At 45.3% G+C, this 143,735-nt stretch overlaps 5 protein-coding genes across 11 annotated transcripts in view; 2 read left to right on the top strand and 3 right to left on the bottom strand.

Annotated features, from left to right (window-relative positions):
* LOC139407300 (methylmalonate-semialdehyde/malonate-semialdehyde dehydrogenase [acylating], mitochondrial-like) overlaps nt 1–4,286 on the bottom strand; it is a 19,715-nt gene extending 15,429 nt beyond the window's left edge. Inside the window, exon 1 of the mRNA XM_071150971.1 lies at nt 4,010–4,286. Within this exon, the coding sequence (XP_071007072.1) occupies nt 4,010–4,048 (39 nt within the window). The 5' untranslated portion in view covers nt 4,049–4,286. The remainder of the gene's footprint in view (nt 1–4,009) is intronic.
* A 612-nt stretch (nt 4,287–4,898) lies between these two features.
* Nucleotides 4,899–6,486, top strand: LOC139407845 (sterile alpha motif domain-containing protein 15-like). Its single transcript, XM_071151715.1, has 3 exons — nt 4,899–4,984; nt 5,187–5,285; nt 6,147–6,486. Exons 1-3 carry the CDS (start codon nt 4,913–4,915, stop codon nt 6,315–6,317), a joined length of 342 nt encoding a protein of 113 aa, XP_071007816.1. The 5' UTR covers nt 4,899–4,912; the 3' UTR covers nt 6,318–6,486.
* A 22,185-nt stretch (nt 6,487–28,671) lies between these two features.
* LOC139407844 (leucine rich repeat and fibronectin type III domain containing 5b) lies at nt 28,672–34,451 on the top strand. The gene is made up of 5 exons (XM_071151714.1): nt 28,672–29,562; nt 29,869–30,043; nt 30,258–30,597; nt 33,418–33,718; nt 33,837–34,451. Exons 1-5 carry the CDS (start codon nt 28,672–28,674, stop codon nt 34,449–34,451), a joined length of 2,322 nt encoding a protein of 773 aa, XP_071007815.1.
* Nucleotides 34,452–59,086: 24,635 nt separating this feature from the next.
* Nucleotides 59,087–66,897, bottom strand: LOC139407299 (transcriptional repressor protein YY1-like). 4 transcript variants are annotated; one of them, XM_071150968.1, is made up of 5 exons: nt 66,158–66,897; nt 62,406–62,595; nt 61,747–61,807; nt 60,298–60,456; nt 59,087–60,149 (listed from the first exon to the last, which is right to left on the bottom strand). In XM_071150968.1, the coding sequence occupies exons 1-5, from the start codon at nt 66,681–66,683 to the stop codon at nt 59,967–59,969; spliced, it is 1,119 nt and encodes a 372-aa protein (XP_071007069.1). In that variant the 5' UTR covers nt 66,684–66,897; the 3' UTR covers nt 59,087–59,966. The 4 variants fall into 4 exon arrangements, with proteins under 4 accessions (XP_071007069.1, XP_071007071.1, XP_071007070.1 ...); XM_071150970.1 differs by having other exon boundaries at nt 62,445–62,595; nt 66,158–66,861; XM_071150969.1 differs by having other exon boundaries at nt 62,445–62,607; nt 66,158–66,838.
* Nucleotides 66,898–67,113: 216 nt separating this feature from the next.
* On the bottom strand, nt 67,114–142,977 carry LOC139407298 (ena/VASP-like protein). Of its 4 annotated transcripts, none has more exons than XM_071150962.1 (13): nt 142,400–142,977; nt 97,851–98,025; nt 97,559–97,736; nt 94,992–95,058; nt 87,578–87,642; nt 86,997–87,286; nt 78,234–78,340; nt 72,175–72,214; nt 72,012–72,066; nt 69,926–69,986; nt 69,636–69,696; nt 69,487–69,544; nt 67,114–69,186 (listed from the first exon to the last, which is right to left on the bottom strand). In XM_071150962.1, the coding sequence occupies exons 1-13, from the start codon at nt 142,507–142,509 to the stop codon at nt 69,149–69,151; spliced, it is 1,305 nt and encodes a 434-aa protein (XP_071007063.1). In that variant the 5' UTR covers nt 142,510–142,977; the 3' UTR covers nt 67,114–69,148. The 4 variants fall into 4 exon arrangements, with proteins under 4 accessions (XP_071007063.1, XP_071007064.1, XP_071007065.1 ...); XM_071150963.1 differs by having other exon boundaries at nt 72,175–72,211; XM_071150964.1 differs by having other exon boundaries at nt 97,857–98,025.
* Nucleotides 142,978–143,735: the final 758 nt, after the last annotated feature.

Below are 143,735 nucleotides of genomic sequence, written 5' to 3'. Positions count from 1 at the left end.
CGGGGTCCACATTCTCTTTGGCACACCATTGTGAAAACACGTTCCATCTGGATGTGTCCCTCTCAGGGGCCAAACCCCCAGTAGCTGGCCGATTAGAGGCAATTGCGCTATTATGCCTGCCACCTGAGACATCGCGTCCTCTTGATGTGGAATTGGCCATGACGGCACAATCAACATTTGAGTCATCTCCGCATACCACGGAGCCCCTGGGCGATCGGGGGCTATCAATATGATTGACAACCCTCCTGTTCTCACGCAGGCTAGCAGTGGGAGAACGCAGGACAGCGGTGGAAATGCATACAGGAGAACATCTGGCCACTGGTGCGCAAAAGCGTCTATCTAGTGGCGGTTCGTCCTGGGCTCGTAGGGAAAACCATAGAGCACACTGAGCGTTAACAAGTGACGCAAACAGGTCCACCTCGGAACAGGTCCACCCCAAACCATTCCCATATTTGGAGAACAATGTTGAGGTGCAGCTGCCACTCGTCGTCTCGGGTACCACCTCGAGACATGTGGTCTGCTCCGACGTTCTGATATCCTGGAATGTGGCTGCTATCAACAAGCGAAGGTGCTCGTGAGCCCACAGCCACAATTCCTCCGCCAGCCAGTGAAGTGCAGGGGACCTGACTCCTCATTGCCGATTATATGTAGGCTACTGTGGTTTGGTTGTCCGACCAGACCAGCACGTCTTGACCCCGTAGGGTAGACACAAAGTGGGTCCGAACCAGTAGAACTGTCTCCAACTCCAGGAGGCTGATGTGGTGTTCCGAGGGAGGTCACACACCTACCGCCAGAGCCTGACATGTCCCTCCCATCCAGCCAAACAAGCATCTGTAAAACACTGGAATGTAGGAGGACACTCTGCCTATTGGGACCCCTTGCGTCAGGACGCACGGGTCTCTCCAACAGTTCAGGTCCGCTCTGAGCGAGAGGAGAACTACCAGAAGAAGAAAAAAACGATGACGGTGCCTGACTGGATCCAGTCATAGTTGGGCAAACCCTCGCTGTGTTCTGTGCATGTGCAGAAGTCCCAGATGAATCACGGAGTGGGCAGACGACATGAGACCCATGAGTGTCATAACGGAATGCGCTGTCACCACGTGATTCGGATAAAACCTTCGTAGGGCTAGCAACAAGGCAGCCCGCCGAGGATCTGACATTCGAGCCTTCATAGCTAGTGTCTAGCTATAAGCCCAGGTAGACAATCTGATGACTGGGCCAAGGCGTGCTCTTTTCCCAATTCACAGCGAACCCCAAACGTGTGAGATGAATCGCTGTCTGTGTCATGTGTATGATCGCCAGCTCTGCTGACGGGGCAAGAACCAGTAGGTTGTCTAGGTAGGCTAGTAGCCTTATCCCTTGACGAAGCAACGGTTCCAATGCCGCCTCCGCGCATTTGGAAAAGTTGCGAGGTGCCAGGGCGTACCCGAACGCCATTATCGTACGCCACCCCTTGGAAGGTGAAACGCAGAAACTTCCTGTGACAAGGATGCACCAGCACATGAAAGTATGCCCTTCCTTTAGGTCTATGCTTATACAAAAGTCTTTGTTGTGGATACATTCCAGCAGACGTTGTCGTAAGTATTCAAAAGGGCTGTTTGGCTACGCTTTCGTTGAGAGTGCGTAAATCCAATATTGGCCTCATTCCCCCCCCATCTTCTTTGGCACTAGGAAGTAGGGTGAATATAGCCCGCTGTTCCTTTTCTCTTGGGGAACTAACTACTTTCTCTGGCGTCTTCATCACCGTCTCCACCACGCCCGAAAATGGGGGTGGAATTAGATGGTATAACCCTTCTCCAGCGAACGACTTAGCCAGGAGGAGAGGGTGCAGCATCGCTGCCACTCCGAGTAATGCTCTGGGAGCGGGAGAGCATGAAGCCGTAGGAAGGACCTGTATTCCTCTATGGCCCAAGCCATCCCTGGACACTGAAGTCCGACCCTTTGGTTACACTCGTAACCTTGTGGTTCCAGCCCTCTGTGAACGCAGGACGGGTCTGAGCTACACTAACTGGGACGTTTACCTGAGTTAATGTGCCGTCTCCCACAGTCTGTGTACGCAGACTGTTCTTTAAACCCCTAGCCACCTCACTCCTAAGAGTGTGTAGGGTTTTTTATGAGGTATAGCATGACGGCTTATTAAGAGCGTCTGTCTCGCTTCCCTCATGTCATTCCCACTCACAACGTCCTCCTGTGTGTGCTCAGCTACTTACTCGTAGTGGGCTGTGCTACACACAGTGGTGAGAGGAAGAGCGAGAGATGGAAGGAACCTGAGCAGTCTCAATTTTGTTATGGAAAATAGGTTATCTTGTGACAAAGCCAGATGGAACACATTCTTTATTAACAAAGGACACATCAGCTCCTCCATTCCTGTTGGGGGATGAACAGTGGCCATTGTCACCTGAAGTCCTGTCCTCTCCCACTCGTCCGGTCATCGTCTCTTCTGACTACACCAGGTGCTGCCGCTCGATGGGCTCTCTCTCTGACCGTAGACCCGTGTCTACTGGAGACGGTGGAGCGAGGGGGTTCCTTTGAAGTTGCTCGAGACCCTCCTGCTAATGGCAGGTGTTTTCTCTCCTCCTCAAGCTTCCCGAAACGCACCATCGCATTTTGACTGCTGCTCCGACGTTCATTAGGGCGGCTTTGTCAGTCTCCTTCATAGCCGTCAAAGACAGTCAGAGGTGTCGCTCCAAAACCACCGAAATGGCCATGGACCTCCCTGCACATAGAGCCAACGCCTATGTGAGATGGAGGATGGCACCGGAAATCTTCAACGCTTCCTCTATCTCCTTTCACGACAGCTCAGTCCTACCCGTGGTGAGACAGGATAGAGGCTGCCAGGAGGGCAATATTATTAGCTGCTGCTATAGCCTGTACACCTAGAATGAATGACTTCTCTACCAGCTGTGCTGCGAGTCGGTCCTAAGTCGTAGGTAGTGTGGGTTTCCTGGACGACGGCAAGGAGCTTGAACCTGGGGCGAGGTACGCGGCTAGGGCGTCCTCGAGCCTAGGGATCTCCTGAGGCCATTTCCCGTCCACTTTGGTGAACTTTGGTATGCCTTCGCCGGCGCTCTGGCCATTAAAAGCGACTCCCATGCTAATTTCAGCTTTGGTCAGTAGACTGGGTTTTTCCGGAGAAAAACCCAGACACTTCCCAATGTCCTCGTCATCTCCGGAGACAACGTCGTCATATGATGCCTCAGAATCTGAAGCAAGCACAGTCATGGCATCTTCCAGAGAGCGATCTCCCTTGAAAAATGCCCACCTGTTTCCTCTCCTTTCTTTCTCTCCTTTAAAGAAAGGAGGGTGCAGCTAGGGCATATCGGGGATCTGTGTGGCCGCCCCTAACGTGCTGCAAACCCAAACACACAACACATAAGTCCTGTGGGTCCGTAGCCGCCATAGTGGAGCAGCGACACTGAGCTCTTAAAAGAGCTTTTGGGGTGGAAAAGGCATGCTCATGAAGGACAACGTGGAGACTAGGAAATTGACAACGGGTTTGTCCTGAGTCTTCTCTCTAGGCGTCTTCTGTCCAGTCTTGTCGCTGAAGATGGGAGGCTGATTGGGTCACCTGTGCTCCTATTGGCTGCAGGTGTGTACATCATTTCTCAGGCTATTCTCTGCCTATGCAGATGGGTAAACCACTAGGAGCAGAGCTCCACGATATAGAACACATAAGGATCACTTTTCAATGTTTAGTTTCCATTGGCTAAGATCCAAAAGCCTAACTTTCTGCAAGACGACTAGCTAAGCTAACTATGTGGCATTGTAGCTAGCTAGTTGAACTCGAAAGCTAACGTTAACTCGTCCAATTGCATGCTACAGGAAGTAGCTATATGTTGCAATGCCAAGGGGGGGAAATAATTATAAGTGTATATTTCGACGTAGAAAAGTGTGGCACCAACTAACTAGCGAGCTAGCTAACGTGCCATTCGAGCAAGATAGCAAGTCAGCCACTCAAGCTTCAAACAAACAATGCATTTAGAAAAGCTGCACGTGGTATGTGGTTTACCTTTTTGCTCCATAACGACCTTGCTAGTATCCCTGCCATGGTTGAAGCAACTGTGATTGCTTTTAGCCCAAAAGTACGCACTCCCCAGCTGGTCAGACCCAAAATACAGACACCTCTAGACACTAGAAAAGGTTAGCCGACTAGCAGTCACACAATCATTGCGTCAAACTGGCTGAGGACGTAGAAAGAGCAAACGCTGAAATGTTGATCTGCTCTTTCACTGAGACAGCGAGGTTGGGCCACATTGACGAGCGCAGCAGATGCTTTAACAATCTGTGAAATTGGCATGCATGATTCCCGTGAATAGGACCCAATCTGGGCGGGACAATAACTTGGGAAAAAACCAATCAGTAGGCCAAAACGAATAAACTCCCCCAAATGTATGAAGCGCATTGGCTGGCCTTTAATGATTGTGACCAGTCTTCGCTGACACGAAAATGAGTACTCAGTTACATCACTTTCATTGATCCCAAGTAGAGTCCATCATTCTAATTTACACCATTTTTTTTCCTTATCGAACGAAGACGTGAGAACAAGTGTCTTCTTTCAAACATGGTAGAATACATTAGAATATTATTGAATATCGTAGAATATAAATAGAATAGAGCAAACATGGTAGAATACATTAGAATATTATGGAATATCGTAGAATATAAATAGAATAGCGCATATTCAATTAGTCACTTGAAATTACTTATTACTTATTTCGGATTCCACTATTTATAATGTGACAGACACTTTTTATATTGACCTTGGTCTGAGTTTTACTGCTATAAATAAGTTACATCAGGATGCATTTGAAAGTATTTCAGTGCTTACCTAACATGTTATATTTATGAGATAGATACATTAGCACCTTTCCCGACAGGTGGCAGTTTCTATGGTAACAGACACACAGGCAAGATGGCGTTCCTTCACTGGAGTTGCCAGGACGTGGCAAAATGGATAATATCCTTAGGATATCCACATTATACAGTGAGTAAACATATTCAGTTAACAATTAAGTGACTTAGTTACTAATTTATTCACAATGCCAAGTAACTATCCAGTTTTATTTTAGCTAGCCTAGCATCAGAGTAACTTTATAATAATGTGGCTTAGACAGAAGCAGTCCAGGCGTGGGCTACTTTGGTGATAGAGAGACACTTATTCAACAGCTCTGTCTTTATCCCCCCAGGCCTGTTTCACTGAGAACCTCATCACAGGTAAAAAGCTGATTTATGTAAATTGCTGCTATCTGCCAAGATTAGGAATCACAGACTTTGAGGATATGAAGGTAAGGAGATGGTCCTACAAAGCTTTCAAATTCAACGTTTTTATTTGACTTACTTTTAATTTCGATAGAGTTATTTTTGAATTAAAAAGTCTGAATGGAAAGTAGAAATAGGCTAGACTCCAGTAATCTCTGCACTAAATCTTCCTGGGAGTGCCAACATGAATGTGTGCAGGACTGTTCCAACCCAAATAAGAAAACATTGGACAATCTTCCCATCTCAGTTGTAGGCTAATTTTTTATGATAGGCCGCACAACATGCTATTTCATACACAGCCAAATGCAGAAAATCAGATGCAGCACAGATAATAATTCCTATTTCATAGGCCAACTCACCAGGTGATAGCAGCTAAACTGGACCAGGGTTTATATTTCTAATGTGCATGGTGATGCTCTCATTTATAACCTATTATTAATGCTTGTAAGAGTTAGGGTTATCAGCCATGAACACCCCTGTAATTAGGAGTGGGCAACGAACTGATTATTGCAGATAGAAATACTATGAATAAAGCTGCCATTTCTTCCTCACTCTACACTCTTAGATTCCAAACGGGTTCTTCGGCAGTCCCCACAGGAGAACCCTTTTGGGTTCCAGGTAGAACCCTCTGTGGAAAGGGTGGAACCTGGAACCAAAAAGGGTTGTTCAACGGGTTCTCCTATGGGGACAGCCGAAGAACCCTTTTAGGTTCTAGATAGCACCTTTTTTTCTAAGAGTGTATACATTTCAGAGGGGCATATCTATTCTAAAATGCAATACATTTCTATCTGAACATTCTACAACGTACCCTACTGAACGTGACACATATATTTTAGTAGCCTATGGTTTGACTCAGCTCCTCCTCCCTGTGTTATACCCCCCTGTAGGCCATCTCTGCCCATGTGCGTGAGCTGCTGGGGACATCAGAGCCGCTGTGGAGCCGCAGCATCGCAGACCCCCCCAGAGACAGCATGGGCCTGTTCCTGGAGAAGAAGAGCAGAACAGGGGACTGGGCCGATTCCTTCACCTACACACAGTTCCTCGACAGGAAACAATGAATGGAATCTGTCCGTCTGATAAAAGAAACATGAATGAATGAGCTGTCTGTCAGTGTGTTGTTTGTAAGATGACGTTAGTTGTGAATGATGAGACAATAATGTTCCATTCAATTACAGATGTTGAGACACTATATCAAGACAGTGTTTTGTAAGGCACTTTGTGATTAAATTGGTGTTCTGGGGTGTGCATTTAGTTTTTCAGATGATTTCATTTGTAATAATGTGATTGTGGGGTAACATCTGGTGAAGTGAAGGGCTTAGAACTATAACCCTGTAGTTAGTGCACTACCTGCTGTGCCAAAGGGTCTAGACCTCCTGACATAGTGTGCATGAAAACAGATAAATATTCTAAGCCAAAGGCCCCTTAAGGCAATGTTCCACTTATGCACGGACCGACAGAGTATGAAGGTTTATTGAATGAAATGAATACTCAATTGGTCCATGAACAGTTGGCACACAGTTTCCTCATTACAATGTCCTTTATTGATTAACTAGGTAATGCAAGGTACAACAACAGGATGTCGTTTTCTGCATCCTAAAATAATGTATTAGACAGAGGAAAACTCAAAAGGCTCTTGAAATTACCACAGATCCCTTCATTCCAACACCTTGGGCACAAGCTGTCTTTATTGATCTGAACCATGCCTGTATACAGTGTCTGAATGAGGCTGTATTGATCTGCAGTAGAGATCCTCAGTGTAGTGCTGTATTAGATGAAACCCGACACTTTGTGTATTATGAATTGCTGTGGTAAGAGGCAGGAATGTATTTGTTCTGAGGAAGAGTCATATTTCATGTTAAGAGAACGCACTCAGAGAACACCTGTGTTAAGTGCATTTTCAACGTGAAGAAGTGCAGAAGATGATAAGATGACCTCAGAGGTATCATTCCCAGGCATCTTCATCACGTCTTCATGCCACAATACCATGTTAGCCCGCTGATCTAAACGCCTACACAGCTCAGGTAGCTAACGCAAGTCTTCAGGTCTCAAGCAAGGTTGTAAATCACTGAAGCACCTCCATTACATAAACACATCAGCAATAGCCTGTGGCTAGCCCTGTGCTTTAGCCTGAGGAGTAGGTGCCAGAGGCAAAGCAGGGAGTGCCAAGGCGGTTATAGCCAACCTGTCATTTTCTTGCCAAACACCCTTGTTTGGCATGAGAAGGATGTTGCCTTGTATAATGCAGAAATAGTTAGGTTGAAAGATGCTGAAATTAGCACATAGTACAAGGCTGTTCTTCAATTTGCCAGTACATGATACACATTGTAAGGATATTATATATAGGGTCCTAACCACAGGTGCCTAGGCTACAGTTGCTGTTATTTGTGTGCTTTATTTGTTTGCAGAGCTGCAGCAGATCTATTGTTATTATGAACCAATTAGATTGTGTGTGTGTATGTCTCACTGCATCAAATCATTGAGCTTAATTGGCTTAGTGCTTGCTCATAAATGTGGTGAGCTCATAATTATTTGTGATGATAAATAAGATGGTAATTCATTTTTTTATATATATATATTTGCATGCTATAGGGATACTGCATTGTCAGATGTGCAGTTGAGTTCTGACTAAATTAATGAAGCAGTAAACTACAGTTTTAAGATTGTGCTGGGAAGCACTGCATCTGTCTGGATAAATGCACAAATGGTCCCTAGTGCTGGGGGCACCCTCTATTACCATTCCAAGCACAGCACCTCTAGCCACCCGCGAAATGGAGCTGGCTCGGTGGCGGGGAAAGGTTGACAGTAGTCAACGACATCTGTGACGTCCAGACCGGAGGACACATTGGGTCTGGCGGGGTGTCCGTCTGAATTAGGTCGCGTCGAGCCAGCATATCATCCGCGGACCTGCCGACAAAAAGCGATGCAAACATTTGGCTGCTGTAACGCGATCCGAATTCAGCACCCGCCGTCAGTAGACAGCGCCGAATAGATAGCTGCCTGTCTCTTCAAAGGCGTTTTCTCTGCTAAACGGTGCATGCTGGTGGAATGCGCAGAGTCAAGCCACTGTGTTGAAGCTGGAAAGCTGCAAAGCTGCACCCTCAAAGCGATAGCGGGACCCTATTCACCTGCAGTTTTTTTTTAGATAGGCAACTTCCAGTGAGCATTTTCCACGAAGACCGGGGAAGGAAAGCGTTGGAATGTTGCTTTGTATGCTGGTCATGGATTTCTTGAAGGGCATCGGCGGTTTCGAAGGCCATTGTCACAGACTATTGTAGGATCCAGCGCACATTTTTGGGGTCCTGAGTCAAGGAACCCCCATTTACATTGCACAGAATTCTGTCAAAATGCATTGGCGTTCATAACAGCATTTGTTGAAGAATGTACGCGGTACTACCCTAGATCGAACATAACTGATGTTCCGTTTTCAAGGTAAACTTTTACCCATATTTTATAGCCTACCATACATTAAACGTTAGCATCTGCATCACATTGCTGTTGAACTCTTTGGGGGAATCGCATTTGAGGAAATTGCATGGGGAGCAGCGGTACGGTTTTTAGTGCAATGAGGCTCCCATCCTAATTGCCTCTCTCGCGCCGGAGTAGGCTATATGAAAACGTGAGTAATCTCATAAATAGTATAGTTGAAAAGCTTTTTTTTATTTATTTAACTAGGCAAGTCAGTTAAGAACTAATTATTATTTACAATGACGGCCTACCCAGACGACGCTGTGCCAATTGTGCGCCGCCCTATGGGACTCCCAATCACGGCCGGATGTGATACAGCCTGGATTCGAACCAGGGACTGTAGGACGCCTCTTGCACTGAGATGCAGAGCCTTAGACCGCTGCGGCACTCGGGAGCCCAATAACACTATAACACTGCAAGGTCAAAAATTCCCATCATATGATGAGAAAGGCGCGGTCAGATTAAATGTGTATTTATAGAACCCCCTTGCTTGCATGTTGAGGTTTTTATTGTATTTTTCTAGGTGAAATTGAGAATCATGTAATTGTACCCATTATCGTCTTGTCCACTTACAGATAGATGCATGGTGGATCACATCAGATTGAATTAAGATATGAAATGACTGCGCTCGTGCTCTGCATGATATTAGTTCTTATCAGTCCAACCAAGATAACTTGCAGTGCTAAGAGAGAAAATATGCCCACGCTTAATTAATGCCATAAACGTCCCTTACTAAAATGCAAATGAGGCATTTGTCATTCACTTGTTATGTTGTTATATAGCATATAATAACTTAGCCCGGATTGACTAGAGCAGCCAAATTAATTAAGGACTGGACAAGGTATAGGTTAGTCAAACATATTTATGTTGATACAGGTCTCTGATATGTGAATATAATAATGAGTTATAAACGTGTTTCTTATTTTTGTGTCTGTGTTGGTTATCATCTATCTTATTATTCATGGGAGTCTGAGAGGCACAATTGTGACTAGCACACCATATCCCATGAATATTATTTTGCTGACTGCCAGAAAGGCTACAACTTCATCTTTGATCACTTTCTAAATTCAATATCACACATTAACAATATTAATCACCACATAGCCTTCCCATTAAAGACAATGCTTATGTCTTTCACAAACGTGATTCGTAGTCTAAAAAGTGAGAGATGTGCATAGAAAGTAGTATAGTTCCTTCCACCACCAACGCATAAAAATAGCTGTGGCTTGGGCTTAAGCAGAATGAGCACATCGACCAAACTTACATTTCCTACGCCACAGTAGCTTGCTGAAAGCACAACGTATTCAATAGGAAAGGAAACAGTTGGCCTACTGATTATTCGGCCCATAGGATTGGATGTATTTGCCTGGAGAAATAAACCATTCTCTCTCTAAAAAAAAACTTCAGGCCAAAGGGAAAAGGATGGCTCACACCTCAATGAACATTTCAGCTCTGAAGGCACTTCTATTGATACAGCGGGGCCTGTTCAGTCAGCATGCTAAGATGCCCTTCTCCATGGTGAAACTGAACCAGCAACACCCCAGACCTCACAGCCCTTTGGGATCTCATCCACTAGAGAACGTAGCTGGCAGCTCATTACATCCAGGGTTAAGCTAACTTCAGCCAGGTTACATATCTTATATCAGTGGGAAGAAAATAGAAGGTATGAAGCATTATTTTATGCCTCCGTGTCTGACGGTGTGTGTGTGTGTGTGTGTGTGTGTGCGTGTGATAGAAAGACCTATAAGATCAGTTTGATTCAGTCACCCCATTCATTCAGCTATCCTAAATGTAATTAACTTTTCCCTCCATCATTCAGAAATCAATAAAGTATGACCACAATGGCAAACAAAACACCAGCAGTTATCCTCTCTGGGATATGTGGGTGTCCCACCTCGCCAACAGCCAGTGAAATTGCAGGGCGCCAAATTCAAAACAACAGAAATCCCATAATTAAAATTCCTCAAACATACAAGTATTTTACACCGTTTTAAAGATAAACTTGTTGTAAATCCAGCCACAGTGTCCGATTTCAAAAAGGCTTGACAACGAAAACACATCAAACGATTATGTTAGGTCAGTACATAGTCACAGAAAAACACAGCCATTTTTCCAGCCAAAGAGAGGAGTCACAAAAAGCAGAAATAGAGATAAAATGAATCACTAATCTTTGATGATCTTCATCAGATGACCTCATAGGACTTCATGTTACACAATATATGTATGTTTTGTTCAATAAAGTTCATATTTATATCCAAAAATGTCAGTTTACATTGGCGTGTTATGTTCAGTAGTTCCAAAACATCCGGGGATTTTGCAGAGAGCCACATTAATTTACAGAAATACTCATAATAAACATTGCTAAAAGATACAAGTGTTATGCATGGAATTTTAGATCCACTTCTCCTTAATGCAACCGCTGTGTCAGATTTCAAAAAAACTTTACGGAAAAAGCAAACCATGCAATAATCTGAGTACGGCGCTCAGACACAAAAACAAGCCCTGCAGATACCCGCCATGTTGTGGAGTCAACAGAAGTCAGAAATAGCATTATAAATATTCACTTACCTTTGATGATCTTCATCAGAATGCACTCCCATGAATCCCAGTTCACCAATAAATGTTTGATTTGTTTGGTAAAGTCCATAATTTATGTCCAAATACCTCCTTTTCGCGCGTTTAGTACACAATCCAAACTCACGAGGTGCGGGCAAGTCCAGGCGAAAGTTCAGACAAAAAGTAATATTATAGTTCGTAGAAACATGTCAAACGAAGTATAGAATCAATCTTTAGGATGTTTTTATCATAAATCTTCAATAATGTTTCAACCGGAGAATTCCTTTGTCTTTAGAAATGCAATGGAACGCAGCTAACTCTCACGTGAGTGTGCGTGATCAGCTCATGCCACTCTGGCAGACCCCTGACTCAATCAGCTCTCATTCCCCCCTCCTTCACAGTAGAAGTCTCAGACAAGGTTCTAAAGACTGTTGAGATCTAGTGGAAGCCTTAGGGAGTGCAATATGACCCCATAGACACTGTATATTCAATAGGCAATGAGCTGAAAAACATCAAACCTCAGATTTCCCACTTCCTGGTTGGATTTGTTTCTCAGGTGTTTGCCTGCCATTTGAGTTCTGTTAGACTCACAGACATCATTCAAACAGTTTTAGAAACTTCAGAGTGTTTTCCATCCAAATCTACAAATACTATGCATATATTAGCAACTGGGACTGAGTAGCAGGCAGTTTACTCTGGGCACCTTATTAATCCAAGCTACTCAATACTGCCCCCCAGTCCCAAAGAAGTTATCTATGAACAGGACCAGAGCCCTATACTACGCACATGGTTTATGGAGTTATTGAGGTAACTTTGGTCAACTCTGAGTTCAACCCTGGATAACCGGTACCACGGAAGTGGCTCACCTTTTAGCCAGGTACATTTCTATGGCAATGAATCCTTCAGAACTAACCTGCTCCCGGGCAGGCTAACACAGGGCTAACTCCATTTATCCTGAATGAAGTGGCTGAGCTGCGAGTTGAGGGTAGTCAGGTATAATAACAACTAGAGACTGCCTCCAAGATGCCTGACCTTTGTTGTCAATGTAATCTACTCACCTTCGCATATGCTGTTTCGTGGTTGCTGCCATCTTTCTTACTGGGATTACTCCGCCTACACTCTAGCGAACATGCCCCGGGACTATGACAGAGCACGCAGACAGCTAAACAAGCCAACCGGAACATACCCTGGCTAGCTGGGGTCATGACATCAGAGCATGAATATAAAATGTTAATATCTTCAGTTGTGAGTGATGAGGGAAAAAATTGGCCTCAGCGACAATCATTTGAATAATTCAATGCAGGTTTTGTGTACAAAGGTGATGACTAAAGTGTCTTATTAGGAATGTTCAAATTTGACTTCTTTATGGGGCCTTCAATGGGAATTGTCTTTCTCTGCCGTGATTCAGATAAACTGCAATACCGAAACAATACTGTGGGTGCAGTCAAAGCGTGCTTCCAGACCGGAGTCCTGGCCCCTTGTTTGAGTACCAATGAAATCAGATCCCCTCCATCTGGCAAAGATTGCATTATCATCCTCTTCATTTGAGGAATACCTATCACATTAGACATTTATCAAGTGGGAATGCATTTGAAACTTCACACACAGTAAAACTTGTTTGTGCCTTAATACAATGTTGTATTGATAGGAGTGAGGAAAAAGGGTGCTGGTGCATTGATCAGCACACCAAAGATGGCATTAACGATAAGTAATAAAATGAAGACGACACTTCAAAAAGCCTATTTCACACCTAGTTGTTGAATTTGCAAGACAACTTCTCTCATTTTGATTTCGGCACAAATACAAAAAATGTGGCACTGACTCGCTTGTTTAAATGAAGAGTTGGGGTCGACTATTTATGTGCGACCTGCACACGCAGTTACAAGACTGCTATAGTTAGCGTTAGGCGGACAAGCAATATCCACTGTCGTAGTATGATTAAAGCCTGAGCTGGAATGTGAAGCTAACTGAAGCTGACTAACTTTAGAAAACCCTGAGTAGATCTAGCTTCAATCGTAGTATACCTCTCTGCAATAGTAGCATTGGAATCCAAAAGGTCAATAAAATAGTACTGTCTCTATGCAGTATTGGGTTGTCTGTGAATGAACCTTTAAATACATGCCAGCCCAAAGTGTTGTTTAGGTGTTGCCATGGTATCAAGAATGTCACCTAAGAGCTGCCAACCTTAATCGCGTTGGCATTAAGGTTGGCAGACACACTGATATAAATTGCTATTTCAACAAACACAGTCTCTGTTTCACAAACCCATAGGCACACATACACTCTCACTCACTCTCTCTCTCTCTCTCACTAACTCACTAACTCACTCACTCACTCACTCACTCACTCACTCACTCACATTCAGGCACACGCGCAGGATGATGTGTTCAGGTCTGACCTACTTAAACCATTTAAACCCAACTTGACAGTTTAATTAAGGAACGTTTTTAATCAAACTATTTCCTCCAGGTCAACAAATCGGAAAGTGTTTATATCAGCATAAGGATATTTGGAATGCTACCATGGCCTTAATCTGTTTCTCCTTGTGGAATATACAAAAGGGAAAAAAATCAACATAAATATACGTTGTATTTATAATGGTGTTTGTTCTTCGCTGGTTGCCCTTTTCTTGTGGCAACAGGTCACACATCTTGCTGCTGTGATGTCACACTGTGGTATTTCACCCAGTAGATATGGGAGTTTATTAATATTTTATTTATTTTCAAATTCTTTGTGTATCTGTGTAATCTGAGGCAAATATGTGTCTCTAATAGGGTTTTACATTTGGCAGGTTAGGAAGTACAGCCCAGTTTCCACCTCATTTTGTGGGCAGTGGTGCATATAGCCTGTCTTCTCTTGAGTGCCAGGTCTGCCTTCAGCTGCTTTTCTCAATAGCAAGGCTATGCATTTTTGTAAATTCTTTCCAATGTGTCAAATAATAATATTTTTGTTTTCTCATGATTTGGTTGGGTCTAATTGTATTGCTGTCCTGGGGCTCTGTGAGGTCTGATTGTGTTTCTGAACAGAGCCCCAGGACCAGCTTGCTTAGGGGGCTTTTCTCCAGGTTATTTTCACTGTAGGTGATCGCTTTGTTATGGAAGGTTTAGGAATCGCTTCCTTTTAGGTAATTGTAGAATTTAAAGGCTATTTTCTGGATTTTGATAATTAGCGGGTATCGGCCTAATTCTGCTTTGCATGCATTATTTGGTGTTTTACGTTGTACACAAAGGATATTTTGCAGAATTCTGCATGCATAGTCTCAATTTGGTATTTGTCCCATTTTGTGAATTCTTGGTATGTGAGTGGACCACAGACCTCACAACTATAAAGGGCAATGGGTTCTATAATTGATTCAAGTATTTTTAGCCAGATCCTAATTGGTATGTTAAATTTATGTTCCTTTTGATGACATTGAAGGCCCTTCTATCCTTGTCGCTCAGATCATTCACAGCTTTGTGAAAGTTACCTGTGGCGCTGATAGTGGGGGTTGGGCGTGTTGCTCTGCTCACGGCCTGGGCATATGCCCTGCTGTCATGTTGAGGTCCTTGCTGCAGGGGTGGGGGCATGGGGTGGGCAGAAGAGGCATAGTTCTGATATGGGGGGGCTATATTGGGTGTGGCCAGGGTTTGCTTGGGGTGTGGCTGGTTATGCTGTGGTTTGGGTGTAGATCCTCTTGGCGTGGATTCTCTCGTTGCAGGTCCTTCGGGAGGGGGTCTTGCAGTTCTGGGAGGGTGTCTCGCTGGTGTGGGAGGGGTGTCCGTTGCTCTGTTGCTCCTGTGTGAGGTGCTGGGGCTACGGTTGAAGGTGATGTCCTGGCAAAAGTTGGGATTGCTGCCTTGTAGAGATGGACCTGGTCATAAAGGCTAATCAAGTCCAGGGTGGAGTGGTGGGCCAGGTAGACATTAGGTTTTGAGGCACAGTCTCATGAAATGCTTGTATTCACCTGTTGTATGGTGGCAGGGTGAAATTATTTTCGTGGTAGCAGGGTGGAGATATACCCTGACGAAGACAGCTTGTCTGTCGACAATGTTGGTCATTACATTTTTGCATCTGAGCTCCGAGAGAGTGCTGCTCTCCTTTATTTTTTCAAGCAAGGTGGAGATAACCACTTGTGCGTTGGAGATAGTGGAATAAGCTTTTTCAATCACTCCCTTGAGTGCTGTTGACACCTTTTCCTGCTGGGCCCTTAGGTCATTTGTGCCCGTGTGAGTTATGATGTGGCTGGGGACCCTAGTCTGTCCTCTGACAACAGCTACAGGGCATGCCTAGTGTTTAGGCACCAGAGTTTAGCCACTTTGTGTTTGGGAAAAAGTTTATTCTCTTTGAGGCAATGAGGAGCACAATCTCTGGCTTTTGTGTGTCCTCAGTGAATGTGGGGTGGGGGGTGGGGGGGGGGGGGTTGTCAGGAGAGCTATGGGGGAGCTGACAGGAGGGCTGTTAGGGGGAGTGGTGTCTGTTGGGTTGGTGGGTCTTTGTTGTCTGTCCCATTGTTGTGTTGAGGTTGTGGTCCGGGTCTGTGGTGGGCTGTTCTGCTCTCTGTCACACCTCAGCTTTCTGACCTCGTCCTTCAGTGCCATGAGTACCTCTTAAGTTCTCTCACCTCAGTCCGTAGAGCAACCAGCTCTCTCAGACAGCCGTCCATCTCCACCTTCTGCCCTTCGGGTCTTGTTTGGGGGGTGTTGTTGTGCTTGCCTGTTTTGTAGGCTTTTTCTGTCTGGATTGTGTGAACTAGCTCTCTGAGCTCCACCATGTCTCTCTTCAGCTCTGTGAATGTATCCCTCTCAAGGATGGAGGAGCAGTGCAGTTGTGGGTCCTGGGTGTGTTCAGTGCTGGTGGGGGGGACTATCCTCGTCTGCAGGACAGTTTGAAGAGATCAGATTCACTCAGGATGGGGGAGTTGTCACAGAGAGCTTTTCCTGCTGTGCTCTCTCTTTGATCCCGTAAAATTCCTGCTGGAAATGTATGAAGATGCCCTGCACCATTACTGTCACAGACTTGTACACGTTGACAGAGGTTGTTTCAATTTCCTCAATGTCTAGTGTTCATAGTTTCCATCCTGGGCCAAAACCCTCTCTCTTGACATAGGGGTAGTCTGCTCTTATAGCACTGCCATGCCAGGGGATGGTCTGTGTGGAAAATTAAGTTGCTTACGTTCCCCTCAAACCTCTGCATTTGGGCGGTGAAACTCTCCTGCCATAGTTGGGCTCAAGAGTTTTCACACATCTGACTTCACACTTCAGTGCATTTTGAAGGTGCCGTCAGGTCTCTTCAATTAGCTTGGTTGAACTTGGTAGCTTAGTATACCTATTACCTTAGCTTTATATAACAAAATAACCTAGAGATTATTGTATTTTACTTTTTGGCTTCAGAAGTAGCTTCAGACTGAATATTACTCACTCAGTTTTGTGTTGGATGGTATTTCCATGTTCTGCTGTATTTCTTCTGCAGATTTTGGATTGTTAGAAGTTTTTTCTTGATAGTCCTTAGTAGTAATCGTCAATTCAGGTCAGATCTTGACTGAAGGTTTTAATGTTGAGGTTAGTATCTTGTATAAGTCTCTCTCTCTCCCCCCTCTCTCTTTCTCTCCCCCTCTCTCTCCCCCAGCCTAGCAGCAGAGTGTGATGATGCAGTAGCTTTCTCTACATGAGCCCCAGCATATGTTAGACCATCTGAAAACAGATCCCTCGTGACCTGACTGGGCCTGCTGCAGAAGGAAGTGTGTGTGTGTGTGTGTGTGTGTGTGTGTGTGTGTGTGTGTGTGTGTGTGTGTGTATGCATGCATGTGTATGATGCTGCATAAGGCTTTTTTATGGGCGATCATTGCCCCAGGGAAAGCATACAGTAGATATCCTCTATCTAAACAATGGTATGCTGCTGCTGCCTCTGAGTGTATCTGTATAGCTGGAGGTTGTCTAGCAAACTGCTTTCAATTAGGAACATGTGTTAGAGGGTGTGTGCGTATGCGTGCGTGTTTGTGTGTCTCTTCACAGTCCGTGTTGTGCCATGAGGTGTTTTTTAAATCTGGTTTTACTGCTCGATTGAGTTACTTGATGTGGAAGAGAGTTCCATGTAGTCATTGCTCTGACTTGGGGACTGTGAAGAGACCCCTGGTGACATGTCTTGTGGGGTGTCTGAGCTGTGTGTTTTCTGTGCTTTCGACACATCAATACCTCTCACAAAGACAAGTAGTGATCATGTGTGTGTGTGTGTGTGTGTGTGTGTGTGTGTGTGTGTGTGTGTGTGTGTGTGTGTGTGTGTGTGTGTGTGTGTGTGTGTGTATGTTCTCTATGTTTTCTAAGGGTTAAAATTCTAAGATTGAGTAGATTATTAATTCAATAATTGATTGATTATCAAGTTATATGTTCATTTAGGTGATGAGTGTGGCTTGCTATGCAAATTGCTGTGTAGAAACCCCAACGTAAAGGATCGGCGTCCCGTCGACGGGACAGTTGTAAATTATGCAGCGACTTTTGTCACCATCACAGATTTTAGAGAAACAACAAATGTTGGTACATACAAGTGTCCTTTATTGGCTGAAAACTTAAATTCTTGTTAATATAACTGCACTGTCCAATTTACAGTAGCTATTACTGCGAAAAAATGCCATGCTATTGTTTGAGGAGAGCTCCTAACAACAAACACTTTTTTCAACGCGATAGGTTTGATAAATTCACCTCTGAAGTTGAAATGTGTACTTACATTCTGAAATCTTGCTCTGATTTATCATCCAAAGGGTCCCAGAGATAACATGAAGTGTTGTTTTGTTAGATTAAATCCTATTTCATATCCTAAAAAGGTCCATATAGCATGCACGATCGATTTTATATTTCCACTCGTTCAATTTGCAAAGAAAGAAATCTGTGAAAATCTCACCCTAAATGTTGTTTCAACCAGTCAAATCGCGTTCGTATGTATTCCTCAGAGATCCTAGAACATAACGAGACTTCACTATATCATTAGGAGTGTAGTATATCCTATAGGACACCATATTTGGTCAGAGAGCGACGCCTTCATGGCACGCCGATGACGCGGGTGGTCTTCATTTTATCGACTGTATCTTTGTCAAATAAGCACTAATCGGGGTTAAACAAAGCTAGCTAGATAGCCAATGAGCTGGGCTCGATGGGAATATCCGTGTCTGTCGCAAAATGTAGGTGCTAACCTTTTGCGATAGCATGCCTTTTCCTTTTGGACAAAAATGATAAGAATATTCAGTTATGAAGTTATGAAAACTGGTTGTATTGCAAATGTTGAACTTATAATAGGGATACTAATACTGAAAAAGCTAAATCAAAGTCCAAGTATACAGATTTGACGATATTTTTGCAGAAAAATGTAATATGAATGCCAATGTCTCCTTTACGATTTGCCCAAATGTACCTGTGTGACTTCACACTAAATTTTATGTAGTTCGCTCATGCTTCAAGTTCTCCGGCTGCACATACACTGCTGCCATCTTGTGGACACCATCATAATTACAACCAGAGTGATGGCTAGAACCGGGACCTTTCTCTTGCATTTCAAAGATGGTGGTAGAAAAAAATGTGTTGTTTTTTTCTTTGTATTTTCTTCTACCAGATCTATTGTGTTATAGTGTTTCCTTTCAAATGGTACCAAGAATATGCATATCCTTGCTTCAGGGTCTGAGTTACAGGCAATTAGTTAGGCAGTTAGTATGTCATTTTAGGCGAAAATTGAAAAAAAGGGACTATCCCTAAGAAGTTTTAAAGGCAAAATTAGGTAGACAGGCTCCGACATGGATTTCCTGCTGCTCCCCATGTCTCGGCAATGGGGTTGTCCCTTTTTCCTTACAAAACGAATTTAGCAGGGATTACTGTCGTAACCATTCTCTTCATGTTTGGCTGAGTTTTCACAGGTGAAAAAAGCCTAATCTCTACGGGGTGAATCAATATCACGTCTCCAGTGCCATTTGAGTCGGAAAGTAGCAGGTCCGCCCCGCCTCATTGCACATCCAGAGGCCGTGCCATGCACAGCAGAAGGCTGGTTGGCACACACACACACACATAAACACACACTCAGACACGCATACTAACTCACTATATCTCTATCACATACACAAACACACACACACACGCAAACCCTTATATACACACAACCACTTTGAGTCAGGATCATTTGCCATGCTTAAGGAGTCATAACTTGTCCATTTAACAATTACACAATAGTCCTTTTGTTATTGACTTTACTTTCGGACCTCTCTGCTAGGGCTACTACTCCCCTTTCACCAGCACCAGCCACCAGAGCAGTCAACACAGGACAGAGAGTCAACACATTTCTACAACTGTTGTACTCAGTAGTGGTAAAAATATCTATAAAACAGGGTCATAAACCTGTTCTCTAAGGGAATTTGATGTATTGTAGTCATGGCAGCGGTGTTCATTGGAATGTCAGATCAGGGAGACAGTGTGTGCTCTGCTCTCTCTAAAATTATATTGCTGTGTTCGATGACCAAATTTGCCCACGAAGGACCACCACACCACCTTCTTGTTAAAGTGAGCACAGCACAACAAGGTGAGTCCAAAAATGTCTTGTATGCTGCTGCATACATTATGTAATATGCCAGGGAGATATGTATACAGTAGCTAAGAAAGTCATACTAAGTGTATGTTGTGAAGTAAGCTGTTAGTAGCCCACGTGCCTCATCCTAATAATTTGGTCTATTTTCACCTCTTAATTTCGCCTACTGTTCTGACTTGGTGGTGCACATCTAGCCTATAACCTGTTTTTGAGAAATGTAATCATTGAATATTGTAAGAGGTTTCATTGTCTGCTTATATTCCCCTTTATTTATCCTACAGTTCTGACTTGGTGTACAGGGAGAACACTGTAAAAAGGCCCATGTTCTGAATTCTGTCGCTGTACATTTCAAAAGTGCTGAACAAATAGTTACATTGACTACATCCGTCCTAGCTCGCTCATTAATGTCTTAATCACGATTACGGATTGTCTCTTATCCGCTTGTCATCCCCTTATGCTATAGTTTGTACATCTAAATTGTCAGCAGACATCACATTTGTTAAAGCAAGTCAGCCATATCAGTTATGCTTTTTAAGAGGCAGTAAATTAGGCTGAATGAACTGTTTCACTGCCCGACAAGGCTCCGCTGATAGTCAGATGTAGCAGTGGTAAGGTGTTGGGACTGCTGTTGGGACTCTGCTGTTGGGATAGGTTTATGTAGGCCATAGTGCAATTCATGTATTGTTTAGTGTTGTGTTGTGGCTTTACTGACATGCATTCCAGATTTATTTTTAATTTTTAGATTTACATAATAAAATCCCCACTGGCTACGAGACTCGAAATTGAGCTCAGGTCCATCCTGTTTCCATTGATCATTCTGGAAATGTTTCTACAGCTTGATTGGAGTCCACCTGTGGTAAATTCAATTGATTTGGAAAAGAGCACACCTGTCTATATAAGGTCCCACAGTTGACAGTGCATGTCAAAACACAAACCAAGCCATGAGGTCGAAGAAATTGTCAATAAAGCTCCGAGACAGGATTGTGTCGAGGCACAGAAGGGTCTGTGCCTACCAAACCATTTCTGCAGCATTGAAGGTCCCAAAGAACACAGTGGCCACCATCATTCTTAAATGGAAGAAGTTTGGAACGACCAAGTGTCACAGTTTCTCTGTTATTTGATTGTTGTTTCCTTAGGTTATCCCTGGAGGGCACCCTTACCCTGTTTTCTAGTTTCCAGGTTACCCTGATTATAACTTTTTGGATTCACCTGTGTTTAATTACTTTCTCTGTTCACCTGGTTTCCTTGTTATTTAGTTTCCTCAGTTGGCCTGTATCTTGGCCTGTATCTTTGCTTAGGTCTCATGTTTTATTAGTGTGCTCTTGTGCGGTGGCCTTGTTTCTGTTAAGACTCTGGGTAAAAGTTAGGGATTTACCCTTATCTATGCTTGCTATGTTTCTCTGCGCCTGGGAGGGGGTCTTGCAGTTCTGGGAGGGTGTCTCGCTGGTGTGGGAGGGGTGTCCGTTGCTCTGTTGCTCCTGTGTGAGGTGCTGGGGCTACGGTTGAAGGTGATGTCCTGGCAAAAGTTGGGATTGCTGCCTTGTAGAGATGGACCTGGTCATAAAGGCTAATCAAGTCCAGGGTGGAGTGGTGGGCCAGGTAGACATTAGGTTTTGAGGCACAGTCTCATGAAATGCTTGTATTCACCTGTTGTATGGTGGCAGGGTGAAATTATTTTTGTGGTAGCAGGGTGGAGATATACCCTGACGAAGACAGCTTGTCTGTCGACAATGTTGGTCATTACATTTTTGCATCTGAGCTCCGAGAGAGTGCTGCTCTTCTTTATTTTTTCAAGCAAGGTGGAGATAACCACTTGTGCGTTGGAGATAGTGGAATAAGCTTTTTCAATCACTCCCTTGAGTGCTGTTGACACCTTTTCCTGCTGGGCCCTTAGGTCATTTGTGCCCGTGTGAGTTATGATGTGGCTGGGGACCCTAGTCTGTCCTCTGACAACAGCTACAGGGCATGCCTAGTGTTTAGGCACCAGAGTTTAGCCACTTTGTGTTTGGGAAAAAGTTTATTCTCTTTGAGGCAATGAGGAGCACAATCTCTGGCTTTTGTGTGTCCTCAGTGAATGTGGGGTGGGGGGGGGGGGGTTGTCAGGAGAGCTATGGGGGAGCTGACAGGAGGGCTGTTAGGGGGAGTGGTGTCTGTTGGGTTGGTGGGTCCTTGTTGTCTGTCCCATTGTTGTGTTGAGGTTGTGGTCCGGGTCTGTGGTGGGCTGTTCTGCTCTCTGTCACACCTCAGCTTTCTGACCTCGTCCTTCAGTGCCATGTGTACCTCTTAAGTTCTCTCACCTCAGTCCGTAGAGCAACCAGCTCTCTCAGACAGCCGTCCATCTCCACCTTCTGCCCTTCGGGTCTTGTTTGGGGGGTGTTGTTGTGCTTGCCTGTTTTGTAGGCTTTTTCTGTCTGGATTGTGTGAACTAGCTCTCTGAGCTCCACCATGTCAGCAGACATCACATTTGTTAAAGCAAGTCAGCCATATCAGTTATGCTTTTTAAGAGGCAGTAAATTAGGCTGAATGAACTGTTTCACTGCCCGACAAGGCTCCGCTGATAGTCAGATGTAGCAGTGGTAAGGTGTTGGGACTGCTGTTGGGACTCTGCTGTTGGGATAGGTTTATGTAGGCCATAGTGCAATTCATGTATTGTTTAGTGTTGTGTTGTGGCTTTACTGACATGCATTCCAGATTTATTTTTAATTTTTAGATTTACATAATAAAATCCCCACTGGCTACGAGACTCGAAATTGAGCTCAGGTCCATCCTGTTTCCATTGATCATTCTGGAAATGTTTCTACAGCTTGATTGGAGTCCACCTGTGGTAAATTCAATTGATTTGGAAAGGAGCACACCTGTCTATATAAGGTCCCACAGTTGACAGTGCATGTCAAAACACAAACCAAGCCATGAGGTCGAAGAAATTGTCAATAGAGCTCCGAGACAGGATTGTGTCGAGGCACAGAAGGGTCTGTGCCTACCAAACCATTTCTGCAGCATTGAAGGTCCCAAAGAACACAGTGGCCACCATCATTCTTAAATGGAAGAAGTTTGGAACGACCAAGTGTCACAGTTTCTCTGTTATTTGATTGTTGTTTCCTTAGGTTATCCCTGGAGGGCACCCTTACCCTGTTTTCTAGTTTCCAGGTTACCCTGATTATAACTTTTTGGATTCACCTGTGTTTAATTACTTTCTCTGTTCACCTGGTTTCCTTGTTATTTAGTTTCCTCAGTTGGCCTGTATCTTGGCCTGTATCTTTGCTTAGGTCTCATGTTTTATTAGTGTGCTCTTGTGCGGTTGCCTTGTTTCTGTTAAGACTCTGGGTAAAAGTTAGGGATTTACCCTTATCTATGCTTGCTATGTTTCTCTGCGCCTGGGTTCGAGTTTGTACTAGTATTATTGTTACAGTAGACAGACCTAAGCCCACAATGGACCCAGCAGAGATTTCTCAGTCGTCCGAGGAACATTCAGAACTCCACAATTTACGGTCGGCTCTCACCCACCATGGAATTGTGATTGGTCGCCATGAGGATCAGCTGCAGACATTGTCGGATGATTTAAGAACTATTTTGTCCGCTCTGCAGACAGGACAGATGGGAGCACACGGCTGCTGTATCTGTGGCTGTTCCTAACCCTCCACTCCCTACCAGCTCAGCATCCCCTTGGGAGACTCATCTCCCGGCACCGGAGCGATATGAGGGGCATCCTGGGAGGTGTCGTGGGTTCCTGCTCCAATGCTCGCTGGCCTTCAACGTTTCCCACAGAGCGTTCCAGAGTGGCATACCTCATCTCCTTGCTCTCAGGACGGGCTCTGGCCTGGGCCACGGCCATATGGGAGCAGCAATCAGACATTTGTTTTAATTGGCAAAGCTTCACCCAGGAGATGAAGAGGGTTTTTGATCACACCATCAGTGGCAGGAACACTGCTCAAAGACTCATTGTGCTTCGGCAGGGCAGCAGGAGCATAGCTGATTACGCCATTGACTTTCGGACACCCGCCACTGAGAGCGGTTGGAATACAGAGGCCCTTCACTCAGCCTTTCTGAACGGACTCAGTGAGGTTCTCAAGGATGAACTGGCTTCCCTGGACAACCCTGACACTCTGGGGGAGCTTATCGTTCTGGCCAGCCGGATTGACAACCGGCTTCGGGAACGTCGTCATGAGAGGAAGGAGGGGTTCCGAGTTGTTTCCAGTATTTCGGGTTCCGCTAAGGGAGTCGATTTTTTGTTTGTTCCACTGCCTTATGCTGAGTTTGCTTGTCCTGTACCCTGTTAGAGTTCTCAATTCGGCTCTGGTTCTCCTTCATATCCTTCAGAGGAGCCAATGCAATTGGGACGCACAAGACTTTCCGATCTGGAGAGAAGGCACAGGATTAACGAGCAACGTTGTCATTACTGTGGACAGTCTGGACATTTCTGTGCCTCCTGTCCCGAGCTGACGAGAAATGGGATGACTCGTCAGTAGACAGGAGAATACTTGCGAGTCAGATACAGTCTCCAGCTCCCGACACATTACGCACCTTGCTTCCTCGGGATTACTGGGATATGGATCAGGTCTTCTGAAAATGAAGGGCCAGTGAACTGTCTCCTCACAGGTTCTACGATTGTGCCATCAACCTCCTGCCCGGCACCACTCCTCCGAGAGGAGGGCTGTGTTCTCTCTCAGGTCCAGAGACCGCAGTCATGAACAATTATGTTAACTTCTCTAGGGTAGGGGGCATTATTCAGAATTTTGGATGAAAAGCATGCCCAAATTAAACAGCCTGCTACTCGGGCCCAGAAGATATGATTTGCATATAACTGGTAGATTTGGATAGAAACCACTCTAAAGTTTCCAAAACGGTTAAAATAGTGTCTGTGAGTATAACAGAACTGATTCAGCAGGCGAAAACCTGAGAAAAATCAATTCAGTAAGTATTTATTTTTTTGGTTTTGTAGTTTTCTATTCAATGCCATTACAGTATCCATTGATTTAGGACTTCTTTTGCAGTTCCTATGCCTTCCACTATATGTCAACAGTCTTTAGAATCATTTCAGGCTTGTATTCTTATAAATGAGGGAGTAAGACCAGTCTGAATGAGTGGACCCTGATGTGTCACAGAGCTTTTTCATGCGCAATCCCGAGAGAGTGCATTTCTTGTTTACCTTATATATTGACAACATTATTGTCCGGTTTGAAATTTTATAGATCATTTAGGCTAAAAAAACAACCTGAGGATTCAATATAAACATCGTTTGACATGTTTCTATGAACTTTACGGATACAATTTGGATTTTTTTGTCTGATTGTTTTGCCTGCGTTTGAGCCTGTGGATTACTGAAGAAAACACGCTAACAAAAGGTTTTTGGATATAAAGAGACTTCAGCGAACAAAAGGAACATTTATTGAGTAAATTAATGTCTTCTGATTGCCACCATATGAAGATCATCAAAGGTAAGGGATGAATTTGATCTCTATTTCTCAGTTTTGTAACGCTTTTGCTTGGCTGGTTACTGTTTGTAATAATTTGTCAACTGGGCTATGTTCTGGGCTAGGTATGTTATGGGCTAGGTATGCTTTCGCCCGAAAAGCATTTTATAAATCTGACACTGTGGTTGGTTTAACAAGAAGTTAATCTTTAAACCTATGTAAAATATGTTTTGTTTTCTGAATTTTTATAATGAGCATTTCTGTATTTGAATTTGGTGCTCTGCAATCTCACTGGATGTTGGCCAGGTGGGACGGCACGTACCCTAGAGAGGTTTTAAGGAGGCGCTGGCGGCTGGTTTTATTCGGCCGTCCACTTCACCTGCAGGAGCGGGTTTTTTCTTTGTTGGAAAGGGTTATGGGGGATTACTTCCCTGTATTGATTACTAGGGTTTAAATAACATTACCATGAAGAACCGTTACCCTCTTCCTCTTATGTTGTCAGCCTTTGAGAGACTCCAGGGAGCTACAGTTTTCTCAAAATTGGATTTACGGAAGGCATGCAATCTGGTGCGCATCAGACAGGAAGACGAGCGGAAGACAGTGTTCAACGCCCCAAATGGACATTATGAGTACCGTGTCATGCCGTTTGGACTTACAAATGCTCCAGGCCCTGGTTAATGATGTGCTGCACAACTTCCTTCACCAGTTCATGTTTGTGTACCTGGATGACATCCTCATCTTCTACAGGTCCATGGTTGAACACATCCAACATGTTCCCCAGGTTCTTCAAAGACTCCTGTCTTACCACTTGTTCGTGAAGGCCTAAAAGTCTGAATTTTCCATTCCTCAGATCTCCTTCCTGGGGTACATCGTCTCAGGACTGTGTACGGATGAACTCCCAAAAGGTAGAATCGGTGGTCAACTGGCCGCGGCCCAGCACAGTCAAGCAAGTCCAGTGTTTTTGGGGTTTTGCTCATTGCTACTGGAGATTTGTGAGAGACTTTAGTTTGGTGGCTGCGCCATTGACAGCGCTCACCTAGGGCTTGGCTGGGCATGTAAGCTGGACTCCTGCTGCTGAGAAGGTGTTCCAGGACTGGGCAGTCTATGGATCCGGAAGAGGTGCTGCACCATGAGCTGGGCCGTCTCCTTGGCCAAGGGTAGTCTGGGGAGAGGAATGAAGTGGGTGGCCTTGGAAAACTGGCCGACCACAGTCAGGATGACAGTGTTGCTCTCAAACGGGGGGAGACCCATTACGAAATCCAGGGATATGTGGGACCAGGAACGGTGAGGAACAGGCAGAGATTGCAGAATGCCAGCCGGAACTTGCTGAGGAGTCTTGTTCTGAGCACACACTGTGCAAGCGGCGACAAATGCTGAGACATCAGGGACTATGGTGGGCCATCAAAGCGTTGTCGCACAAATGCCAGGGTCTGGTGGGACCCCGGGTGGCAGGCCAGTCTAGAGGAGTGAGCCCACTCCAGGACCGCGGGGTTCGGCGGGGAATGCTGTGCCTTCCGGACCTGTTTCTCTCCCGGAGAACAGGGCGTAAAAAACCTTCTTCACCTCTCCCACAAAACGCTCCAGACTAACGCATATTGCCGGCTGCTGTTTCCATACAGCAGTAGCCCACGTGAGACCCCTCCCGGACATCAGTGTGATGACTGGAACGATCCGAGGGGAAGGAGGAGGGCTGAAGCTCAAAAATATGGGCACACTGAGCTAGAAACGCAGACAGGTGCTCAACCCTCCATTGAAGCGTTCCGGGGGGTTAAACGGGACTCCCGAGAAGGTGGAGTGGCTGATGAGATGTTGCTGCTAGCAGCTGGGTTACTGAGGGGCTGTGGAGTTACCACCGTGGTAGGCTGCTTCCCAGACAGCCCGTGGAATTGCTCCAGCAAACTGTTCAATGCCCGGTCATGGCGTTGAGCCAACGTTTGGACCCCCTCCATAAGGCCACGAAGCAGTTTCTCGTGCCTCCCGACGGTGGCTCCTTGGGAGGAGATGGCGTCGTGCAGCTGGCCCGGTCTGCTGGGTTAGTCATGGCCAGTTCGTACTATCAGGATATGGTAAGACCCAGATGCAGACCGTGTCGAAGTAACAATATTTATTACAGTAACAGGGGCAAAGGTACAGGATGGCAGGCAGGCTCAGGTCAGGCAGAGGTCGTTAATCCAGAGACGGGGTAAAGGTACAGGATGGTAGGCAGGCTCAGAGTCAGGGGCAGGCAGAGTGGAGTGGTGGCAGGCTCAGGACAGGCAATGGTCAAAACCAGGAGGATGAGAAAAGAGAGACTGGGGAAAAGCAGGAGCTGATACAAAAACATTGGTTGACTTGACAAACAAGTTGAACTGGCAACAGACAAACAGAGAACACCGGTATAAATACACACGGGACAATGGGGAAGATGGGTGACACCTGGAGGGGGGTGGAGACAATCACAAAGACAGGTGAAACAGATCAGGGTGTGACACCTGTTGTATGATTGTTTTGTTCTGTTTTGTCAGAACCCCAGGAAGAGTAGCCACAGATAGAACAAAAAGGCAGGTATTTTACCAGATGTATATATGTGAAGCATCCGGTTGGCGTTTCCACTCACTACCAAATATGGTGATGAGAGGAAGCCCAGTGGCAGGCATTGTGAGAAGATGGAGCAAGATGGATTTTGGCCGACATTCTGCTAATTTTCTCATCAATGAAACATTCGATCTCCATACAGTTTTTTTCTGTTTCCAAAACGAGAATCTATAACGAACAAAGCAGACCCTGCTTTGTAGACTTTACCCTTTGCCAAAGTTTCTAAAAATTGCGTTGTTCAGGAGTGCAAGAGCGAATTGAGTTACTGCACACGTGTACTTCACAGAGTAGGCGTTCCCTAATGGAAATATGCAAATAAATGCTGGAACGTGACAATAGGATCTCACTAGCTCATGCTTGGCTCTGCCCATCTCCTTGCTTGTTCTGCCCACTGATTAATTTGTTCCCATTGGAAACCACAGGCTCTGGTCTGTCTTGGGTTAGTTATAAATATCTTTGGAGTAGCTCTGGAAAAAGTAACTAATGGAAATCCAAATAAACATATAAAATTCTCTCTCTTGTTTCTACTTCATTGTTTTTGTGTGGGTGTATATGATGGCTTTGTTTTGTGATTTGATTGGACCCCAGGATCCAGGAAGAGTAGCTGTATCCAAATGAACAAAAAAATATTTTCTCTCCAGTCTCTACTTTGGCGTATGCTCCCATCCTGTCAGGGGATAAAAATGACCTTGGATCAGTCTGGTGCAACTTCATCCAATTGCATGTTATTAAAATACTTTCTCTTTCCTATTTGGGGGGAAATTACCTTAGATCAGTGTCTTGGGGATATCTCCATTCAACATGTAGGATGTTAAAATGCTTTCTCTTTCTTATCTGTCCAGGTGTGTTAGCCTAACTGCAAATCCTGATGGAGACCCTGTTAGTTTACCTGATGGTACTTGGCATGGCTGTAAAAGCCCACAAGGTCCAGGTGTGCCCAAAACGCTGTGTCTGCCAGATGCTTAACCCCAACCTAGCAACCCTCTGCGACAAGAAGGGCCTCCTCTTCGTCCCGCCCGACATCGACCGTCACACCGTGGAGATGCGTCTGGGCGACAACTTCGTTACGGGCATTAAACGACGGGACTTCGCCAACATGACCAAACTGCAAGACATGACGTTGTCTCGGAACACCATTGGCTCCATCTCGCCTCACGCCTTTAAAGATCTGGAGAACCTCAGAGCCTTGCATCTGGACAGCAACCGTCTGACGAGGCTCACCAACGACACCTTCAGTGGGATGTCCAAGCTCCAACATCTCATTCTCAACAACAATCAACTGATTCATATCCACATCGGGGCCTTCAATGATCTCACAGCTCTAGAGGAGTTAGATCTGTCCTACAACAACTTAGAAAGCGCCCCCTGGGTGGCCATCCAGAGAATGACCAGCCTCCACACCCTGGGCTTGGACCACAACATGCTTAGCTACATTCCTGAGGGAACCTTCTCTGGCCTGCAGAAGCTCAAACGCCTTGACGTCACATCCAACAAGCTCCAGAAGCTTCCGCCAGACCCAGTGTTCCAACGGGCCGGCGTCTTGGCCACATCAGGGAGCTTGGGTCCGACGTCATTTGCGTTGAGTTTTGGGGGGAACCCACTGAGGTGTAACTGTGAGCTGCTGTGGCTGAGGAGGCTGAGGAGGGAGGATGATCTGGAGACATGTGCGGCTCCGCAGCACCTGGCTGGGCGATACTTCTGGACCGTGTCTGAAGAAGAGTTCCTCTGTGAGCCCCCTCTTATCACCAGACACTCCCAGGTAAGGCTGAGATGATACAGTCACAACACATCATTGGTAAATAGTATCGCGATAACCCAGTGATAACAGTATCATGATAACTGACAAAAGATGCATTATCAAGCGTGTCACTGAACACACCTTTTGTTTTATAACATGGTCAATAATAAAATATTGATCATGTCCTCCTTTTCCAAGATTTTATTATTTTATTGCAATGATTGCCTAACATTGATTATCGTGCTATTGCAAATCATGATAACTGCTTTTGTCGCGATCACTCTAATTATCACAGTAAGTAATATTGTTTACCCTAACACCATTTAGGAGCTGCGAGCGTTGGAGGGTCAGAGTGTAGCTCTGCGCTGTAAGGCCAGGGGCGACCCAGACCCCATCATCCACTGGATCGCCCCAGACGGCCGGCTCATGTCCAACTCCTCCCGGGCTGCGGTGCACAGTGATGGGACCCTGGACATTCTTATCAGCACTGTGAAGGACTCAGGTGCGTGTCATTGAAATGTCTGTTATGGTGATTATGTTGAGTGTTTCTGTTTGTATGCTTCGGGTTTTAACAACCCCTGAGGCGGGTTTTTAGGACCATTTAATCCAAATAAAAATTATTATTTGATGAACTCTGTTCTCTTGTTACATTTAGCTTCCCCCTTCATTTGAAAGGAAACAGAAAAGCAAATAAATGTTCTCTATCGCTCCATCAGGCTCCTTCATCTGTGTTGCCTCCAACCCGGCCGGGGAGTCCCAACAAACTGTTGACCTGGTGATCGCCAAACTCCCACACATCACCAACAGTACTGTGGAGAAGGAACAGGACCCAGGTTCTTCTGATATCGCCACGGTAACGAGGATGGGTGGTGGTGGGGAAGGCGGAGGAGTGGTTCCACTGGGAAACACAAAGACGAGCCAGGAGAAGAAGGTGGTGATTGCTGAGGCCACGTCTACCTCGGCCCTGGTCAGGTTCAGCTTCCAAAGAAGTATACCGGGCATCCGAATGTTCCAGATCCAATACAACGGAACCTACGATGACTCTCTGGTTTACAGGTGAACCTTGGCTTCTATAGGCAGAAAAAAAGTTAATTTATCTTCCGTCCCTCTGTGTTTCATAATTTTCCTTCAATTCGCAAGAGGCTGAATGTATCTCACAGGAGAAACCATCGGAGCGAGTGAAACAGCGTCCCTCTGTCTCAGTATGTGTAGGCCATCTATCTGATGCTGTCTGGTCAAAAATAATATGACATTGTTGCCACCCATAGCATTGAATGCAAATGAAGCCAGCGAACATTTGACTTCCCTTGATAATTTTTAAAATAAAATAGTAGCCAATCAGCTAAACTAAGTGAGCTCAACTGTGAATGGTCCTGGCGCACCAACAAAAAAAAGTGTAAAGGGAAGCCAGTTTGGATTTGGCTTCACACCAATCACGAGCCAAATGACATTAACAGAAAAAACTTGAATTGTTGCATCTCATAGTGTCGTAGGGATGGTGCCAGGTTTCCTCCAGATGTGACGCTTGGCATTCAGGCCAAGGAGTTCAATCTTGGTTTCATCAGACCAGAGAATCTTGTTTCTCATGGTCTGAGAGTCCTTCATGTGCCTTTTGGCAAACTCCAAGCGGGCTGTCATGTGCCTTTTACTGAGGAGTGGCTTCCATCTGGCCACTCCACCATAAAGGCCTGATTTGTGGAGTGCTGCAGAGATGGTTGTCCTTCTGGAAGGTTCTCCCATCTCCACAGAGAAACTTTGGAGCTCTGTCAGAGTGACCATTGGGTTCTTGGTCACCTCCCTGACCAAGGCCCTGCTCCACAGATTGCTCAGTTTGCCAGGCGGCCAGCTCTAGGAAGAGTCTTTGTGGTTCCTAACTACTTCTATTTAAGAATGATGGAGGCCACTGTGTTCTTGGGGACCTTCAATGCTGCAGACATTTTTTGGTACCCTTCCCCAGATCTGTGCCTCGACACAATCCTGTCTCGGAGCTCTTCAGACAATTCCTTCGACCTCATAGCTTGGTTTTTGCTTTGCCATGCACTGTCAACTGTGGGACCTTATATAGACAGGTGTGCGCCTTTCCAAATCATGTCTAATCAATTACATTTTTAGCTTTGTCATTATGGGGTATTGTGTATAGATTGATGAGGATTTTTGTCATTTAATCCCTTTTAGAAGAAGGCTGTAACGTAACAAAATGTGGATAAAGTCAAGGGGTCTGAATACTTTCCGAATGCACTGTAAATTCATACATTGTCATATTTAGGTTATGTGGATTCTGCAAAATTATAGGTCTAAGGTCTATAGGTGATTTGATCATGTTGAAATCTTGAAGTTGAAATGGTGCTGGAATAGTGGAGGCAGCTCCTGTTTCATTGCAAACTCTCTGTGGTTCTAAATCAATAGTTGTTTAGTGGTCCGAAAATGTCAGAAACATTAACTTGCTTGACCATACTGTAGTAGGTCATGTAACTGTTTGTTTGCTCTCCGATTTTGTGATGAAACAAAGATGTGATTGAATTTATTCTGCCACTGTGTCTTCTTATTGTCTCGGCCTTAGACCTATATATCACGGTGGCAAGGGATATGAACTAACAGGCTATAGAGAAAACAACACAATTATCACAACACATACAGTACAGTAGGTTGTAATATAGCTATTTTCCTGGCTTGGCTTCCCCAGTGATTTTACCCACGCACTGCTGCTGTATATAGGGACTATTTTTGTCCTTGGTGATTGATATTGATGCCTCATTTCAACTCTCAGAACCAGGCCCGAATGAGAACTAACAAGAACCAGGCACAATGGTATTTTGTAGTAGTTCCTGATTGGTGTTGAGTGACTATTATGTTGTTTAAAATGAATGTCAAATGTGCACATTCTCATTAATGATTAGCTATTTCTCTAATTGTGAAAAGTAATTAATTTACTGACATTCTTATTCAGTGACTTACAAAGTCACCTAGGTAACAGTGTGTATAAAGTACACACAACATGTACACCAATGGTAATACCTCATCAACAGCATGAAAACAAAATGTCAGCACTGAGCTGTAGGGCAAAGCCGAGATGAAAGAGACAGCAGCATGTTACACAAAGCCTTAGAAGATCTTTCAGGCCTCTTCTGAGAAATCAGTCTACACAAGGCTCTTTCATCTGGCAACCCTTTCACTCCATATTTGAAGCTTATATTCATGACACAATATGACCATTTAACACACACTTTTATCCAAAGTGACTTACAGTCTACGCCAGGGCTGGTAAATTCCAGTCCTGGAGGGCTGGAACATTCTGGTTTTTGTTTCTACCTGGTAGTTAATTGAGCTCACCTGGTTTTCTAGGTCTGAACCAGTTCCTTATTAGAAGGAGATGATGAAAAACAGAAGTGTTTTGGCCCTCCAGGACGGACATTGAACAGGCCTGGTCTACACATACTTTACATACATTGTGTTAATGAGGTCCATTTGTGAATGAATAACACACAGTTTTGGTCTTTCAAGCATACAGCGCCATGGCCCAACAACTGAGCCATTGGACCTATTGTGACTGTCTCTTCTGAGAAATGGGTGTGCAGACAATCGTTCATCTTTCATGCTTCCGACTTCTCACTGGGTGTTTTTGTGTCTCAGGGGCTTGGGTAAAAATAAAAGATGAATCTCCATTTCCACAACTAGGACAATGAAGTATCCTTTTTTTATCTTCCACCCCTTTCACACATTAGCAATTCAACTTTTCATTGTGATTCTGTTACAATCTGAGACATAACATTCTCTCATCTCTGAACACTTCTTGCAATATGATTTATAATTGGTCTGCAATTGCCCTAGTATGCTCTCAACTCTTTCATTCCACTGTCTCTCTCTCTCTGTTTTCAGAATGATCCCTCCGAGCAGTAAGAGTATCCTGGTGAACAACCTGGCTGCCGGTACACAGTACGACCTGTGTGTGCTGGCCATCTACGACGACCTGGTGACCTCCCTGACCGCCACGCGTGTGGTGGGGTGCATCCGCTTCACCACCGATCCCCAGTACCTCCGCTGCCACTTCATGCAGTCCCAGTTCCTGGGAGGGACCATCGTGGTCATCATCGGAGGGATCATCGTGGCGTCCGTCTTATCCTTCATCGTCTTCCTCATAGTGAGGTACCGAGTCTGTAACCAAGGCGATGAGGATAAGGTAGGAGTATTGAGTATTGCTCTTTTCTTTGTTACTACTGTCTCTGTACTGTTGTTATTGTACAGCTGATGAGGTCATTTCTCCCTGGGGGATCAATAAAATCTCTCTCTTTCATAAGGCTTTGGAAATGGGTGAGATCCGGTCTCTGAGCAGTGATGGTCAGCTCCAGGGCTGCGGCGTCCCCAAGTCCATGTCCAAGTCTCTGTCCAAGCAGATTCTCTGTCTGGAGAAACCAGAGAAGGTGGATAAGGAGTATCTGAGGGTGGGCCTTCCTCCCCCTGAGCTGTTCAAGCAGCAGCGACCCCCAGTCCTGACCACCACCACATCCAGCAAGCCATCCATTCCTGACTGCCAGACAGATGTGGAGTTAGAGAACACAAACCGGAATAACTCAGCGGAAGCTAAAATGGTTGTTTCCGCCGTTTCCACAAAATGGACAAAGGTCGCTAGAGGGCCAAGCCCCCCTGGAGGGTCCTCCCACCATTACATGACAGTGCCAGCAGGGGGCGTGAGGGTGAACCGGCGGCACTCTCTGAACATGGACTCGTACAAGGAGTGCTGCTACTTCAGCCTGGTACAGCAGCAGCAGCCAAAGCCTGGTAGGGGTTTGCGCTCCAAACGCAGTCTGTCCATGAGTGGAGAACTGCCCCAGTTGGAAAGTGCAATGGCAAACATACGCAGAAGCAGAGACAAGCTGTATGGGTCCGAGTGGCTTCTCGAAAGCACTCTATGATCAGGATTTTACAGGTTTATAGGGTTTTTGTTTTCTTGGATTGGATTTGTGGCCTGTGGTGGAGCAGACAGTGACTTTATACCTTGTTCAGACTGTTACAGCGGTCTTTAGTCTGCAAGACCCACAGATTCCTCTAGTATTTCTGAAGACAAGGAGGCCAAACAGGGTTTTAAAGGGCAAATGTTTAACATTTGTTTATCGACCTTAAAGCAAATATCTTCTCAAAGTCATCTTTATATTGACTTTGGATAAAACTGAAGGCACCAAAAAATGTATAAAGCAACTTCATGTACAAAATTGTTGAGTTGTGTAACATGTTCTGCGATACACCCGTAAGTGTTCGCATGGTATTGAATGCAGATGGAAGTCTAGCATTATTTAGAGAGAGAGGGAGAGAAAGGGATGGACGATTATACTTGTTATAACATTGCCTGTAATGTAAAGTGATTACAATCACTGTGTAGACTATGAATGGACATATTTCTTGTCATCAGTTTTCCAGACGGTTGAAGACATGTCTTAATTAACTCGGTGGCATTTGGAGGGATTGCGAATGTGCAGAACACCCCAGACAGAAGTGTAGAACAGAATGTACCCAGGCTGTGTGTGACATAGCACCCTATTCCCTATAGTGCACTCTGGTCAAAAGTAGTGCACTATATAGGGAATATGGTGCCATTTAGTCTGGTGACAGAGCTGGATATTTTCATCAAGCTGCACCAGACACGCAGCACAATGCAGCATTCACGTTACCCGGCGGCATCGATTGAGCTTAATACTGCCCTCTTGTTTGAATCAGTACATTTTATCACATAATTACACATAGGATTATTGTCACAGCTGATATGATAGTTCAAACAAAGACAGGATGACAAGAGCGATAAAGGATGTGTGGTCCATTTTCATGTTTTTTACAATTATTAAAACATTGTTTGTCATGTCAGGCTAAGAATCGTTGTAAATTGACTTGTCGGTGAAGAGGAAACGAAAGCCAAAAAACAGTATATGAGAAGTCGGCTCTTGATTTAACTGTTGTTTCTGTTTGATGTTTACCAGTATAAATAAACCAATGAGAAAAAGGAATCTAATGTAGTTTTAACCTTATGATATCTTATGATATATGCTTGTGACGTAACTTACCAGGTACCTATAGAGAGCAATGTTGACTATTTGTAGACACTAACTCTGCCATGGTCCGTTGAACAAAGCCTATGGGAAAATGTATAGAGTTTTTAGATAAACGCTGAAAATAAGGTCTGTGGTACACACAGGCTTAGGAGATCTTAACGTTTTGTTCTATGCCATAATCTTCATCAACTAACATCACTTTTTGCGAATTTTGGTAATTTAAAAATAACGCACATGAAGTCTTCATAACTCATAAAGGTCATGTTAACTGACATATTATCTTATAGAACAAAACGTATAAGATCTCATAAGCCTGTGTTAACCTCAGATCTTATTTTCAGCATTTATTCCAAAACCCTATTCTTTCTCCATTAATTTTGCTCATAGGAATGACTGACTACAAGCTGTCAAGCTCTATTGTTGCTTTCTTAAAGGGACGCTCTGCAGTTACTTCGTCAATATTTGGACTTCTGTGTTAATGAAATGTACCCATCGATTCTTGAAGAATATCATTTATAAATGCCCCATCAGCTTAGTTCAACTGTAGCCCATCAGACCCCAAAATAGAAGCTTGTTTCACTTCAATGTTTGTTAACAAAGAAAATATAAACAAACAGGTTGTTTCCATTACAAACAACCTTTAATCTCGAGTCACGCTTGAAAAACAAATGAGTTTAAGGTTCGGTATAATCTTAAAGCATTTTTAACTCTCCAACTCATCCCAAACCATCTCAATTGGGTTGAGGTCAGGTGATTGTGGAGGCCAGGTCATCTGATGCAACACTCCATCACTCTCCTTCTTGGTCAAAAAGCCCTTACACGACCTAGAGTTGTGTTAGGTCATTGCCCTGTCGAAAAAAAACTAATGATAGTGCCACTAAGCGCAAACCAGATGGGATGGCGTATTGCTGCAGATGGGATGGCATATTGCTACATATTGCAGTCTCTGAACAGTTGATGTTGAGATGTGTCTGTTACTTGAACTCTGTGAAGCATTTATTTGGCCTGCAATTTCTGATGGTAACTCTAATGAACTTATCCTCTGCAGCAGAGGTAACTCTGGGTCTTCCCTTTCTGTGGCGGTCCTCATGAGTGCCAGTTTCATCACAGTACATGATGGTTTTTGCGACTGCACTTGAAGAAGTGTTCAAAGTTCTTGAAATTTTCTGGACTTATAGACCTTCATGTCTTATTGTAATGATGGACTGTCATTTCTCTTTGTTTATTTGAGCTGTCCTTGCCATCATATGGACTTGGTCTTTTACCAAATAGGGTTATCTTCTGTATATCCCCCCCACCTTGTCACCACACAACTGATTGGCTCAAATGCATTAAGAAGGAAAGAAATTCCACAAATTAACTTTTAACAAGGCACACCTGTTAATTGAAATGCGTTCCAGGTGACTACCTCGTGAAGCTGGTTGAGAGAATACCAAGAATGTGCAAAGCAGTCATCAAGGCAATGGGTGGCAACTAAGAAGAATCTCAAATATAAAATATATTTTGATTGAACACTTTTTTTGGTTACTACATGATTCCATACGTGTTATTTCATAGTTTTGATGTCTTCACTATTGTTCTACAATGTAGAAAATAGTCAAAATAAAGAAAAACCTGGGAATGAGTAGGTTTGTCCAAACGTTTGACTGGTACTGTATGTCAGCCAAACAGGCCAGGCTGGAGCGAAAGGCACTTGTATTTATTATTTCTCTCTCATTATGGATGATTAAAATGTGTAGCGGAGGAGCCAGGCCCGGACCTCGACTCCGTCTCTAGTGGGTGCCAGAGGTGTGTGTGAATAATACATGTATTTCTGGGGAGAGGGAAAGAGAGATGGATGAAGAGAGAGGGAGAGGTGGAGAAATGGGGGTTGGTTTGAGAAAAAGAGAGGGGGAGAGAGTGTGGGGTAAAGAAAGAGGGAGATACCAGAAAGAAAAAAACTGGAAAAAAAACTGAAAAAAGAGCATCTGTGTAAGTCTGCAGGGGTGAAGAGGGGTTGAGGAGGTGGTCAGCAGGGGTGAGGAGGTGGTCAGCAGGGGTGAGGAGGGGTTGAGGAGGTTAGCAGGGGTGAGGAGGGTGGTGAGGAGGTGGTCAGCATGGTTGAGGAGGGGGGGTGGGGAGGGGTTGAGGAGGTGGTCAGCAGGGGTGAGGAGGGGGGGTGGGGAGGGGCTGAGAAGGTGGTCAGCAGGGGTGAGGAGGGGGGTGAGGATGGGTTGAGGAGGTTAGCAGGGGTGAGGAGAGGGGTGAGGAGGTGGTCATCAGGGGTGAGAAGGGGTTGAGGAGGTGGTCAGCAGGGGTGAGGAGGGGTTGAGGAGGTGGTCAGCAGGGTTGAGGAGGGGGGGTGGGAAGGGATTGAGGAGGTGGTCAGCAGGGGTGAGGAGGGGTTGAGGAGGTTAGCAGGGGTGAGGAGGTGGTCAGCAGGGGTGAGAAGGGGTTGAGGAGGTGGTCAGCAGGGGTGAGGAGGGGTTGAGGAGGTTAGCAGGGGTGAGGAGGTGGTCAGCAGGGGTGAGAAGGGGTTGAGGAGGTGGTCAGCAGGGGTGAGGAGGGGTTGAAGTGGTCAGCAGGGGTGAGGAGGTGGTCAGCAGGGGTTAGGAGGGGTTGAGGAGGTTAGCAGGGGTGATGAGAGGGGTGAAGAGGTGGTCAGCAGGGGTGAGGAGGGGTTGAGGAGGTGGTCAGCAGGGGTTGAGGAGGTGGTCAGCAGGGGTGAGGAGGGGTTGAGGAGGTGGTCAGCAGGGGTGAGGAGGTGTTGAAGAGGTTAGTAGGGGTGAGGAGAGGGGTGAGGAGGTGGTCAGCAGGGGTGAGGAGGGGTTGAGGAGGTCAGCAGGGGTGAGGAGGGCGGTGGGGAGGGGTTGAGGAAATGGTCAGCAGGGGTGAGGAGGGGGTGGAAATGGACCACTGCTGAACATCTGCCAGTGAGCTTGCCCAGTGAAGTGTGCCCCGCAGCCAAATACAAAACCACACTGCAGGGTTCTGTCCGACTTCTAACCCCCCTTCCCCTCTAGCGCTTACTCCTCCGCGCTCCCTCCACTCCTGCATGTTTCTTAAAGCTCCTCCCTCTGGTCCTCCTCCCTTGCTAACCCCCACCTGCCCATGCTCCCTCCCTCCTTCCTGCCCATTTTCCTTCCCTCCTGGGGGTTGGTTTGAGAAAAAGAGAGGGGGAGAGAGTGTGGGGTAAAGAAAGAGGGAGATACCAGAAAGAAAAAAACTGGAAAAAAAACTGAAAAAAGAGCATCTGTGTAAGTCTGCAGGGGTGAAGAGGGGTTGAGGAGGTGGTCAGCAGGGGTGAGGAGGTGGTCAGCAGGGGTGAGGAGGGGTTGAGGAGGTTAGCAGGGGTGAGGAGGGTGGTGAGGAGGTGGTCAGCATGGTTGAGGAGGGGGGGTGGGGAGGGGTTGAGGAGGTGGTCAGCAGGGGTGAGGAGGGGGGGTGGGGAGGGGCTGAGGAGGTGGTCAGCAGGGGTGAGGAGGGGGGTGAGGATGGGTTGAGGAGGTTAGCAGGGGTGAGGAGAGGGGTGAGGAGGTGGTCATCAGGGGTGAGAAGGGGTTGAGGAGGTGGTCAGCAGGGGTGAGGAGGGGTTGAGGAGGTGGTCAGCAGGGTTGAGGAGGGGGGGGTGGGAAGGGATTGAGGAGGTGGTCAGCAGGGGTGAGGAGGGGTTGAGGAGGTTAGCAGGGGTTGAGGAGGTGGTCAGCAGGGGTGAGAAGGGGTTGAGGAGGTGGTCAGCAGGGGTGAGGAGGGGTTGAGGAGGTTAGCAGGGGTGAGGAGGTGGTCAGCAGGGGTGAGAAGGGGTTGAGGAGGTGGTCAGCAGGGGTGAGGAGGGGTTGAAGTGGTCAGCAGGGGTGAGGAGGTGGTCAGCAGGGGTTAGGAGGGGTTGAGGAGGTTAGCAGGGGTGATGAGAGGGGTGAGGAGGTGGTCAGCAGGGGTGAGGAGGGGTTGAGGAGGTGGTCAGCAGGGGTTGAGGAGGTGGTCAGCAGGGGTGAGGAGGGGTTGAGGAGGTGGTCAGCAGGGGTGAGGAGGTGTTGAAGAGGTTAGTAGGGGTGAGGAGAGGGGTGAGGAGGTGGTCAGCAGGGGTGAGGAGGGGTTGAGGAGGTCAGCAGGGGTGAGGAGGGCGGTGGGGAGGGGTTGAGGAAATGGTCAGCAGGGGTGAGGAGGGGGTGGAAATGGACCACTGCTGAACATCTGCCAGTGAGCTTGCCCAGTGAAGTGTGCCCCGCAGCCAAATACAAAACCACACTGCAGGGTTCTGTCCGACTTCTAACCCCCCTTCCCCTCTAGCGCTTACTCCTCCGCGCTCCCTCCACTCCTGCATGTTTCTTAAAGCTCCTCCCTCTGGTCCTCCTCCCTTGCTAACCCCCACCTGCCCATGCTCCCTCCCTCCTTCCTGCCCATTTTCCTTCCCTCCTGCCCCCACTCCTTCCCTCCCTTCCTCTCCCCTTCCCCCCTCCCTTCTCTCCCCTTCCTCCTCCCTTCTCTCCCCTTCCCCCCTCCCTTCTCTCCCCTTCCCCCCTCCCTTCTCTCCCCTTCCCCTCTCCTCCCTCCTGCCCATTTTCCTTCCCTCCCTCCCGCCCCCACTCCTACCCTCCTTCCCTCTCTCCTCCCTCCCCCTCTCCTTCCCTCAATCATTTCTCAGTAGGGACACTTTGATTAACTACTTGCTGTTACTGGTGATGGCATTGGCATGGTCTTTCTTTCTCACTTTGTGTTCCTCTGAATTGGTTCACGATCATCCACTTTCTGGAACAAATCTATGAAATGATCACTGATGCTACAATTATATTTTGCTAATTGTAATTGGTCACAGGGAGAGGAGCTATCATACCAGGCCACTGATGGCACCAATTTGTGGCCAATTGCATCGTTTAAACCGATCTTTGAGTCTGTTTCAGTGTGAAGGGGCCATTACAATCACAGTGAAAAAGAGGCTGACGATGACAGCCCACTGAGAACACACTGGTTGAATCAACGTTGTTTCCACGTCATTTCAATGAAATGATGTTGAACCGACATGGAATAGACTTTGAATTGACATTTGGTAGCTTCCTAATCTTATTACTGTGTAAACCAGGGCAGTTAAATTCCAGTCCTGCAGGGCCGAAACACTTCTGTTTTTTGTTTCTACCGGGTAGTTAATTGCACTCACCCTTATTAGAAGGAGAGGATGAAAACCAGAAGTGTTTCGGGCCTCCAGGGCCGACACTAATCAGCTCTGGCGTACTTGGCACCCTTCATAGAGTAGGGACTATTCAACCCGCATCGTGGAAGTTCAGCTTAACAGTGCGATTGACCATGACTGCATTCATGGTAAAACTCTACATACAGTGCCTTGCGAAAGTATTCAGCCCCCTTGAACTTTGCGACCTTTTGCCACATTTCAGGCTTCAAACATAAAGATATAAAACTGTATTTTTTTGTGAAGAATCAACAACAAGTGGGACACAATCATGAAATGGAACGACATTTATTGGATATTTCAAACTTTTTTAACAAATCAAAAACTGAAAAATTGGGCATGCAAAATTATTCAGCCCCTTTACTTTCAGTGCAGCAAACTCTCTCCAGAAGTTCAGTGAGGATCTCTGAATGATCCAATGTTGACCTAAATGACTAATGATGATAAATACAATCCACCTGTGTGTAATCAAGTCTCCGTATAAATGCACCTGCACTGTGATAGTCTCAGAGGTCCGTTAAAAGCGCAGAGAGCATCATGAAGAACAAGGAACACACCAGGCAGGTCCGAGATACTGTTGTGAAGAAGTTTAAAGCTGGATTTGGATACAAAAAGATTTCCCAAGCTTTAAACATCCCAAGGAGCACTGTGCAAGCGATAATATTGAAATGGAAGGAGTATCAGACAACTGCAAATCTACCAATACCTGGCCGTCCCTCTAAACTTTCAGCTCATACAAGGAGAAGACTGATCAAAGATGCAGCCAAGAGGCCCATGATCACTCTGGATGAACTGCAGAGATCTACAGCTGAGGTGGGAGACTGTCCATAGGACAACAATCAGTTGTATATTGCACAAATCTGGCCTTTATGGAAGAGTGGCAAGAAGAAAGCCATTTCTTAAAGATATCCATAAAAAGTGTTGTTTAAAGTTTGCCACAAGCCACCTGGGAGACACACCAAACATGTGGAAGAAGGTGCTCTGGTCAGATGAAACCAAAATTGAACTTTTTGGCAACAATGCAAAACGTTATGTTTGGCGTAAAAGCAACACAGCTCATCACCCTGAACACACCATCCCCACTGTCAAACATGGTGGTGGCAGCATCATGGTTTGGGCCTGCTTTTCTTCAGCAGGGACAGGGAAGATGGTTAAAATTGATGGGAAGATGGATGGAGCCAAATACAGGACCATTCTGGAAGAAAACCTGATGGAGTCTGCAAAAGACCTGAGACTTGGACGGAGATTTGTCTTCCAACAAGACAATGATCCAAAACATAAAGCAAAATCTACAATGGAATGGTTCAAAAATAAACATATCCAGGTGTTAGAATGGCCAAGTCAAAGTCCAGACCTGAATCCAATCGAGAATCTGTGGAAAGAACTGAAAACTGCTGTTCACAAATGCTCTCCATCCAACCTCACTGAGCTCGAGCTGTTTTGCAAGGAGGAATGGGAAAAAATGTCTGTCTCTCGATGTGCAAAACTGACAGAGACATACCCCAAGCGACTTACAGCTGTAATCGCAGCAAAAGGTGGCGCTACAAAGTATTAACTTAAGGGGGCTGAATAATTTTGCACGCCCAGTTTTTTTCCTCAGTTTTCAGTTTTTGATTTGTTAAAAAAGTTTGAAATATCCAATAAATGTCGTTCCACTTCATGATTGTGTCCCACTTGTTGTTGATTCTTCACAAAAAAATACAGTTTTATATCTTTATGTTTGAAGCCTGAAATGTGGCAAAAGGTCGCAAAGTTCAAGGGGGCCGAATACTTTCGCAAGGCACTGTATGTCGGCTCAATCACAATAACCATTACATTTATATCGCAGAATCTGTAATGCTTCAGCGTGACAGATGAATTTGAAACTGTGGTTAAATCAGTGCAAAGCCTGCCAGACATAAATTATAGACTGAAGAAGGAGAAGAGTAGTTTATTGTCCATTTGTAGAGATGTAATTGTGTCTTTTAGCTTCTTAAACAACCCCTGAGACCCCCCGCATAATACATTCTCATATTTTCCTGGAGAGTATAAAGCCAGAGGCCAGACAGACAACATGACAGAACCACCAGATATCTCTCTTGCAGGAGGACATGGAGAGTGTGTGTGTGTGTGTGTGTGTGTGTGTGTTTGATATGCACACAGTGTAATATACCCACAGACAATTCCAGACAGTATGCATTATTAAGAGCAGTAAATGGGTCCAGCATGAACATGTCTCATTAATAGTGAATGTGATTACTGTTTCTGGGAAGCTCCAGTAGTCTGTCTGTACCAGGAGGGAGTAGGGGAGGGAGAGAGGTGGATAATTGAAATGGTCAAATAAAAACAAAAGACTTCCTTGTTTACTAATAATCAACTGTTACTAGCTGTCTGTATGTCTACCCTGGGTCAGGCTCACTTACAGTGTTATTCAGATGTAATTGTAATATAATTGATTTATTGAGGTAGGCTCATGTACACTTCATTTGACCCCAAAATACTTTGTTCATCAGTGAAAGGTAGAGAATGATATGCAGATATGCAGTGTAAAGTTTTGTCAAAGTACTTCAATTTGACTAGGCAATCCAGGCACCAACTAGGAACCATTGTCTGCCCATTTGCCTGATAGAGTAAATCCCCTCCATAAGTGGTATCAGCTTTCTCCTTCCTAAGCATCCTCATTTATTAGCCACACTCTTAGAAAATAAGGTCCCTTATAAAACCAAAAAGGGTTCTATCACTTGCTTCATATATGGATTCCCTAAAAGTTATAAAAAACCCTAGAGGTTCTTCTTCACTGAACCAAAATGCTTCCATATAGAACCCTGCATGGTGCCATTTATGAATTATGGCTACTACTATTAAATAGTCATATTTTTAGCTAAGAATATAATGTAATAAACAACAAAATAATAATTACCAGCATAGTTTTTAGAATGTTATATTATATGCAAACATAGTTTGGAAATATGCACTAGTAGCCAGGGAGGCATCTCTTTGCTTGAACGGTGGCCAATGTCAACTCTGGTTGACTTCTTTACAATACACCTTTCTCTGTTAGTTACAGCAAACAACAAAAATGTGTCTTCTGCTCTGTCCTCAACCCCCCAAACAGCAGACCTCACAGATACAGTTGAGCACAGGTTCAAGCTGAAGTGCAGCACCCCTGGATGGAAAGCATGTTATGGCTTTGGTCAAGGGCCCAGCAGTAGGGGAATGTTTTGAGGATGTGAACCCAGCAGCCCTCCAGTTGTCAGATCAATTCTGCCCATTTTTCTAGTGCCCGGGCCAGTACAGTATGGGTTGTTGCCTGACTGCTTCCAGAGAAGAAAAAAGGAGAAAAAACAGTAGTTCATCTTCAGAAATAAACATCAGTTAATCTGCCAAAATGAAGACAAAACGCTATGCAGACATACACTGAGTTTACAAAACATTAAGGACACCTGCTCTTTCGAAGCTATGATGCCTTATTGATGTAACCTGTTAAATCCACTTAAATTAGTGTAGATAAAGGGGAGGAGACAGATAAAAGAAGGATTTTTAAGCCTTGAGACATGGATTGTGTATGTATGCCATTCAGAGGGTGAATGGGAAAGAAACATGATGCAAGTGCCTTTGAATGTGTTATGGTAGTAGGCATCAGGCGCAGTGGTTTGTGTCAAGAACTGCAACACAACACTTTCACACAACAGTTTCCCATTTAAGAATGGTTCACCACCCAAAGGACATCCAGCCAACTTGACAACTGCGGGTAGCATTAGAGTCAACATCGGCCAACATCTCTGTGGAATGCTTTCAACACATGATAGGGTCCATGCCTTGATGAATTGAGGTGGTTCTGAGGGAAAAAGGGGGGCGGGGGGTCCAACTCAATATTAGGAAGGTGCTCTTAATGTTTGGTATACTAAGTGTATAATTATTATGATGAAGAACAACTTACATGCAGTTGTCAGCAGCAGCCAAAATAGTCTCTGATAGTTCTGGATTACTGACAGTGAGTAAAATAGTGTGTGAAAAGTCATTTAATGCTTAAATAGGCTATTGAATCACCAAGACTTATAATACATAATTTATTCATACCTCCTCTCAGTGAGCAACAGTCTTCTATTGGCTTCATGAAACATAGTACCCTCAATTGACACTGAAATAAAAGTAACAATTTGTTAATTGCCAATGTCAGGCTGGGTCTGTAGCTGTTTTTTGCGTATCCCATAATAAAAAATAAGATTTATTCTAATCGTTAGCATACAGTCTTCTCTTCGCCTTCATGTTTGTGTGTTACATTACGAGACAGCTATTAATTCCCTTTCGGATTAACGTTACTTTCCCACAGAATTACGATTCTTCAACAACTCGAGGAAATGCTGTGAGTAGTTGATATTTATCCACTCCCCCTCTCTAGATGTTGTGCCTGTCCACACTAACTACCTTTTATAGCTTTTTGTTGGGCATTTCCATCCTTGTGTGTTAGCTAGCTAGCTTCGGGTCTATCCCATTACTTTAGAAGTTAGTTCGTAGCTAGCTAAATAAGCCCACGTAGCCATCATAGTTAGTTGTACCTGTTGTTGGCGCTTGTTGACCCATGGTGTTGTGCCAGTCCCAGCCCTTGGATCCAGCATTACCACCCCCTTCACTTGGAGTTTTGCTATGATCCCGGAGCTCAGCGGTGCAGTAGGTTACCGGTCCTCGCATGACAGAGTCCACCAACGCCGAGACTGATAGTCCATGTTGACTGTGCCAGTCAGATAGCTTCATATAGGCAGGAGTTTTGATCCCGGACCTTGATAACTTACATATTTATATGGGAGTCTTGACCCCGAAGCACGACAGGTCAGAGCCAACAGTAAGTCAACATTTCTCTCAATGCATCCAAAAGCCGAAACCAAAGCAATCAACGAACATTCGAAATGCTCCAACTCTAATGACGGGTCTCATTCCCCTCGTGATCCACTGCCCAATAAACTCTATCGCTCATCCTTGCCTGGGCACAAATCTCGATGCACTGAGATGTGTAAGGAAATTAAGTCACTGGACAGTGTTAGGAATTTTATGAATAAATAGCTAAACAATATCCCCATTATAAATAGAACTGTAACTAAGTAAACTTGTAAACTCTGTTTTATTTATCTGATTAACAATATGAATTCATAAATGAGGGATTGTGGAACCTGAAACAGGGGGTAATTAAGTAAAATAAATACCATTCCAGCCAGGTTGGAGAAGATTGGAAGTGTTTTTTTTTTAAGTAAGCAGAAAAGGTCATTAACCTATGGTTGAACCTTAGCTCTGGGATGTTTAAATAAGGCAGTGAGGGCTTTCCCAGGTTTTCCGTTAACTGGAACTGTCAGCTAAGTGGTGATGGATAATGGTGAGGGGCCAAGAGTTAATTCAGTTATATTGTGTGTCATGTGTGTGCGCTAGTAGATTGGAATGAACTTTTGAACCTGCTTCATTTTGGTCAAGAGGAGGAGATTCACTCTAGAACCAATGACGTCATATTTTGTATATAAACTGTTGTTCGTGGTTTCATGGCAGCGTGCTCCGAGAATAAATACTACTATCTAATTTTGATAAGACTGGTCTCTGACTATTTTATGCAAATAGGAATCTTAAAAATTCTTATAAAATAGACTGAGTGATTTAATTAATGTATAATTAATAGTAATTATGAAATTCCAGTGACAGACAGTCATATGGCAACCATTGAGTCTGCCCACGAGCACAACCTGGCCAAGCTTCCCTGCCAGTACCAAACCCAACCCTTACCTCTGAACGGAGTATGGATGTTGAATCAGATGACACTGACATACTATCCACAAAATCCTCCCACTCTTATGACACAGACTATGAGCTCTCTGATCATGATATGTACCACAGCTGTAGCCTCCTCTAGTCCCAGCCACCCACCCTGGCAGTGGTGGTCAACCAGAAAATAACCTTGTCTGAAATATTTGAGAGGGCAAGCAGAAACCTCAATGTGGAACATGCACCTACTGCAATGGCGTCCACATCCAAGTTTGATCAAATACTTTGTGCCTGAGCTCCAATGCACATAGAGCATGCCAAAGGTCAGAACCCCTGCCATGCCATGCATATGCACTCGCTTAGCTACAGTTCCTGGTACAGATGATAATGGTTTTGTCCATTTCCCTTGTATGGACAAATCATACACTTCACTTGTTCTGCCTGCTTATCTCCGTCACAGTTCAGACCAAGGGCTGCCGAATGAACGATACATCTGATCGCTTCCTACGCAGGACACATGACAGCACTGCTTCAGCTGTTAGGCTTGGCAATTCAGCAGCGATACTGGCTTTCAATCAGAAGGAGCTGCAGCAACGCCTCTCTGCAAACTATAACGCTGAGACCATGAAAGAACGGTCTATAGTTACAGACCTACTCATCCAACGCCTTCAGGGAAATGCTCAGATAGTTGGGAAATATTTAGCAACACTGTGCATTGCACGGCCCACCTATGGTTAGTGCAGTCCAAGCTCCCTGACAAAGAGAAGGTTCCACTTCTAGGTGTATCCATATCACCTGGTCAGACATTTGGCTCAACAGCGACGCACATCCTCCAAGTGTGTAAGGAGGACAGAGAAGCACAGATGGAGCTTCAGCACCTCATTCCAAAGCCTAGAGGGCATCAGCCAGCAAACCATGACTCCTGTCCCAGGGCCCCAACTGGGATGAAAAGAAACCAGGCTGATATTCACGCTGCACATGCTCAAGAGTGGAGGAACAGACACTCTCAGCCCTACTGAAGAGATGGAGAGCAGCATCGACCAAGAGGCCGAGGCACACCATATGCAGGCCCGTCGCCTCTGCAGCACAGCACGCAGTGCATCGCCCCTCATGGGACCGGCTCTCTAGCGCAACACCGTTTCCACGAGCACCACCTTTTCAGCTGGAAAAGGTCAACAGCCAAAAAATGGGTGTCAGGTACTCGAACAAAAGACTACGCACTACAATTTTGTAAGCAATCCCCCACGCTTCAGGTGTGCCTTGAAAACAACAGCTCGCAACCCTGCTCAAACGCAAACACTCTATTCAGAAATCTCCTTGCTCCTGGAAAAGCATGCAATCGAAGAGGTAGAACCAGTACAACAAACTGTGGGTTCTACTCAATCTATTTTCTGGTGCCAAAAAATGTGCTTTTCAGTTTCGCATTCTACCCTTCAGCCTTTCGCTCATCCCTCACATTTTCAAAAAGTCCATAAGCGCGGCAGGGTCACAAAGCCATTCTTTGGCACACATCCATGCTCTCACATCACCTCTCTGTGTTGGGACTAACAATGAACTTGGAACAGAGTTCTCTGGTCCCCACAGTGCATGCACTTCCTGGGTTTGACCCTGAACACTCAAATCATGTGAGCAACGCTCTCTTCAGAAAGAGTGCTGTATTTGACAAATTGTCTTTCAACATTCAAACTGAGAAAACCAGTGACTGTTCTAGAGATACAGGCTCCTAGGCCTCCTAGCTGCTGCAATCCATTTTGTACCATTGGGTTTGCTCCACTTGTGGCCAATACAGCGCTGGTAGAAAATATACAATCTATGTCCCAGAAGGAAAAAACAAAAAGCTGACAATTTCAATGAGTTGCTGGAGAGCAATATAATCTTAATTTTTACATTTTTTTAAATGTCACCTTTATTTAACTAGGTAGGCCAGTTGAGAACAAGTTCTCATTTACAACTTCGACCTGGCCAAGATAAAGCAAAGCAGTGCGACAAAAACAACAACAACAATGTAGTTACACATGGGATAAACAAATGTACAGTTAATAACACAATAGAAAAATCTATATACAGTGTGTGCAAATGTAGTAAGATTAGGGAGGTAAGGCAATAAATAGGCCATAGTGGTGAAATAATTACAATTTAGCATTAACACTGGAGTGAAATGTGCAGATGATGATGATGGGCAAGTAGAGACACTGGGGTGCAAAAAAGCAAAAATAAATAACAATATGGGGATGAGGTAGTTGGGTGGGCTATTTACAGATGGGCTGTGTACAGGTGCAGTGATCGGTAAGCTGCTCTGACAGCTAATGCTTAAAGTTAGTTAGGCAGATATAAGTCTCCAGCTTCAGTGATTTTTGCAATTAATTCCAGTCATTGGCAGCAGAGAACTGGAAGGAAAGGCAGCCAAAGGAAGAGTTGGCTTTGGGGATGACCAGTGAGATATACCTGCTGGAGCGTGTGCTACGGGTGGGTGTTGCTATGGTGACCAGTGAGCTGAGATAAGGCAGGGCTTTACCTAGCAAAGACTTATAGATGACCTAGAGCCAGTGGGTTTGGCGACGAATATGAAGTGAGGGACAGCCAACGAGAGCATACAGGTTGCAGTGGTGGGTAGTATATGGGGCTTTGGTGACAAAATGGATGGCACTGTGATAGACTACATCTAACTTGCTGAGTAGAGTGTTGGAGGCTAATTTGCAAAAGATTGGTAGGATAGTCAGTTTTACGAGGGTATGTTTAGCAGCATGAGTGAAGGAGGCTTTGTTGCAAAATAGGAAGCCGATTCTAGATTTAATTTTGGATTGGAGATGCTTAATGTGAGTCTGGAAGGAGAGTTTACAGTCTAACCAGACACCTAGATATTTGTAGCTGTCCACATATTCTAAGTCAGAACCGTCCAGAGTAGTGATGCTAGGCGGGCGGGCAGGGGCAGGCGGCAAAAGGTTGAAGAGCATGCATTTAGTTTTACTGGCATTTAAGAGCAGTTGGAGGCCACAGAAGGAGTGTTGTATGGCATTGAAGCTCGTCTGGAGGTTTGTTAACACAGTGTCCAAAGAAAAGCCAGAAGTATACAGAATGGTGTCGTCTGCGTAGAGATGGATCAGAGAATCACCAGCAGCAAGAGCGACATCATTGATATATACAGAGAAAAGAGTTGGCCTGAGAATTGCACCCTGTGGCACCCCCATAGACTACCAGAGGTCCGGACAACAGGCCATCTGATTTGACACACTGAACTCTATCTGAGAAGTAGTTGGTGAACCAGGCGAGGCAGTCATTAGAGAAACCAAGGCTGTTGAGTCTGCCGATAATAATGCGATGATGCAATCACCCTCAGATAATGCAATCACCCTTGGTCTGGTGCTCCATGCAAGATCTCACCTCGTGGGGTATCAATGATCATGATGAAGGTGAGGGATCAGCCCTGACCTACACGGCAGGACCTGGTCAATGACCTGAAGAGAGCTGGGACCACAGTCTCAAAGAAAACCATTAGTAACACACTACGCCGTCATGGATTAAAATCCTGCAGCGCACGCAAGGTCCCCCTGCTCAAGCCAGCGCTTGTCCAGGCCCATCTGAAGTTTGCCAATGACCATCTGGATGATCCAGAGGAGGAATGGGAGAAGGTCATGTGGTCTGATGAGACAAAAATAGAGCTTTTTGGTCTAAACTCCACTCGCCGTGTTTGAAGGAAGAAGAAGGGTGAGTACAACCCCAAGAACACCATCCCAACTGTGAAGCATGGAGGAGGAAACATCATTGTTTGGGGATGCTTTTCTGCAAAGGGGACAGGACGACTGCACCGTATTGAGGGGAGGATGGATGGGGCCATGTATCGCGAGATCTTTGCCAACAACCTCCTTCCCTCAGTAAGAGCATTGAAGATGGGTCGTGGCTGGGTCTTCTAGCATGACAACGACCCAAAACACACAGCCAGGGCAACTAGTGGCTCCGTATGAAGCATCTCAAGGTCCTGGAGTGGCCTAGCCAGTCTCCAGACCTGAACCCAATAGAAAATCTTTGGAGGGAGCTGAAAGTCCGTATTGCCCAGCGACAGCCCCGAAACCTGAAGGATCTGGAGGTCTGTATGGAGGAGTGGGCCAAAATCCCTGCTGCAATGTGTGCAAACCTGATCAAGAACTACAGGAAACGTATGATCTCTGTAATTACAAACAAAGGTTTCTGTACCAAATATTAAGTTCTGCTTTTCTGATGTATCAAATACTTGTCATGCAATAAAATGCAAATTAATTACTTTAAAATCACACAATGTGATTTTCTGGATTTTTGTTTTAGATTATGTCTCTCACAGTTGAAGTGTACCTATGATAAAAATTACAGACCTCTCCATGCTTTGTAAGTAGGAAAACCTGCAAAATCGGCAGTATATCAAATACTTGTTCTCCCCACTGGAAACAGGATGCACCTGACTCAATTTCGAGTCTCATAGCATAAGGTCTGAATACTTATTGAGGTATCTGTTTTTATTTTTTTATACATTTCTGAAAACTGTAGGGTCATGTCAGGATGAGCCTGCAGGAAGGGTATCAACATGAGGGAGGAGGATGTCTTCCCTGTAACGCACAGCGTTGTGATTGCCTGCAATGACAACAAGCTCAGTCCGATGATGCTGTGACACACCGCCCCAGACCATGACGGACCATCCACCTCCAAATCGATCCCGCTCCAGAGTACAGGCCTCGGTGTAACACTCATTACTTCGACGATAAACGCGAATACGACCATCACCCTTGGTGAGACAAAACCGCGACTCGTCAGTGAAGAGCACTATTTGCCAGTCCAGCCTCTCTCCGTCTATTGCGGACAGTCTGAGCACTGATGGAGGGATTGTGCGTTCCTGGTGTAACTCGGGCAATTGTTGTTGCCATCCTGTACCTGTCCCGCAGGTGTGATGTTCGGATGTACTGATCCTGTGCAGATGTTGTTACAGATGGTCTGCCACTGCGAGGACGATCAGCTGTCCGTCCTGTCTCCCTGTAGCGCTGTCTTAGGTGTCTCACAGTACGGACATTGCAATTTATTGCCCTGACCACATTCGCAGTCCTCATGCCTCCTTGCAGCATCCCTATTTCACATTCATGCAGATGAGCAGGGACCCTGGGCATCTTTCTTTTGGTGTTTTTCAGAGTCAGTAGAAAGGCCTCTTAGTGTCCTAAGTTTTCATAACTGTGACCTTAATTGCCTACCGTCTGTAAGCTGTTAGTGTCTTAACGACCGTTCAACAGGTGCATGTTCATTAATTGTTTATGGTTCATTGAACAAGCATGGGAAACAGTGTTTAAACCCTTTACAATGAAGATATGTGAAGTTATTTGGATTTTTATGAATTATCTCTGAAAGACAGGGTCCTGAGAAAGGGATATTTCTTGTTTTGTTGAGTTTATATACAGTGCCTTGCGAAAGTATTCGGCCCCCTTGAACTTTGCGACCTTTTGCCACATTTCAGGCTTCAAACATAAAGATATAAAACTGTATTTTTTTGTGAAGAATCAACAACAAGTGGGACACAATCATGAAGTGGAACGACATTTATTGGATATTTCAAACTTTTTTAACAAATCAAAAACTGAAAAATTGGGCGTGCAAAATTATTCAGCCCCCTTAAGTTAATACTTTGTAGCGCCACCTTTTGCTGCAATTACAGCTGTAAGTCGCTTGGGGTATGTCTCTATCAGTTTTGCACATCGAGAGACTGACATTTTTTCCCATTCCTCCTTGCAAAACAGCTCGAGCTCAGTGAGGTTGGATGCAGAGCATTTGTGAACAGCAGTTTTCAGTTCTTTCCACAGATTCTCGATTGGATTCAGGTCTGGACTTTGACTTGGCCATTCTAACACCTGGATATGTTTATTTTTGAACCATTCCATTGTAGATTTTGCTTTATGTTTTGGATCATTGTCTTGTTGGAAGACAAATCTCCGTCCCAGTCTCAGGTCTTTTGCAGACTCCATCAGGTTTTCTTCCAGAATGGTCCTGTATTTGGCTCCATCCATCTTCCCATCAATTTTAACCATCTTCCCTGTCCCTGTTGAGGAAAAGCAGGCCCAAACCATGATGCTGCCACCACCATGTTTGACAGGTGGGGATGGTGTGTTCAGCTGTGTTGCTTTTACGCCAAACATAACGTTTTGCATTGTTGCCAAAAAGTTCAATTTTGGTTTCATCTGACCAGAGCACCTTCTTCCACATGTTTGGTGTGTCTCCCAGGTGGCTTGTGGCAAACTTTAAACAACGCTTTTTATGGATATCTTTAAGAAATGGCTTTCTTCTTGCCACTCTTCCATAAAGGCCAGATTTGTGCAATATATGACTGATTGTTGTCCTATGGACAGAGTCTCACACCTCAGCTGTAGATCTCTGCAGTTCATCCAGAGTGATCATGGGCCTCTTGGCTGCATCTCTGATCAGTCTTCTCCTTGTATGAGCTGAAAGTTTAGAGGGACGGCCAGGTCTTGGTAGATTTGCAGTGGTCTGATACTCCTTCCATTTCAATATTATCGCTTGCACAGTGCTCCTAGGGATGTTTAAAGCTTGGGAAATCTTTTTGTATCCAAATCCGGCTTTAAACTTCTTCACAACAGTATCTCGGACCTGCCTGGTGTGTTCCTTGTTCTTCATGATGCTCTCTGCGCTTTTGACGGACCTCTGAGACTATCACAGTGCAGGTGCATTTATACGGAGACTTGATTACACACAGGTGGATTGTATTTATCATCATTAGTCATTTAGGTCAACATTTGATCATTCAGAGATCCTCACTGAACTTCTGGAGAGAGTTTGCTGCACTGAAAGTAAAGGGGCTGAATAATTTTGCACGCCCAATTTTTCAGTTTTTGATTTGTTAAAAAAGTTGGAAATATCCAATAAATGTCGTTCCACTTCATGATTGTGTCCCACTTGTTGTTGATTCTTCACAAAAAAATACAGTTTTATATCTTTATGTTTGAAGCCTGAAATGTGGCAAAAGGTCGCAAGGTTCAAGGGGGCCGAATACTTTCGCAAGGCACTGTATCCAATGAAGGCAAGAACCTTATGGGTTCTTTCCCTAACCCAGAGTTTAACGGGGATTTTAGAAAACAAAAGCTAACTTTTAAATGACAGCTAACATTCCTTTTTAAGTAGTTTTGATCCATATTAATAATGATGATGCTGCATGATTTCACCTGGTCAGAAAATGGCTTGCCGACACCGTTAGTAAAGGGTTCTTTAATCTCATCCAAAGAACAAAAAGGTTCTACATATAACACCAAATAACCTTTTTTTCTAAGAGTGCAGTGTTCAAGCTAGCAGGCTGCCAGTCAGTCAGTCAGCTCTATAACCATCAGGTCCTGGTGAAAGGAAAGCTAATCCTCTCTAAGAAGCCCATTCATTCACAGAGACTTCTTAAGACCAAGCTTATGATAATCTTGTTATCACTGAAGGCTTCCGGTAATTGAGGATATTGGAGGATAGAGGAGACAGCTTGGGGAGTCAGGGACCACTTCTCTTTGTTCAAACACATCTCAGTCAGAGGCCCCGGGCAGTCAGAGTTGGTTAGTGCTATCCAGGATCCTAACCCTAACCTTACCCGAACATTAGCAAAACCATAACCCTTACCAACCCCTAACAATTACCTTAACCATTTTACATTTCAACAGGGTATGGACGTCCCAAGAACTCCGGATAGCAAGGACGTCAGAGATGCAGAGCAGGATGAAGTTGACCCAAAGCGCTGATCTGAGGCCAGGGTTGCATTTTCCCTTCAACAACGGTTAAGGTTAGGTTTGAGGCAAGGTATGCGGATCCTTGATCTGTGCCTGTGGGTAATGTTGATCCACAATGAGAAATATAGGAATGTCTTTTGTAAACTGCTGATTATATGTAGTACATGGAAAAGGGTCATTTAAATGTCATGAAAATCTTGGTTTATCCCACGATCACAAATACAGTAAACCAATTTACACTGAACGAAAATATAAATGCAACATGTAAAGTGTTAGTCCCATGTTTCATAAGCTGAAATAAAATATCCCAGAAATGTTCAATATGTACAAAAAGCATATTTCTCTAAAATGTGGTGCACAAATTTGTTTACATCCCTGCTAGTGAGCATTTCTCCTTTGCCCAGATAATCCATCCACCTGACAGGTGTGGCATATCAAGATGCCAATTAAACAGCATGATCATTACACAGATGCACCTTGTGCTGGGGACAATAAAAGGCCACTAAAATGTGCAGTTTAGTCACAACACAATGCACTAGATGTATCAAGTATTGAGGGAGCGTGCAAATGGCATGTTGACTACAGGATTTTCCACCAGAGCTGTTGCCAGAAAATGTAATGTTAATTTCTCTACCATAGTCATTTTAGAGAATTTGGTAGTATGCCCAAACGGCCTCACAATCGCAGACTATTTGTATAGCGTGGTGTGGGCGAGCTGTTTGCTGATGTCAATGTTGGTGGTGGTGGGGTTATGGTATGGACAGGCATAAGCTACGGACAACAAAGACAATTGCATTTTATCAATGGCAATTTGAATGCATAGAGATACCATGACGAGATCCTGAGGCCCATTGTCGTGCCATTCAATTTGAATGCATAGCGATACCATGACGAGATCCTGAGCCCCATTGTCGTGCCATTCATCACCTCATGTTTCAGCATGTTAGTGCACAGCCCCATGTCGCAAGGATCTGTACACAATACCTGGAATCTGAAAATGTCCCAGTTCTTCCATGGCCTGCATACTCACCAGACATGTCACCCATTGAGCATGTTTGGGATGCTCTGGATTGACGTGTAAGACAAGCTTGTTCTGGTTCCCGCCAATATCCATCAACTTTTCACAGCCATTGAAGAGGCTGTGGGACAACATTCTACAGGCCACAATCAACAGCCTGATCAACTCTATGCATAGGAGATGTGTCGCACTGTATCAGGCAAATGGTGGTCACACCAGATACTGACAGGTTTTCTGATCCATGACCCAACTTTTTGATCCATGCACCAACAGATGCATATCTGTGTTCCCAGTCATGTGAAATCCATAGATTAGGGCCTAATGAATTTATTTAAATTTAATGATTTCCTTATATGAACTGTAACTCGGTAAAATCTCTGAAATTGTTGCATGTTGGTTTATATTTTTGTTCAGTATATGTCCCATTTCTGCAGCTGTTTTATTTATGCTTCCTCCACAACTCTGGTTTGTAAATTGATGTATAAAACAATTGTCTATGTCACATTGGACAGGATATCATAATCGCACTTCGTTTTTAAAAATTGAACATGGAGACAAATTAACTGATGAATCGAAAAGCAATACAATAATTTGGTTGATCAGTTGTCGCTGGTTGATGGGACAGTTCCCCAGCTGGGAAGTCGTGTGGAGAGCATGTCAGCTAGCCTGATGCAGAGTTGCGTGTTTTGGCGCTCTGCTCGCGCCATGACTGCTGCTGCAGTTCTGGAATTCAGGGATTTTTTCAGCGCTTGCTCATTCGCTCAGCCTCTCACGTCTCTGTTACCTTGGCAACATACTTCTGCATGAAAATACCATCTGAGAGAAGCGAGCTGTGCCCACCGCAAAGAACCAAAACGACATCATTTATGTGTCAAGAGCAGCAATGATCCTCACAGAGAGACTCCTCAACCGCAGTCAATTGGCCACGCATAAGTGAAGTGCTTCATACATGTCATTTGTGATCGGCTATTAGTTGGCCCTTGGTTTAAAGTTAGGGTAAGTAACTAGGCTACATGTGCATTTTTTTTTACATTTGTTTTATTTAACCTTTATTTAACCAGGTAGGCCAGTTGATAACAAGTTCTCATTTACAACTGCGACTTGGCCAAGATAAAGCAAAGCAGTGCGACCCAAACAACAACACATGGAATAAACAAACGTACAGTCAATAATACAAAATATTTTAAAAACACGTGCAAATCTCAAAGGACATTGGTCAAAAGTGGTGCACTGTGTGGGGAATAAACTGTCATTTGGGAAGTAATCTGTAATAGGAAAACGCATCGAATGAAAATTGATACCATGGGCACGCGCACATGCATATGCTCACAAGGCAGAGCAGCGCAAGGATCGGGGACATCATTAAAGAATGTAAAATAATATATTAAAAAAGGGCCCGGGTCGAATCCTGTTTGATTCCCTACTTTACATTTGCGTGGGAAAGATGTAGTGCTGTATGCTTTGCATATATTCTTCCCTCCCAGTTAGTATTGGGTATGATATGTAACTAAATCATTCCCTATAGTGTTATGTGCCAAAATACATTTTTATTAAAGAAAATCCAACCGTTAGATGTGGTGAAGGCCAGACTTTTTGGCTTGGCAACAACAATCTAAAAGAGTTGTCTAAAGCAGAGACCAACACAATGGTGTCCAGGCTAACCTTTCTGCAATACATCACGAAAACCAGAGGGGTCATTGCCTCATTGGAGAGAAGGGCCTAATGAAATAAGCATCTAAGAGAGCAGGTGTTGGTGGCTTTACAGACTTCAGCTGCATAACAAGTAGCGTGCTTTACCACTCTTGCCTTTGTCAATCAAAACAGCCAATTGCCTGAATGAATGCTCCATAAATAAGCAGAATACTTCCTGAGCAATATTTTCAATTATGGCGTACACACACAGCCAGACAGGTAGGAAGAAGTAACAGGAACACGTGGCTCTTTAAGACAGTTGCTTTAAGACACCAATCAGAATGTCTCATCCCCATGCGTTGTCGTCTGATCCGATGGAATGGACAGTTTGTGAATTTCAACTAGGTGTTTTAGAGGTGCCTGTGATTCCTGTGCCGTGTTTAAGAAGCAGATGTATTTTTTTTGAGAGGGAATACATAAGTAGCCTACTTTCCCTGTAAAGGATCTTTGAAACCATTTATTCTTGTTTCAGTTGAGTTAGATCCATTCAAGGTGGATTTGGGAAAGAGAAAACAAGAAAGAAACCAATACTTTGTTAAAATCACGCAAATGCTGTTTAGTCTGTCTATAAGCCATGGACATTAAGAGGGCATTTTCATTTAAGCATTGACCAGTCTATCTATACCAGTCTTTGTGTCAGTGCATACAGAGGTTATAGGCTTCTGCTGCACAGATAGCCCAGGCACCCTCTCTCAAATCAGGATCTCAAGGTCAGAACAGAAGTAGGCTACTTCCCATTCTTCCAGTCTTATCACAGACTGATTCAGAGCTGACACCAGGTGTGAGAAATTTCTGGCTAATCAGTGAAATGAATAAATTAACTACCAGGGGGTAAAGAAATCAGTTTATGGCCTACCTATGCAATCTCAGATTTAGCTATCACTGTCACGACAGTGGTTTCAGCACCATGGACACACGACTACAATGGAGACACTCACCAAATGGTGAAAATGTCACTGTTCATGTCCCAAAAACAGATCTAGATATGATCGAAAGGTAAGCCTATAATGCATCTTGCTCTCAAATAGTTTGAGGCACAGGGTATTGAATGTCACCATTTAGTATTCAACCTAAACAAAAATGCTTTTTATGTCACCTACATGTGGTGTTTTACAGGGTCAGCCATAGTAGTACCGCACCCGGGAGCAAATTGTGATGCGTTCAAAGATATATTAGGCATTCATAATTCCATGGTAGTCGAAGTGGTGTCTTTTTCGGTTGGGTTTCGCAGCACTAACAGAAAGCAAAGCATTAAACTGATATTGCACCCTGCAGAGAAGAGTAAACTACATTTCCTAAACATGTGAAGGCTGTTTTGAAGGATTTTCTCAACTTCGCCACAGGGAGTCAGTAAAACTGGCTACGGTCAGACTCGTTGCAGCATGTAGGTGGTGATCATTGATGAACAACCGACCCAGAGTTCCTGGAGGCAGGAACAACCGACCCAGAGTTCCTGGAGGCAGGAACAACCGACCAAGAGTTCCTGGAGGCAGGAACAACCGACCAAGAGTTCCTGGAGGCAGGAACAACCGACCAAGAGTTCCTGGAGGCAGGAACAACCGGATGCTGAGGTACAAGGAAAAATCTGCAGCTCATGCAGAACAGCACAAAACACCTGCCTTTGGACTTTGTATTAAACAGTGGCACTGTTCCAAATTGACTCCTAGCATCTACCTTCTTCCCCTGGGCACTTCATGTACATTTGAAAGGATGGCTATTTCTCTCAGTTATAGGAGAGATATGTCTCAGGTATAGACAAGCAATAAGCTATTTCCCAAAGCCAAATCGACCCTTACGCCCCATGTGCTTCTGGAGATCAGAGGATTTGACAGGTGTTAGTAATATGGCAACAGCTCCACCTTGCTCTCTAATAGGCTAGGTGAAAGTTTCACCATATTGACTAAACCAATCAAATCCTCTCAGATCTCCACAAGTGCATAGGGCTTAGAGGTTGATTTGGGATTGGCCCCATGTCTCCAGTATAGGCAAGCAATAGGTATTTCACCACACTTATGAGAACACGCCACCCCCTCACACCAGGCCTAGAAATTAGTGGGAAAAAATGATTTTTTGGGATGACCTTTTTATTGTGGGCCGTTGAAATGCATGGGGTGCAAATATCAACAAAGAAAGTTCATGGTTGATGATGCCTGTACATTACATTCTAACAAAGAAACAGATGGTCACTCTGGCGATTTCATTTAATACATTTTAGTATTCAAATAGACAGGCTCGCAGTGAATCAACGGTAGGGACATGTTTCTCAGCAAAGTTGACAATTCATGAAAAAAGATAAATCAACTCATGACTAAAAGTTAAATTGGTTAACAATTTAAAAACCACACCTCTATCACAGTCTAAATCATGTCAACAGCCATACAATACAAGTATACAAGATGGTTTAATGGTTAGAAGGAATATAACCAAAAGTAAAGATTAAGATGCAGACCAAAACTTTTTTCAGAAAATACTTTGAAGCAATGTGACGGTACAGTAACGCACGTCTTGCCAGGACTATCATATGGTAAGTTGATCTAAATACTCAGGGGGGGAAAAAAACAATCAAATTGTCTTACTGAACATATCCCAAAATAAGTGTACAATATGCACACTTGTAGAAATAGAAAATTAAAATCTATGCTGAAAGTGAAAAAATAGCCTGATTGTTCTCTCTCATGCAGCTCCATGGCAGAAAGAATAGCCTGATTGCTCACTCTCATGCAGCTCCATGGCAGAAAGAATAGCCTGATTGCTCTCTCTCATGCAGCTCCATGGCAGAAAGAATAGTCTGTTAGTCCATGAGTTCCATATTTATGGCAATACAAATGAAGCCGCTATGAAGTGAGGAGAGAGGGGGGTGGGAGGTTGGGAGAGGGGTTTCATCTTTTTGAAGAGTGCCACTGTGTTCTTCAGTCAACCAATAGGAGAAGGGAGAATTTAATCTCCGTATTTATCAAAAAATTATTTTTCAATAATTTCCTTCTTTCATCAAAGGAGGTTTGACGTGTGGTGTCGTTAAGATGCTGCTGTGGGGGTGGGACTTGGGGCAGGTCGGAGGGCTCTCATTGGTTGTTTTTGGCTTTGGCGTGTGTGAGGATGTGAGACTTGAGATTGGTTGACTGGGCAAACTTCTTATTGCAGCCGTCAAAGGGGCATACGTAGGGCCGGTCTCCGGTGTGGATACGAACGTGTGTGCGCAAGTTAAAGTCCAGCGAAAACCTCTTCCCACAGCCCTCAAAGGTACACTGCACACAGGAAGGAGAACATGGATGGACAAAAGGAGAGGTGTATTAGGATATAGGAGTCAATGGTAAATGTGTGTGCAGTTACTCTACATGCATTTGTCTTTTTGCATCAATCTCATAGGAGAATTTATGCAGACCAGGTACGTACTTGGAAGGGTTTCTCCCCTGTGTGAACGAGTTGGTGACGTTTGAGTTTGGAACTCTCTACGAAGGCCTTGCCACACTCGGCACAGACGTGCACACGAGGCCCGTGGGTGTGGAGATGCTTCCTCATCGCTGAATTGTCCCTGAACATCTTTGTGCAGCCCTGAGGGAGAGATTTATAGAAAGTGTTGGTATACCCGATTCCATATACACAGTGTACAAAACATTAAGGCCATCTATTACAGTGACAGCTTGCTAAGAGGTTAAGAGCATTGGGCCAGTAACCGAAAGGTCGGTGTAGGTGTACACCGGGCCGGCAAGGTGCAATAATCTGCCCTTGAGCAAGGCAGTTAACCCCAAACAACTGCTCACCAATTCAATAGGAAAGTATTCTTAATGCATGTTTTAATGTATGATCATGAGTCATAATACCTGATGAGAGCACATTTAGGAATACCAACATTTGGCATTTTCTTAAATGACACTAAAATAAAGTGCAATACCTGTGTGAAATAAATATGTAAACATGGCTCAGACATTGTGTAGGCCTATGCTAGAAAGTTTTCATGCAAAGAGAAACATATGTACTTCTCATTTCCCACTCTGGACTGTCACTGTTAAGTAGCTCTCTGTAGCCCTGGAGGTCCATCCATCTGTAGTAAGCGCAACAGTTCACTGACAACTTCAGCTTGCTTATATAGAGTGGGTACTGTGCTGAAATGGGTAGGAGAGGACGAAGTTTGTAACGCGCTCTGAGCACTTTCACGAGGTGCTCAAACCCCCGATTCTTCTCAACCACTGAGAATGTGCACATATCTGCGGCTATAAACATACCCATCGCTCTTGTACTTTCTTTGGCCTGGTCAGAATCAGCTGTGAAGAAATGCTTGAATGCAGAGAAGAGACTAAGCCATGTTTTTTTGTGTACGTTTCCATCTTCCATTGGTAAGAATACTGCGGTGATGTCAGCATAAATGTGTCAACATGTTTGAGTTGTTGGCAGCTGCATAGGCTATTCTCGTTGAGCAGTGGTGACATGCTCTCGGTCCATCGCCATTGTAAGCTACTGAAGACAAAATGTTACCAAACTGGAGATATACGCGATGGAGAATCCTCCTGGTTTGTCAGCCCCATCACTCACCATCGTACAGAAGTAGTTGCCGGCTGCGCCGCACAAAAGAACAGTTTGAAATGCGCCAATTAAGATTTTAATTTTGATAACATGCGCATATGCTCTAGTTGTTTTAACAGAATAACCCAAAATGTTCTCAGCTCAGGTTTACACGATGGGCATACAACGCAGCGTAGGCATAGCCCACAGTCCCAGTAGTTGCATTTATTATATATTAATTTGGGTTCACAATGCGGACAGAACAGAGGTCCCCGAACCTTTCGAGAATACCTTAACACCCCTACTGGGCAGGAAAGAAACCGTTGGAAACAGACTACTTACTTTGTGAGGGCAGGCTATCGTCCTGGGCGCGTCGTCTTCTTTTACCTTCCTCGGCTTCATCCTGAGAAAACATTGGATATGGAGTTAACTTTCAGCCTATTGCATTCACAGGGAACAGAACTCAAATCATATGCTGTCCATATACAAAATCGAATTAAGCATGTTCAATTCCTAACCAATGAATATAAACCAGCACCCATGCAAGTGTTCCAGTATGGCTGACAACAGCCGGTTTCCTGCTATCACGGTGTTAAAGTGCTCTGTGTCAGTGTGTTGACAGTGTTCAGAGATATAAAGGCTCTCGTAGAAAGGACTCTAGAACTTACCACACTGAGTTCTGACCATAGGGACCAGCAGAGTCACTGAAGGAACTAAGAACACAGCATCCAAACGGGACAGTAAGAAATATCCGGGCTCAACACTCCCTTTAGGAAGGAGATCGGGCCAGATACCTCTGACATCTACTACAGAAAAGCTGCCTCATCAAGTGCTGCCTTCCAAGACAGGCAGGCAACATGAAGAGAATCACAAATCCTGGCATCTTGCTAAACACCAATTTACAAGGTGCGCTACAAGAGAGCATAGGTGTAAATTTAATGTGTTAGAGTTTAGGCCAAACAATAGGGTTTTTTATTTGAGGGTGTGTTTACTGTACATACCCTTGATGGACAGGTGAGTTTAGGCAGATAGACACTGACCTGGCAAACTCTGCCAGCTGTTTGGGATCTGACAGGTCGATGCCAGGTATCCCTCCAGGGGGCAGCTTCTTCCCCGTCATGTATTCAGAGTAGTCCGGAGGGGAATTCTCCCCAATGATCTGTTCTTCAACAACTGACTCATGGTCAATGTCTTTTTTGTCATCTAGGATACAATGCAGGGACTTAACCGAAAATAGCCATACAAGACCGGGGTAAATCATTGCAGTTTGCCCAAGCGCCAGCAGATGGCGATATTGAGTCATTTCATTTGTATTTATTATGGATCCCAATTACTCTTTCTGGGGTCCAGAAAAATTAAAGCAGTTATAACATTAAAAACTTTACATTCACAACAGATTTCACAACACATTAAGTGTGTGCCCTCAGGCCCCTACTTTACTACCACGTATACACAACACAAAAAACATGTGTACATGGTTTGTTGCTTTACATGTTTGTTGCTTTACAGTCCCCACTGTTCCATGAGGTGTATTTTATCTGTTTTTTTTAAATCAAATTTTACTGCTTGCATGAGTTACTTGATGTGGAATAGAGTTCCATGTAGTCATGGTTCTATGTACTGTGCGCCTCCCAAAGTCTGTTCTGGACTGTGAAGAGACCTCTGGTGGCATGTTTTGTGGGGTATGCTGTGTGCCAGTAGTTCAAACAGACAGCTCGGTCCATTCAACATGTAAGAAATACAAATACAAGTCGTGATGAAGTCAATCTCTCCTACACTTTGAGCCAGGAAAGATTGACATGCATATTAATGTTAGCTCTCAGTGTACATCTAAGGAACAGCCATTGCTGCCCTGTTGAGCCTAAAGTCCCTCTTTGTGGCACCTGACCACGCGACTGAACAGTAGTCCAGGTGCGACAAAACTAGGGCCTACCTTGACACACTCGTATCCCCCGTGGACCGGTTCATATGTAAAACATTCTCCATTCAGGCTGCAAATTAATCACTTTCCTTAACTAATATATACATTTAAATATTTATTTAACCTTTAACTGGGCAAGTAAATTAAGAACAAATTCTCATTTACAATGACGGCCTAGGAACAACTGCCTTGTTCAGGAGCAGGATGACAGATTTGACCTTATCAGCCCAGGGATTCGATCTAGCAACCTTTTGGTTACTGGCCCAACGATCTAACCACTAGGCTACCTGCTGCCCCTATTTAAAAATGGCGAGAAGGTAAAAATATGCATAATTTATTAAAACACGACTTCCACCACCATGCTAAAGTGGCTAATGCCTAGGAATGCTAGGCCAAGATGTTGCGTATCAGGTTTCATCAGCCTGTTGTAAACCCCTGGCTTAAAGCAGGGCCCGACATCAGGAAGTAGCATTAGCCAATCTAGCATGGCGGCCTGGTCTCAGACTAGACGTAACATAGTAAATGTAAATCCGGGACACTCAAATTAGTATTATTATGTTTAAAGTTAGGTATACTTACATATGACAGATTGTTACTTAAAGTAAATATTCACCCATTTTGAATATATATTTTTCTGCATCTGAGCAATGTTCTATTGATTCCCTGGGTCATTTATTGCTACTGCCGTTCAAGCAGGCATCCATTTGGCCGGAATGACATACTGTAGCATTGTGATAAAGCCGCTCCCACTACACTGGAAGTTAATAGCAATACGACTTTTAGATTGCAATAACATCTATCATATATCAGATTTCAAAACTGGACGATGTCATTACACAGGAGGTCATCTTCTCTCGAATGAGCCATTGATCATATTTTTTTGCTATATTCCTACATAGAGAAATATGGAATTTAGCAGAGGGTCTAACACATTTCTCCTTCTTGTCTGCTTCAGTCCAGGGTGCATTGCATGGGGCTGTTGCAAATGTCAGACTCCACTCAGACACATTGATTGGCCAGTTGAACATGGTTAGACTGTTGACTCCTAAATTGATATTGCCATTTGTTTAGGCGATTTTACAGCCAACATGCTTCACATGCTGATATTGACTATGGTATTGTGTGTAGCTATGTTTGCTAGCTAGCTACCCAGCTCAGAGAGCATTGCATTGTGGGTTTTGTAGTCAACATGAGCTGCCACAGATTTTCACATGCTGCTACCAACCTTATAACAAACAACAAAATGAAAGGAGTTTTGGGTGGATTTTTAATACACTCAACCAACCACCCTGCTGAAGATGAGATTTGAACTCGCAAACTTTGGGTTGCTAGACGTTCACATTATAGACCCACCCAACTTCGCAACAATATTAGCTAACCTTAACCAATAACCTAACTAATGTTAGCCAGCTTGATAATGTTAGCCATCTAGCTAGAATTAATATAATACATGTCGCAAATTCTAACCATAGTGTACGTTTTGCATATTCATAACAAATTGTTTCTAATTCGTAACATATAATACAGATTGTAATATGTAACATAGCATATACGAAAATGGGTGATGTACATACACAAGTTACTCCATTTCGTATTATATGTTACGTTTCATATGGTATGTATTGTCTTGGACACCAGCATGATGGTGGAAAATGGTGTTTCATAAAGAAAGTACACATTTTCAGTTTGTTTCCTTCTTCTTACCATTAACTATAATTAAGGAGGAAATGAACGCATTTGCAGCCTGAATGGAGAATGTTTTAGGCTGCATACAATGCGTTTGGACGGTAAGGTGAAACGACTCAATATCGCCATCTGCCGACCTTTAGGCTACTAATCTGTTTGAAAACAGCAAAACAAAAAAACACTGAAGCAATATTTCTAGACAATGTAGCTAGCAGTATAGCTTTGTTTTTACAAAACAGTGAAATACAATGTATACAATCATTGATGCTGATTAAAATAACTACTATGAACATGCATCACCTTGATCCCCCTGCACAGTTTATCAGCTAACGTTGTTTCTCGCTCTGCTGCTAGTCGCGTTTTGGTAGCCACGCCAGGATTATGGGTTTGCTAGTTAGCCTAGCACGCGAACGGAGAATGTTTATCATTCATGCTGAATCCAAATGCGGTTAAACGGTGCTTGTACAATGCAAGCTGTGTAGGGTCGTAGTTTTTAGGAACGTTAACTAGCTTGTGTTGCTAGCCAGCCACTATACTTGATTGAGAACTCGCTAGCTGTCGCGAGTAAAACAAAGTTAACGTTGGCTGGCTAGGCAGAAGAAAAGCATCAATGGACTTGAAATAACTTCTTGGACAATATATTTGGCCAGCCGTTTAAATCGAACAAAACTAAGTTACAGGGTTACTGACCCAGTTATTGTAATCGCGGCTGAAGTAGCTACTTATCCGCAAAGTTAACGTAAGGCACCCAACTAGCTAGTTACGCCGTCGGGGCCTACTCTCTGGAGCCAGCAGCGCGCTTGCACCCCCGACCGCCGCCATCTTCGCCCGGCCGCTCTATCGCCATTTTTTCGGGCCGCCATACTGGTTCTCGGGGAACATGGCGGCGCCCAGCAACATCTAAAAACATGGCCTCCAAAACAAAAACATTTCAATCTAACCGAGACACATTTCTGCACTTCTAAAAGTGATCCCGAAGGTGGCTTGGCGAACTACGAGGGAATAGACTGGTGCAAAACGTCTACGCCCTGCAACAAGGCCTCTTGGCAAGAATCTTGCACAAGTTAACTACCAAGTACAAACAATGCGGGGAGAGAACACAGATAACGTTAGCTACAGTAACATTAGATAGAACCGACGACTTACCCGAAGCCCACATTGTAACAGAGAATTCCCCCTCCATAGTCTTTATTTGCACCTGCTTCTGTTCCCATTTTCTACTGCTTGGTTCTACAGCACCCAAATAACTCTTTTGGCCAGTTTTTTTGCCACTGCCGCCTACCCCTCTCTTCGTCCGACCAACCGAGTTTTTCCCGGCTACAGTCACCAGAGTCTGTTCGATGTACTCGTCTTCCACCCCGGGTGCTGGGACGGGGATGAGGATTTGATCCTCGTAACCCCCGTCCGCTAGCATATCCGAATCATCCCCGCCAACAACTTCCTCTCTTGTCTGCACTAGGATCACTTCTTGATGGTGGTGGTGGATCGAATTCGGGTCGTCTGATACCAGCGGCTGGAGTGCTATCATCGGCTGGTCGTCGTCTCCCCCGACCACTGTAGTCTCGAAAGTCTCTACCGGTATCGTTTCCACCTCTATCTCGTGTAACTCCACTAGTTCGGCCGGCATCTCCGAGCCGTCCGCCTCAATATAAAGCGTATCGCCCGATGCCATGTTGAATCCTACCAGCTTACTTCTCACGCAGCCTGTGCTGTGCTCATTTGCCCCACAAACACCCCCTGCCCCTGTTGTTCCTCTTCGATGATCAATTATATTGACAAGACAGTCGAGTGACCGCTCTAACGATGAAAATACATGTCCTCAAAGATGGGAGAAGGCGAGATCAGGTGGGACCATTCTAGCCAATGAGAGGGCATATGCTCGTGTGAAAACTCCGATATAACGTAGTTTTTTTCAGAGTTGCCTAAATGCCATTTGCTTCCACTTATACCAGTGCATTCGTAACAACCTAACCATTGCGGAACTTATAGTCGAACAAATAAGCCTCTGTTGACTAAATTCGACACTCTCTTGACCTCCATTCAAAAATTCCTAATTTCGTTGTTTTATTTTTGTGGACAGACTTTTGAGTAAACCCTGTCGCTTCGCCTTTCCCTCTGTGATAACACAAATAACTCTGTCCCAAGCCACCAATTCCTACACCACAAACATCACAAACACCCATGGCGGGGTCTGGTGAGGATGCTTAGACCAACAGTTGCATTCCTTTTGATTATGTAGAGTGAATCTTTTTTTGCTTGCTGAAACATTAATAAGGCCCACAATGACATTGTGGATACCTACTGGCATTAGCCCCATCTAGTCCATTGGATGTATTTCATCGTTTCATAGGCTCGTTGAATGTTTAATGTGACACTACACATCAACAGGGAATAGGATGGATATATTGCAGTTGTTTTTTGTTTCTTGGGTTTTCTACAAATATATGTTTTCTGTAAACATACTCTATATGGGCTCTCTTGAGTGGCGCAGCGGTCTAAGGCACTGCATCTCAATACTAAAGGTGTCATTACAGACCCTGGTTTGATTCCAGGCTGTATCACAACAGGCCGTTATTGGGAGTCCCACAATTGGCCCAGTGTCGTTAGGGTTTGGCAGTCATTGTAATAAGATTTTGTATATATAGTAAAATATATCTGGTCTTTTGGCGTTCTCCTAATCTGACCTCCAGGTATCAGTATACTCAAGGGGACAACATACCTCTCAATCCAGATAGTTGTGTAACACCTGTTGTGATGCAGTCATGTATCTGCATTACATGTGCTGTATACTGACTGCAGGAGTTTATTCATATCAGGAGGTTGCAAAGTCATGGTACAGAAAAGTCAGATAAGAAGTGTATGGAGAAGTACAGATGGGGTTCTCTGTCATGTAGGGAATCATTCATCCCTATACTTAACAATTCTCTAAATTGATCCCCAATGAATACGCCAAAGATGTTATGTGTTGTTAGAAAGTATGACTAAAACAGAGATATGTTAAAAGGAACAGATAGGCCAAATTATGTTCCTAGTGGCCCATAGTGTATGAATACACAGTCTGACTAGGTGAATGCTTGTGAATAAACACTGAATCAAAGCAGCAAATCAAGCACAACTCAAAAAACAGACACAACTCTCACAATCAAAGAGGTCACTTCATTTTCCAAGACATTGTTCACAGTTTTATTTGAAATCATTTTAGTGTGTGTATATATATATAACGTTTTTTTTTTTTTACCAGGAAGCACTTGGTCATAAAAGGAAATAATAAAACAAACAATACTTCACCATATCGTTGCAGCCAATAAACATTTTATTAACAACATGATCACAAATACTGTGGTGTATTATTCTTTTTTTGTTCATAAGATTGCAATATCCAAAGAGCAATAGTTTATATACCACCCTCTCTTTCAGGTTCAAGACCTGTTTTAAAAAATATTCCAGTCAGTGATTACACACACACACAATTGTGTTTGGCGAAAAAGGATACAAAACTCTTTAAAAATGTTGAGGTCAGGTCATGAGAAATAAATTCGTATGTGCTTATAATTGTATTTTAAAACAAAATCAAAAGAGAAAAAAATTACAATATAAAATATAAAAGGCTGACATAAAATGATTATCATCAGTGTCATTATAATAATAATTTTGTTACTATTGTCGTCACTAAAACTGCTACTAATATTCACACCATTACATCTACAATAATATAAATAATAGTCATATTAATGACAATGATAGTAATAAATGTCAAACAAACATTTTATAAATAAAAACTCCTAGAAAACCAAGATGTTACTTAATAATTGAATTTCATAATTGTTTCCTTTAAGACGGGAAACAGAACAGTAAACATTGGTTACCGATGGACAGATAGAGAAAGAAAAAAGAGAAAAACAAGACCAGAGAAAGTGAAAAAATCAGTGCGAGAGTGTCCTCCATCCAACCCATTCTTCCAAACGTAACGTAAACAAACTGTTCCTGTAGTGTTTCAGCAACATTGTCACGTTGCTTTAACATCACAGCAACGTGAATAAATAAATGGTTGTAGTTCGGGCCTTGATCCTCTCCTTGCCTCCTCAGATACAGCAGTGGTTGCCGTGGGGACAATGGTTCCAAAAGGTACATGACAGATTATGTCGTGCTGATTCTGCTCAGTTCTTGTCTAATGACTGGAAGAGAGAGGAGACAACAGGAGTGTTACAAGTCTTGTCATGGAGATAAGATGTGTTGTCCTGTCAGAGACCAACTCTAGTATATCAGCAGTATTACTTTCAGTTTATATGTCTCTGACGCCATCTGGAGGATAACATGTCTCACTTCTCCTTCTCTTCCAATAACAACCTAATTTGGTCAGTTCCAAACATAAGTGCAGTAAACTACATACTATAGAGATATTAGCCACAGACAGTACATTTCCTATCGAGACATTCTTGGATGAAGTGAATGAGGAACTCAGAGAGATAACGCACCATCAATGATCTCATCCTTCACCTTGTGTAATTCACGGACAACTTCTTCCAAGATTTCCTGTTCCAAGTATAAAAGTTCATCATAACAGGTATATGTTTTTCATATTCACAAAGTGTATGTGCCAATAATTCACTTCAGGGCTCCTTACCTGCTTCATTCTGTCAAAGTCTAAGGCATCTGTGTCGCTGCTACTCCCCACAGGTCGTACCCTACAGAAACCAAGGAAAACACTCTCAGACAACATAGTATCTCAATATATTTATTTTACAAATGAGAGTAAGCATGTAATATAAAATTATAAGTGCACAAATAATGCATTAAGTGTACAGATGGAAATGTGTACAGTCCTTTACACAGTTAACCAGCCAATCCCTTGATTACATAACCTAATTTTAAGACCTAAGTTGGCAGACTAACTTGGTCCGTCAAGTTTCTCACCTTGATACCAGTGATGACCTCTCTGCAGAGTTGGCTCTGTCCCATGGCTTCTTCACTCCATCTGAGAGGGGAAGGAGAAGAGAAGACGGGTCAGGATAGGAAAAACATTACCTCAACATGTACATTTTATTGTGTGTGTGTATACCGCTCAAAAAAATAAAGGGAACACTTAAACAACACAATGTAACTCCAAGTCAATCACACTTCTGTGAAATCAAACTGTCCCCTTAGGAAGCAACACTGATTGACAATACATTTCACATGCTGTTGTGCAAATGGAATAGACAACAGGTTGAAATTATAGGCAATTAGCAAGACACCCCCAATAAAGGAGTGGTTTTGCAGGTGGTGACCACAGACCACTTCTCAGTTCCTATGCTTCCTGGCTGATGTTTTGTTCACTTTTGAATACTGGCGGTGCTTTCACTCTAGTGGTAGCATGAGACGGAGTCTACAACCCACACAAGTGGCTCAGGTAGTGCAGCTCATCCAGGATGGCACATCAATGCAAGCTGTGGCAAGAAGGTTTGCTGTGTCTGTCAGCGTAGTGTCCAGAGCATGGAGGCGCTACCAGGAGACAGCCCAGTACATCAGGAGACGTGGAGGAGGCCGTAGGAGGGCAACAACCCAGCAGCAGGACTGCTACCTCTGCCTTTGTGCAAGGAGGAGCAGGAGGAGCACTGCCAGAGCCCTGCAAAATGACCTCCAGCAGGCCACAAATGTGCATGTGTCTGCTCAAACGGTCAGAAACAGACTCCATGAGGGTGGTATGAGGGCCCGACGTCCACAGGTGGGGGTTGTGCTTACAGCCCAACACCGTGCAGGACGTTTGACATTTGCCAGAGAACACCAAGATTGGCAAATTCGCCACTGGCGCCCTGTGCTCTTCACAGATGAAAGCAGGTTCACACTGAGCACATGTGACAGATGTGACAGAGTCTGGAGACGCCGTGTAGAACGTTCTGCTACCTGCAACATCCTCCAGCATGACCGGTTTTGCGGTGGGTCAGTCATGGTGTAGGGTGGCATTTCTTTGGGGGGCCGCACAGCCCTCCATGTGCTCGCCAGAGGTAGCGTAACTGCCATTAGGTACCGAGATGAGATCCTCAGACCCCTTGTGAGACCATATGCTGGTGCGGTTGGCCCTGGGTTCCTCCTAATGCAAGACAATGCTAGACCTCATGTGGCTGGAGTGTGTCAGCAGTTCCTGCAAGAGGAAGGCATTGATGCTATGGACTGGCCCGCCCGTTCCCCAGACCTGAATCCAATTGAGCACATCTGGGACATCATGTCTCGCTCCATCCACCAACGCCACGTTGCACCACAGACTGTCCAGGAGTTGGCGGATGCTTTAGTCCAGGTCTGGGAGGAGATCCCTCAGGAGACCATCCGCCACCTCATCAGGAGCATGCCCAGGCGTTGTAGGGAGGTCATACAGGCACGTGGAGGCCACACACACTACTGAGCCTCATTTTGACTTGTTTTAAGGACATTACATCAAAGTTGGATCAGCCTGTAGTGCGGTTTTCCACTTTAATTTTGAGTGTGACTCCAAATCCAGACCTCCATGGGTTGATAAATTTGATTTCCATTGATCGTTTTTGTGTGATTTTGTTGTCAGCACATTCAACTATGTAAAGAAAAAATTATTTAATAAGAATATTTCATTCATTCAGTTATTTTAGTGTTCCCTTTATTTTTTTGAGCAGTATATATATATATATATATATATATATATATATATATATTGTGTTGTTCTTGTGTACTATAAATTGTGGTATATTTGTGTTGTATACATCTGAAACCCTACCTCTTCAAGGAGGATCTTAAATAAACCTCCGCCCCCAAAAATACACTTGTCTTTTCCTACTAGCACTGACTCTGCTGATAACTACTTTATGCAGGGAAAATGTGCCTGTTATGGCTGTGATATGTGGTTGTCTCATCTAGCTATCTTAAGATGAATGCACTAATTGTAAGTTGCGTCTGCAATAAGAGCATCTGCTAAATGACAAGAATTGAAATATATATATATATATATATATATATATATATATATATATTAAACTGTATATGACTGGAGTACCTGTGGCATTCTGTCCACCCTTGATGCCGGGGGAAGGGGACCTATTGGGGTCATCCTGCAAAACAACAGGACAAATATATTGACGTCAACTAAGGAGAAGTGAGTCATAAATGTAATGATAAAATAGTCATAAGTCACTGTAACATTAGTTAGCATCACTCACGATTTGGTTGTCCTCAGGCTTCTCTGATGCTGCTTTCCTTCTGAGGGCAAGAAGAAGCCTCAAGTCAGAGCCTCATTCAGTTTGATATCAAAGTTGTACATTCAATATGTCTGACGGTCCCCTCCACATATGACTAGACATTATTTTGAAATGTCTGTTGTTCTAACTAGAGGGATACGTTTATGTGGGACCTGCAGGACCAGATTGAGATCATTGCGGCGCTGTTGGCGTTTTTCATGCTGAGGTTGGGTCAGACAGGCAACTTTGAGATTAAAATATTTTTGTTGTCCCGCAGATTATTTGGAAACGTTCGTCTTTCTGCTTTGTATACGTTAGCATACTTACTGTATTAAAAGCACATATTTGTTGCATTATTCACATACTCAGAATTCGCTGCTTCAAGTTAAGTAGCCTACCTCTCATTTCCTAGTTGGGCGTGCAAGATCAAGTGCACCTAGTATACACTACCGGTCAAAAGTTTTAGAACACCTACTCATTCAAGGGTTTTTCTTTATTTTTACTATTTTCTACATTGTAGAATAATAGTGAAGACATCAAAACTTTGAACTAACACATATGGAATCATGCAGTAACCAAAAAAGTGTTAAACAAATCAAAATATATCTTATATTTGAGATTGTTCAAATAGCCACTCTTTGCCTTGATGACAGTTTTGCACACTCTTGGCATTCTCTCAACCAGCTTCACCTGGAATGCTTTTCCAACAGTCTTGAAGGAGTTCCCACATATGCTGAGTACTTGTTGGCTGCTTTGTCTTCACTCTGCCGTCCAACTCATCCCAAACCCTCTCAATTTGGTTGAGATCGGGGGATTGTGGAGGCCAGGTTATCTGATGCAGCACTCCATCACTCCTTGGTAAAATAGCCCTTACACAGCCTAGAGGTGTGTTGGATCATTGTCCTGTTGAAAAACAAATGATAGTTCCACGAAGCGCAAACCAGATGGGATGGTGATCCCTGCAGAATGCTGTGGTAGCCATGCTGGTTAAGTGTTCCTTGAATTCAAAATAAATCATAGACAGTGTCACCAGCAAAGCACCTGCACACCATAACACCACCTCCTCCATGCTTTATGGTGGGAAATACACATGCAGAGACGATCCGTTCACCCACACAGCGTCTCACAAAGACACGGCGGTTAGAACCAAAAATCTAAAATTTGGACTCCAGACCAAAGGACAAATTTCCACCGGTCTGATGTCCATTGCTCGTGTTTCTTGGCCCAATCAAGTCTCTTCTTATTATTGGTGTCCTTTAGTAGTGGTTTCTTTGCAGAAATTCAACAATGAAGGCCTGATTCATACAGTTTCCTCTGAACAGTTAATGTTGAGATGTGTCTATTAAATAAACTCTGTGAAGCATTTATTTGGGCTGCAATTTCGGAGGCTGGTAACTCTAATGAACTTATCCTCTGCAGCAGAGGTAACTCTGAGTTTTCTATTCCTGTGGCAGTCCTCATGAGAGCCTTTTAATTTTCAATAAATATTGATTACCCAATTATGTGTATGTGCTCCTAAAAGGTAGGCTACATCCTATATGCAAAACGTAGCACAAAATAAGTGGAAGTGTGTACTCTAATCATTCTTGTTGCTTCAAGGTCAGTAGCTATACATGTGAGATAAGGTGTGCGTTTGATCTCAATTAAATAGTTGATATCGGTGCCGGAGGGGATGGCTGCCGTTTTACGTGCGCCTAACTGTGCTATTTTGTTAGTTTTTTTTCGCATTGTTTGTCATTTATTTTGTCCATAATGTTGCTGCTAGCGTCTCTTATGACCGAAAAGAGCTTCTGGATATCAGAACAACGATTACTCACCTCGACGCAAAGGATATACTGCTTCCCTGAGACCAAGCCCAAATCCCGTCATTCGTGTGAAGAAAATACGAAAATACAGGGGGTGGAGATCAGGGTGCCTTGTGAGAATTTGTTGGAGAGTGGGTAACCTGCCTCTACCATTCGTTCTATTGGCCAACGTGCAATCACTGGAAAATAAACTGGATGATCTCCGTTCGAGACTATCCTACCAATGGAACATTAAAAATGGAAATATCTATGTTTCACCAAGTTGTGGCTGAACGACGACACAGATAATATAGAGCTGGCTGGGTTTTCCATGCATCGGCAGGACAGAACAGCAACGTCTGGTAAGACGAGGGGTGAGGGTGTGTGTATATTTGTCAATAACAGCTGGTGCGCGATGTCTAATATTAAAGAAGTCTCAAGGTATTATCGCCCATTGACTTTGTTGTCCTTCAGCCATTTTGCCACAACTTTGGAAGTATGCTTCGGGTCATTGTCCATTTGGAAGACCGATTTATGACCAAGCTTTAACTTCCTGACTGATGTCTTGAGATGTTGCTTCAATATATCCACATAATTTTCCTTCTTCATGATTTGAAGTGCACCAGTCCCTCCTGCAGCAAAGCACCCTCACAACATGATGCTGCCACCACCGTGCTTCACGGTTGGGATGGTGTTCTTAAGGCTTGCAAGCCTTTTTCCTCCAACCATAACGATGGTCATTATGGCCAAACAGTTCTATTTTTGTTTCATCAGACCAGATTACATTTCTCCAGAAAGTACGATTGTTGTCCCCACGTGCAGTTGCAAACCGTAGTATGGCTTTTTTATGGCGGTTTTGGAGCAGTGGCTTCTTCCTTGCTGAGCGGCCTTTCAGGTTATGTTGATATAGGACTCGTTTTACTGTGGATATAGATACTTTTGTACCTGTTTCCTCTAGCATCTTCACAAGGTCCTTTGCTGTAGTTCTGGCATTTGGAAATTGCTCCCAAGGATGAACCAGACTTGGCTGATTTCTTTTGATTTTCCCATGATGTCAAGGAAAGAGGCAGTTAGTTTGAAGGTAGGCCTTGAGATACATCCATAGGTACACCTCCAATTGTCTTAAATGATGTCAATTAGCCTATCAGAAGCCATGACATGATTTTCCGGAATTTACCAAGCTGTTTATAGGCACAGTCAACTTAGTGTATGTACACTTCTGACCCACTGGAATTGTGATACAGTGAAATAAATGAAATAATCTGTGTGTAAATAATTGTTGGAAAAATTACTTGCGTCATGCATGAAATAGATGTCCTAACCGACTTGTCAAAACTATAGTTTGATAACAAGAAATGTGTGGAATTGGTTGAAAAACAAGTTTTAATGACTCCAACCTAAGTGTATGTAAACTTTCAACTTCGAATGTACATTTTTCAAGCACACCACCATAGTCCCTGTGCCAAAGAAAGTGAAGGTAACCTGCCTAAATGACTACTGCCCCGTAGCACTCACGTCAGTAGCCATGAAGTGCTTTGAAAGGCTGGTCATGACTCACATCAACACCATCATCCCGGAAACCCTAGACCCACTCCAATTCGCATACCGCCCCAACAGATTCACAGATGACGCAATTTCAATCGCACTCCATACTGCTATGTGAGAATGCTGTTCATTGACTACAGCTCAACGTTCCACACCATAGTTCCCACAAAGCTCATCACTAAGCTAAGGACCCTGGGACTAAACACCTCCCTCTGCAACTGGATCCTGGACTTCCTGACGAGCTGCCCCCAGGTTGTAAGGTTAGGCAACAACACATCTGCCATGCTGATCCTCAACACTGGGTTGCATGCTTAGTCCCCTCCTGTACTCCCTGTTCACCCACGACTGCGTGGCCAAGCACGACATCAACACCATTATTAAGTTTGCTGACGACACAACAGTGGTAGGCCTGATCACCGACAACAATGAGACAGCCTATAGCAGGCCTGGGCAACTCCAGTCCTCGGGGGTCTGATTGTTGTCACACTTTTTCCCCAGTCCCAGCTAACACACCTGACTCCAATAATCAACTAATCATGATCTTCAGTTAAAAATGCAATCAGTTTAAATCAGATGTGTTTTCTAGGGATGGGGGAAAAGTGTGACACCAATCAGGCCCCAGAGGACTGGAATTGCTCAGGCCTGGCCTATAGGGAGGAGGTCTGAGACCTGGCAGTGTGGTGCCAGGACAACAATGTGAGCAAGACAAAAGAGCTGATCATGGACTACAGGAAAAGGAGGGGGAACAGGCCCCCATTAAAACTGACAGGACTGTAGTGGAGCGGGTCGAGAGTTCCTTGGTGTCCACATCACCAACAAACTATCATGGTCCAAACACATCAACACAGTCGTGAAGTGGGCACAACAACATATTTTCCCCTAAGGAGACTGAAAAGATTTGGCATGGGTCCCCAGATCTTCAAAACGTTCAACAGCTATGCATCCTCACCGGTTGTATCACCGCCTGGTATGGCAACTGCTTGGCATCCGACTGTAAGGCGCTACAGAGGGTAGTGCGTATGGCCCAGTACATCACTGGGGCCAAGCTTCCTGCCATCCAGGACCTATATACTAAGCGGTGATAGAGGAAGGTCCAAAAAATGGTCAAAAATTCCAGTCACCCAAGTCACAGAAGACTGTTCTCTCTGCTATCGCACGGCAAGGGGTACCGGAGCGCCAAGTCTAGGTCCAAAAGGCTCCTTAACAGCTTCTACCTCCACAATTTTTTTCCCTTTATTTTACTAGGCAAGTCAGTTAAGAACAAATTCTTATTTTCAATGACGGCCGAGTCAATGTGTGGGTTAGTTGAGGTAATTTGTACATGTAGGTAGGGGTAAAGTGACTATGCATAGATAATAAACAGCGAGTAGCAGCAGTGTAAAAATGTAACCAGAACCACTGTTCAGGGGCAGAACGACAGATTTGTGCCTTGTCAGCTCAGGGGTTTGAACTTGCAACCTTCTGGTTACTAGTCCAACGCTCTAACCACTAGGCCACCCTGCCGCCCCAAACAAGGCTACCCTGCCGCCCCAAACAATTAATAAAATGGCCACCCGGACTATTTACATTGACACCCCCACATTTGTTTTTACACTGCTGCTACTCACTGTTTATTATCTATGCATAGTCACTTTACCCCTACCTACATGTACAAATTACCTCGACTAACCTGTACCCCCACACATTGACTCGGTACTGGTACCCCCTGTATATAGCCTCATTATAGTTAACTTTTTACTTAAGTTTATTTAGTAAATATTTTCTTAACTCTATTACTTGAACTGCATTGTTGGTTAAGGGCTTGTAAGTAAGCATTTTATGGTAAGGTGAGTCCCTGTTGTATTCGGCGCATGTGACAAATAAAATGTGATTTGATTTGAGTAGGCTATAAATATAGCCAGTGCACGGGCAGAGAAGCACGGGAAGTTATCTTTCCAAGGAAATATACTTCATAAATATGATTAGGCTACAGTGTTCTATATTGCCTTGAAGTAAATATTGATCATTCATATTTGTCCGTCTGAAAATCGTCCCACTCCTAAAAGGTAGGGTATAAAATGTAGCTAATTGTAAAGTGCAAGTCTCTCCAACTCTGCTCTCTTCAAACTATGTCTAGCCTATTAGCTGATATTGCCCAGTAATACAGATAGCCTAATTTAATGGACTATGTGAGAATCTCTGTTAATTTAAAATATTTCTTAGGTTATTTTTCCGCATTTTGATATTCCCTATAGGGCCTAAAATCGCTGCGACCATGGCTACCAAGTGAGCTGCGTCACATACGCCTAAAATAACATTGCAGGACTGCGGTTGGGTTCGGGACCAGTTCTTGCGGTAGTGGGTAGGAGCCGGACAGAAAGCCAGTGGGTGTGGGAGGGTTCCGCATGAAAAGTTGCGGGTGTGGGTGGGAGCGGGATTAATAAATTAGTCCCGCACAGACCTGTAGTTCTAACTATATGCTCTGAATAGGAATGCCTGCTCTAGTGTTTCTAACTCTATGCTCTGAATAGGAATGCCTGCTCTAGTGTTTCTAACTCTATGCTCTGAATAGGAATGCCTGCTCTAGTGTTTCTAACTCTATGCTCTGAATAGGAATGCCTGCTCTAGTGTTTCTAACTCTATGCTCTGAATAGGAATGCCTGCTCTAGTGTTTCTAACTCTATGCTCTGAATAGGAATGCCTGCTCTAGTGTTTCTAACTCTATGCTCTGACCTCCGCGCCAGCAGAGCGTTCATCTCCTCCATCAGTCCTCCGCTGCCACCACTTGTCCGGTTGGCTTCGTTTTTGGTCCCCGATCCTGAAGAGTTAGAGTCCTCAGGCTGGAAAGAGAAGAGAGAGACACACACAGTATCTTAGGAGAAGATCGGACAGAGAGTGTTATGTAACCTAGTTGTAAGGGGGAAAGGAAAGGGAAAGGGGGATACCTAGTCAGTTGTGTCTTCTGCATTTAACCCAACCCCTCTGGAGCACCAGTTAATGGTCTAAAGGGGCTTCCTTAACCTATTTCATCTTCACTGATATGAAAGAGCTGGGCTTGGTGAACATTGTGCTTTCACCTGTCCTACGTTGAGATCAGTGCAGATGAAGGAAAGAAGAGGAGGAGATAAGGTGACTTTAGACCAGTGGTCAGCAACCTTTGAGTCAAGATCACTGTCACAGTCAAAAAGCAAGCTGAGATTCACCGCTCACGACTTAACATTAACCTAATAAAAATACAGTTCTGTAGGAATGAGGCTTCTGCAATTTCTTGATTTCCTGATTTCTAATTTTTCTTGCACATTTTTCACACTTAAATGTTTCAGATCAAACACATTTTAATATTAGACAAAGATAACCCAAAATTCAGTTTTTAAGTGATCATTTTATTTATTAAGGGAAAAAAGCTATCCAAACCTTCATGGCCCTATCTGTAAGGGTTTTCCTGTGGTGAAGGAGAGGCGGACCAAAATGCAGCGTGGTGGTTATTCATGTTCTTTAATAAAGGAACTATACATGAAATAACTAACAAAACAATAAATGTGCGAAAACCTAAACAGTCCTATCTGGTGCAAACACAGAGACAGGAACAATCACCCAAAAACACACAGTGAAACCCAGGCTACCTAAGTATGATTCTCAATCAGAGACAACTAATGACACCTGCCTCTGATTGAGAACCATACTAGGCCGAAACATAGAAATACCCAAATCATAGAAAAACAAACATAGACTGCCCACCCAACTCACGCCCTGACCATACTAAATAAATACAAAACAAAGGAAATAAAGGTCAGAACGTGACAGTACCCTCCCTCCAAAGGTGCGGACTCCGGCCGCAAAACCTTGACCTATAGGGGAGGGTCTGGGTGGGCGTCTGTCCGCGGTGGCGGCTCTGGCGCGGGACGTGGACCCCACTTCACCATTGTCTTAGTCCGCCTCATTGTCCGCCTCCGTGGCTCTCTAACCAAGGCAACCCCTTTCAATGACCCCACTGGACAGCTGCTCGGGACAGAGGGGCTCTGGCGCCTCTGGGCGACTGGCGGCGCTGGCGGCCCCTGGCCGACTGGCGGCGCTGGGCAGACGGGCAGCTCAGGCGGCGCTGGGCAGACGGGCGGCTCAGGCGGCGCTGGGCAGACGGGCGGCTCAGGCGGGGCTGGGCAGACGGGCGGCTCAGGCGGCGCTGGGCAGACGGGCGGCTCAGGCGGGGCTGGGCAGACGGGGGGCTCAGGCGGCGCTGGGCAGACGGGAAGCTCCGGCAACGCTGGAGAGACGGGTAGCTCAGATGGCGCTGGGCAGACGGGAAGCTCCGGCAACGCTGGAGAGGAAGGCTCTGGCAGCGCTGGACTAAGGAGCTCTGGCGCCTCTGGAATGAGGGGCTCTTGCGCCTCTGGACTGAGGGGCGGGAGCTCTGGCAGCGCCGAACAGGCGGGAGACTCCGGCTGCGCTGGAGAGGAGGAAGGCTCTAGCAGCGCCGGAGAGGCGGGAGACTCCGGCAGCGCTGGAGAGAAGGAAGGCCCCGGCAGCACTGGACAGGCGGGAGCACCTGTAGGGATGAGACGGAGAGACAGCCTGGTGCTGGGGGCTGCCACCGGAGGGCTGGTGCGTGGAGGTGGTACCGGATAGACCGGACCGTGCTGGCGCACTGGAGCTCTTGAGCACCGAGCCTTCCCAACCTTACCCGGTTGAATGCTCCCGGTCGCCCTGCCAGTGCGGCGAGGTGGAATAGCCCTCACTGGGCTATGCAGGCGAACCGGGGACACCGTGTGCAAGGCTGGTACCAAACTGCTGTTTGAGTTAACATAAAACATGTATTTATTCCTAGTGCCGAGTTAGTAGTGTAACTGACATGTTATGTTAGCTAATGCATTACATGTTTCATCCCCTCTCGAATGAGGTTCTGTCTGAAGTGCATGAACTAGCTAGTTAGCTAGCTAGTAGCTACCACAGCCAGTTCAGCTCTAGCTATCTGTCAGGAAGCAGTATCTTTCAGCTGTTGTGTTTATGGAAATGCTTTGTAGACCTTGTCCCGTTTCAACAGAAGTAAATTAACTTTCCACATTTTGTTACATTAAAGCCTTAATCTAAAATGAATAAAAAATGATAATTTCATCAATCTACACACAATACACACAATGTTTGCAAATGTATTTAAAATAAAGAACAGAAATACCTTCTTTACATAAGTATTCAGACCCTTTGCTATGAGAATCGAAATTGATCATCCATGAGATGTTTCTACAACTTGACTGGAGTCCACCTGTGGTAAATTCAATTTATTGGACATGATTTGGAAAGGCACACATACCTGTCTATATAAGGTCCCACAGTTGACAGTGCATGTCAGAGCAAAAATCAAGCCTTGAGGTCCGGAATTGTCCGTAGAGCTCAGAGGCAGCATTGTGTCAAGGCACAGATCTGGGGAAGGGTACCCAAACATTTCTGCAGCATTGAAGGTTCCCAAGAACACAGTGGCCTCCATCATTCTAAAATGAAAGAAGTTTGGAACCACCAAGACTCTTCCAAGAGCTGGCCACCCGGCCAAACCGAGAAATTGGGGAGAACCTTCCAGAAGGACAACCATCTCTGCAGCACTCCACCAATCAGGCCTTTATGGCCAGACAGAAGCCACTCCTCAGTAAAAGACACATGACGGATGTGGCAGGGCTTGAAACCCAGCCGCGACCTACCCAGTGACGCGAGCCTACCAGACGAGCTAAATGCCTTTTATGCTTGCTTCGAGGCAAGCAGCACTGACGCGTGCATGAGAGCACCAGCTGTTCCGGACGACGCTCTCCGTGGCTGATGTGAGCAAGACCTTTAAACATGTCAACATTCACAGGATGTGTACTCAAAGCATGCGTGGACCAACTGACAAGTGTCTTCACTGACATTTTCAACCTCCCCCTGACCAAGTCTGTTTCAAACAGACCACCATAGTCCCTGTGCCCAAGAAAGCGAAGGTAACCTGCCTATTTGATTACCGCCCCGTAGTACTCTCCCTCAAATTTCTCCCTCAATGTGAGCAAGACAAAAGAGCTGATGATGGACTATAGGAAAAGGAGGGCCAAACAGGCCCCAATTAACATCAACAGGGCTGAAGTGGAGCGGGTCGAGAGATTCAAGTTTCTTGGTGTCCACATCACCAACAGACTATCATGGTCCAAACACACACAGTTGTGAAGAGGGCACGACAACCCATTTTCACCCTCAGGAGACTGAAAAGATTTGGCATGGGTCCCCTAATATTCAAAAAGTTCTACAGCTGCACCATCGAGAGCATCCTGACCGGTTGCATCACCGCCTGGTATGGCAATTGCTCAGCATCTGACTCTAAGGTGCTACAGAGGCTAGTGCTTATGGCCCAGTACATCACTGGGGCCAAGCGTCCTGACATCCAGGACTTATATACTAGGCTGTGTCAGAGGAAGTCCCCAAAAATCTGTTCTCTCTGCTACCGCACAGCAAGCAGTACCGCTTGGACAAAAAGGCTCCTTAACAGCTTCTACCCCCAAGCCATAATACTGCTGAACAATTAATCAAATGGCCACCCAGACAATTTACATTGACCCCCCCCTCCATTTGTTTTTACACTGCATAGATAATAAACAGCGAGTAGCAGCATAGTCACTTTACAAATTACCTCGACTAACCTGTACCCCCGCACATTGACTCGGTACCCCTTGTATATAGCCTCATCATTGTTATGTAATTTTCTGGTGTTACTTTTGGATTTTTTTCACTAGTTTATTTTGTAAATATTCTTAACTCTTTCTTGAACTGCATTGTTGGTTAAGGGCTTGTGAGTAAACATTTCACGGTAAAGTATACACCTGTTGTATTTGGCGCATGTGACAAATACAATTTGATTTGATTTGACAGCACGCTTTGAGTTTGCCAAAGGAACCTAAAGGACTCTCAGACCATGAGAAACCAAGATTGAACTCTTTGGCCAATGCCAAGCATCACATCTGGAGGAAACCAGGCACCGCTCATCCCCTGGCCAACACCATCCCCACGGTGAAGCATGGTGGTGGCAGCATTATGCTGTGGGGATGTTTTCAGCGGCAGGGACTGGGAGACTAGAACTTGAACCAGATCGAACATCTCTGGAGAGACCTGAAAATAACTGTGCAGCGACACTCCCCATCAAACCTGACAGAGCTTGAGATGATCTGCAGAGAAGAATGGGAGAAACTCCCCAAAAACAGGTGTGCCAAGCTTGTAGTGTCATACCCAAGAAGAATCAAAGCTGTAATCGCTGCCAAAGGTGCTTCAAAAAAGTACTGAGTAAAGGGTCTGAATACTTATGTAAATAAGATACTTCCGTTTATTATTTTTAATACATTTGCAATTTTTTGGGGGGGGGGGTATTGTGCATAAATTGAAGAGGGAAAAAAACAATGTAATCATTTTTAGAATAAGGCTGTAACGTAACAAAATGTGGAAAAGGTCAAGGGGTCTAAATACTTTCTGAATGCGCTGTACCATTAGAGCTAAAAGTTGGTTAACGTTAGCTGGCTCACTGACTTTAGCTATCAATTTTGCCTCAATCACACTAGACCTGAATCAAACAATGGAACCAGTGGCCAAACAATTGAGGACCGATATTCTGACATCTTTTGACAGCGCAATATGAGTCAGTATAGCAATGTCACGTTATTGATCTGTCAGTTTCCCTAGCTAATTCCCTATATATTTACACTGTCATGGTATAAACAGCTCTACAGGCTTCACTGTCGTTGTGCACAGTCAGTACACAACACTATGCTCATCATGTCTCAGCAGGATCAGATGGTGACAGGTGTCCATGCAGGGTCATACAGCCAGGGAAGACTAGTCTACGGAGCTCAGGTGAATTTTTTATTATATCAAACAACCAGTGAATGGATACAAAGTTCCATCTTGAGTTGATGGTCATTTCTATTATTGATCCAATAATAGAATCAATGTATAAATGTACACCAAGGTAATTCCTTGTCATGCTTTATAGCAGGATCAGATGGTGACAGGGGTCTCAGCAGGGTCAGGCAACCATGGAAGACCAGTCTGTGAAAGCTCTGAGGTGAACCGTTGCAGATACATCAACATATTCTCTCTAAGCAGCGAACACTGGACAAGCCAGAGCCTTCAAAGATTGAAACTATTTTAAGACCGTCTGACAAACTAAAGTTGATTTCCAATCCAAACTGTTGATACGGGCTTTTCCCAATGACACAAAACATGCCAAACAAAAAGAAGACACAATTGATATGTTAGAATGCCCTGTCATCTCAGACATAAATTACTGCAGTTTAAGACCATCCATAGAGCGTACTATATGCCAATAAAACGGAATATCATACACTGTAATTCCTCTACTAGATGTGTAAAACACAAAGGGGGACATATTTGCATATGTTACTCTCTTGTGAAGGCTGGCTGAATTCAGGCAAAGAGTATGTTATTTTATCTCAGCATGTCTACAGGTCCTCCCTTCTCCCTGTTTTTGTTTGCTTGGAAACGTTGATACTGGAGACTGTTATCAGAAGAAACTGTGTAACCTAGTATTTATAGTGGCTAAGAAATGCAGGTTGGTTATCCTTCCACAATGGATGGCAGAAATGTCAAGTTATGTATCACTAGATTTTATTTATTACAAGATTAAGGGTTTTCTGTGCAACTGTTTAGAATTTTTTGTCGCAGTCTGTGTTCCAATTCATCCCAAAAGTGTTCGATGGAGTTTAGGTCAGGGCTCTGTGCAAACCAGTTCTTCCACACCAATCTCAACAAATAATTTCCGTATGGACCTCGCTTTGTGCACGGGGGCATTGTCATGCTGAAACAGCAAAGGGCCTTCCCCAAACTGTTGCCACAAAGTAGGAAGCACGGAATGGCATTGTATGCTGTAGCGTTAAGATTCCCCGAACCATGAAAAACAGCCCCAGACCATTATTACTCCTCCAGCAAACTTTACAGTTGGTACTTTGCATTCGGGCAGGTAGCGTTCTCCTGGCATCCGCCAAAACCCATATTCGTCAGTCGGACTGCCAGATGGTGAAGCATGATTCATCACTCCAGACAATGCGTTTCCACTGCTCCAGAGTCCAATGACGGCAAGCTTTACACCACTCCAGCCGACACTTGGCAATGCGCATTGTGATCTTAGGCTTGTGTGCGGCTGCTCAACCATGGAAACCCATTCATGAAACCCATTCATCACAACAAACCATTCTTGTGCTGATGTTGTTTCCAGAGGCAGTTTGGAACTCAGTCGGTAGTGAGTGTTGTGAGGACAAACTATTTTCATGTGCAACGTGCTTCAGTACTCAGCGGTACCATTCTGTGAGCTTGTGTGGCCTACCACTTCACGGGTGAGGTTGTTGCTCCGAGACGTTTCCATTTCACAATAACAGCACTTGCAGTTGATCAGGGCAGCTCTAGCAGGGCAGAAATTTGACGAACTGACTTGTTAGAAAGATGGCATCCTATGACGGTGCAACGTTGAAAGTCACTGAGCTCTTCAGTATGGGCCATTCTACTGCCAATGTTTGTCTATGGAGATTGCATGGCTTTATGCTCAATTTTATACACCGGTGTGGCTGAAATAGCCGAATCCACTAACTTGAAGGAGTGTCCACATACCTTTGGCCACGTAGTGTAAATTATGATTTCGGATAATCCTGAATGAATCGTGAATAATGATGAGTGAGAAAGTTTGATGCAGAAATATCATACCCCCACAACACATTACAATAACAGGGGAGGTTAGCATTTTTGGGGGGGTATGATATTTGTTCGTCTATACTTTTCTCACTCATCATTATTCACAATTCATTCAGGATTAGCCATAATCATGGTAGCATCCACATTAATGTAGAAGTGTTTAGAAACGTATTCTGTTTTTTATTTACAATAAAAGTAACCTCAAAATGACCCCATATGGGTCATATTAGATTGTGTAGAAATGCCCCAAAGAAATCTGAGGGAGGACCCCATAACCCCCTGCCAGGTTATGTCCCCTCTAAAACCAAAGTTGCTCTCCTGGGTAGTATGGAGAAGCGTGTTTTATGTTTTGTAAAAGTGTTGAATCAAAACAGTGTTGGCAGAGCTGAATAAAATCATCAAGTCACTCATGAAACAGCAGCTGTTTGCTGTATTCTTTGACAGTCTCTCTCTGGTCATGGTTTTAAAAAGTTCTGAAATATCATGTAAACTAGTATCAAACTTTGCTGGAAGCTGTAGGTACGGGTGATTTGAGCTATCTGATTGGCCAGCGCAGGCACATTCAATTTAGCCACAGATCTCCCGGTCGCCCGGACAGGCAGAGTTTGTCTTTCCAGACAAATGAAAAGGTTACCCTGTGCGCAGTCCACCTACCACCAACAGCGCACAGAATTTAAAAAAAGAGTGCAAGTCTTTATCGCAGTCTTTATCGCTGTCACGCCCTGACCTTAGAGAGCTTTTTATGTCTCTATTTTGGTTTGGTCAGGGTGTGATTTGGGTGGGCATTCTATGTTCAGTTTTCTATGTTTTGTATTTCTTTGTTTTGGCCGGGTATGGTTCTCAATCAGGGACAGCTGTCTATCGTTGTCTCTGATTGGGAACCATACTTAGGTAGCTTTTCCCCTCCTATGTTTTGTGGGTAGTTGTTTTCTGTTTAGTGTTCTGCACCTGACAGGACTGTTTCAGTTTTGTTTATTCAGTTTGTTATTTTGTTCTAGTGTTCAGTTTAATAAAAGTCATGAACACATACCACGCTGCGATTTGGTCCGATTACATCGCAGTCTTTATCGCAGCCTTTATCGCAGTCTTTATCGCAGCCTTAATTGCAGTCTTTATCGCAGCCTTTATCGCAGTCTTTATCGCAGTCTTTATCACAGTCTTTATCGCAGCCTTTATCGCAGTCTTTATCGCAGTCTTTATCACAGTCTTTATCGCAGCCTTTATCGCAGTCTTTATCGTAGCCTTTATCGCAGTCTTTATCACAGTCTTTATAGCAGTCTTTATCGCAGCCTTTATCGCAGTCTTTATCGCAGCCTTTATCGCAGTCTTTATCACAGTCTTTATCTCAGTCTTTATCGCAGTCTTTATCGCAGCCTTTATCGCAGTCTTTATCGCAGTCTTTATCGCAGCCTATATCGCAGTCTTTATCGCAGTCTTTATCACAGTCTTTATCGCAGCCTTTATCGCAGCCTTTATCGCAGTCTTTATCACAGTTTTTATCCCAGTCTTTATCGCAGCCTTTATCGCAGGCTTTTCTACAGAAATGTTTGGTGATTGACTAGGAATGCCTTGAAGATGGACCGGGTTGGTGACCACTGTTTTAGACTATTGCTATACACACGCAGTATGTTTTCCTTTGCCATATCGTCACTACTGTAAAGCTCATTACGTCTTTACAAACCCACAGGACGCTCTTACATTCCAATGTCTGTGGTGGTCTCAATAGATTGCCTGTGTCTATACTGTAGATGTAGATGTTATGTTAAATTGTGTGAGGTTTGATTGGCATCTTACTCTATTGACACGGCGCAGTTTGGCTCCAGCGATCATGGCGGCGAGTCCCGTTGGGGCAGGAGCCTCTTCACCCTGTCCGCCTCCAACCATGGGCAGCGGTGGAGGCAGAGGGGGCGGGGGAGCACCTTCCGAGGGGGGAGGTGGGCCAGGAGGGGGAGGAGGCATAGAGGCACCCAGGGAGGGGGGTCCTCCACCTAAAGAGGAGGGGCCACAACCCATGGACATGGGGGGAGGCATGGGAGCTGGGGGGGCTACAGAAAGCACACCAGGATGGCCTTGGAAAGGAGAACCTGGTGAAATTTAGAGAGGGAGAGTTAAAGAGGTCAGAAGACTTTCTTTATAGTGTCAAATGACATTTAACATTAAACACTGGTAACACACTGATGTGGGGTAAGTCTTAGGTGGAAGTGCAGCAGTGTCTGATATGAAAGCGAATATGCGTTTAAATCAGGCACTAGAGACACTTGATAATCCCAAAATGTAAAGACGGCCTTACATTTTCTCAAAATGTACTTCAAAAATGTAAAGGTTACAAAAAAAGTATGTAATTGTTCAGTGGGTTGAGTTCAGCGTTTCCTCACCTGGGTTCGAGGATCGTCGTTCCCTCTCCATGTGTGCCTGCTTCTGCTGCTGCTCCATAACCTGTCTGGAGAGACACACAGTCAGTCAGCCCACCTCCATTATATGACTGTCAAAGCACAGAGTCAGACAGGCACACAGAAAGCCTTAGAGCCTTATTGCCCAATAGGGACATTTGACACACAGTCAGTGAGTCACATAGACAATAGTATTTCAATTGTATAAGTATATACCACAGTCAGCCAGCCTACAACGCTCCAGTTCTCCAGCCCTCCAGTTTTCAAACCATCCAACCCTCCATCCATCCAGCCCTCCAACCCTCAAGTTCTCCAGCCCTCCAACCCTCCAGCCCTCCAGTTTTCAAACCATCCAACCCTCAAGTTCTCCAGCCCTCCAAACCTCCAGCCCTCCAGTTTACAAACCATCCAACCCTCCATCTATCCAACCCTCCAGTTCTCAAACCCTCCAACCCTCCAGCCCTCTAGTTCTCAAACCCTCCAGCCTTCTAGCCCTCTAGTTCTCAAACCCTCCGACCCTCCAGCCCTCCAACTCTCTAGTTCTCAAACCCTCCGACCCTCCAGCCCTCCAAATCTCCAGCCCCCAGCCCTACAACTATCCAGTCCTCCAGCCCTCCAACTCTCCAGCCCTACAGCTCTCCAGCTCTCCAGCCCTCCAGCCCCCCAGCCATACAACTCTCCAGCCTTCCAGTCCTCCTGTTCTCCAGCCATACACATCTCTATCCCTCCAGTCCTCCAGCCCTACAACTCTCCAGCCCTCCAGTCCTCCAGCCCCCCAGCCATACAACTCTCCAGTATTCCAGTCTTCCTGTTCTCCAGCCCCCCAGCCATACAACTCTCCAGCCCTCCAGTCTTCCTGTTCTCCAGCCATACACATCTCCAGCCCTCCAGTCCTCCAGCCCTCCAGCCCCCCAGCCCTAAAACTCTCCAGTCCTCTAGCCCCCCAGCCATACAACTCTCTAGCCCTCCAGTCCTCTAGCCCCCCAGCCATACAACTCTCTAGCCCTCCAGTCCTCCAGCCCCCCAACCCTACAGCTCTCCAGCCATATAACTCTCCAGCGCTACAACTCTCCAGCCCTACAACTCTCCAGCCCCACAGTCCTACAACTCTCCATCCCTCCTGCCATACAACTCTCCAGCCCTCCAGTCCTCCAGCCCCCAGCCCTACAGCTCTCCAGCCATACAACTCTCCAGCCCTACAACTCTCCAGCCCCCCAGTCCTACAACTCTCCATCCCTCCTGCCCCCCAGCCATACAACTCTCCAACCCTCCAGTCCTCCTGTTCTCCAGCCCTACAGCTCTCCAGCCCTACAAACCTCCAGTTCTCCCGCTGTCCAAGGTCTGGTAAAATGATGGCATGTGGTATAGGTAGCCTGAATGTATGTCTGCTTATACATGGACAAGTAGTGCTTCATGTTCATTTCCATGACGAGATAGATACTCTCCCTACTGTTCACTATGCTGCAGGCTTTATGAGCTTCTCTCCCCACAATCTCTCCTTCTTTCTCTATCTCTTCCCCTCTGATGTGAGAGGAATACGTCAGAGCTCTGGGGGGAGAAACTTTTTAAAACTTTTGGTCTTTCTTTAATGAAACCTTCTCATTTCATTTAAGAACTCACCACCCCCCCTTAAAAATAAAACAACAAAATATATCCTGTACTGCATACATGTACCATACTCACATTTCCATCTGCCACATGATACAAAACAACATCACAATATCCCAAAAACTTTACCACTTCGACAACCGTATATCCAAACCAAAGAACAAGTAGCTGGGAGCATCCATCTCCTTGAGCATGGAGAACCTAGCTCTTACAAGTGCTCCCTTTGCTTTAACCTGGAAAAAACTGCCCAGGTCCCTACGTAATTCAGTTAAATTAGAATGGGCCTACATTGCCTTGCCCCACCATCTCTACCTCCATCTTACTAATACTATGCTCAAGTTCCCCCAATACTCTCCTAGCCTCTGAGGGTGAGAGAGCTGTATACTGTTGACAGAAAAGTAGAATTTGGACTTTTCCAACATCCCACCATTGACTCAGAGACTCATACTCCTCTCTTCGCTGCCCCCTCCTTGCCCAAAATGTCTGGAAACCTGAGCAAAAAGGGGCATCTTGTAAGATCTTTACATTAAACTTCCAATAGGATGCCTGCCGGGGCCCTGGTGAAATAGACAGCTGAGCCATGGTTATGTGGTGATCTGAAAACCCCACCAGGATAATGGTAGAGCCCAACAGCCTATTGCTCTGATTCCTGGACGTGTGAAAACGATCTGGCTGTCGGGCTGCACTCACCCTAGCCCCAAAGACCTTCACCCATGTATACTGTCTTGTGTTGGGATGTTTAGTTCTCCAAACATCCACTAGGTCAAACTGATTAATGATGTCCCTTAACACTCCCACTGATACTGAATGAGGCTCTCCCCCATTTCTGTCTTTCGTAAAATCCATTGTACAGTTCCAGTCCCCGCTGACCACCAGCGTCTCCTCAGGCGAGACTTCCTGTCTACGGCCTTTATGTGGACAAGCAAAACTCTTATGTCACAAATCTCCACACTCAAACACCGTAGACTATCTGTGCTGGCAAACCCTGCGTAGAGCCCCTCCCCATGCCTCACTTTAAAATGCACATTTAACTGTTGCTCATTGAGGATGTGGAATTTTCCAGCTGTGTGTCTTGTTGGAGAGAAGATGTGCTGACCCAGCAGCCACAGGCCTGGGAGATACACACTGTTATACTGACTGTTACCACTGGAGGGGGCTCCAAGCGCACACACACACACACACACACACACACACACACACACACACACACACACACACACACACACACACACACACACACACACACATGTGCAAACACAAACACACACATACACACACAATCATATTTATTCTGTTTTGCTTTGGCATTTGGAGTTGAGATGAAATGATAAGCGGAGCAGAAATAGCTAAGGTTACAAAGGCTGGCTGGTCATGTATTTCCCTGAGGGCCTAGAGATAGCAATAGATTGCAGAAACAGCTTGAGTTACTGTACCTCTCTGAAGAGTCTAAAAGTCCTGGAGCATAATCTCAAGCACAAATCTGATATTAACATCTATTCTCCACAATCTGCCCACCATGGCTTAGTACTTCACATGTTCAGCTGTCATTATACCTCTATCATTCCATGTCCCTCTTTTACTCTCTCTCCCTCTCTTTCTCTGCTACTCTCTCTCTCTCTCTGCTACTCCCTCTCTCTCTGCTACGGTCTCCCTCTCTTTCTCTGCTACTCTCTCTCTCTGTGCTACTCCCTCTCGCTCTGCTACGGTCTCCTTCTCTTTCTCTGCTACTCTCTCTCTCTCTGCTACTCCCTCTCTCTCTGCTACGGTCTCCCTCTCTTTCTCTGCTACTCCCTCTCTCTCTGCTACGGTCTCCCTCTCTTTCTCTGCTAATCTCTCTCTCTGCTACTCCCTCTCTCTCTGCTACGGTCTCCCTCTCTTTCTCTGCTTCTCCCTCTCTCTCTGCTACTCCCTCTCTCTCTACTACGGTCTCCCTCTCTTTCTCTGCTACTCTCTCTCTCTCTGCTACGGTCTCCCTCTCTTTCTCTGCTACTCTCTCTCTCTCTGCTACTCCCTCTCTCTCTGCTACGGTCTCCCTCTCTTTCTCTGCTACTCCCTCTCTCTCTGCTACGGTCTCCCTCTCTTTCTCTCTCTGCTACTCTCTCTCTCTCTGCTACTCTCTCTCTCTCTGCTACTCCCTCTCTCTCTGCTACTCCCTCTCTCTCTGCTACGGTCTCCCTCTCTTTCTCTGCTACTATCTCTCGCTCTGCTACTCCCTCTCTCTCTTTCTCTGCTACTCCCTCTCTCTCTGCTACGGTCTCCCTCTCTTTCTCTGCTACTCTCTCTCTCTCTGCTACTCCCTCTCTCTCTGCTACTCCCTCTCTCTCTGCTACGGTCTCCCTCTCTTTCTCTGCTACTCTCTCTCTCTCTGCTACTCCCTCTCTCTCTGCTACTCCCTCTCTCTCTGCTACGGTCTCCCTCTCTTTCTCTGCTACTCCCTCTCTCTCTGCTACTCCCTCTCTCTCTGCTACGGTCTCCCTCTCTTTCTCTGCTACTCTCTCTCTCTCTGCTACTCCCTCTCTCTCTTTCTCTGCTACTCCCTCTCTCTCTGCTACGGTCTCCCTCTCTTTCTCTGCTACTATCTTTCTCTCTGCTACTCCCTCTCTCTCTCTCTCCCTCTGCTACTCCCTCTCTCTCTGCTACTCCCTCTCTCTCTGCTACGGTCTCCCTCTCTTTCTCTGCTACTCTCTCTCTCTCTGCTACTCCCTCTCTCTCTGCTACTCCCTCTCTCTCTGCTACGGTCTCCCTCTCTTTCTCTGCTACTCCCTCTCTCTCTGCTACTCCCTCTCTCTCTGCTACGGTCTCCCTCTCTTTCTCTGCTACTCTCTCTCTCTGCTACTCCCTCTCTCTCTTTCTCTGCTACTCCCTCTCTCTCTGCTACGGTCTCCCTCTCTTTCTCTGCTACTATCTTTCTCTCTGCTACTCCCTCTCTCTCTCTGCTACTCCCTCTCTCTCTGCTACGGTCTCCCTCTCTTTCTCTGCTACTCCCTCTCTCTCTGCTACTCCCTCTCTCTCTGCTACGGTCTCCCTCTCTTTCTCTGCTACTCCCTCTCTCTCTGCTACTCCCTCTCTCTCTGCTACGGTCTCTCTCTCTTTCTCTGCTACTCCCTCTCTCTCTGCTACTCCCTCTCTCTCTCTCTCTCTGCTACTCCCTCTCTCTCTGCTACTCCCTCTCTCTCTGCTACGGTCTCCCTCTCTCTCTCTGCTACTCCCTCTCTCTCTGCTACGGTCTCTCTCTCTTTCTCTGCTACTCCCTCTCTCTCTGCTACGGTCTCCCTCTCTTTCTCTGCTACTCTCTCTCTCTCTGCTACTCCCTCTCGCTCTGCTACGGTCTCCCTCTCTTTCTCTGCTACTCTCTCTCTCTCTGCTACTCCCTCTCTCTCTGCTACGGTCTCCCTCTCTTTCTCTGCTACTCCCTCTCTCTCTGCTACTCCCTCTCTCTCTGCTACTCCCTCTCTCTCTGCTACGGTCTCCCTCTCTTTCTCTGCTACTCCCTCTCTCTCTGCTACTCCCTCTCTCTCTGCTACTCCCTCTCTCTCTCTCTGCTACTCCCTCTCTCTCTGCTACTCCCTCTCTCTCTGCTACGGTCTCCCTCTCTTTCTCTGCTACTCTCTCTCTCTCTGCTACTCCCTCTCTCTCTGCTACGGTCTCCCTCTCTTTCTCTGCTACTCCCTCTCTCTCTGCTACTCCCTCTCTCTCTGCTACTCCCTCTCTCTCTGCTACGGTCTCCCTCTCTTTCTCTGCTACTATCTCTCGCTCTGCTACTCCCTCTCTCTCTTTCTCTGCTACTCCCTCTCTCTCTGCTACGGTCTCCCTCTCTTTCTCTGCTACTCTCTCTCTCTCTGCTACTCCCTCTCTCTCTGCTACTCCCTCTCTCTCTGCTACGGTCTCCCTCTCTTTCTCTGCTACTCTCTCTCTCTCTGCTACTCCCTCTCTCTCTGCTACTCCCTCTCTCTCTGCTACGGTCTCCCTCTCTTTCTCTGCTACTCCCTCTCTCTCTGCTACTCCCTCTCTCTCTGCTACGGTCTCCCTCTCTTTCTCTGCTACTCTCTCTCTCTCTGCTACTCCCTCTCTCTCTTTCTCTGCTACTCCCTCTCTCTCTGCTACGGTCTCCCTCTCTTTCTCTGCTACTATCTTTCTCTCTGCTACTCCCTCTCTCTCTCTCTCCCTCTGCTACTCCCTCTCTCTCTGCTACTCCCTCTCTCTCTGCTACGGTCTCCCTCTCTTTCTCTGCTACTCTCTCTCTCTCTGCTACTCCCTCTCTCTCTGCTACTCCCTCTCTCTCTGCTACGGTCTCCCTCTCTTTCTCTGCTACTCCCTCTCTCTCTGCTACTCCCTCTCTCTCTGCTACGGTCTCCCTCTCTTTCTCTGCTACTCTCTCTCTCTGCTACTCCCTCTCTCTCTTTCTCTGCTACTCCCTCTCTCTCTGCTACGGTCTCCCTCTCTTTCTCTGCTACTATCTTTCTCTCTGCTACTCCCTCTCTCTCTCTGCTACTCCCTCTCTCTCTGCTACGGTCTCCCTCTCTTTCTCTGCTACTCCCTCTCTCTCTGCTACTCCCTCTCTCTCTGCTACGGTCTCCCTCTCTTTCTCTGCTACTCCCTCTCTCTCTGCTACTCCCTCTCTCTCTGCTACGGTCTCTCTCTCTTTCTCTGCTACTCCCTCTCTCTCTGCTACTCCCTCTCTCTCTCTCTCTCTGCTACTCCCTCTCTCTCTGCTACTCCCTCTCTCTCTGCTACGGTCTCCCTCTCTTTCTCTGCTACTCTCTCTCTCTCTGCTACTCCCTCTCGCTCTGCTACGGTCTCCCTCTCTTTCTCTGCTACTCTCTCTCTCTCTGCTACTCCCTCTCTCTCTGCTACGGTCTCCCTCTCTTTCTCTGCTACTCCCTCTCTCTCTGCTACTCCCTCTCTCTCTGCTACTCCCTCTCTCTCTGCTACGGTCTCCCTCTCTTTCTCTGCTACTCCCTCTCTCTCTGCTACTCCCTCTCTCTCTGCTACTCCCTCTCTCTCTCTCTGCTACTCCCTCTCTCTCTGCTACTCCCTCTCTCTCTGCTACGGTCTCCCTCTCTTTCTCTGCTACTCCCTCTCTCTCTGCTACTCCCTCTCTCTCTGCTACGGTCTCCCTCTCTTTCTCTGCTACTCTCTCTCTCTCTGCTACTCCCTCTCTCTCTGCTACGGTCTCCCTCTCTTTCTCTGCTACTCTCTCTCTCTCTCTGCTACTCCCTCTCTCTCTGCTATGGTCTCCCTCGCTTTCTCTGCTACTCTCTCTCTCTGCTACTGTCTCCCTCTCTTTCTCTGCTACTCTCTCTCTCTGCTACTCCCTCTCTCTCTGCTACTGTCTCCCTCTCTCTCTGCTACTGTCTCTATCTCTCTCTGCTACTCTCTCTCTCTCTTCCCCACTCTCTCTGCTACTCTCTTCCTCTCTCTTGTCCTCCTGTCTGTTAATCCTGTAAGGAGACAGAGAGAGAGAGAGAACAGAGGGAGAAGAGGAATAAAAGGTTGATGAGGACAGATGGGGGTCATGTGGACAGGGGCGCTGCTGCCTGCTAGCAAACGGAGTCCTGTGTGACAGACAGACCCCTCTATATCGTACAGTCTATGATGACAGACTCTCACAGACAAAATAGTGTTATTAATGATCTAATCCTCTCGATGGGAAATATTTCAGGGAAGTTCAGTGAATGTTGTGTCTGATGTCTTTCCTGTCTTTGCCATGCTAACATCCGCAGTGATTCTCTCTCTGGAAAATGTTGTGTGAATGTTGTGTGAATGTTGTGTGATGACCTTGATGCCTTACCTTGCTCTCTGCACCTCCATCTCGTCTGTAGTGGGCCCATTCTGGACTTGGCGCTGGACTGCTGGGCCTGGAAGGGAAGGGGTGAAAAGACAGAGATATTGGTGACCATTATTTGTATGGTTGATTTGATTTTTTATGTTGGTACCAGAGAGACAGAGAGAGACAGACAGAGAGAGATCGAGAGAGGGAGGGGTAAGGGTCTCTCTTCACAGTGTCACCATACTCGAGTTTGTGTCTCTTATCCACCTGACAGGTGAGGCTCAGGTAGACCACTCCAACCTGCATCACAGCTGTCACTCACTCTCTCTTATGTTACACAGGCATACTCCTGTTACATAGCCCAAGCACTGCCTGTGGGACTTTACAAAAAGAGACAGAGTGGTACCAGTTTGACTGGGAATGTTGAGGGCCTGAACCAAAGCTACAGACAGGATCATCACACAGACATTGTGGCCCTGGAGGCTTGGTGTTTGACACATGAGTTGTGCACTACAATCTCTTCTGTTGCTCACGACTGTCAGAAGTGTCTCTATAGAGGCCAAGGACAGGTCAGAAAGGATGTTGATGGCTTTGGTTGGTCCAGTTACAGCCAGTGTTCCAAAATAACACACAGCAACAAAAGGACCTGACTCACAATCTCTGGCCAGACGTAGTCTCCATACCGCTAAATACTGCTACTGACCAGACAGAGTCTCCATACCGCTAAATACTGCTACTGACCAGACAGAGTCTCCATACCGCTAAATACTGCTACTGACCAGACAGAGTCTCCATACCGCTAAATACTGCTACTGACCAGACAGTCTCCATTCTACTACATACTACTACTGACCAGACAGAGTCTCCATTCTACTACATACTACTACTGACCAGACAGAGTCTCCATTCTACTACATACTACTACTGACCAGACAGAGTCTCCGTATTACTACTGACCAGACAGAGTCTCCATACTACTACTGACCAGACAGAGTCTCCATTCTACTACATACTACTACTGACCAGACAGAGTCTCCATTCTACTACATACTGCTACTGACCAGACAGAGTCTCCATACCGCTAAATACTGCTACTGACCAGACAGAGTCTCCATACCGCTAAATACTGCTACTGACCAGACAGAGTCTCCATACCGCTAAATACTGCTACTGACCAGACAGTCTCCATTCTACTACATACTACTACTGACCAGACAGAGTCTCCATTCTACTACATACTACTACTGACCAGACAGAGTCTCCATTCTACTACATACTACTACTGACCAGACAGAGTCTCCGTATTACTACTGACCAGACAGAGTCTCCATACTACTACTGACCAGACAGAGTCTCCATTCAGCTACATACTGCTACTGACCAGACAGTCTCCATACCACTACATACTGCTACTGACCAGACAGAGTCTCCATTCAGCTACATACTGCTACTGACCAGACAGAGTCTCCATACCACTACATACTGCTACTGACCAGACAGAGTCTCCATTCAGCTACATACTGCTACTGACCAGACAGAGTCTCAATACTACTACTGACCAGACAGAGTCTCCATATTACTACAAACTGCTACTGACCAGACAGAGTCTCCATTCAGCTACATACTGCTACTGACCAGACAGAGTCTCAATACTACTACTGACCAGACAGAGTCTCCATATTACTACATACTGCTACTGACCAGACAGAGTCTCCATACCACTACATACTACTACTGACCAGACAGAGTCTCCATATTACTACATACTGCTACTGACCAGACAGAGTCTGAGGACTCCACTGTTACTGTAATGACTGGGAAGAGAGGACTACTGTTACTGTAATGACTGGGAAGAGAGGACTACTGTTACTGTAATGCCTGGGAAGAGAGGACTCCACTGTTACTGTAATGACTGGGAAGAGAGGACTACTGTTACTGTAATGACTGGGCGAACCTGCTGTGATTGAAGAGAGAGTGAGAGAGAAAACATTCTGTGGGTGAACATAGAATGAGAGAGATAACTAGGTGAACATAGAGAGAACAATGAGGTTGGTTTTGAGGATAGACTCTAACAGAGTGACAGGACAGTAAATGTGGACCGACAGACAGAGAGCCCCACTACTCTGATTCACCTGCATTATCCACGACATAATAGATCACCTCCTGACCTGTCGCCATTTTAGGGTTAATATCCACAATTTCAATTCAGGGCATTCAGGCGCCAGCTTCTGTCATGGTGTATGATGACAGCAGTAAGAAATGGGTTCCCATTAAGCCAGGCCAGCAGGGCTTCAGCCGCATCAACATCTACCACAACACTGCCAACAACACCTTCCGCGTGGTGGGAGTCAAACTACAAGACCAGCAGGTAGAGGTACACAGACACACAGACACAGACACAGACACACACACACACACACACACACACACACACACACACACACACACACACACACACACACACACACACACACACACACACACACACACACACACACACACACACACACACACACACACAATCACACACCCCACTTCCCTCACACACAAACCCCACCTCCCTCCCTCACACACTCTCTCTCTCTCACCTCCGTCCTGAGTGCTGAGGACATTGAGAGCGAACAGCATGGCATTGGAGAATGTGGTGGCTTCTTCCTTGCTGGCAAAGTTGAGTCCGTAGACCTGGCGGGCATCACGCCACTGGTGGAAGGTGGGCGTGGCCTGGTTATACTTCAGCCCCTTCACTATGGAGTAGTTGATCACCACCTGGAGGTAAGAGATGGAGCGGAGAGATGGAGAGAGTCAATGGTTACTTTCAAGGCCATTTCAGATCAATGTGTGTGTGTGTGTGTGCGCGTGCGTGCGTGTGTGTCTGTATACCTCTACCTGCTGGTCTTGTAGTTTGACTCCCACCACGCGGAAGGTGTTGTTGGCAGTGTTGTGGTAGATGTTGATGCGGCTGAAGCCCTGCTGTCCTGGCTTAATGGGAACCCATTTCTTACTGCTGTCATCATACACCATGACAGAAGCTCGCGCCTGGCAGATACTCTGCTCACTGAAACAGGAAGAGAGAAACTATTAGTTCATCATTTAATCAATCGATTGATCTGTCGGTTGGTCTATCAAGTCGTAACCCTGACCCTGTCATCAGACACCATCACAGAGGCTCTCGTCTGGCAGATACTCTGCTCACTGAAACAGGAAGAGAAAAACTAAGTCCATCACTTTAATCAATCAATCAGTTGATCAATATGAACCCTAACCCTTACTGCTGTCATCAGACACCATCACAGAGGCAGAGATACTCAAGAGTCAATTGGGAGAACTTGAACATCAGTTAATCAACCAATGGCACCATTTTGTTTGATTTAAATAGGCTATAACAAAGTAACAGGACCAGGATGAAGCACTGCATACTTGCATTATAAGACCAATCCAGCTGTAATCATGTGACTGATTGAAAAGGCTGTAATCACAAGATGTAAAGGAGTTGGATATTCTAAAGGAGACAACAACCCAACCTTCTTACCTAAAAATCAAACCTCATTAGCCATATACAGTGCTAGACCAGAGTCTGCTGCTACTGGTAGAAATATGTGTGTGTGTCCAGTTTGGGCCTGCCTCCTTCCCATCTGACAGTATTCAACACAGCCCACTGAGGCTCTCTCTCTTCAGTGACCTTCACCTCCCCCCTCCTTCCACACAGAGATCATTTTTAGATCATAAGTTTACTATGCCTGTGAGTCTGGGACACGGAGGGAGATGTACAATGTTACTCAAAGAGACAGAGGAGAGACAGAGAGGAGAGTCAGAGGAGAGACAGAGAGGAGAGTCAGAGGAGAGACAGAGAGGAGAGTCAGAGGAGAGACAGAGAGGAGAGACAGAGGAGAGAGAGAGAGAGAGAGGAGAGACAGAGAGGAGAGAGAGAGGAGGGACCGAGAAAGAGAGGAGAGAGAGAGGAGAGAGAGAGGAGAGACAGACAGAGAGGAGAGACAGATAAGAGAGAGGAGAGAGAGAGGAGAGACAGAGTCAGAGAGGAGAGACAAAGAGGAGAGACAGAGAGGAGAGTCAGAGGAGAGACAGAGAGGAGAGACAGAGAGGAGAGAGAGAGGAGAGACAGAGGAGAGACAGACAGAGAGGAGAGACAGAGAGGAGAGACAGAGGAGAGAGAGATAAGAGAGAGGAGAGAGAGAGGAGAAACAGAGGAGAGACAGAGGAGAGAGAGGGGAGAGACAGAGGAGAGAGAGAGGAGAGACAGACAGAGAGAGAGAGGAGAGACAGGAGAGTCAGAGGAGAGACAGAGAGGAGAGACAGAGGAGAGACAGAGGAGAGACGAGGAGAGGAGAGGCGAGAGAGAGGAGAGAGAGAGGAGAGACAGAGGAGAGACAGAGGAGAGAGAGAGGAGAGACAGAGGAGAGACAGACAGAGAGGAGAGAGAGATATGAGAGACAGGAGTCAGATGAGAGACAGAGAGGAGAGACAGAGAGGAGAGACAGAGAGGAGAGACAGAGAGGAGAGACAGAGGAGAGAGAGAGGAGAGACAAGAGAAGCAGAGAAGAGACAGAAGAGAGGCAGATAGGAGAGAGAGATGAGAGAGAGAGAAGAGAGAGAGGAGAGACAGAAGAGAGACAGATAGGAGAGAGAGATGAGAGAGAGAAGAGAGAGAGAGGAGAGACAGAGGAGAGAGAGAGGAGAGACAGAGGAGAGACAGAGGAGAGAGAGAGGAGAGACAGAAGAGAGACAGACAGAGAGGAGAGAGAGAGATGAGAGACAGGAGTCAGATGAGAGACAGGGAGGAGAGACAGAGGAGAGAGAGAGGAGAGACAGAGAGGAGAGACTGAGAGGAGAGAGAGGAGAGATAAGAGAAGCAGAGAAGAGACAGAAGAGAGGCAGATAGGAGAGAGAGATGAGAGAGGAAAGGAGTGAGACAAGGAAATAAAGGGGAGTGGGAGAAGAGATATTGAAAAGTATGGAAGGAGAGGTGAGACGGAGAAAAGGATGGAATGAGTTTAGATACAATGAGAGACAGTGTACAAGAGGGAAAAGGGGTAAGGAAGGGGGATAAGGAGGAAAGGGAGGGGGAAATGGAGGAGGAATGGAGAGAGGAGGAAGGGGAGGGGGAAAGGGAGGAGGAATGGAGAGAGGAGGAAGAGTGAGAGGGGAAAGGGAGGAGGAATGGAGAGAGGAGGAAGAGTGAGAGGGTAAAGGGAGGAGGAATGGAGAGAGGAGGAAGAGTGAGAGGGGAAAGGGAGGAGGAATGGAGAGAGGAGGAAGAGTGAAAGGGGAAAGGGAGGAGGAATGGAGAGAGGAGGAAGAGTGAGAGGGTAAAGGGAGGAGGAATGGGAAAAGGAGGAAAGGGGGGAGAGGGAGAGTTTTGACATAATAATTTGAATAACAAGAGATAGCCCTATCTGAGCCTCTGATTCATCACCAGGCTAAAATTAGCAGAGCAGCCCTGGGGCAGAAAAGAGAAAGAGCTGCATCAGAGGAGAGAGAGTGGAGGGGAGGGTAGGGGGGCTGAGACCCTAAGAGGCTTAGTGAGTGGAAACAAAGATTGAGAAAGTGAGAGAGATAAAGCCCCTTGAATTGAATTGAGGTTGAGAGAGAGACAGAGAGACAGAGCGATGAGAGGGAGGGGGGCAGGGTGATCACCTGAGATGAAGTGATAGTTATAGCGGGAGATAGAAAGGTAGCGAGCGAACAAGCGCCATTTAAGTGTATAGAAAGTGTCTCTCCTCAGCAGCCATGAGAAATAGGCCAGGAGAGATGTCAGGATATGGTGAGTCACTACCTTAGAGACTGAGAAACAGACTAATGGATAAACATGCTGACTGGGCCATCCTGTCTCTCAAGCTCATCCCACTAGTCCAATTCCAATACATTAGGCCAGGGAATACAGTAAGCCAGGATTCAGGGCTATACAGTCCTTTAGGGCCAAAACACTTCTGCTTCTCAACACCCGATCATGGACTGATTCAGACCTTGGACACCAGGTGAGTGAACTCTTGGGCCAATCAATGTCATTAATTGATCAATTGACTGGCAGGTAGAAAAGAATCAGCATCAACCCTGGACTATTAACCCTGGACTATTAACCCTGGAACTATTAACCCTGGAACTATTAACCCTGGAACTATTAACCCTGGACTATTAACCCTGGAACTATTAACCCTGGAACTATTAACCCTGGACTATTAACCCTGGAACTATTAACCCTGGACTATTAACCCTGGAACTATTAACCCTGAACTATTAACCCTGGAACTATTAACCCTGGAACTATTAACCCTGGAACTATTAACCCTGGACTATTAACCCTGGAACTATTAACCCTGGAACTATTAACCCTGGAACTATTAACCCTGGAACTATTAACCCTGGAACTATTAACCCTGGACTATTAACCCTGGAACTATTAACCCTGGAACTATTAACCCTGGAACTATTGACCCTAGACTATTAACCCTGGACTATTAACCCTGAACTATTAACCCTGGGACTATTAACCCTGGAACTATTAACCCTGGAACTATTAACCTTAGACTATTAACCCTGGACTATTAACCCTGGACTATTAACCCTGAACTATTAACCCTGGAACTATTAACCCTGGAACTATTAACCCTGGAAATATTAACCCTGGACTATTAACCCTGGACTATTAACCCTGGACTATTAACCCTGGAACTATTAACCCTGGAACTATTAACCCTGGAACTATTAACCTTAGACTATTAACCCTGGACTATTAACCCTGGACTATTAACCCTGGACTATTAACCCTGGAACTATTAACCCTGGAACTATTAACCCTGGAACTATTAACCCTAGAGTATTAACCCTGGACTATTAACCCTGGACTATTAACCCTGAACTATTAACCCTGGAACTATTAACCCTGGAACTATTAACCCTGGACTATTAACCCTGGAACTATTAACCCTAGAGCCTACAGTGATTTGAGGTCTTGTGATTGTAAAGTCCTAGAGTAGATGCTGCTGGTTGAGTCAACAACCCTGCTTCCAAACAAAACACAACACAAACACACTGTCATTTACTTTCCATGAAAGCACTGCACATCTTTGAGAAAGCCTTGGTTATAAATAAGCACACATCTTAGGGTGAGAGTGAAACTACACACACATTGCATTAGGACGGTGGAAGTGATGCTATACACACTTGTCACTATCGGTTTCCATCTTTTAACAGGCTTTAAATTAGCCAGTAAGGCAGTGAGTGAGTTGTTTAATTTATTTTCTTTAACTCAGCGGCTGAGTTAATTTTTAAAAGGAGTTCTTGGCAATCGCCTTACCCCACCAGCAAAAATAAACGAGACTCTCACATGAAAAGAGAACGAGAGAGGCAGCAAGATAGAGAATGAGAAGAGAAGAGAGAAAGAAGGAGAAGAGTGAGAGAGAAAGAAGAGAGGGGGAGAAGTAGAAGAGAGAAAGAGAGATGGACTGAGAAGAAGAGAGATGAGTTACGACATTGAACGACCCGTTCTGTGACCATTCAGGGGCAGACACACACTACAGTTTCCCAGCGTACAACACACCACATGCCACACCTGTTGAAGCATGTACAATTTGTCTCTGAGACATGAATAAGTTAGGCGTTTCTGTTTGCACCTTGACAGGAGAAGCAGCAGCAAGCTATAACTGAGTGGAGTTTTCTGTTGACGCAAACACACACACACACAGACACGCACAGACACACACACACGTGCACACACGCACACACACACACACACACACACACACACACACACACACACACACACACACACACACACACACACACACACACACACACACACGTTAAATACCACCCTGTACTCTGGAGAAAGCCTAGGGATGTACCTCAGCTCACCAAATCCCCTCCACTATACTGACATGTTTCAGTTGTAGATTTTTTGACCCAGATGTTTTCAGCTGCAGCAGCAGTTCTGGCTCATCTGGCCCATCACCTCCTCTGAACATCACACACACACACACACTCTCCCGCCCTCCCTCCCTCCCTCCCTCCCTCCCTCCGAACGGTTGGGTAGGCTGTTTGGAGTGTTTATCTGATCGGATAAAAAAAAAGTTATGTCCCCCCACTTCTAAAACCAAAGTTGCGCCCCTGAGAGGGATAGATGGAGAGGGAGAGGGTGATGCATATTGTTATGTTTATAGCCAGCTAAATGAGAGAGAGAGAGCTGCATTTCTGTTTCCAGCCAGCTGAATGAGAGAGAGAGAGAGAGAGAGAGCTGCATTTCTCTGTTTCCAGCCAGCTGAATGAGAGAGAGAGAGAGAGAGAGATGTATTTCTCTGTTTCCAGCCAGCTGATGAGAGAGAGAGAGAGAGAGAGAGAGAGCTGTATTTCTCTGCTTCCAGACAGCTGAATGAGAGAGAGAGAGAGAGAGAGAGAGAGAGAGAGAGAGAGAGAGAGAGAGAGAGAGAGCTGTATTTCTGTTTCCAGACAGCTGAATGAGAGAGTCTTGCTGTGCTCTCATCACTATAATCACCAGCTTCACAGCTTTTCTTCCCCACTCTAATTCTGACACAACACTGGTGCTCTGGGCTAAATTTACTCTTTTATCATCAGTTCCCTGATCAGAGATGAGCAGCGAAACAACGCACTGTCAGAGTGAGCAGACACGCTACCTATTCAAAGCATACACACACGCCGTATGGATGGACACACAATCTCCCTCTCTCCCTCGCAAATACACAACAAAATCTGACGCACACTTGGAATGGACACGCCACCCACCCGAATCCTCATCACACTGGGACCAGAGATAATTATCAGAGTAGTGAATCTACCTGCTCCACGTTCCAGGTATACAGGACCGTACTACTGTATGCATTACAAAGGACCCGAAAGACTCTCTAGGTATCCACTCAAAACTGCCACAAAATGTTGACGATAAAACATTTTCATTTTCAACATTTTCTACAATGTAAAATGTTAAATGGAGTGTTGTGCATGTAGTCATGCCAGAAAGGAACAAACATTTACACTGTCCCTTCATTCTCACAAATGACCACCAACAACCTCACAGAAAGGACAGTAGGAGATATGAGCAGGCTGGAAATATCACTAACGTAAGAGTCAGTCCTCTCCTGAAGATGATTAACACATGTGAGTGAGTGAGTGAGTGAGTGAGTGAGTGTGTGTGTGTGTGTGTGTGTGTGTGTGTACTATGCCTTAATATATTCTGTCAGTGTAAACCTTGGGGCCACATATGTTCCTCTTCAGTTTCCAGAGTGTGTCTCTGGAAATCTCAAGGCTATACTTCTTCTGTTAGGACCTCAAGCAGAGTAACATTACAGTGCTGTCCACGGGAATCTCCAGCAGAATCAGGTCACACACACGCAATGGGAGCTTCAGTCACAGCACTCACATTTATGATGATAACATACACCGATGGTCACGTTTACTGCACAGGTCCTGATTCTAGGTTTAAATAATGACAACTAAGTCAATCTCAAAATCTCTAGCAAGTCAGTAATTGTTCCCAGAATAAAGTGTTGCTGTAGTGAATGTCAATATGAGTATCAACTCAGTGTGTCTGTCTGGCAGAAATGATCCTACTTCTGTTACAGGTTCTTGGAGTGGCGAGGAACTGAAAGTCTCTCTCTCTGTTCCTCTTTCCTCTCCCTCCCGCTCTCTCTCTTTCTCTCTCCCTCTACTAATGCAAACAGCAGAGCATTAACCCAAGGCACTTCACATAACCCTGACACAGAGAGAGAGAGAGAGACCTTGTTGAGGTCACAACAATAACTCTTCAGGGGAGAGAGGTAGACAGAACCTGTCTTTGTATAGCAGAGCCATCTACAGATGACAACATCCAACTAACAAGCGAGATGGCTGGCAGGACAAATATCGTTTACAACAAATTGTTTTCTAGTCCCGTTACACCATTTTCACTGTCTCCAAAATAGGAATTCATGTTGGAGATGTTTAGTTTAAAAAATGAGCCAAGGAACTGCAAAATGAAACAGAGCGGTGTGTGTGTGTGTGTGTGTGTGTGTGTGTGTGTGCGGCACTGCATAAAACATCAAAGCAGCAGCAGCATTGAACAGCTGACAGCTTAAACATTTATAACTGTGGCACACACATGACCAATTCCCTACTAAACCTAAAGCAGCATTTATAGCACTGTGCTAAAGACAGTCCCCCCACCGGGTCAATGATGATAATGGTACCTTAGCCCCCCTTGCTTAAAGTATTAGTTGCTCCTAACCACATATCTGGGATCTGATTCCCCTACGTCCAGTTGTTACTTTAACCACTGGAGAGGTGTGTGTCTGTGTGTGTGTTAGTTCAATTATTTGAATCCCTTTACTTTCTTTCAAAAAAAAAGTGAGCTCAATGCGCAGTTTCTCTGGAGACAAATCAGCTCAAGCCCGAACTGTACTATGTAGTAGGGAGTTGTAGTTTCCAACAGGCCAATATTCTACATAGTTTAGCACAGAAAACATGGTAATTAACTACAATGACCAAATCCATTGCGTAATATACTAGTAATATATATTTTTTGCCTTATTTTACCAGGTTTGTTGACTGAGAACACATTCTCATTTACAGCAATGACCTGGGGAATAGTTACAGGGGAGAGGAGGAGGGATGAATGAGCCAATTGGAAGCTGGGGATGATTTATTTCTTTAAACATGTTTTATTTAACCTTTATTTAACCAGGTAGGCCAGTTGAGAACAAGTTCTCATTTACAACTGCGACATGGCTAAGATAAAGCAAAGCAGTGCGACACAAACAACAACACAGAGTTACACATGGAATAAACAAACGTACAGTCAATAACACAATAGAAAAAAATCTATACACAGTGTGTGCAAATGAGGTAAGATAAGCGAGGTAAGGCAATAAACCGTAGTGGAGAAGTAATTACAATTTAGCAATTAAACACTGGAGTGATAGATGTGCAGAAGATGAATGTGCAAGTAGAGATACTTAGGTGCAAAAGAGCAAAAACTAAATAAGAAAATGGGGATGAGGTCGTTGGATGGGCTGTTTACAGATGGGCTATGTACAGGTGCAATGATCTGTAAGCTGCTCTGACAGCTGATACTTAAAGTTATAAGAGTCTCCAGTTTCAGTGATTTGCAATTTGTTCCAGTCATTAGCAGCAGAGAACTGGAAGGCGGCCAATGGAAGAATTGGCTTTGGGGGTGACCAGTGAAATATACCTGCTGGAGTGCGTGCTACGGGTGGGTGCTGCTATGGTGACCAGTGAACTGAGCTAAGGTGGGGCTTTACCTAGCAAATACTTTTAAAGAATAACCAAGCATCCTCTACTGATGGAATGAGGTCAATATCCTTCCAGGATACCCGGCGGCAGGTCGATTAGAAAGGCCTGGTCGCTGAAGTGTTTTAGGCAGCGTTTGACAGTGATATGGGGTGGTCGTTTGACCGCAGACCCATTATGGACGCAGGCAATGAGGCAGTGATCGCTGAGATCCTGGTTGAAGACAGCAGAGGTGTATTTAGAGGGCAGGTTGGTCAGGATGATATCTATGAGGGTGCCCGTGTTTACGGATTTGGGGTTGTACCTGGTAGAATCATTGATAATTTGTGTGAGATTGAGGGCATCTATCTTAGATTGTAGGACAGCCGGGGTGTTAAGCATGTCCCAGTTTAGGTCACCTAACAGTACGAGCTCTGAAGATAGATGAGGGGAAATCAATTCACATATGGTGTCCAGGGCACAGCTGGGGGCTGAAGGTGGTCTATAACAAGTGGCAACGATGAGAGACTTGTTTCTGGAAAGGTATATTTTTAGAAGTAGAAGCTCAAATTGTTTGGGCACAGACCTGGATAGCATGACAGAACTCTGCAGGCTATCTCTGCAGTAAATTGCAACTCCGCCCCCTTTGGCAGGTCTATCTTGTCGGAAAATGTTATAGTTAGGGATGGAAATTTCAGGATTTTTGGTGGCCTTCCTAAGCCAGGATTCAAACATAGCTAGGACATCTGGGTTGCAGAGTGTGCTAAAGCAGTGAGTAAAACAAACTTGGGTAGGAGGCTTCTAATGTTTACATGCATGAAACCAAGGCTTTTATGGTTACAGAAGTAAACAAATGAGAGTGCCTGGGGAATAGGAGTGGAGCTAGGTGCTGCAGGGCTTGGATTAACCTCTACATCACCAGAGGAAGAGAAGGATAAGGGTACGGCTGAAGGCTATACGAACTGGTCATCTAGTATGTTCAGAACAGAAAGTAAAAGGAGCAGGTTTCTGGGCGCGGAAGAATAGATTCAAGGCATAATGTACAGACAAGGGTATGGTAGGATGTGAATACAGTGGAGGTAAACCTAAGCATTGAGTGACGATGAGAGAGGTTTTGTCTCGAGAGACACCATTTAAACCATGTGTGGAAGGTGGAACAAAAGGGCTAGCTAAGGCATATTGAGCAGGGCTGGAGGCTCTACAATGAAATAAGACAATAATCCCTAAACAAAACAGCAATGGACAGTTGACATTAGGAAAAGGCATGCGTAGCCGAGTGATCATAGGGTCCAATGAGTAGCTGGATGGGCTGGAGACATGGCGATTCAGACAGCTAGTGGGCCGGGGATAGCAGGCTAGCAGAAGGGCCTTAGGGGGACGTCGCGATGGAATAGTCTGTTGTAGCGCCCTCGGACGGTTACGTCGGCACACCAGTCGTGATGGATCGGCAGGGATCCGTGTAGGCAGGAAAAGGGTCCAGGCCAATTGGCAAAATAGGTATTGTAGCCCAAGAAATTTGCTGATGGACCTCTTCAGCTTACAGTCCGATATGCTTTAGACAGCTAGCGTACCACGGCTAGCAGGCTAGCGGATGGGCCTTCAGGGGATGTCGTGACGGAGGACCCTGTTGAAACCCCCTTGGGCGGATTACGTCAGTAGACCAGTCGTGATGGATCGATGGGGCTCCGTGTCACCAGTAAAAGGGGTCCAGGCCAATTGGCAAAATAGGTATAGTAGCCCAAGGAGTGGCTGATGGACCTCTTCAGCTAGCTGGGAGATGGGTATAGCATGAGGCTAGTTCAAGGCTAGGTCCTTGCTTCGGGACAGAGACGTTAGCCAGGAGTCGCCACTCGGATAGCAGTTAGCTAGCTGCGATGATCCAGGTGAAAAGGTTCAGAGCTTGCGATAGGATTCCGGAGATGTGGACATTTGGTGGAGAAAAAGCAGTCCGGTATGCTCTGGGTTTTACATACACTTTAGCCAAATACATTTAAACTCAGTTTTCACAATTCCTGACATTTAATCTTAGTAAAAAATCCCTGTCTTAGGTCAGTTAGGATCACCACTTTATTTTAAGAATGTGAAATGTCAGAATAATAGTAGAGAGAAGGATTTATTTCAGCATTTATTATTTATTTCATCACATTCCCAGTGGGTCAGAAGTTTACATACACTCAATTAGTATTTGGTAGAATTGCCTTGAAATTATTTAACTTGGATCAAACATTTCGGGTAGCCTTCCACATGCTTCCCACAATAAGTTGGGTGAATTTTGGCCCATTCCTCCTGACAGAGCTGGTGTAACTGAGTCAGGTTTGTAGGCCTCCTTGCTCGCACACGCCTTTTCAGTTCTGCCCACAAATTTTCCATAGGATTGAGGTCAGGGCTTTGTGATGGCCACTCCAGTACATTGACTTTGTTGTCCTTAAGCCATTTTGACACAACTTTGCTTGGGGTCATTGTCCATTTGGAAGACCCATTTGCGACCAAGCTTAAACTGCTGTCTTGAGATGTTGCCTCAATATATCCATATCATTTTCTTTCCTCATGATGCCATCTATTTTGTGAAGTGCATCAGTCCTTCCTGCAGCAAAGCACCCCCACAACATGATGCTGCCACCCCCGTGCTTCATGGTTGGGATGGTGTTCTTCGGCTTGCAAGCCTCCCCCTTTTTCCTCCAAATGTGCAGTTGCAAACCGTAGTCTGGCTTTTTTATGGCGGTTTTGGAGCAGTGGCTTCTTCCTTGCTGAGCGGCCTTTCAGGTTATGCCGATATAGGACCCGTTTTACTGTGGATAGAGATACTTTTGTACCTGTTTCCTCCAGCATCTTCACAAGGGCCTTTGCTGTTGTTCTGGGATTGATATGCACTTTTCGCACCAAAGTACGTTCATCTCTAGGAGACAGAACGCGCCTCCTTCCTGAACGGTATGACGGCTGCGTGGTCCCATTGTGTTTATTCTTGTGTACTACTGCTTGTACAGATGAACGTGGTACCGTCAGGCATTTGGAAATTGCTTCCAAGGACGAACCAGACTTGTGGAGGTCTACAATAATTTTTCTGAGGTCTTGGCTGATTTGTTTAGATTTTCCCATGATGTCAAGCAAAGAGGCACTGAATTGGAAGGTAGGCTTTGAAATATACCCACAGGTACACCTCCAATTGACTCAAATAATATCAATTAGCCTATCAGAAGCTTCTAAAGCCAAGACATAATTTTCTGGAATTTTCCAAGCTGTTTAAAACATGTTGGTACGAGGGGGCAGTATTTTCATTTTTGGAAAAAAAACGTTCCTGTTTTAAACGTGATATTTTGTCAGGACAAGATGCCAGAATATGCATATAATTGACAGCTTTGGATAGAAAACACTCTAACGTTTCCAAAACTGTAAAGATATTGTCTGTGAGTATAACAGAACTGATGTTGCAGGCGAAAGCCTGAGAACAATCCAATCCGGAATTGCCCCAGGTTTTGAAAGCGCTGCGTTCCAATGAGTCCCTATTCAGCTGTGAATGTGCCATCAACGAGCTTACGCTTTCTACGTATTCCCCAAGGTGTCTACAGCATTGTGACGTAGTTTTACGCATTTCTGTTGAAGAATAGCCGTAGGCGGCCATATTGCGTAAGTGGTCACATGGTGGCTCCGAGAGAGATTCTCGTGTAAAATACAGAGGTAGCCATTACTCCAATAGGTCCTACTGAAAAACGAATTGTCCCGCCGGATATATTATCGAATAGATATTAGAAAAACACCTTGAGGATTGATTATAAACAACGTTTGCCATGTTTCTGTCGATATTATGGAGCTAATTTTGAATATTTTTTGGGGTTGTGGTGACCGCAATTTCCGGGCGATTTCTCAGCCAAACGTGAAGAACAAATGGAGCTATTTCGCCTACAAAAATAATATTTTGGGGAAAAAATGAACTTTGGCTATCTACCTGGGAGTCTCGTGAGTGAAAACATCCGAAGTTCATCAAAGGTAAACGATTTAATTTGATTGCTTTTCAGATTTTCGCGACAAGGTTGAATGCTGCTAGCAAGGCATAATGCTATGCTAGTCTATGATAAACTTACACAAATGCTTGTCTAGAGTTGGCTGTAAAGCATATTTTGAAAATTTGAGACGACAGGGTGATTAACAAAAGGCGAAACTGTGTTCCAATATATTTCACTTGTGATTTTCATGAATATGAAAATTCTCTAGGAAGATTTATGTCTGTTGTGTTATGCTAATTAGTGTCAGGCGATGATTACGCTCCCGGATCCGGGTTTGAGAGTCACAAGAAGTTTTAAAGGCAGTCAACTTAGTGTATGTGAACTTCTGACCCACTGGAATTGTGATACTGTGAATTATAAGTGAAATAATCTGTCTGTAAACAATTGTTGGAAAAATGACTTGTGTCATGCACAAAGTAGATGTCCTAACCGACTTGCCAAAACTATAGAAATTTGTGGAGTGGTTGAAAAACGAGTTTTAATGACTCCAACCTAAGTGTTTGTAAACATCCGACTTCAACTGTATATACGAAATATATACGAAGAAAAAAATATATGTACAAGGGACACGACAAGACAAAGACGTCTGAACTGCTACGCCATCTTGGAATCTAATCTAGAATCTAGATTAGGTAGGCCATTATGGTATGAGGGCCAGATTGGGAATTTAGCCAGGACACCGGTCTGTGTGGGGTAGACACGGAAAGGGAGAGGGAGAGAAGAGACTGCTTGATTAAGAGGGATAGAGAGTAGTTGCTTCGCGAGGTATCTCCACTTGAAAATACACAATCTAAGTGATTGATAGCATGCCTTATTTACTTTGAAGAACTACAAAATAGTGATTTTGTCAGACAGTATAGCAAGCAGCTCTATAGAGATGAGATGATGACTTGAAATGAAATAATAAAGTCATCAAATTAAACAAATGTAATATAGACAATTGAAATATTTTATTAACGTGAAGTCATGTGAATAAATGATGGTTAATAAGTAATAAGCAGTAATGGGCAGTCATTACCGTCATGGGACTTATATTAATTGTTTTATTCTGTGCTGTTATAGCATTCAACCCACATAATGCATAGTGCATTTAATGTTTACAAAAATATCGAAATCGAAAACCATGATTATTTTTTCCTAAATTTTAAGACGTCCATCAGATTAAATTGTGAGACATAGAGAAACGTATTACTATTTTGCTTACCCACTCTGCCCATCTATTTGGGTTAGGTTTAGGATTCAATCGGCTATTTGGGTTAGGTTTAGGATTCAATAGGCTATTTGGGTTAGGTTTAGGATTCAATAGGCTATTTGGGTTAGGTTTAGGATTCAATAGGCTATTTGGGTTAGGTTTAGGATTCAATAGGCTATTTGGGTTAGGTTTAGGATTCAATAGGCTATTTGGGTTAGGTTTAGGATTCAATAGGCTATTTGGGTTAGGTTTAGGATTCAATAGGCTATTTGGGTTAGGTTTAGGATTCAATAGGCTATTTGGGTTAGGTTTAGGATTCAATAGGCTATTTGGGTTAGGTTTAGGATTCAATAGGCTATTTGGGTTAGGTTTAGGATTCAATAGGCTATTTGGGTTAGGCTTAGGATTCAATAGGCTATTTGGGTTAGGTTTAGGATTCAATCGGCTATTTGGGTTAGGTTTAGGATTCAATAGGCTATTTGGGTTAGGTTTAGGATTCAATAGGCTATTTGGGTTTGGTTTAGGATTGAATAAACTATTTTGGTTAGATTTAGGATTAAATCAACTATTTGGGTTAGGTTTAGGGTTCATGGGCTATGCCAAGAGACATACAGTAACTATTTGTTCTGTTGTGCTCGTACAGATGGACAGAGAGCTCAGTCTATGTTTGGGACAAATCAAGGACGGTCCAGACCAGACCAAAAATAAACATCTGTGGACTGTAATGATGGGGAGGTGAGTCGGAAGCAGGTGAAACTTTTTAATAAAACAACAAAACCAAAGAACACGACACTAACATAAGGCAGTACGCCAATACACGAGAACAATACCAACTGGTGAGTGAAAATGGGAGAGTGACATTTAAAGGGAAGTAAATGATGAAGGTAATGGAGTCCAGGTGTGAATCATAATGAGTAACAGGTGCACGTAATGATGAGTGCCAGGTGTGTGTAATGATGAGTGACATGTACGTGTAATGATGAGTGACAGGTGTGTGTAATAATGAATCCCAGGACCGGTGGTTAGTACACTGGCGACGTCGTACGCTGGAGGGGAGGAGCAGACGTGACAGGACGTTGAATTTAAAGCTGCACCAGACCCTACGAAAAACGAGGCCTGTGGACGTTGAAATCAAGGCCAGGGTGACTGACCAAATGTAAACCACTTTTAAATCCAGCATGGAAGACAGGAGAGGGAAGTCGCTGTGGTCCAGACTAATACTGTTGCAGCAGAGACATGAAATGTATTGACCAAGAATGAAGGAGAGGTTGTGACCTGTGTATTAGAGTGATGTTCTACGTGTGTGTGTGTGTGTGTGTGTGTGTGTGTGTGTGTGTGTGTGTGTGTGTGTGTGTGTGTGTGTGTGTGTCTGTGTTGTAGTTGGAGTGTTTTCATGTCTGACATCATGTTTGATTGTGTGTTGAAGCCTTGAGAGCTTGATGTGTGTTTTGGACAGTGTGTGTGTGTTTCTGAATCTGACTATGTGTTGGAATGTTCTAGAGCATGAATACTGGGATGCAGACTGCACAGAGCATGCACACTCACTCAGTTTCTGCTTCAGAGTCACTCACTCCACTGCAGAAAGACCACGCAAGAGCATACTAATCTATTGGCATGACAACTAGAGTGGAATATTCGTTTGGCCTAGAAAATATGGCTGAGGAAGAAAAGATGAATGAGCCGTGACTGTGATGTGATATAAATAAAATGGGTTCAGAATGCCAGGGGCCTTCAGAAGACAGACATGCAGTCTATCTTGCTTTAATTACAGACAGAGCGGAACAATGCTACAGACGTCCTTGGGGCAATTCCACGGTAACGGACTCAGATTTGTCACTTTAAAATGTATACCAAACAAAAAACATTGATTTCGAAGTTTAACAAACCATACAACTCTATGCACAAGGACTACTTTGAACATTTTACACTGAACGTTTGACAAAAACACATTTATTGGAACAGTGCAAATTAAAAGTTTGGTAACAGAATTTCGGTCAAATCTCCCTCAGGTTTTTATGTGACCACGTTTTCTAAAAACGGTGTTAAATATCTGCTCTGAATGAAGATTGAAAGACGTCTGCAGACAGAATGGGCTGTCAGCTATGTATGACATAACACCTTGACTTTGAAAACATCTACTGTATCTGGGTTATTGAACTACAGTGACGTAAACAACTAAGTAAAGTGGACTTAATCAATTTCATCATGGGTCCCTGATCTGTACGACACAGAAATGCACAATTATGGATATGAAAGGCATTCTCTCCATGGTACACAAAGGTAGAAATATGCAATATCCTCCTTTTTCATATTTGGATATTATTCTACACACGGCTATTATTTTAATGACGTGAGTAGAGTCTACGTGAGTAGAGTTCAGTACACTACAGTAGAGTTCAGTAAAGTAGAGTTCAGTACAGTACAGTACAGTCGACATGAGTAGAGTAGAGTTCAGTACACTACAGTAGAGTTCAGTAAAGTAGAGTTCAGTTCAGTACAGTACAGTACAGTACAGTCGACGTGAGTACAATAGAGTTCAGTACACTACAGTAGAGTTCAGTAAAGTAGAGTTGAGTACAGTACAGTACAGTCGACATGAGTAGAGTAGAGTTCAGTACATTACAGTAGAGTTGAGTACAGTACAGTACAGTAGAGTCGACATGAGTAGAGTAGAGTTCAGTACAGTCCAGTAGAGTTCAGTAAAGTAGAGTTGAGTACAGTCGACATGAGTAGAGTAGAGTTCAGTACATTACAGTAGAGTTCAGTAAAGTAGAGTTGAGTACAGTACAGTACAGTCGACGTGAGTAGAGTTCAGTACACTGCAGTAGAGTTCAGTAAAGTAGAGTTCAGTTCAGTACAGTACAGTCGACGTGAGTACAATAGAGTTCAGTACACTACAGTAGAGTTCAGTAAAGTAGAGTTGAGTACAGTACAGTACAGTCGACATGAGTAGAGTAGAGTTCAGTACATTACAGTAGAGTTCAGTAAAGTAGAGTTGAGTACAGTACAGTACAGTAGAGTACAGTACAGTAGAGTACAGTACAGTAGAGTTCAGTAAAGTAGAGTTGAGTACAGTACAGTACAGTACAGTCGACGTGAGTAGAGTTCAGTACACTGCAGTAAAGTAGAGTTCAGTACAGTACAGTACAGTCAACATGAGTAGAGTAGAGTTCAGTACAGTACAGTAGAGTTCAGTAAAGTAGAGTTCAGTACAGTACAGTCGACATGAGTAGAGTAGAGTTCAGTACAGTAGAGTAGAGTTCAGTAAAGTAGAGTTGAGTACAGTACAGTAGAGTTCAGTACAGTACAGTCGACATGAGTAGAGTAGAGTTCAGTACAGTACAGTAGAGTTCAGTAAAGTAGAGTTGAGTACAGTACAGTCGACGTGAGTAGAGTTCAGTACACTGCAGTAAAGTAGAGTTCAGTACAGTACAGTACAGTACAGTCGACATGAGTAGAGTAGAGTTCAGTACACTACAGTAGAGTTCAGTAAAGTAGAGTTCAGTACATTACAGTAGAGTTCAGTAAAGTAGAGTTGAGTACAGTACAGTAGAGTTCAGTACAGTACAGTCGACATGAGTAGAGTAGAGTTCAGTACAGTACAGTAGAGTTCAGTAAAGTAGAGTTGAGTACAGTACAGTACAGTCGACGTGAGTAGAGTTCAGTACACTGCAGTAAAGTAGAGTTGAGTACAGTACAGTCGACATGAGTAGAGTAGAGTTCAGTACATTACAGTAGAGTTCAGTAAAGTAGAGTTGAGTACAGTACAGTACAGTACAGTACAGTCGATGTGAGTGGAGTTCAGTACACTACAGTAGAGTTCAGTAAAATAGAGTTCAGTACAGTACAGTCGACATGAGTAGAGTAGAGTTCAGTACACTACAGTAGAGTTCAGTAAAGTAGAGTACAGTACAGTACAGTACAGTAGAGTCGACGTGAGTAGAGTAGAGTTCAGTACACTACAGTAGAGTTCAGTAAAGTAGAGTACAGTACAGTACAGTACAGTCGACGTGAGTAGAGTAGAGTTCAGTATAGTACAGTAGTAGAGTTCAGTACAGTACAGTAGAGTCGACATGAGTAGAGTTCAGTACAGTAGAGTTCAGTACAGTACAGTACAGTATAGTCGACGTGAGTAGAGTAGAGTTCAGTGCAGTACAGTAGAATTCAGTAAAGTAGAGTACAGTTAGTCCCTCCAGGATTTTGTACTGTACTGAACTACAGTATACTCTACTCAACTTTTTGTTTTAACTTTACTATACTGTACTGTGCTTTACTGTATGTACTGTGCTCTCCAAAATTGTGAAACATATTATTGGTTCACATTTGGTCCAGTCCGGACTGGACTGTAGCAGGTGACCCAACTGGGCTTTGTAACTACTATGATTTCCCTTTGTAGCCAATTCAATTGCAGAAATGTCATTACTGATTTTTCTGAAATGATGTTACCAAATAGGTTTACCTTTCCTTGTTAGTTCTGTGAACTGTCATTATACTCCCTCCTCATGAGGGACAAACATTTGAAAATAAAATATAAAATATTTAAAATATGTAGGTTTTTGCTAACGGAATTTCAAGGCACAGGGCAATGTTTCTTAAACTTACACGCGGTAAATCATTTATCCCAAACTAAATAGAAGTGTTGATATTAGTTGGCAAATTTTCTAAGACCCCTTTTCCATCTGTTTGACCAAAAATCTAAGAATTTGCTTATTCCTAATATTTAGGAATAGAAAAATGGTTGAGAAATGTATGCATGCCTTAATTCATCAAACATATAAACTCTTAGCTTTCCTTTGACACCATATTTGACATGCTCATGGGTCCTTTTACATGGAAATGCCCCTATCTTAATTTGACCAGTTTCTCACAGCAGGAAAATTATCCTGGAGCAACAGGACATAATATAATAGACATAATGAATAGACATCTGTGTAGGGGTTGATACATTTTCCGTTAGGGCAAATCTAATCTGAAACTGTAAAGTGTAAATCACAAACTTTAGAAGCCTTTTAAACCTTGAACACGCTACAGGGTTTCCTCGTGCTGCGCAGGAAAGTGCTCTGCGACAACAGAGTGATTAAATGAAATAATAAAATAGTTTTGAGAGAGTTCTAACCTCCACTGGCTCACTCTCTAGACTGTAACCACGTGTTTGCTTGCATGTGTTGCGTCTCCTGTAAGCGTTTGCTTTCCTTTAAAATGACTCTTTATGGTCTCATTGCTAAACAAGTTTCAACACGCCATAAAAAGTATTCAGACCCCTTGACTTTTTCCACATTTTGTTACGTTACCACCTTATTCTAAAATGGATTAAATCAAATGTTTTCCTCAATCTACACACAATACACCATAATGACTAAGTGAAAACAGGTTTTTAGACATTTTTGCTAATTTATTAAAAATAAAAAACAGAAATACCTTATTTACATAAGTATTCAGACCCTTTGCTATGAGACTCAAAATTGAGCTCAGATATATCCTGTTTCTATTGGTCATCCTTGAGATGTTTCTACAACTTTATTGGAGTCCACCTGTGGTGAATTCGATTGATTAGGCATGATTTGGAAAGGCACACACCTGTCTATATAAGGTCCCACAGTTGACAGTGCATGGCAGAGCAAAAACCAAGCCATGAGATTGAAGGAATTGTCCGTAGAGCTCCGAGACACAGATCAAAAAATGTCTGCAGCATTGAAGTTAACTAAGAACACAGTGCCCTCCATCATTATTAAATGGAACAAGTTTGGAACCACCAAGACTCTTCCTAGAACTCGCCGCCCGGCCAAACTGAGCAATCGGGGAGAAGGGGAACCCGATGGTCACTCTGACAGTGCTCTAGAGTTCCTCTGTGGAGATGGGAGAACCTTCCAGAAGGACAACCATCTCTGCAGCACTCCACCAATCTGGTCTTTATGGTAGAGTGGCCAGACGGAAGCCACTCCTCAGTGAAAGGCACATGACAGAAAATTGGAGTTTGCCAAAAGGCACCTAAAGACTCTCAGACCATGAGAAACAAGATTGTCTGGTCTGATGAAACCAAGATTTAACACTTTGGCCTGAATGCCAAGCATCACGTCTGGAGGAAACTTGACACCATCCCTACGGTGAAGCTTGGTGGTGGCAGCATCATGCTGTGGGGATGTTTTTCAGCGACAGGGACTGGGAGACTAGTCATGATCGAGTCAAAGATGAACTGAGCAAAGTACAGAGAGATCCTTGATGAAAACCTGCTGCTGAGCGCTCAGGACCTCAGACTGGGTTGAAGGTTCACCTTCCACCAGGACAACAACCCAAAGAAAACAGCCAAGACAACGAAAACAGCCAAGTGGCTTCGGGACAAGTCTCTGAATGTCCTTGAGTGGCCCAGCCAGAGCCCGGACTTGAACCCGATCGAACTTCTCTGGAGAGACCTGAAAATAGCTGTGCAGAGACGCTCCTCATCTAACCTGACGGAGCTTGAGATGATCTGCAAAGAAGAATGCGAGAAACTCCTCAAATACAAGCTTGTAGCGTGATACCCAAGAAGACTCAATGCTGTAATCGCTGCCAAAGGTGCTTCTGAGTGCTGAGTAAAGGGTCTGAATACTTATGTAAATGTAATATTTCAGTTTTTATATTTAATAAGTTAGCAAACATTTCTAAAAACCTGTTTTTGCTTTGTCATTATAGGGCATTGTGTGTAGATTTATGAAAACAGTGTAATCAATTTTAGAATAAGGCTGTAATGTAACAAAATGTGGAAAAAGTCAAGGGGTCTTCATACTTTCTGAAGACACTGGATATATATGGGACATTAGGTCTTTTCTTCTGCAATATTTATTTTATCTTGTCTGTAATAGCAGGATTTAGGTTGCTGAGAACCTATGGGCTTGGAACCATAAAACGGGTCTGAATTCAAAGTTTAATTCCTGCTGAAAGCCAGGAGAGATGAGAGCTCCTTTTACTGCATCCCACAGATGATCATATAAAGCATTTAAGAGTTTCCTCAGCAAAGTGTCATGCGGAGAGTTTGAAGAGAGAGACAGAGAGAGACAGAGAGTGAGAGTGAGAGAGAGAGAGAGAGAGAGAGAGAGAGAGAGAGAAAGAGAGAGAGAGTGAGAGAGAGAGACAGAGAGAGAGAGAGTGAGAGAGAGAGAAAGAGAGAGAGAGTGAGAGAGAGACAGACAGACACAGACAGACAGACAGACAGACAGACAGACAGACAGACAGACAGACTTCCAAGAGAATCCCCATTTGAAGTGTTTGTTTTTTTTGTCCAGGAAAAAGCTGTTTAATCTGGGTCTGGGAACCACCGCCCCGAAATGTTCCCAATGACAATGATTACAAGTCAATTGCAAATGCAATTTAGAATGTTATTGTCAAGGGACATCATTTGGCGAAAGGGTCATTTGGTGCCAACAAAATAGTTTTTTTCGACGTCTGTAGATGAATGGCTCATCGGATCGGAAAGCTTTAAATCGACACACCAATAAACAGGCCGTGGTTCCGCCTCGGATTACTCTTAGTCTACTCATCTCAGGGAGAAAAGCACAACAGTCAAATTCAATTTGAAGTCTTGGGCAAGATTGCTTCCACTAACCCGTAAGGTTTCTGTCAGGACAAGAGAGAGGAGAACGGAAGATAACTGGTAACTCTCTGAGCAAAACAACAAGTCGCTTCCACTCCAGTCCAATCAAGGTGCATGAAATGAACGTGACAAACTACATTTAGAGCAGACATCCAGTGTAACATTCCTGTCTGTCTAGTTAGTTTTCCTGGGAAGCTGATCTCTTCCTCATGAGTATTCACTGAAATGAGTAACACTGAGTCTACTGCTACCGCCTCAGCCTATGTCTACCTCAACCTGAAATGACAGTTTGGCTTTACATGCATTAGGAGACCTAACTAAGGTGGTCAGGGAATGTGTTTGTGTGTTCATATCATTCGTCCAGGGCTCCCTTGGAAAAGAGACCTTGGTCTCAACGGGACTCCTCTGCTAGTGGAGGCTGCTGAGGAGAGAACAGCTCATAATAATGGCTGGAATGGAATGGTATCAACCACATGGAAACCACGTCTTTGATGTCATTCCATTGACTCCATTCCAGCCATTATTTTGAGCCGTCCTCCCCTCAGCAGCCTCCACTGTCCACTTCCTAAATAAAGGTGAAATAAAAAACTTGTTGACAAATCAAACGCTTGAGCAGAAGCAGAGAGAGAGAGGGGTCGACCAAAGGTGAAGTTTCTATGTGAAGGGTTGCGTTAAAAAATGCATGAGTCTCCATTTGGTGGAGGTGAAGCGTTCAGCAGGCAGAGAGGTGACTGGGGGTGGGCGCAATGTCAGAGTCATACCATGAACACTCCCATCAGATGCACACAAACCTCATTGAACTCTGCCAGGGATGGAGTGAGTGAGAGGAAGAGCGAGGGATAAGAGAATGAGGAATGAGAGAAAGGATGCAGTGTTTCCCCTATGATTCTTTTCAGCAGCAGTGGCAGAGTTAGCGTAAAGGGGGTCCCAACATTTTAGAGGCCTTTCTCTTGGCCACAGACATAACGTTGCTGTTTTAATGCTAATTTCCTGAAATTCTACACCTTTCTCCATGGGGCAGAGAGAAAATGTTGCTGTTTTAAAGCTAGTTTCCTGCAATTCTACACGTTGTCATGGATTGTGCCTTGTTCTTATGCTATCTGAGTGACTCAAACATTTTATCAAAATCAATGCCATGACATTTTTGGAATTTTAGATTGTCCCTGATTGTCTAGTTTTATATTGGTGAGTAGATCTTATTTTTTTTTAAATATAGAGTTTCAAAATCTTTTCTACATATTTTATATCTGGTTTTAGTCGTCAAAGTTTACACTGAAAACGTTTTACCATCCCGGAAAAATAAATCTTCTTCTTCTCATTATGAAACGTTTTATCATAATGTTTGGAGTGGTGGCAACGATTTAGCAGCGGCGGGCTGCTAAATGAATATAGGGAAAAAACTGGGATGAGTATGAGATCTGAGCAGGGAAGCGACCTGTCCTTGGGCTGCCTTCTCCACCATGATGTAATTGAACTGATGGCCTGTGCACACACACACACAACAGACATGTTTACCTGTGATCTTGTATGACGGCTGAGCGTTTGACAGAGGCCATTTCACTTACACAATGAAACTGGCAACGCAGTCAGTCTGTTTCCCTTCACTTACAGTATGGCATACATCCCTCATTTCTACACACACAATGGATCTGCGACTGGCAACCAAATTAGCTTAATATCACTGTAACTTCTCTCTTTTACATTTATTGGATATTTTAGAGTGTATTCCTTGCATGCCAACCACATTTTCCAATAGTTGTCAGAGTCCAAGGCAGACAGACAGACGGAGAGAGTGAGTGAGAGAGAGAGAGAGACAGACAGACGGACACATCCTATTTACATTTGAGTCATTTAGCAGACTCTCTTATCCAGAGCGACTTACAGTTAGTGCGTTCATCTTAAGATAGCTAGGTGGGACAACCATGTTTCAGTCATAGTAAGTCAATCCTTTCTCAATAAAGTAGCTCACAGCAAAGTCAGTGCTAGTAGGTGAAAAAAGTCAAGTGTGAGTGTTAGTTCACGAAGGACAAGTGAGTTAGCTGGGATTATTGAATGCATCGACTCACCCACATACTGGGTCAATACATCAATTGTGTTTGGTGTCAAGTTTGTTGCTGCTTCCTACAACAAATAACCTTACAATCATCCTAAAACCTAATCCTCCTAGCAATCATGTCCAGTACTGTAGCCAGAGGCTTTAAACTGGGGCTTTAGAATAGGGAAATGAAAACAATGACTTGTAGAGGATTGGCTCACTGTTACGCAACACTCGTTTTGGGGGGCCAGCAAATCCCTTACATATATACCACTGGAGGGGGCTCCACACACACACACACACACACACACACACACACACACACACACACACACACACACACACACACACACACACACACACACACACACACACACACACACACACACACACACACACACACACACACACACACACACACACACACACACACACACACACACACACACACACACACAGTGTGGCCAGTTTATCAGGTACCAGGTTAAACACCTCTTTGAATTCTTCAGGGCATGGAAACGTTGCTCAATTGGTATCAAGGGACCTAAGGTGTGCCAGGAAAACATTCCCCACACCGTTACACCACCGCCACCAGCCTGTACCTCTGCCATCAGCATGACGCAACAGGAGCCAGGATTCATCGGACCAGGCAATGTTTTCCACTCCTCAGTTGTCCAGTGTTTGTGATGGCGTGCCCACTGGAGCCACTTCTCCTTGTTTAGCTGATAGGAGTGGAACCCGGTGGGGACGTCTGCTTGCTGCAATAGCCCATCCGTGGCGAGGATCGACAAGTTGTGCGAGGTTATTATGTGTTTGCTGCACCATTCTCCTTCGACCTCTCATCAACGAGCTGTTAGGATATTATGTGTTTGCTGCACCATTCTCCTTCGACCTCTCATCAACGAACTGTTAGGATATTATGTGTTTGCCGCACCATTCTCCTTCGACCTCTCATCAACGAGCTGTTAGGATATTATGTGTTTGCCGCACCATTCTCCTTCGACCTCTCATCAACGAGCTGTTAGGATATTATGTGTTTGCTGCACCATTCTCCTTCGACCTCTCATCAACGAGCTGTTAGGATATTATGTGTTTGCTGCACCATTCTCCTTCGACCTCTCATCAACGAGCTGTTAGGATATTATGTGTTTGCCGCACCATTCTCCTTCGACCTCTCATCAACGAGCTGTTAGGATATTATGTGTTTGCTGCACCATTCTCCTTCGACCTCTCATCAACGAGCCACGGCCACGTGACTCACTGTCTGTAGGAGCGATCCATTTTGATGAACTGGGTGCAGCATGTAATAAACTGTCCACTGAGTGTATGTGCAGTCACACGCACATCGGACAAGGGGTGGGTTAGAATTCTTCCCAAAGGCTTTTCTAAGACATGTACTACTCTACCCCTCAACCATCTTTAACCCTATCTTTCTTTTTTCTCTATCACACCGTCACTTCCTCTCTTTCTATTTCTGTCTCTCCTTCCTCCATCCTCTCTTTTACATTCCACGGCTATTCTCACCATCCCCCCACTCTCGGTCTCTCTATCTCTCTCTCTCTTTCTCGCTCTCTCTCCTCTTTCTCTCTGATTTCCCTGCAGTCTCTCTTTCCACTCTCTGATATCGCTGCAGTCTCTCTCTCTCTCTCCCTTCTCTCTCAATTCCCTGTAGTCTCTCCCCTCTCTCTCTCTCCTATCTGATTTCCCTGCAGTCTCTCTCTCTCTCTCCACTCTCTCTGATATCTCTGCAGTCTCTCTCTCTCTCCGTTCTCTCTCAATTCCCTGCAGTCTCTCTCCTCTCTCTCTCTCCTTCTCTCTGATTTCCCTGCAGTCTCTCTCCTCTCTATCTCTCCTCCCTCTCTGATTTCCCTGCAGTCTCTCTCCCTCCCTATCTATCTACTCTCTCTGATATCCATCCACTCTCTCTATCTCCTCTCTGATTTCCCTGCAGTCTCTCTCTCTCTCGTGCTCTTTCTCTTTATCTCTCTCTACTTTCTCTGATTTCCCTGCAGTCTTTCTCTCTCCGATTTCCCTGCAGTCTCCACTCCACTCCTCTCTCTCTCTTTCTCCCTGTCTCTCTTTTTCTCTCCACTCTGTCTCTCAGTTCAATTCAAATCAATTCAAGGGGCTTTATTGGCATGGGAAACATATGTTAACATTGCCAAAGCAAGTGAGGTAGGTAATATACAAAAGTGAAATAAACAATAAAAATGAACAGTAAACATTACACATACAGAAGTTTCAAAACAATAAAGACATTACAAATGTCATATGTATATACAGTGTTGTATAAAATAAATAATAAATAAGCATAAATATGGGTTGTGTTTACGATGGTGTTTGTTCTTCACTGGTTGCCCTTTTCTTGTGACACTGTGGGATTTCACCCAGTAGATATGGGAGTTTATCAAAATTGGGTTTGTTTTCAAATTCTTTGTGGATCTGTGTAATCTGAGGGAAATATGTGTCTCTAATATGGTCATACAATGGGCAGGAGGTTAGGAAGAGCAGCTCAGTTTCCACCTCATTTTGTGGGCAGTGTGCACATAGCCTGTCTTCTCTTGAGAGCCATGTCTGCCAACGGCAGCCTTTCTCAATGGCAAGGCTATGCTCACTGAGTCTGTACATAGTCAAAGCTTTCCTTAATTTTGGGTCAGTCACAGTGGTCAGGTATTCTGCCGCTGTGTACTCTCTGTTTAGGGCCAAATAGGGCTCTGTAGGGTGTGTTTGTGTTTGTAAACAGAGCCCCAGGACCAGCTTGCTTAGGGGACTCTTCTCCAGGTGTATTTCTCTGTAGGTAAAGGCTTTGTTATGGAAGGTTTGGGAATTGCTTTAGGTGGTTATAGAATATAATGGCTATTTTCTGGATTTTGATAATTAGTGGGTATCGGCCTAATTCTGCTCTGCATGCATTATTTGGTGTTCTACGTTGTACACGGAGGATATTTTTTTTCTTGGTTGGTGAGCGGACCCCAGACCTCACAACCATAAAGGGCAATGGGCTCTATGACTGATTCAAGTATTTTTAGCCAGATCCTAATTGGTATGTTCAATTTTATGTTCCTTTTGATGGCATAGAATGCCCTTCTTGCCTTGTCTCTCAGATCGTTCACAGCTTTGTGGAAGTTGCCTGTGGCGCTGATGTTTAGGCCAAGGTATGTATAGTTTTTTGTGTGCTCTAGGGCAACGGTGTCTAGATGGAATTTGTATTTATGGTCCTGGCGACTGGACCTTTTTTGGAACACCATTATTTTGGTCTTACTGAGATTTACTGTCAGGGCCAAGGTCTGACAGAATCTGTGCAGAAAATCTAGGTTCTGCTGTAGGCCCTCCTTGGTTGGTGACAGAAGCACCAGATCATCAGCAAACAGTAGACATTTGACTTCAGATTCTAGTAGGGTGAGAACGGGTGCTGCAGACTTTTCTAGTGCCCTCGCCAATTCTGTGATATATACGTTGAAGTGGGTGGGACTTAAGCTGCATCCCTGTCCCACCCCACGGCCCTGTGGGAAGAAATGTGTGTTTTTTGCCAATTTTAACCGCACACTTGTTGTTTGTGTACATGGATTTTAGAACGTTGTATGTTTTACCCCCAACACCACTTTCCATCAATTTGTATAGCAGACCCTCATGCCAAATTGAGTCAAAGGCTTTTTTGAAATCAACAAAGCATGAGAAGACTTTGCCTTTGTTTTGGTTTGTTTGGTTGTCAATTAGGGTGTGCAGGGTGAATACGTGATTTGTTGTAAAAAGCCAATTTGACATTTGCTCAGTACATTTTTTTCAGTGAGGAAATGTACGAGTCTGCTGTTAATGATAATGCAGAGGATTTTCCCAAGGTTGCTATTGACGCATATCCCACGGTAGTTATTGGGGTCTAATATGTCTCCACTTTAGTGGATTGGGGTGATCAGTCCTTGGTTCCAAATATTGGGGAAGATGCCAGAGCTAAGGATGATGTTAAAGAGTTTTAGTATAGCCAATTGGAATTTGTTGTCTGTATATTTGATAATTTCATTGAGGATACCATCAACACCACAGGCCTTTTTGGGTTGGAGGGTTTTTATTTTGTCCTGTAACTCATTCAATGTAATTGGAGAATCCAGTGGGTTCTGGTAGTCTTTAATAGTTGATTTTAAGATCTGTATTTGATCATGTATATGTTTTTGCTCTTTATTCTTTGTTATAGAGACAAAAAGATTGGAGAAGTGGTCTACCCATACATCTCCATTTTGGATAGATAATTCTTCTTGTTGTTGTTTGTTTAGTGTTTTCCAATTTTCCCAGAAGTGGTTAGAGTCTATGGATTCTTCAATTAAATTGAGCTGATTTCTGACATGCTGTTCCTTCTTTTTCCGTAGTGTATTTCTGTATTGTTTTAGTGATTCACCATAGTGAAGGTGTAGACTCAGGTTTTCCGGGTCTCTATGTTTTTGGTGGGACAGGTTTCTCAATTTCTTTCTTAGATTTTTGCATTCTTCATCAAACCATTTGTCATTGTTGTTCATTTTCTTCAGTTTTCTATTTCAGATTTTTAGATTTGATAGGGAAGCTGAGAGGTCAAATATACTGTTAAGATTTTCTACTGCCAAGTTTACACCTTCACTATTACAGTGGAATGTTTTACCCAGGAAATTGTCTAAAAGGGATTGAACATGTTGTTGCCTAATTGTTTTTTGGTAGGTTTCCAAACTGCATTCCTTCCATCTATAGCATTTCTTAATGTTACTCAGTTCCTTTGGCTTTGATGTCTCATGATTGAGTATTGCTCTGTTTAAGTAGATTATGATTTTGCTGTGGTCTGACAGGGGTGTCAGTGGGCTGACTGTGAACGCTCTGAGAGACTCTGGGTTGAGGTCAGTGATAAAGTAGTCCACAGTACTACTGCCAAGAGATGAGCTATAGGTGTACCTACCATAGGAGTCCCCTCGAAGCCTACCATTGACTATGTACATATCCAGCGTGCGACAGAGCTGCAGGAGTTGTGACCCGTTTTTGTTGGTTATGTTGTCATAGTTGTGCCTAGGGGGGCATATGTGGGAGGGAATGCTGTCACCTCCAGGCAGGTGTTTGTCCCCCTGTGTGCTGAGGGTGTCAGGTTCTTGTCCGGTTCTGGCATTTAGGTCGCCACAGACTAGTACATGTCTCTGGGCCTTTAAATTATTGATTTCCCCCTCCAGGATGGAGAAGCTGCCTTCATTAAAGTATGGGGATTCTAGTGGGGGGATATAGGTAGCACACAGGAGGACATTTTTCTGTTAGGATAATTTCCTTTTGAATTTCTAGCCAAATGTAGAATGTTCCTGTTTTGATTAATTTAATGGAGTGAGTTAGGTCTGCTCTATACCAAATTAGCATACCCCCTGAATCCCTTCCCTGTTTCACACCTGGTAGTTTGGTGGATGGGACTACCAGCTCTCTGTAACCTAGAGGGCAACCAGTGGGTCCGTCTCCTCTATACCAGGTTTCTTGCAGGATGACAATGTCTGTATTACCGATTTCTTTGGTGAAGTCCGGGTTCCTGCTCTTTAGGCCAAAGGCAGATGACCTCAGGCCTTGGATATTCCAGGATGATATAGTGAAGACTTTTTGTTCCAGAGTGTCCAATGTTGTTGGTCGTAGTTTGGCCTCAGGCCAGTAAGTCTGGTACATGCCATTGGCTTGGGCGAGTGTAAGAGTGGGGGTTGGGACTGTTTGCCCGTATGTGTGGCTTCCATGTTGAGGCCCTCTTTGCGGAGGTGGGGTGCATGGGGTGGGCAGGAGTGGCATAGGTCTGATCTGAGGGGGCCTAAATGGGGTGTGGGCATGGATGACGTGGGGGGGTGTTGATTGGTTGGGGTGGGGGTGTGGATGCCTCTGGGGGTGCTGTGGTCTGGATGTAATTCCTCTTGGCGTGGGTCCTCTATGCGTAGGTCCGGGGGGAGGGGGGGTACCGCAGGTCTGGGTGGGGTGTCTATTGATCTGTTGCTCCTGAAGTGTTGGGGATACGTTTGAAAGCGATTTCCTTTAGAGTTCGGGCAAAGATGGGCACTGCTGCCTTGTAGAGGTGGACCTGGTCATAGAGGCTGTTCAAGTCCAGGGTGGAGTGGTGGGTCAGGAAAACATTTGGTTTTGAGGCACAGCGTTTACCCGCTGTATTATGGCAGGGTGAAAGTATTTTTGTGGTAGCAGGGTGGAGATAACCACTTGTGCGTTGGGGAAAGTAGAAGAAGCCTTTTCAATCACTCCCTTCAGTGCTGTGGCCACCCTTTCCTGCTGTGCTCTCAGGTCGTTTGTGCTTGTGTGTATTATTATGTGGCTAGGTGAGCCTAGTTGGTCCTCAGACAGAAGGTTGAGGGCGCGCTGGGTGTTTGGACACCAGAGTTTAGACACACTGTGTTTGGGAAAAAGTTTTTTTTCTTCTATATATTTCCCATTTGAGTCCATAAGTACTACAATCTGTGTCTTGTGTTTGTCCTCAGTGGGTGTGGGGGGGTTGTCAGAAGGGCTATCAGGGTGGCTGACAGGGGGGTGCTCGGAGGGGGTGAGAGCCGCTGGGCTTGGGGTTCTTCATTTGTCTGTTCTGCTGTGATGTCGACTCTATGGTCAGGGTCTGGTGTGGACTGTTATGCTGTGGTGTCGAGACTTTTGTCGGGTGCTGAGGTGGGCTGTTCTGCTGGCTTCTCTGTGGGGGTGGCCACCTCTCTAGTGGGTTGTTCTCTATCACACGCCATCCCCCTCAACCTCTCCTTCGTCCCCCTCACCCTCTCCTCCATCCCCCTCAACCTATCCTCCACCAGCAGTCTGATCCTCTCCTCTAGTGCTCTGTTCTTCTCCTGCTTCTGCTCTTTCTCCTGTTGAAGTTGTCTCACCACTGTCCAGAGTGCAGATATGTCTCTCTCCACCTCCAGCATTCCGGGTCTGGTTAAGGGGGTGTTGTTGTGCTGGACTGTTGTCTGGGTCTGTGCTTACTGGAGTGTAATCACCTGCTGTTCTAGCTCCACCTGCCTTACCTCCAGCTGGGTGAATTTATCCTTCATTTCAATGAGGGAGTAGTAATCTGTGCTGGGAGGTTGACTGTCCTCTGGGGGTTGCTCATCTGTGGGGTTATATAATGAAGAGGTCTGGTCTGACCCGCTCAGGGTTGGGGTATCTTTATCAAGGGAGAGCTTCTCCTGCTGGGCTAATTCTTTAATTTGGTGAAAGTCCAGCTGAAACTGTTTGATGTTACCTTGTACCATTACTGTTCCGGATTTATAGAGGTTTATATTAGCTGACTCAGAGTCCTCGTTGTCTAGAATCCTGAGTTTCCACCCCTTGTTAACCCCCCTCTCTTAACAAAGGGGTAGTTTGCTAATATAGCACTGTGCCATGCCAGGGGATGGTTTGTGTGGAAGATAAGGTTGCTGATGTTCCCATTTTTGTAATAGTCAGCAAGAAGTGTCTCTTGATTTTCCATAAGGAGCTTTATTTTGTAATCTTTTCTTGCCTTATCATTCTTTACATGCACAGGGTACTGTATTTGAATTACCTCTGAACAGTGGGAGGCAGCTTCTAAGGCCTCTCCATTTGGTTGGAGTAGACTGTGTGACTCTCCTGCCATTGTTGGGCTAAAGGGCTTTGACACCTCTCACTTTACACGTCAATGCTAATTGAAGTTGTATCAAGCTTGGCAGCCTTCATTTAGCATTCAGTCCTTATAAAGTCATGTAATGTATTCTTCTTCTTGGCTTTTGGAAATAAAATATCGTTTCAGACTAAACATCACTCACTCAGTTCCAGGTTGGATGGTGTTTTCAGGTTTCTGTTGTTTTCCAGAGAATTTGCTGTATATAATAATAATCCTTGGTAGTTGTGAACCTTCCAGGTGATTAAGTAATTCCGTCCAAAATCAGGTTGTAGGTTTTAAGTTTTGATTTGAAGTGAGGGTTATGTTGTAGAGGGTAGAATCCAGTATGTGTTCCTGACATAAAATCTAAGTTTATCTAACTTCTAATCTATCTTTTTTAAAGAAAATGCTAAAAAATGCAGGAGCTCATCTGATCGTGACCTCTGCTCTCTGCTCTACCTCTGTCTCTCTCTCTTCTCTCCTCTCCTCTCTCTCTCTGTCCCTCTCTCTCTCTCAATTCAATTCAATTCAATTCAATTTGCTTTATTGGCATGACGTAACAATGTACATATTGCCAAAGCTTATTTTAGATATTTACAACATGAAAATAATAAGAATCAAAATGGTCAACAGGACAACAGTAACAACAATAACAAGGGTCAAAATAACCATACATTCAACAATAACAATATGTATACAGTAGAGGACATGTGCAGGTTGATTGGTCTGTCAGACACTGTCCCACAATTTATGGCAGTCAGCAATGTAGTGCCCTGCCAACCCACAGCTCTCTGCATCCTCCCCCAACAGGACGGGTAGCCTTCCCTCATCAGAGAGGTCTTTGAAACCTTGAATAAGGGTTTCAAATTTGTGGAAATGACACTCTCTAATTGTTTTATATTTTTTACATTTTGTCAGGAAACGCAGCTCCGTCTCAGGTTCTGCTGTTGTACAGTAGTTGCACAGCCTTTCATCTACAGGGACTCAGGTTCTGCTGCTGTGCAGTGGTTGCACAGCCTTTCATCTACAGGGAGCCAGGTTTTCCTGTGTCTACCCTTCTCAATGGCAAGGCTGTGCTCACTGAGCCTGTACTTTGTCAAGGTTTTTCTAAGGTTTTGATTAGTAATCATGGTCAACTAGTTAGCCACGGCGTACTGTCGATATAGGGCCAGATAACACTGCATTTTGATTTGTGCTTGTGCTTCCCAAATCTCTCCCTCTCTCTGTCCCTCTCTCTCTCTGTCCCTCTCTCTCTCTGTCCCTCTCTCTGTCCCTCTCTCTCTCTCTCTCTGTCCCTTTCTCTCTCTCTGTCCCTCTCTCTCTCTGTCCCCCTCTCTCTCTGTCCCTCTCTCTCTCTCTCTCTGTCCCCCTCTCTCTCTCTCTCTCTCTCTCTCTCTGTCCCTCTCTCTCTCTCTGTCCCTCTCTCTCTCTGTCCCCCTTTCTCTCTCTCTCTGTCCCCCTTTCTCTCTCTTTCTGTCCCTCTCTCTCTCTCTCTCTCTGTCCATTCTCTCTCTCTGTCCCTCTTTCTCTCTCTGTCCCCCTTTCTCTCTCTCTCTGTCCCTCTCTATCTCTCTGTCTCTCTCTCTCTCTCTCTCTGTCCATCTCTCTCTCTCTCTGTCCCTCTCTCTCTCTCTCTCTGTCCCCCTTTCACTCTTTCTCTCTGTCCTACTTTCTCTCTCTCTCTGTCCCTCTCTCTCTCTCTGTCTCTCTGTCCCTCTCTCTGTCCCTCTCTCTGTCTCTCTCTCTCTTTGTCCCCCTCTCTCTCTCTGTCCCTCTCTCTCTGTCCCTATCTCTCTCTCTCTCTGTCCCTCTTTCTGTCCCTATCTCTCTCTCAGTCCCTCTAGCTCCCTGTCCCTCTATCTCTCTGTCCCTCTCTCTCTCTGTCCCCTCTCTCTCTCTGTCCCCCTCTCACTCTGTCCCTCTCTCTCTCTCTGTCCCTCTCTCTCTCTCTGTCCCTCTCCCTCTCTGTCCCTCTCTCTCTCTGTCCCTCTCTCTCTGTCGCTCTCTCTCTGTCTCTCTGCCCCTCTCTGTCCCTCTCTCTCTCTCTCTCTCTGTCCCTCTCACTCGGTCCCTCTCTCTCTCTGTCCCTCTCTCTATCTCTGTCCCTCTCTCTCTCGCTGTCCCTCTCTCTATCTGTCCCTCTCACTATGTCCCTCTCTCTTTGTCCCTCTCTCTCTCAGTCACTCTCTCTCTCTTTCTCTGTCCCTCTCTCTCTGTCTCTCTGTCCCTCTCTCTGTCCCTCTCTCTCTCTGTCCCTCTATCTCTCAGTCCCTCTATCTCTCAGTCCCTCTCTCTCTGTCCCTCTCTCTCTCTGCCCCTCTCTCTCTCTGCCCCCCCCTCTCTCTCTGTCCTTCTCTGTCCCTCTCTGTAGCTGTAACTTACTGTAGCTACATAGCCCTCTACCGTGGCTGTAACTTACTGTAGCTACATAGCCCTCTACCATAGCTGTAACTTACTGTAGCTACATAGCCCTCTACCGTAGCTGTAACTTACTGTAGCTACATAGCCCTCTACCATGGCTGTAACTTACTGTAGCTACATAGCCCTCTACCGTGAATGTAACTTACTTTAGGTACATAGCCCTCTACCGTGAATGTAACTTACTGTAGCTACATAGCCCTCTACCGTGGCTGTAACTTACTGTAGCTACATAGCCCTCTACCGTGGCTGTAACTTACTGTAGCTACATAGCCCTCTACCGTAGCTGTAACTTACTGTAGCTACATAGCCCTCTACCGTGGCTGTAACTTACTGTAGCTACATAGCCCTCTACCGTAGCTGTAACTTACTGTAGCTACATAGCCCTCTACCGTAGCTGTAACTTACTGTAGCTACATAGCCCTCTACCGTAGCTGTAACTTACTGTAGCTACATAGCCCTCTACCGTAGCTGTAACTTACCGTAGCTACATAGCCCTCTACCGTGGCTGTAACTTACTGTAGCTACATAGCCCTCTACCGTAGCTGTAACTTACTGTAGCTACATAGCCCTCTACCGTAGCTGTAACTTACTGTAGCTACATAGCCCTCTACCGTGGCTGTAACTTACTGTAGCTACATAGCCCTCTACCCGTGGCTGTAACTTACTGTATGGTAGCAGACCCCCAAAGGGCAGCTACTTGTAGTGGAACAGCACATCAGGTTTGGCAAAAACAGTTTTCTCCCACGCTTCAGGAGCTAAGGACACCTACCAATAACCCTTCATCAGGTCGAGCGTGCTGATAAATCAGACGGTCCCTAGCGGTTCATCAGTTCAGGGCATGGGGTCGGCGTCGAACATTGAGATTTAATTGACCTTTCTAAAATAATTACAGAAGTGAATGGTGCCGTCAGGTTTCTGCACCAACACTATGGGGCTGCACCACTCACTATTCGACTCTATGATGATATCAGCTTCCAACATCATTTTTACCTCGGTCCTGGCAGCCTCTCTCCATGCTTCCGGTATGCGTTAGGGTCTCAACTTCACCTTTTTCTCAGGTTCGGTGATGATGCTGTGCTGGACTAGATCGGTGTGTCCTGGTTCACTGGAGAACACATCCTGGTTCAGGCCAACCAACTCCGTCAGCTCCTGCTTCTGCGCTTGGCTCAGCTGCTCCCCCAGTGGCACCACCGCCGGCTTGGTCTCTGTGGTAGTCTTCTTCGGGGAAATAGAGTAGAGTACATCACGTGTATTCCATTTCTTTAACAAATTCACATGGTAAATATGGGTCAGATGCCTTTGTCCCGGTTGTCTGACCCTATAGTTAACTTCACCCACCTTTTCATGGACTTCGTATAGCCGGCTCCATCGAGCCAAAAACATACATTCTGAGGTGGGGACCAACACCAACACTTTGTCTCCTGACTGGAAGTCTCTTAGTTGTGCCCCTCTGTTGTACACCCGCGTTTGGCCCCTTGGGCTTCCAGCATGTGTTCCCGTACCAGGGGCCACAGGGTTGCCATCCGGTCTCTCATGTCTTCCACATGTTCCACCATGGTTCGGTGGGGCGACGGTTGCTGTTCCCAGGCTTCTTTAGCCACGTCCAGCAGTCCTCAGGGTCGTCTCCCGTACAGGAGTTCAAAGGGAGAGAATCCTGTTGAAGCTTGGGGAACTTCTCGAATCGAGAACATCAGGTAGGGTAGCAGCTGGTCCCAATTCTTTCCGTCCGTCTTCATCACCTTCTTTAGCATCTACTTCAGGGTTCAACTGAATCTTTCCACTAACCCATCAGTCAGCGGGTGATACATTCGTTTGTAGAGATCCTTCATGATTCGCAACATGAACGGAGTTCCCTGGTCGGTTAATATCTCGTCAGGGATGCCTACTTGGGAGAACAGCATGACTAACTCACATGTCATTTCCTCGGTGGCCATGGTGCACAGGAGACTGGCTTCCGGGTACTTGGTGGCATAATCCAGAATCACCAGGATGTATTGGTGCCCTTGGTTGCTCTTGGCTAGAGGCCCCACCTGGTCCATTGCAATCAGGGTCACCATACTCCCGGAATCCACAAGTGCCATGGTGTCCTTTCCGTTGGCTCTTACCGGGGTGACAGGGGAAGGACCACTCTCCTCAGCCCAGCATGCCATCAGCAAGCTGCAGGGACCCGGTGGCTACCTCACTGGCCGAGGCCGAAGGCATTGGGACATCGTGGATGGGACAGTTCCAGGCGATGTGTCCCGGCTCACCACACTCGTAGCACTTCCTGCTGTCCAGGTTTAGGAAAAGGCGTCATCTCGGGTAGCTGGCTGTTGGTGTCCCCCCATCCTTGGCCGGGGTCCTGGCGTGGTCCTCCGCCCTTTTGTGGTTGTGGAGGGTTCCGCCTTCTGTGGTTGCGCAGGACCTCCAAAGCCACCTGTTGTCCTTCCACCAGTTCCACCAGCTGATCTGCGCTCTGTGGGTTAGCTTGGCTTGCTAACTTTTTAGCTTCGGAAGGGTGAGAGTGTAGAAATGTATCTATGACCACTTTCTTGATGGACTTGAGTGTCAGTGGTTCAACAGTTAGCCAGCTCTTGGCCAGCCTAATTAGATCATGCATTTGCGATCGGAGGGAAGCTATAGCATCTTACGCCCAATCATGGAATGTTTGTGCCCTGCTAATCAGGGTGTAACCTTACCAGCGCAGGACTTCCTTTTTTCAGCCCCTCGCAATGCGTCGCCTGGCCAACCATCAGATCCTGATAGGTCTTCTGTGCCGCGCCTGACAGGAAGGGTTCTAGCAGGCTGGCCTATTGCTCATGGGGCCATTTCTCCCTACTCGCCGTCCTCTCGAAGGCAAGCCTCGATGTCGTCAACCTCTGTCAGCTTCAGTATAAACCTACTGGGTTTGGGGTGAGAGACTGCTGCGCCTGCCACCATGCCAGCCTGGGCGGCTGTCAGCTGGCTAAGTTCAGCTCGCAGGAGAGTGGTCTGCTGACGCTGTTCCTCCAGCAGCTCCTGATGCATAGCCTGCTGGGCTTTGTCCACCTCCATCAGCTGTTTCACCAATGCTTCCATTGTGCTCCGTGTCTGTTTGGTTATTAAACTTGGGTTGGGTTGCCCACATTCTCCACCACATGTAGCAGGTTCAAGGGGGTGGGGTTTCCACGTCACCAAGTTGAATAACCAAACACGCACACAAAGCACAACTAGAATACAAATGGGGAATTTATTAGCCAGATTTGCATACTGTGGGAAAGGTGGGAATTCAGCAGCCAGTTCACAGTCCACAATCCCCTCTCGTTGTCCGTTCCGTTCTCCAGGGGTAATCCTAAAACTCAGGTCCTCAGCCAAACCGGTTCGGTACACAATGGGGGTAATCAGACAGTCCAGGTCACAACGGGTAATCACACAGATAATTCTCTCTCTTCTCACACTCTCCATAACACAGGTTTTACTCTCAGTCCTCTCCCTGTTTGTGCAACCCGCTTCCTCTTTTATCCCCAAGCAATTCATGGCTTAATGATCCACAGGCCTTCCTGCCTTGTTGGGGCAGGAAGTCCATATAAGGCCTGGGGGTGGAGCCAGTGGGCTGCAAGATATCTCCCTTTAGTCACCACTCCCCTCACCTCTCCCTGCCGTCTGCCACAATATGTACATAGCCCTCCTGGGCTGGTTGTTTTGAAAGCTGCTTACCAGAGGAAAACTCGGTCTGTTAAAGCTGATCTAGTCATCAGTTAGAGAGGAGAAATCTGACCAGAGATCACACACCAGATTATTGCTTAGTAAAATCTAAAACTTGGATGGAGACAGGGATGGACGGAGGGAAGGACGGAGAGATGGACGGAGGGATAGAGGGAGGGAAGGATGGAGGGATGGAGGGAGGGAAGGACGGAGGGATGGACGGAGGGATGGAGGGAGGGAAGGATGGAGGGATGGACGGAGGGATGGAGGGAGGGAAGGATGGAGGGATGGACGGAGGGATGGACGGAGGGATGGACGGAGGGATGGACGGAGGGATGGATGGAGGGAGGGAAGGATGGAGGGAGGGAGGGATGGAGGGAGGGAAGGACGGAGGGATGGACGGAGGGATGGATGAAACAGTTACACATACATGTTTCTGATTAAAAACTACAGACCTGTAGCGCTCCCCTCGGTCATCATGAAAACCTTTGAGCTCCTGGTCCTGTCCCATCTCAAAACCACCACGCACACCCTCCTCGACCCCATGAAGTTTGCCTACAGAGCCAATAGTTCTGTGGACAAAGCTGTCAACATGGTCCTTCACTACATCTTCCAACACCTCAAAAACCCAAGGACAAAAGTACTAAAAAGTACCCAAGGACGTAGTATCTGCACCAGATGGAGAAACTCCAACTCTCTCAGACAATTCAAGTTTGGTTCTACACGTCCATCATTGAGTCCATCCTAACCTCTTCTATCACTGTCTGGTTTGGCTCTGCATCTGCCCGCTACAAGGGCAAACTGCAGCACCTCCAAGACAAGGAAGCGTGCAGGTAAGATGATCGCTGACCCTGCCCACCCTGGACACGCTGGATACACTGCCCACCCTGGACACCCTTCCCACCCTGGATACTTTTCCCACTCTGGACACATCTCCCACCCTGGACACCTTTCCCACCCTGGACACCTTTCCCACCCTGGACACCTCTCCCACCCTGGACACCTTTCCCACCCTGGACACATCTCCCACCCTGGACACCTTTCCCACCCTGGACACCTTTCCCACCCTGGACACATCTCCCACCCTGGACACCTTTCCCACCCTGGACACCCTTCACACCCTTCCCACCCTGGACACCTTTCCCACCCTGGACACATCTCCCAAACTGGACACCTTTCCCACCCTGGACACATCTCCCAACCTGGACACCTTTCCCACCCTGGACACCTTTCCCACCCTGGACACCTTTCCCACCCTGGACACCTTTCCCACCCTGGACATCTTTCCCACCCTGGACACATCTCCCACCCTGGACACCTTTCCCACCCTGGACACATCTCCCACCCTGGACACCTTTCCCACCCTGGACACCTTTCCCACCCTGGAATCCTTTCCCGCCCTGGACACCTTTCCCACCCTGGACACCTTTCCCAGCTTGGACACCTTTCCCAGCTTGGGCACCTTTCCCACCCTGGACACCTCTCCCACCCTGGACACCTCTCCCACCCTGGACACCTTTCCCACCCTGGACACCTTTCCCAGCTTGGACACCCTGTCCAACCTGGACACCCCATCTATTAAAGACTGCGCTCTGGTAGATGGTTTAGGTGAATCCTGACCAAAACCACCTGAACAGTTCCTTCCCCCATGCAGTGGCCCTCATTAACCGCCCATCGGGCTCATAGGGATCGAGTGACTTTGCATTGGGCCATTTACTGCACCTTGTCAACAACGACCTGAAATACTAATCTGCACTTTACCGCACTAATCTGCACAACACTGTATATACAGTAGGTTCCATGGCAGCATCACTCCCTCTGCTTATATATATAGTGGGGAGAACAAGTATTTGATAACCTGCAAAATCGGCAGTGTTTCCTACTTACAAAGCATGTAGAGGTATGTCATTTTTTATTATAGGTACACTTCAACTGTGAGAGACAGAATCTAAAACAAAAATCCAGAAAATCATATTGTATGATTTTAAGTAATTCATTTGCATTTTATTGTATGACATAAGTATTTGATACATCAGAAAAGCAGAACTTAATATTTGGTACAGAAACCTTTGTTTGCAATTACAGAGATCATACGTTTCCTGTAGTTCTTGACCAGGTTTGCACACACTGCAGCAGGGATTTTGGCCCACTCCTCCATACAGACCTTCTCCAGATCCTTCAGGTTTCGGGGCTGTCGCTGGGCAATACGGACTTTCAGCTCCCTCCAAAGATGTTCTATTGGGTTCAGGTCTGGAGACTGGCTAGGCCACTCCAGGACCTTGAGATGCTTCTTACGGAGCCACTCCTTAGTTGCCCTGGCTGTGTGTTTCGGGTCGTTGTCATGCTGGAAGACCCAGCCACGACCCATCTTCAATGCTCTTACTGAGGGAAGGAGGTTGTTGGCCAAGATCTCGCGATACATGGCCCCATCCATCCTCCCCTCAATACGGTGCAGTCGTCCTGTCCCCTTTGCAGAAAAGCATCCCCAAAGAATGATGTTTCCACCTCCATGCTTCACAGTTGGGATGGTGTTCTTGGGGTTGTACTCATCCTTCTTCTTCCTCCAAACACGGCGAGTGGAGTTTAGACCAAAAAGCTATATTTTTGTCTCATCAGACCACATGACCTTCTCCCATTCCTCCTCTGGATCATCCAGATGGTCATTGGCAAACTTCAGACGGGTCTGGACATGCGCTGCCTTGAGCAGGGGGACCTTGCGTGCGCTGCAGGATTTTAATCCACGACGGGCGTAGTGTGTTACTAATGGTTTTCTTTGAGACTGTGGTCCCAGCTCTCTTCAGGTCATTGACCAGGTCCTGCCGTGTAGTTCTGGGCTGATCCCTCACCTTCCTCATGATCATTAATGCCCCACGAGGTGAGATCTTGCATGGAGTCCCAGACCGAGGGTGATTGACCATCATCTTGAACTTCTTACATTTTCTAATAATTGCGCCAACAATTGTGGCCTTCTCATCAAGCTGCTTGCCTATTGTTCTGTAGCCCATCCCAGCCTTGTGCAGGTCTACAATTTTATCCCTGATGTCCTTACACAGCTCTCTGGTCTTGGCCATTGTGGAGAGGTTGGAGTCTGTTTTGGAGAGGTTGGAGTCTGTTTGATTGAGTGTGTGGACAGGTGTCTTTTATACAGGTAACGAGTTCAAACAGGTGCAGTTAATACAGGTAATAAGTGGAGAACAGGAGGGCTTCTTAAAGCAAAACTAACAGGTCTGTGAGAGCCGGAATTCTTACTGGTTGGTAGGTGATCAAATACTTATGTCATACAATAAAATTCAAATTAATTACTTAAAAATCATACAATGTGATTCTCTGGATTTTTGTTTTAGATTCCGTCTCTCACAGTTGAAGTGTACCTGTGATAAAAAAAAATACAGACCTCTACATGCTTTGTAAGTAGTAAAACCTGCAAAATCGGCAGTGTATCAAATACTTGTTCTCCCCACTGTATATCCCCTCTGTAAATGGTATATTCCCACTGTAATCAGCCTATACTCCAATTTTAAAAGAAGTTTTATGTTTACTGTACCGTACTGTAATTTGGTCACTCTTTTGTTGCTGAGAATGTTCCTGCACAGCATTAAACGCAAATTTGTAGTTTATTTGAGTTTAAAAAGTATTTTTTAAGTATTTAATTTCCCTTTTGAAATGTCAGACTTCATTTGCCCAAATGAAAAATGTATCAACCCCTACAAAAATGTCCATTCATTATCATCCACAGATTAATTCACATTTCCTGTTGCTGAATAATTATTGTCCTGCTGTAGCAAACTGTCTCAAAGTAAGTTTTTACATCTGTATGATGTCTATGTGGACTTGTGTCTGTATTCTGTTTGTCAGTTACAGAGAGCACCTTCACACTGAAGCAGATTATGGGTCTGTGTAAATATACTTGGTGAATTAAGGTGATTCTGATACAACAGCCAAACATAATCATGTTCGATAACAAAGATGGTGCTGAAGACAAAAGACACTTTACAGAATATCTAAACATGTGTATCTGAGCACTCTGCAACCATGACGACAGCGGCCATATCAGGGAAGGATGCTCCAAGGAGGAGTGGAGGAAAGAAGGAAGAGAAGAAGAGGTGGAGCGGCGGTGGCAGAGAGAAGCGAGAAAAGAGAGGGCAGGCATAAAGAACAAACAGTCACAGTTGCTGCCAGCCACAACACACACACACACACACACACACACACACACACACACACACACACACACACACACACACACACACACACACACACACACACACACACACACACACACACACACACACACACACACACACACACACACACACACACGGCCACCGCAGCAGCCCTCAGAGACAAACAAAACACAACACCACTGTCATCACCCCAGCAGTCTTGGCAAGCTTCTTTACAAGCCATCAACGCCTCCCCCTCTCTTCTCCTCCTCTCGTTCCTTCTCTCTTCTTTCCTCTCTTTCCTTCTCTCTTCTCCTCTCTTTCCCTCCCTTCTCTCTTCTCCTCTCTTTCCTTATCTCCTCTCCTCTCCTCTCCTCCTCTCCTTCCTTCTCTCTTCTTTCCTCTCTTCTCCTCTCTTTCCTTCTCTCTTCTTTCATCTCTCCTCCTCTCGTTCCTTCTCTCTTCTCCTCTCGTTCCTTCTCTCTTCTCCTCTCCTTCCTTCTCTCTTCTTTCCTCTCTTTCCTTCTCTACTCTCCTCTTCTCTTCTCCTCCTCCTCCTCTCATTCCTTCTCTCTTCTTTACTCTCTTTCCTTCTCTCCTCTCCTCTTCTCTTCTCCTCCTCTCCTTCCTTCTCTCTTCTTTCCTCTCTCCTCCTCTCTTTCCTTCTCTCTTCTTTCCTCTCTCCTCTCTTTCCTTCTCATCCCACTATCAGGACGTTGACCTCCCAGTTAACACATTACCATTCTACCCCTGCCCCTCTGCAATGACAACCATTCACTGCTGGCTCATATGTAGAAACACAATGTATAGAACAGAACAGACATGGCTGTCTATTCCATAGGATAGAGATTTACATGAATTCTGTACATTGCAATTGTATCTATACATCAATCTGCAATCCCATCAAAGCCCCTGCTCTCTAATAGACACAGCGATGTACTACTGGTAGCAGGGAAAACAACACATCTCTACTAGATAGGGAATATGATAATGAGTGATGTCATTTGAGGTGCAGACCTAGTAAAGTAGACACATGTTAAACAGGGCTTCTTACACTTTTTCAGCTCAAGACCAAATTGACAAATTGTCCGTCCTCCAACAAACCAAATTAAGAAGAAATAGTGTGTGATCATTGATGCATTCTCATAACTAGAGACACCTCTCACATGCCCAGGGACCACTTTGGGTCCTGACCCATTGTTTAAGAGACTGCATTAGAGTACTACAGTTAGCGTAGCGTCACAGTAACCAACCCAGTGGTACCCTATCCAGCCCAGCCCAGCCTAGCGTAGCGTCACAGTAACCAACCCAGTGGTACCCTATCCAGCCCAGCCCAGCCTAGCGTCACAGTAACCAACCCAGTGGTACCCTATCCAGCCCAGCCTAGCGTCACAGTAACCAACCCAGTGGTACCCTATCCAGCCCAGCCTAGCGTCACAGTAACCAACCCAGTGGTACCCTATCCAGCCCAGCCCAGCCTAGCGTAGCGTCACAGTAACCAACCCAGTGGTACCCTATCCAGCCCAGCCCAGCCTAGCGTAGCGTCACAGTTATCAACCCAGTGGTACCCTATCCAGCCCAGCCTAGCGTAGCGTCACAGTAACCAACCCAGTGGTACCCTATCCAGCCCAGCCCAGCCTAGCGTAGCGTCACAGTAACCAACCCAGTGGTACCCTATCCAGCCCAGCCCAGCCTAGCGTCACAGTAACCAACCCAGTGGTGCCCTATCCAGCCCAGCCCAGCCTAGCGTAGCGTCACAGTAACCAACCCAGTGGTGCCCTATCCAGCCCAGCCTAGCGTCACAGTAACCAACCCAGTGGTACCCTATCCAGCCCAGCCTAGCGTCACAGTAACCAACCCAGTGGTACCCTATCCAGCCCAGCCCAGCCTAGCGTCACAGTAACCAACCCAGTGGTACCCTATCCAGCCCAGCCTAGCGTCACAGTAACCAACCCAGTGGTACCCTATCCAGCCCAGCCTAGCGTCACAGTAACCAACCCAGTGGTACCCTATCCAGCCCAGCCCAGCCTAGCGTAGCGTCACAGTAACCAACCCAGTGGTACCCTATCCAGCCCAGCCTAGCGTCACAGTAACCAACCCAGTGGTGCCCTATCCAGCCCAGCCCAGCCTAGCGTAGCGTCACAGTAACCAACCCAGTGGTACCCTATCCAGCCCAGCCTAGCGTCACAGTAACCAACCCAGTGGTACCCTATCCAGCCCAGCCTAGCGTCACAGTAACCAACCCAGTGGTGCCCTATCCAGCCCAGCCCAGCCTAGCGTAGCGTCACAGTAACCAACCCAGTGGTACCCTATCCAGCCCAGCCCAGCCTAGCGTAGCGTCACAGTAACCAACCCAGTGGTACCCTATCCAGCCCAGCCTAGCGTAGCGTCACAGTAACCAACCCAGTGGTACCCTATCCAGCCCAGCCTAGCGTAGCGTCACAGTAACCAACCCAGTGGTACCCTATCCAGCCCAGCCCAGCCTAGCGTCACAGTAACCAACCCAGTGGTACCCTATCCAGCCCAGCCCAGCCTAGCGTAGCGTCACAGTAACCAACCCAGTGGTACCCTATCCAGCCCAGCCCAGCCTAGCGTCACAGTAACCAACCCAGTGGTACCCTATCCAGCCCAGCCTAGCGTCACAGTAACCAACCCAGTGGTACCCTATCCAGCCCAGCCCAGCCTAGCGTCACAGTAACCAACCCAGTGGTACCCTATCCAGCCCAGCCCAACCTAGCGTAGCGTCACAGTAACCAACCCAGTGGTACCCTATCCAGCCCAGCCCAGCCTAGCGTAGCGTCACAGTAACCAACCCAGTGGTACCCTATCCAGCCCAGCCTAGCGTAGCGTCACAGTAACCAACCCAGTGGTACCCTATCCAGCCCAGCCTAGCGTAGCGTCACAGTAACCAACCCAGTGGTACCCTATCCAGCCCAGCCCAGCCTAGCGTAGCGTCACAGTAACCAACCCAGTGGTACCCTATCCAGCCCAGCCCAGCCTAGCGTCACAGTAACCAACCCAGTGGTACCCTATCCAGCCCAGCCTAGCGTCACAGTAACCAACCCAGTGGTACCCTATCCAGCCCAGCCCAGCCTAGCGTAGCGTCACAGTAACCAACCCAGTGGTACCCTATCCAGCCTAGCGTAGCGTCACAGTAACCAACCCAGTGGTACCCTATCCAGCCCAGCCCAGCCTAGCGTAGCGTCACAGTAACCAACCCAGTGGTACCCTATCCAGCCCAGCCTAGCGTAGCGTCACAGTAACCAACCCAGTGGTACCCTATCCAGCCCAGCCCAGCCTAGCCTAGCGTCACAGTAACCAACCCAGTGGTGCCCTATCCAACCCAGCCCAGCCTAGCGTAGCGTCACAGTAACCAACCCAGTGGTACCCTATCCAGCCCAGCCTAGCGTCACAGTAACCAACCCAGTGGTACCCTATCCAACCCAGCCCAGCCTAGCGTAGCGTCACAGTAACCAACCCAGTGGTACCCTATCCAGCCCAGCCCAACCTAGCGTAGCGTCACAGTTATCAACCCAGTGGTACCCAGTACATTGTACAGTAACCTACCTGACTTTAAATTCCTGCGCTGTGACCTGGACCTGGGCTCCAGCAGGCACTGCCTCAGTACAGTAGATCTGAGGGAAGTAGAACCGGTGAGACTGCACGTTTATATCCATGGTGCTTGGCAGCTACCGCACATCAGACGCACAGCACAACCCTGCTACAGGAACGATGGAAGGATTTCTCTCCTTTCTCTGTGTCTCTTTTCTTTCTTCTTTCCTTATCCCTGATCTGTCCGTTCCAGGCTGTGGCGTTCCAGGCTGTGGCGTTCCAGGCTGTGGCGTTCCAGGCTGTGGCGTTCAAAGCTGTGGGGTTAGTTAACGAGAGAGTTCTAAGGTTAACGATGGCATCCCAGTCACCGTCTCTCCGGGGTGGTCGTGGATTCACAGTCACAGCGTGATACAGCCAGGCATCCCCCTCTCCTCTCTTCACTCGATCACTTCTGCTGGCTCCTCACAGACACACTAACCTTTTTCCCTAGTAGCAACACAGCCGTACAAGGAGCGGAAAGGACATACATGATTAAATAGAAATAAAAGAACAAAGACACTTCCAATGAGAACTCCTTGAGAGAGAAAAAGACAGCAAATAAAAAATGGCTCATTTTTTGGGTCCTTTTTCATCAATGCATCCTCTTCCACAGCAGGGATATTTTAGAACAATGAGAGAATATAAAAGAGAAAGAGAGAGAAAAAGAGAATAAATTAACAATGCAAAAGCAGCCCTCAGTCGAGTGAGAGCACTGAATGAGAGATGAGAGCCCTTTTTGGAATTTTGAGTGGAGAGAGAGCGAGAAAGAGAGAGAGAGAGCGAGAGAGAAAGAGAGAGAGAGAGAGAGAGGGAGAGAGAGAGAGAGAGCGAGAGAGAAAGAGAGAGACAGAGAGAGAGAGCGAGAGAGAGAGACAGAGCGAGAGAGAGAGACAGAGAGCGAGAGAGAGATCGAGAGAGAGAGAGTGAGAGAGAGCGAAAGAGAGAGAGGGAGAGAGAGCGAGAGAGAGAGAGAGAGAGAGAGCGAGAAAGAGAGAGAGAGCGAAAGTGGTAGAGCGAGAGAGAGCGCGGTAGTGTAATAGAGAGAGAGATTCCCGGTGCTGTGAGGCGTTGCCCTCACACTGCCTCTCTCCTCTGTGTCTCTCACTGGATTACCGCCCTCCCCTCCCCCTCCATCCCCCTCTCCCCTCCCAGCAGTGATATGAGCGGTGGGCCGCCAGCCCCCGAGGCCGCTGGTCCTCTCATCCCTCTCCTCTCATCCCTCTCCTCTCCTCTTCCAGGGCTCTGATTGGCAGAGCCAGGGATGTGTAAAGCCTGCGTGGAACGAGTGAAGAGGAGCGACAGACGTTAATTC

This window comes from Oncorhynchus clarkii, chromosome 4 (assembly GCF_045791955.1).
Source record: "Oncorhynchus clarkii lewisi isolate Uvic-CL-2024 chromosome 4, UVic_Ocla_1.0, whole genome shotgun sequence".
In the NCBI taxonomy this organism is placed as follows: domain Eukaryota; kingdom Metazoa; phylum Chordata; class Actinopteri; order Salmoniformes; family Salmonidae; genus Oncorhynchus; species Oncorhynchus clarkii.
The sequence above is the reverse complement of the archived record's forward strand: the minus strand, read 5'-3'. Positions and strand labels throughout refer to the sequence as shown.

Excerpts from the sequence above, each read along its gene's own strand:
- LOC139407299 (XM_071150967.1), bottom strand. The coding sequence starts at position 66,683 with ATGGCATCGGGCGATACGCTTTATATTGAGGCGGACGGCTCGGAGATG. Across the intron at positions 62,608-66,157 it reads TGTTACAATGTGGGCTTCGG|ATGACAAAAAAGACATTGAC; the intron begins GTAAGTCGTCGG and ends ATTGTATCCTAG. Across the intron at positions 61,808-62,405 it reads AACTCACCTGTCCATCAAGG|GATGAAGCCGAGGAAGGTAA; the intron begins GTATGTACAGTA and ends ATGTTTTCTCAG.
- LOC139407845 (XM_071151715.1), top strand. The coding sequence starts at position 4,913 with ATGGCGTTCCTTCACTGGAGTTGCCAGGACGTGGCAAAATGGATAATA. Across the intron at positions 4,985-5,186 it reads TAGGATATCCACATTATACA|GCCTGTTTCACTGAGAACCT; the intron begins GTGAGTAAACAT and ends TTATCCCCCCAG. Across the intron at positions 5,286-6,146 it reads CAGACTTTGAGGATATGAAG|GCCATCTCTGCCCATGTGCG; the intron begins GTAAGGAGATGG and ends ACCCCCCTGTAG.
- LOC139407298 (XM_071150962.1), bottom strand. The coding sequence starts at position 142,509 with ATGGATATAAACGTGCAGTCTCACCGGTTCTACTTCCCTCAGATCTAC. Across the intron at positions 97,737-97,850 it reads TACAAGACCAGCAGGTAGAG|GTGGTGATCAACTACTCCAT; the intron begins GTATACAGACAC and ends TCTTACCTCCAG. Across the intron at positions 72,067-72,174 it reads AGCCTGAGGACAACCAAATC|GATGACCCCAATAGGTCCCC; the intron begins GTGAGTGATGCT and ends GTTGTTTTGCAG.
- LOC139407844 (XM_071151714.1), top strand. The coding sequence starts at position 28,672 with ATGGAGACCCTGTTAGTTTACCTGATGGTACTTGGCATGGCTGTAAAA. Across the intron at positions 30,044-30,257 it reads CAGCACTGTGAAGGACTCAG|GCTCCTTCATCTGTGTTGCC; the intron begins GTGCGTGTCATT and ends TCGCTCCATCAG. Across the intron at positions 33,719-33,836 it reads ACCAAGGCGATGAGGATAAG|GCTTTGGAAATGGGTGAGAT; the intron begins GTAGGAGTATTG and ends CTCTTTCATAAG.